Source organism: Paramormyrops kingsleyae, chromosome 12 (genome assembly GCF_048594095.1).
Source record: "Paramormyrops kingsleyae isolate MSU_618 chromosome 12, PKINGS_0.4, whole genome shotgun sequence".
In the NCBI taxonomy this organism is placed as follows: Eukaryota; Metazoa; Chordata; class Actinopteri; order Osteoglossiformes; family Mormyridae; genus Paramormyrops; species Paramormyrops kingsleyae.
Genome location: NC_132808.1, coordinates 4,735,788 through 4,853,880, shown reverse-complemented (window position 1 = coordinate 4,853,880; position 118,093 = coordinate 4,735,788). Strand labels below are relative to the sequence as shown.

General features: G+C 44.7%; 4 protein-coding genes across 13 annotated transcripts; 1 reads left to right on the top strand and 3 right to left on the bottom strand.

The window, feature by feature from the left end:
- Positions 1–6,948: 6,948 nt before the first annotated feature.
- On the bottom strand, positions 6,949–25,745 carry bod1l1 (biorientation of chromosomes in cell division 1-like 1). 3 transcript variants are annotated; one of them, XM_023822746.2, is made up of 36 exons: positions 25,489–25,745; positions 25,033–25,157; positions 24,404–24,594; positions 23,666–24,223; positions 19,444–19,593; positions 19,042–19,205; positions 18,816–18,912; positions 18,513–18,639; positions 18,325–18,391; positions 16,095–18,066; positions 15,941–16,014; positions 15,732–15,855; positions 15,584–15,651; positions 15,255–15,333; positions 14,963–15,073; positions 14,756–14,802; positions 14,291–14,345; positions 14,159–14,205; positions 13,907–13,982; positions 13,772–13,830; positions 13,613–13,685; positions 13,444–13,502; positions 12,646–12,724; positions 12,509–12,558; positions 12,227–12,311; positions 12,049–12,101; positions 11,782–11,839; positions 11,579–11,640; positions 11,430–11,502; positions 9,272–9,324; positions 9,069–9,147; positions 8,913–8,971; positions 8,735–8,831; positions 8,450–8,594; positions 8,198–8,272; positions 6,949–7,705 (listed from the first exon to the last, which is right to left on the bottom strand). In XM_023822746.2, exons 1-36 carry the CDS (start codon positions 25,603–25,605, stop codon positions 7,600–7,602), a joined length of 5,514 nt encoding a protein of 1,837 aa, XP_023678514.2. In that variant the 5' UTR covers positions 25,606–25,745; the 3' UTR covers positions 6,949–7,599. The 3 variants fall into 3 exon arrangements, with proteins under 3 accessions (XP_023678514.2, XP_023678515.2, XP_023678516.2); XM_023822747.2 differs by having other exon boundaries at positions 11,430–11,499; XM_023822748.2 differs by having other exon boundaries at positions 15,584–15,648.
- Positions 25,746–29,781: 4,036 nt separating this feature from the next.
- On the top strand, positions 29,782–54,574 carry rell1 (RELT like 1). The gene is made up of 8 exons (XM_023822743.2): positions 29,782–29,940; positions 42,975–43,178; positions 49,482–49,556; positions 50,295–50,349; positions 51,069–51,296; positions 52,609–52,735; positions 52,866–52,894; positions 53,034–54,574. Exons 1-7 carry the CDS (start codon positions 29,913–29,915, stop codon positions 52,890–52,892), a joined length of 744 nt encoding a protein of 247 aa, XP_023678511.1. The 5' UTR covers positions 29,782–29,912; the 3' UTR covers positions 52,893–52,894; positions 53,034–54,574.
- Positions 54,575–56,978: 2,404 nt separating this feature from the next.
- On the bottom strand, positions 56,979–75,008 carry LOC111849678 (uncharacterized). Of its 5 annotated transcripts, none has more exons than XM_023822762.2 (4): positions 74,750–75,008; positions 69,024–69,123; positions 67,714–67,766; positions 56,979–60,624 (listed from the first exon to the last, which is right to left on the bottom strand). In XM_023822762.2, the coding sequence occupies exons 3-4, from the start codon at positions 67,743–67,745 to the stop codon at positions 59,964–59,966; spliced, it is 693 nt and encodes a 230-aa protein (XP_023678530.1). In that variant the 5' UTR covers positions 67,746–67,766; positions 69,024–69,123; positions 74,750–75,008; the 3' UTR covers positions 56,979–59,963. The 5 variants fall into 5 exon arrangements, with proteins under 5 accessions (XP_023678530.1, XP_023678531.1, XP_023678532.1 ...); XM_023822763.2 differs by lacking the exon at positions 74,750–75,008 and adding an exon at positions 74,375–74,679; XM_023822764.2 differs by lacking the exon at positions 69,024–69,123.
- A 3,875-nt stretch (positions 75,009–78,883) lies between these two features.
- On the bottom strand, positions 78,884–112,538 carry nwd2 (NACHT and WD repeat domain containing 2). Of its 4 annotated transcripts, XM_023822759.2 has the most exons (9): positions 111,667–111,960; positions 110,800–110,971; positions 102,010–102,098; positions 93,699–93,815; positions 88,839–89,042; positions 87,855–88,002; positions 86,289–86,878; positions 81,674–84,682; positions 81,257–81,465 (listed from the first exon to the last, which is right to left on the bottom strand). In XM_023822759.2, the coding sequence occupies exons 1-9, from the start codon at positions 111,679–111,681 to the stop codon at positions 81,394–81,396; spliced, it is 4,416 nt and encodes a 1,471-aa protein (XP_023678527.1). In that variant the 5' UTR covers positions 111,682–111,960; the 3' UTR covers positions 81,257–81,393. The 4 variants fall into 4 exon arrangements, with proteins under 4 accessions (XP_023678525.1, XP_023678524.1, XP_023678526.1 ...); XM_023822757.2 differs by lacking the exon at positions 111,667–111,960 and adding an exon at positions 112,522–112,538 and having other exon boundaries at positions 78,884–84,682; XM_023822756.2 differs by having other exon boundaries at positions 78,884–84,682.
- Between the last annotated feature and the right edge of the window lie 5,555 nt (positions 112,539–118,093).

Here is a 118,093-nt window from a genome sequence, read left to right as displayed (position 1 = left end):
GGTTACAGGTGTGTGTGTGTGTGTGTATCTATAATACGACCAGCTTTGCAGTTAATTTATTGTGCTGTTTTATATTAAAAGACGGTCGCATAACATGTAGCGCTGTAAATCGATCTGCAGAAGATGATACGGAAACAACTTTACCCGAGAGACCGTGAACGTCCAACGCAAAGTGACAAAAGGTCACTATTGAGAGTCTTTCTCAGAGAATAATAAAACCTTTTTTAACTTTGATGCCAATATTTTTCAGGCAATTATTGCATGGTAATTATTGTCCGTAACAATAAATTTAATGATTAAAAAACTGCAAGTATTAATAGGCTACAATGAAGTACTAGAAACATTCTTTTATTTAATGGAAACAATCCAACAACGCATTGTTGCGGGAAGTCTAATCAAGACTATGGGCCTATCAAAAAAGTGCACGGTATACGGATGAGATTTATGTATATTGTAAAACAGAGGTAGAGATTTTGATCGTCTCTGCTTAATTTGAATATCCGAAAGACATTAAGAATATATTTCTCGATTTTTTTAATTTTTAATACAAATAAAGAAAATATTATGAAATGTGTAGGATTTTGCGTAAAACAAACTAGTTGCGCAATCACTATGAAAACACAATATATCATTTTAAATAATATGATACATACGATTGAAAAATGAAAATATGTAGCTAGCATGCAGCTGAATAACAAAGTAAAAATCAATCACACTATTGTAATATATATATTTACGGAATTACATTTCTTGTTAAGTAAGTAGATCTCGGAAGTTTTCCAAAGAAATTTTGAATGTTGAATTCAGAGCAAAGAATGTAATCCTTTATGTATGACGTTGGTAATTAGCCTACGTTTTATGCAAAACACAACGATGTAGATCTAGAGATATATGTTTTTTTTTTGCTTTATTGTAAATATGATTCAGTCCGAGAGAAGTATTTTTTACCAAATACAAAATGGGTGCAGCGCGAAAATCGTATCCTGGCGGATGTATCACATGTATTCAAATCAATTACAGCCACGAAGCAGTCCAATACTACTACTACTACTACTACTTAATAATAATAATAATAATAATAATAATAATAATAATAATAATAATAATAACGTGGAAATTGTCAGGAAAGTGCATGGGGTATGTATGTTTAAGTTAAATGTTAAATATAAACAGGAGCGGAGATTCCAGCAACGCATCTTTTCTTCTTCTTCTTCTTCTTCTTCATTATTATTATTATTATTATTGCTATTATTATTATTATTATTGTTGTTGTTGTCGTTGCTGTGTTTAATAATTACATTTAATACAATTAAACACATATTTGCTAAATGGTGAAGTGTCATTTTGTTTCTCATACAATTCAGGCAACAAAATTTTTACATAGTTAATTATCCATCTATCTTGCAACCGCTAAACGTGGGCTGGGTCGCAGGGATAGATTATTATGTAAATAATATTTAGAAATAAAATAAAAATAGTTATATCATGTTATAATTATATAATATTACTGAATACCTACGCTATTGATCTTTATACATCAGGATTGATACACTAATACTGTATTAGGCTTTGTTAGTAATTCAAAAAATGTTGTCACGCCCACGTTTATATATTATTTAACTTTCGGAAATATTATACTATTAATATTATATTTATCCTCGAGTTCATACTTAATAATTGTGCACAAAATTTTCCCTTCATACGCCTTAATGCAACGCACTGAAATGTTCGCTGGGACGATAAATGTAAACTTCGACTTTCAAGGATATCCTGCCATCTAGTGTTAAGAAAGTAGCCAATTTCTAACAGTTTTCCGAGTAGATTATAAAACTATTTAATTCTTTGCAGATCGTTTTAGACGTATGTCCTAAAGGTTGAACGCATTGTCGGCTAGGCCTACACAGTGGGATTTTCCCAGAAAAGAAACGGTTATGATTTCCGTTTGCTTTCTAAGTCGTCATTAATAATACGCTACCAATGATAAAAAATATATAGTTGTCCCTTATATTTTCTGTTGTCATGTATTTTAAAGAAATGTAAGACAGCGCAGATTTCATTTGGTAATAACTCTAATAGTTGTGATTGGAAAAAAAACATACAGGATTGGTAATATTAGCACATTAATTGCAGTACAGTGGCATTAATCTTAAGTGATTGTGCAACACACTTTTCAGTAAGCTGTGAACTGCCGCCAGAGGACGGTTATCAATACAGTTGTAATACAAAAAACGTTTTAAATGTTTAATTTATGCCTGTTTGTTTCACTTAAACATTTCGACCAAGTGAAAGTTAATATAAAACATAATTAAACGGTGTCTTTCAGTTTTTGCATATATTTTGTTTGCATAATTCCAACCAACTGATTTTCGTCGAGATTTTCTTGATATTCCCTCTAACAGTATAAGGGGAATTGACCCTTAATTCGTTCACTTCATTCGTGCTGCTCGTCTTCCTTTCATTTTAGACCGAATTAATGGATAGCACGGGTGGCAAAATAGGACGGAACGAGGGCCCCTCGCTTTCTGTAGGGTGGTTTAAATATTGGCGCCGTAGTACTTCTGTAGAAGTGGATGGATGCACAGTGAGTGATTCTGACGGGCAGTGCCTTGTATGTCACACAAACTGGTATTATTCCTTTCTAAATCCTTCTCCATTTTCAGGGGACTGACTGGGGTGCGTTCCAGGAGAGCAGTCGATTCGTATTTTTTCTTTATTGGAAATTATGTCAACAGACCATTCAATATAAAAACAAAACGTCTAAAACGTAAGTCAGCTTGCCCGCTGTAATGATGTAAACAATTGATCTGACTTTTTCCAAACAAGCGCAACCACCCAAACTATGAAAAATGACAGCACACTCAGTACGTCGACTGTACAAATACCTTGTAAAGCCTTAATTCCTCGCAGGTTTTTTCCGTTTCTTAGTTTGTTTACCAGTCCGTGACGCCTACATGACAAATTGTTATGCGGGTTTTATCACACCTTTAACATTTGCTTTGTTTTTAATTATACTTGAAGCTCTTCATTTGTACATTATGCACGTATTTGATATAGGTGCAGTTTTAAGTGCATTGTTTTTTTCATTATGCTGTTAAGTAAACAAAAGGAATGTGTAGGCTTCTGTTTCCTTCTGTTATATTGCACCAAATTATAGAAAAAGTAAAAATATTTAATCTGGTTTGTTTACACCTGGTGCTACTCTACTAGACTAAATGAAAAGTTATTGCCTTTTTAATGGAACAAATCATTTACCCTGTAAATAATTGAACGTCGTTTAATTGGCGCACGGTGGAACTGGTATGAGTCAAGAAACGCATAAGAAACACCGCCCCGTGACCACTATATATCTGTGATTGTGAAGTAACAATACGGGCGATGAAATGAAGGTGCACCGCTTTCTAGACTGATCTTCACAGGTCTGCATTACCCCAAGCTCTACGCTGTGTTTGTCAGGAGGTCTTATCCTTGACGAAGTGAGATATATGTGGACAGATCGTAATGCACTCCTCGCTCCCAACGCAAGCTCTTTCCAAATTGTGTTCAGATGTAAATGTGTGTAAGGGTATTGCCAAGTGTCATTTAAACAAATGCTCTGAAGTCTTGTTTTTGTGTCTTTCCAAGTATCAAATCCAGAAATCCACTTGGACAGTAGGCTACCCTTAATCAAGTACTATGCCGAAAAAAATGAACCAAAAAAATCTCAGTATGCTTTTAGCCCTCTAAGTAACAACGGCTGCTTTCCTAAAGAAAAATGATCCTTGCATGCGATTGATGCTAAATGGAACGATTCTTTGGGGCAGCACCTTAATACTGTAAATTGAACCGTGAGATGAGGGGGAAACGGAGCTGACTGCTTCTTGGAAACCATTCAAAACAGCTCAGAGCAGGCTACTTTACCACAAGAGACTCAACAGCAAGGAACCCATTTCGGAGGGGAGACAGTTACAGTCCAATTAATATGTGTAGATACTATAGAAGTGATTTATTGCAGAATCTAGAAGGCTATTCTCTTGACAAATGAGTTACCGTCGTCCTTGGCGCGGGCCAAGACAACGAGAATTGTTAAGAGATTTATACGAGGCTTTTATTCCGCAGGTGCATTAGAGTCAAAGTGCTTTCCAGCCGTGCTTTCAATACACTCTACTTCAATAAAAACGTCATTCAAAGAAAAAAAAACGCTTCTAAAGTGTTGTTACGAATAGGCTGTTTAAACAGGACACTTCTTAATTTAGACAGAGATTCTGCTCTTGCAGGTTCATTTATTTCAAACCATTAACATTAGGTAAACCTTGTCTGCTTCTTGGGCATGATACTCGGAACACATGCAGTTCGCTGGGTTCTGGCTTCACCCACCTACCTTAAAAATCTCCGACACAATCAGAAAGGCTTTACATCAAAATGCTTCAGGCAGACACTGAGTTGCAATTCGCACTGACCATTTTGAATAAATACTTCACGTCTTCATAAACCTATTAATTATTCTGCATTCATTGCGTGGGTCATTTACGGATTTCCTAGACAATTTAGCTGCAATTTAGGGGAAACGGACGCTGAGTGAGACATTACCCATTTGGTCATTAAACTACAGTCTTAAAAGTGGTTTCATAGTTTACTACACATCTGTTTTGGGAATGTCAAATCATACCATTACTTCTTAATATTAAGGGTTCAGTACGTTTTATTATGCCGTAGGACTATACAGTTTTCAGTCGGTTAGGACCCAACCTGTCAGAGAACAATAAAACTTTATTTTATTTTTTCCCTGTATCTCAGACCTTAATTTTCGTGCGTTCACGCGTCCAGCTCAGCTAGGCCTAAGAGTTAAGAGGTGTCTGGCGTCATAAGTGCGTAATATTACTGTCACGATAACGGAAAAAAGGCAGCGCTACTCATTCACCCATTTTCCAAGCCGGCTGATCCTATGCAGGGTCAATTCTGCTAAAATAATGAGCAATATTTACTTAGTATTTTCTATAAGTCAAAAACTAGTAGCAGTAATAATAATAATAATAAATAGCGGTAACTGAAAACGATGAGGCTATTATATTTGAGACATAGCAATACAAACTATAATAAAGAAATCAAGTAGGCTATATCAGAGCCGTATAGTATTGAAGGATCTGGAGAGAACTTGTCTGCTCATCGACATGTTGGTCCTACTGAAAGAAATCTCCCTGAAAGCTAAATTGTCCAAATACAAAGATATAAAAATAGAAATTGAGAAGATGTTGGTCATGAAAACCACAACAATATCGGTCAGGGGCGTTGCTAGAGATTTTGGGCCCCATGAAGGCATATTATATTGCATCCCCAGACCAGTCCAGTTATTTTCCAAATTTTGTAGGCCCCCTGGAATTGTCCTAACTTTTCCCCTCTTTACCCTGATACCAGTGGTAATAGGTGCTTTCGTTCTAGTCAAGAAAGAGATGGAAAACTAACAAACAAAATCCCGGGTAATATCAGGATACAAGAGGTCCAGAAGATCGTCCTCCTTGGCACTGCTCATGTACGGAGGAGGACATTATCCATCATGTTAGCCAAAGGTTCAAGGGATGGACTCGGCTCCATGAGTGAATAGAGCAGAATTTAAAGGATGACGTTGATGATTATAATAATAATGCCTATTGTTGTTGTTATTGGCCTTTACAAGTGCATCCCTTTCACCGAGTTAGTTAGCTTTGTACAGTTGCTTTTTAAGTTGCTTGTATGAAGACGCCAGCAAAAAGCGGTTAATAAACCAGCTATTCAAAAAGAGCGGAATAATTTTTGTGTTTCAGAAGCGAGACCCTTAAGGCAGCTCCATGGACTTAGATCTGCCTATAAATAGCGTTCAATTTATAACGGCGCCCAACGAGAGACTCGGGAAACGGTTTGGGGCGGCGTTACCATTACTGCTCTGCTCATTCTGCAAGACATAAAATACCAAAAAAAAAAAAAACGAAATAATTGCTCCAGTGTGGACGCAAATGATTTGGGATTGTTAACGCCGCTGGAGGATGTAATGTCTTAGCAGAAGCACACAAGCGGTTGGCGGTAACTGAACGGCGCATTGTTCGCCTGCCAGTTCAGGTGGCGGCGAGAAAAGCATCCAAGAACTTTAAAAAGGTGTTAGACTAATATTTAGCACTGGATTTTCACACCAGGAAATAGCTGTGGAGAACACCTAGATGAATCGCATTTAGTTCTCCAGAGTGCTGGAAAACTCGGAAAAATCCCGGTTTCGCCCTTTCCGCTTATTTGCTCGTTGCGCGCAAACGATCATTTAAATAGCCTACATCGGTTATTGGTATTACATATGCAAAAAATAAGTTTATTTGAATCATTGTGCTTTGCTTTTCGTCCTCTTTCCTTACGCATTAAAATGTTTATTCACCTCAACTTAAATTCCGCCGATTCCTCCTAAAAGCAGCAGCTAAACTTTAAACGAACTACGTTAAAATGCCTCAGACGGCCATAGAGAGACCTGGTGTGGACATTAAATATGCCGCGAGGTTTCACCGAAGACTATAATTATACTTGGCTGTTCACAGGTCTGAGGCGGTCTATCGGTTTGATGACAGTTTTAAATAACACACACTTAAAATTACACCCAATACATATTCACAGTTCTCTACAAATGATTTATGCCCACGGTTCACAAATAAATGGCGCTTATTTTCCCTAATTATATTAAAATATTTTTCCTTGGTATTAGCTGAATGCCAGCAGGTAGAAAATCGTGAAGCTGGGGCTGGCTACTCTAAGAGGAATACATAACAAGCAGCACGGCTCAAATGGCTTTTAAAGAGCTAAAACTGCGCTCGCATCATCGCTAAAACAAGGAGTACATCGCTGCAGGAAACCTGAGCTAAATCAAAGCCAGACAGCAAACACTGCAAAGTGTTGATTTAACACGTGTTTTGTGACTTCGTATATGAAATAAAAATAGCAAGTTCAGGACAAGCAACAAACAGGGAAAATGGACCATGTTTTTCTTTACATTCACAGAATGAATATGAAAACATTTGCTTAAATGATATTTGATACATGATAAAAAGGTGACGAACTTGATACATAAAGAATAAACCTTAACATTATCTAAAGAAGTCAATGTCATCCTCATAAACCGAGTAATGCAAATATGTAACTTAAAACTGCAACTAACAAAGTCAATAATAATAATTATAATAATGGTCGAGATCTACATGTAGTAAATCTAACTGGCATGGAGAATCTGAGCCAAAGTCACTGACAGGATTAGAAACATCAGCAGTATCATGGCTGCAGACCCCTTCATAATAAAAACACTCAGACGTGGAATGCATCATACTTAACGGATGACACTGTTAATATCGGTAATAACTCTTCCCCTCTACTCAGGTAACTACCAGCAGAGTGTACAGACCCTGGGATTAACTAGCACAACACACAGAACTACCGTTAGTTAACCTAGACCCAGAGAAGAACCCACTCTGGAAGCAGCACGGTGAAAATATGCTGAATATGTACAGTTAAAACAGCCAGTGAACATTAAAAATAAAATGAGGAGTATAGACCTAAATCCCTAACTAGGCAGCACGGTTCTGGGTTAGGGGGGGCATCACAGGCGCCCACTGAAGCTCATCGCTTTGTTCTCTTGGTGGGAGGCTCTTCTGACTTCTGCCCCCCTCGGGTGCGAACTGTAGGGGGGCTGGCCTCACGTTTGCGTCCTTGGCCCCTACCTGCCCTGTAAAGAGGAGATGCAGCAGTTTGTTGGTCACATGGGGAAAATATGCAGTGAAAAGGTAAATACTGCACACACAGACAGACACAGATACACAGACAGACACAGACAGACAGAGACACAGACAGATAGAGAGACAAAGAGAGACAGACACAGACAGACACAGACAGACACATAGACAAAGACAGAAACAGAGACAAAGAGAGACAGAGAGAGAGAGACAGACAGACACACAGACAAAGACAGACACAGAGACAAAGAGAAACAGAGACAAAGAGAAACACAGAGACAGAGAAACACAGAGAGAGAGACAGACACAGACAGACCCACAGACAAAGAGACAAAGACAGATGCAGAGACAAAGACAGACACGGACACACAAAGACAGACTAAGTGAGACACAGAGAGAGAAACAGACACAGACAGACACACAGACAAAGACAGATACAGAGACAGACAGACATGCGCAGCATGCAGACACACACATCTCCATACCGCGTGGCTGGGGGGGTGTCCTCCTTCCCACTCAGTTTACTCAAGGCGCGGGTGGATGGTTTAGGTGGCTTGTTCCTGAGGGGTAAGGGGGGGAGATTTCTCTTGTAAGCAGGAGGCCATATATTTGGGCACTAAGAGCAGCTCTGCTGAGCCTTTGGCCTGTGGATAGCATTCCTGCTGGGTGCCTAAGATGCAGGCTGAGTGTGTCCCCAGGCGTCCCCGGGCTACAGGCGCCCCCAGGCACGCTCTTACCTCTGGGCCTCCAGGCGGGTCGCTGACCGTGTCGTGGCTCGTGTCTGAGTCTCTTCGTCCTCCTCATCCTCTGCCTCCTCGTCCACGTGCATCTCTTCCACCCAATCGGCCGCTCTCTTGTCCTTCCTCTCAGACAAGGTCTTTTCTGCGTGGTACAGTTGGCACGTTGGGCTCCTTGCTTTCCACACAAGCCCCCCCCCCCCCGGGGCACAGACTCCGTGCAGGACACAGTTGAAGGGGCCTCCTGTCACATGGCTGCATGTGCCTGCTGGCTGCGCTCCCTACCTGTGTCCTCATTCACTGTGCTGACGGGTGCAGCTGCCTTGGGGGGCCGTCCCCTACGGGCCGGCTTCTTCTCTGGGGGGGCTTCCCGCTCCTCGTCCTGCAGGGAGTCATGGTAAAGCTAAAGGTGACTTCCCATCTCCCTCCTCACCCGGCTCACTCGTTCCTTACGTAGGCTTACGTTTTGGGCTTTGCTGTCAGCACCAGCCTCCTCATCCTCCTGGTCATCAGACTGGCTCGCTGGACGAATTCAGACACACAAATTAGAGAAACCTGCTTTCAACTCTTTAATGGGTGTGAGGGGGCAGCGATGCGTCTCCCCGGTGAACGGCCGTACCGCTGGCGTCTCGCGGGAGTCTCTCTCTCGGCCTCGGCGCTCCGTCGCTCTTGTCTTCTGCTTCTTCAGCTTGAGAATCCTTCAACAGCAGGCAGAGTCAAACGCAGAGCCCACAAAAGAGCTCCGATACAATCAGAGCACTAACACCACACAGTAATAATAAAGACATGCATCTGCCTAGGTGTGGAAGAGGACACACTCACCTCTCCAGACTCTGGGACCTCCTCAGATCTCTTCCTCTTTAAAGCTGCTCTACCTGTGAGGACATTATGGGAAACACATGAACACATTTACATGGGATTTGAGCCCACAACTAGTGCTGGGCGGTACACCGGTTCATACTGGAAACCATTTTTTATTATTGTTATGATATGATTTTTTCTTATACCGCAATACAGGTTTAAATAGCCTACACAACGTTCGGAAAGTGGTGCAGCTGGAAACTTTAAGGGGGGACCTTTTTCACTGCTGCACCGCTAAAAACGTACCTTAATTATTCCTTGTTTTAAAAATCAGAAATGAAAGATATAGCTGACGCTGGAGAAAATAATGAGACAAAAAAATCGATTCTCAGATACTAATCGATATAAAAAATTTGTATCTGATTAGATACTCATTTTCACCATTATTGATACCAACAATGCGGTTTTCGCCATTTGCCACACTTCACACAGCACCGCTACAGCACACTCACCTATTAAACACTTATCAAAAATGTTAACTTGGCCGCCACACACCTTAACAATAGCCGTTTATATATAAGCAGTTAGCCAACAAACATGTTAGCCGTATGTCATTATTAAGGTAGCTGATAGGCGCAATGGCTAATAATAAAATAATATAGTTAATGTGGAGAAAATGCAAAAATGTAAAACAAAAATGTGTCCTGTAAAATCCTGGAAAAATGTGGTAAACGGCCAGTCATACTAAAAAAAAAAATAAAAATACCGTTGTATACCGTGAAACCGATATAACGTTAAAAAATACCATGATATAAATTTTCGGTCATACTGCCCAGCTCTACCCACAAGCTTATGGGTATGGAGACGGATCCCTAACCAGCTGCACAGCACTCTGGGAAACACATGAATACATTTATTTGGCAGATGATTTTGTCCAAATAGAGGATTGGAAAGCAGGGTCAGCTAGAATCTGGGGTTAAGGGTCTCACTCCACAGCCCCACTGGTGATATAATTACGCTGCTGGCCATGAGATACGAGCACACAATCCTAAGGGTACGGACACTGATCCCTAACCAGCCGCCAAGCTGAAATCCCAAATCCTAAACTTGGTTAGAAGCTCTGCCACACTATCGTAGATGAAGCCGTTACAGGCACACAGTGGCCTTGCCGCAGGACACACGCCACTCACGGCTGTCCGAGGGCTGCTTCACAACCAACATTGCTGGCTCCTCCTTCTCCTTGGCCTGCTCCTGCATAGCTTTACACCCCAACACACAGCAATGCCCCTTCATGTGTATTAAATAGAGATGGCCGATCCACATTTTTTCAGGTCCGATCCGATTCCGATACACAACTTCCGATACCGATACCGATTCCGATACAAGAGCTCTTTTTAACTTTGTTATACTTTATATATTATTTTTTTTAAGCTAGTAAATACAGATGGAAAAAATGTATGACAAAGATATTTAATTAGGCTACTACAAACACATAACGTACTGTTCCACCTCCTTTGTACGTCTTGTTTTAAGCGTTTCTGAGGCATTTGCAGTTCAATATGAATATCTTCAAAGCAAGAATACACAAGTGGCCAATGGTAAAAAATTTGAACACATTTTTTCTCTCATTGGCGTCAGCTCAGTTACACTTTGTTACGACGGCAGCCCCTCTTGTATCACAAGCTGCAGCGAGTTCGCAAGACAGTCCAGGTTAGCGACTCCCAAACCATCCATTGCTTTTTTTGTCTCGCAGTTGCGTGCGCTTTGTTAAGTGGGATTGTCCATTAAACGCTACTCCCACCTCTCAAAACTTTATTGTACAAAGACTGCAAATCGCTGAGCTACTGGTTTCTGTTCAAAGCGTAAAACAGCTGTCTTCTTAGAGATTGCCAAAAACTAAATAAGTAAGGACCTGGATCAGTCACCAATGGCCGATACCCGATCCGTCAAATAGGTCTGGATCGGTGCCGATACCGATCCGATATCTGTAGTATTAAACACAGCATTTTTACTCAGAGGTGCTCATGAATATTTACTGATTAACAGTCAAATGTTTGGTGTTTCATTCATAATAATTTACAGACAGAGGTTATAGCGCATATTATTTCCAATATTGACCTGCTCATTAATACCAATGACCATTGGAACTTAGCCACACAGAAATGGAAGCCCCTCCCACCTGTGCCTGGAGGTCGGCCCACTCGTCCACGACGGCCGCCCCTCTTCCCGCCACTCTTTTCCTCCACCTCCTTCTGAGACAGGGAGGAGAAAGTGCTTTAAAGCAGGGAGCTGTTTCTGGGACAGCAGCCCAGAGACTCGATGTCTCACCTCCCCTGCTTTGTCCTCTGTGTCACCGAGCCCCTCAGCATCACTCCTCCTCTGCAGGGTGCCTGTTTGGGAAGCAGCCAGTCTTATAGCACACACTGCGAGCCCCGCTGTGACGGCCGCTCAGGCGGGCCCGCGTCTCATGCCCCGACTCTGCACAGCATTACACGTACGAGTTTCCCGTCACGAGTTCTGAGGACACTCACTCTTGCTGGATGCAGGATGCCGTCCTCGCCGCCCCATTGTTCCTGCTTTCTCCACTTCCTTCATAATGGGACACCAGAACACAGGCTGAGTGAGATGCAAACCTAAACAGACTCAAGTGCTGATTACGCATTCGCAAGCTCGTCACTGCTGAGCCACGACGTCATTTCTTTAAATGACTGCTTGTTATGGGATGTTCACATTAGATACTTGCGCATTACATAAATGGGCAGATATTTCATCTCTAGGTAACAATGAGAGCGACTGACCCCTTCCACAGCCTCTCCTTCCTCCTCATCTTCCTCGGGCTCCTGAGATGATACTAATAAAGGAGACATCAGATATGTGTCGGAAGAGACAGTTTCCCGCCGCCAGTGTCACATGACCTTAAACCCACACACATCTGTTTATATCTGTTAGCGAATGGTCTGTGGATGAAGGACTTACGCATTTCCTCCAGAGGGGGCGCTGTCTTTGAAGACCTTCTGCGACGTGGCACCTTGGACCCCGAAGATTTCTCGCTTTCATTATCCTAGAGGAGATGCTCAATTTATTCAATTTAGTCAAGCATGCAGGCTGAGAGCAGATAAGAGATCTGTACATTAATCACGCAAGCTATAAACGACCATTAATTAAAATAGTGATCAACGCCTTCCCAAGAGCTGGCATGTACGCTCACAGCAGTGCACGCTTATGACATCACAAGTGATGGGAGGGATTTCCACTCACACTTTCAGGTTTGGGGCCTGGCACTGCACCTTCTGCCTTTTGTGACTTTCCTGCGGGGGGGGGGGGGGGGGGGGTACAGAGTCAGGGGGTCACAGAGGTCCTTCCGAAAAGCCCTTGACTCAGAGGGAGAGACCTACCGGCATCTCCCCGGGGGGTGCTCAGGGGGGGCCTGCCCCTGCGGGGCCGAGTTTCCTTCACGTCGTCTGCTTCCTCTTCCTGTTTAAGAGAAAACATGCATAATGCCCAGTATATTATCCAGTATGGTACAGTGGGGATCCCGGGAAACACAGCACAGCACAGCACAGCACAGCACACGCATGCATGCATGCACACACGCGCTCAGCCACACACAGCCAGCCCTGGAGGCGTGAGGCCACAGCTCGAACCCTAAGCCTTCATGATGCCAAGCATCTATAGGCGTTCTCACACCGAAGGTTAGTCGACTAGGTCCTAGTGTCAAGTTCCTGAGCCATCTAGCTCCTGATCATTTTTGTGTCACTTTCCCACTGCACAACAGAAACTGTGAACTTTATGCTAAATAAACATGGGAGATGCAAAAAGCTCACAGGTTAAACTCCACACATAAGTGGAAACTACACTCTCACCCCAAAACAATGAACAAGTTGCTCTTTTAGTTATTTATTAGTTATTGGGGCATTGCTCACGCATTCTAAAAATATGAGGCAAAACTTATTGCTATAAGCCCCTCTCAGTAAAAGGGACTAAAAAAAGGTTCTGGAACCACTTCCAAGGGAAAACAAGTTCCTGCGATGGGAACGCACCTTTTTCTAAAAAAACCTGATGCCAGTTCAGCTTAAATTGCATGCTGCTTGATACAGTTTTATACGTTCGTTATCTAGACCTAGCAGACTTAGTATTTGCTTAGTTTAGAAGGTCCCGGGGGGAGGGGAAACGATCCAAACACAAGCACTGACCTCTTCTTGGGTTTCTGTTCCGGTCTCTTTAAGCTCACCCTCCCCTGGTGAAATCTTACCTGCAGAAAACAGACAGCATCACATTTCATCAGTAACCCTGTCCTATATATAAGAACAGAACAGCAGAATGACATTTCCCGCATTCGGGTGCAGAGACGGGACGGCTTACTGGCATTCCTGGCAGCAGTGAGCTTCTGGCCTGGCCTCCCCTTGCGCGTCATCCTGCCCTCTGCTCTGTCCTCCTACACAGCCCAGCAAACAGGCACTTTCATCACTGCCCTGACGGCGGAGCCGACACGGTGCCAGCATGCACAGCACACGGGGTTACCTGCTCCACTGGATCTGCTCCCGTCTCCTCCTCCAGCCCATCTGACTTTGAAGCGCTACCTGTAACAGAGGAACCAGCTCAGGCCGTCTGCACAGCGTCACGCAGACGGCAGCGCAGACGGCAGGTGTCACTCACTGGCTTGTTTAACGAGTCTGGGCGGCCGGCCTCGACGAGCCTCCTTAACCTCTCGCTGCTTCTCTGACTGATCCTCCTTCGGACAGGAGACATTTATCCCAGCTTAACATCTATATTTCTGCCCAGTTTAACCAGGTTTCTTTGTGCTCAACTGCAAATTATATACTAGCAAAATGAAAAAGAAAATTATTTAAAACAAATTACGGTAATCACCAGCATTAAACGGCTACAGTGCTGGACAATTAGACTTACAGTTTCTGGCTCCTTGCAGTCATGGTCTGATGCGTCCCTTCCTGTACCTACAGAGACATTCAGTAAATTAGCGGAACGTGAGCATTTTCACTGGGAACATTAATTAAGCAAAGCACACCACACAGAGCTCACTAGGGTCCTCGGCAGCTGCGCTGGATGGCTCTCCATCACGTTCAGCATCTTCAGGCTGTAGCAGGACAGGGAAGAAAAGCAGTGCTCTAGAATGATAATACTTTATCGATCCCTGTGGGGCATTCCTCTTTTTGCCTACTGAGACATGCAGACACATATACAGGCGAGAGCAAGCTTGGCAGCGAAGGGCAGCCACCTGCAGGGGCACCCATGGAGCTGGGGGTTAAGGGCCTTCCTCACGGGCCCATGGACATGTTACGGTTCTGCTGACGCCAGGCTCGAACCGGCGACCTTCTGATGCCAGGCACAGAGGCTTTGCCCGCTCAGCCACTCATTGCCCTCAAAGGGGCACTGAGGAACAGGCAGTCTGGGACTAACTAGCCAATTACAGCACTGGCTACACATCGAGACACGGCCGGCTGCAGCGAGAGAGCCGGACAGCCGGTCACTGAGCTGGAGCCCTACCTCCTCAGGTCTCCCTGCAGGGTCTGATGGTCCAGGCTGCTCCCCGCCTACACAGAGAGGGGATCACAAGGCTTCAGTTCAGCCAGACGTCCCCTGGGATTTCACATCTCATTTTACAATTTTTTAGCTGCTTCAGTTTGAAGCACATAACCGCTCACCATGTATTGACATAACCAGCGGGAGTGTGCTTTGGTGGATCTAGCTTACCGACTGAGCTCTGCATGTTCTCACCCTCCCTAGCAAGAGACGTTTCTGAAGCATGGACCTCTACCGCCTCAGCATTCACTCTGACCTCCTCTGTGGGAGTGCAGGCATCACCTACACAAAGAAAAAGGTTGACAGGTCGCGACTGACCCCAAAAACATCTGCTATTTGGCACAAAGGCTTCAAACAGGTTATGCGTTTGAATCCCAGACTGAACAGAGCAACCAATGATATTTTCCAAAAATGGTGGCGTCCCAAAACATCCAGAACGTCATTAAGAGTGACAGCTTCTTACCCGCCTCTGTCAGAGTCATGATGATCGGCACGATCACATCCTCTTCCTTTTTATTCCCATCGACTTCCTGCTCGACATTCTGCACAGGAAGCCATAGAGCATTTGCACTTCCTGCTTAGACTTGAGGTAATTCTTTCCCTGGCTTATTTAAACTGAAAAGAAACTTACTACAAGCTTGGATGTAAAAGCCAACACAAACCACCAAGTGACTACATGCCCTTGATTTCAGAGAGCTGTATCAGATGGCAAACAGCACTTCTACCTAAGCAGTGTGTAGGTCGATATGATATGCAAAGTCGAAGCCATGGGCAATCACACAGAAAACTCACATGGCATCCAGTTTTGGAGACCTCTGTGGGTAGAGCAGGCTCAGTACTGCGGCTTGCAGGCACGTCTTCTGGAAAAGAGGATGAAGACACATCGGTAAGACATCTTGCCTATAGCTGGGAGGACAGTGCCACCAATTACAGCTCTCACCTAGGTGTAATGGCTCAGGCAACGCGACGTTCACGACGGCCCCAGGATGCTCCTCTGCTTTGGTTTCTGGAGTATCGTCACTCTTGTCTGGATTTTCCAGTTTTTCACCTACAGCTTCATCCACCTTCCAAAACACGGGCACGTGGAAGATGTAAGAATCAGTAAACTTCTTTGCAGAAAGACTGGATGGACAAACGAGTAGAGTTTACCTCCATCTTTTCAGAGCAGTTGTCATCCCCTAAATCACCAACCATCTGGTCACCTGGTGTTTTAGAGCTTACACCTGCAAACACACCACTACTCTGAGACTTCTATCACCACAACGCAAACAGTAATGGATGAGAGGGGACAGAGTGAAGATACCTTCAAGATCTGGCTGGACGTTCTCAGAGAAGTCAGTCTCTTGCGAGGTCTTTGGAGGTGACATTTCCACAGTTTCAATGGCTATTGTGACGCCATCGGTAGCCTCGTGGCCAAAATTCCCACCAACTTCTGGAGGACAAGCCGCTTCAGGCTGCTCTGGCTCAGATGAGGTGATAGTCAAAGGTAAGTGTGGGTGAACTGCAGTCAGGCTGTGACATACCGACATGTCAGGGTCCATGGAGAGAAGGGTCAAGGCTGCTTCTTGCATCTTCAAGTCTGCCTCTTGCAGGGAGATGCCTGGGAGCAGCTGTCCCATCTCGGGGCTGACGGTGGAAGAGGAGGCACAAGATGCCAACTCCATGCTTCCTACTTCTTGAGGAACGCTACATACTTGTTCTTGTTGGTCTACTCCAAAGTCCTTATCTGCACTATGGCTTAGTGGAGTGTCTGCTGATGGCTCTTCTGTGGGACTTGGTGGGCGATTCACTTCTGCGGAAGCCGGCTGAAAGGCCAGGTCATCATCAATTTGCATTGTAGCGTCGTCATCCTCAAGTTCAGGAGTGATGTCACTCAGAGCATCAAAAGTGTCATCTACTATACTTGTGGTGGCAGCAGAACCCACAACCTCACAATCCGTGTTGTCTTCTTGAGTTTGGAGCTTGTCTGGAGGTGGAGTCTCTGTCACAGAAGGGAAGACTGAGACACCAACTGAAGATTCTTTCTCCTTCTCCTCACACTGGGCCTCATCTGTTTTTTCTGCATCATTACCCAGTTTCTCAGCAGTCTTTTTGGAGTCCCTACTCTCTTTTTTCTCGTGTAAGGTCTCAGTAGAAGCTTTGCTGTCCTCCTTCAAACCCCCATCCTTCTTCTTCTCCTTGGATGAGTCTGACCTGCTGCTGATTTTGGCACTTTTGCTCTTGCTCTCTGAACTCAGAGCTTTCTTGTCCACTTTAGGCACTGGTTGAGTTTTGGGTTCCTCCTTGGATTTGGATCTGGACTTCTCTGTAGAGGTGGATTTGACCTTTGACCCAGACTCTGCATCCCTAGTCTTGTGGTCAAGGTCTGTGTCAGGTTTCTCAGACTTTAGGTGTTCAGGGGGAACTTGATCCATTTTTGGTTTGCGGTCAGCATCTCTCTCACTAGGCCTCGTGTCCTTAGTATCTGATTTAGGGCGGCTCTTCTCCACATTCTTGTCTTCGGTGAGGCTTTTGGATCTCTTTGCAACCTCTTTGGCATGTTTATCCTTCTTCTTCCCACTCTCAGATCCAGGCTCGATGTCAGACTTGTCCTCAGAAGATCCTGTGGTGTCCAGGCTGAATGGAAGTTTGGTATCACTTTTTATCAGAGGAACCTTTTCCACTTTGGTCTTTTCGATCTTCAAGGCATCTGCTGAGGATGACACCTTTGCCTTCTTAGGGACATCCTTTTGAGAGCCTTCTTCCAGGGCCCCTGCCTCTGAGACAGACACCCTGGACTCACGGCCTGATAAGGAAGTCCGTCGATCCCCTCTGGCTTTGCTCTTCTTCTCTGCCTTCTCGTCCGGATTTGCCTTATTCACAGAAGCTCCATCCTTCTGAGAGCTTTCCTCCATATGTGCATCATTACCGCTGCGACCAAATACTGTGGCCTTCTCAGCTTTTGGCCTGTGTTTGCTGCGTTCGTCAGAAAGACTGCGCTCCTTCTCAGCTCTGTCCTTTTCTCGAGCATGTTTGGGGATGTCCCCGTGCTCCCTGCGGGGGTGCCTGTCGAACTTCCCGACTGCTCTCTGTCTAAGCAGCTCTTCGGACGCCTGCTCCAAGTCCAGGATGAATGAATGGGTCTTGCTCCTGTCGAGCAGCTTCCTGGGATCCCGGGCCTCAGATGGGCTTTCCCCACTGCTCTTTCTCCTCCATCCCTCATCTGATGCAGCTGATTCAGATATTTTCCGGATGGACCTGGGCTGCTGGCCCTTTGAGAAGGATCCCTTAATTTCCTGTGTCAACACAAACATCCATGAAGCAATATGCAAATGTCACCGTTAGGTATGTCTGAAGAGCTCTCATTTAAGAATTACTGCCATTTAAAAAAGTTACAGTATAATCTTACTTTAAAGCTTAAAGATAATCCACTACTGATAAGAACAGTGGCAATGTTACTTAAAAAGCAGTCCATTTACTTTTAACGATTACATCGTTATGCCCAAACTCATGAAGCCAACCAGCATATCTGCATAAAGAAATGTGCTACTTGCATCAGGCTTCTTCAGAAGCTCTTCCTCTGCATCTCCTTTCTTCTTGTTGCCAACCTCATCCTCCTTCCTGCCAATCGACAAATGACCTCACTGATGCGGGGAGCACTGGGCCGTAGACGTGCACACGCCTCAAAGGCTCTCCTCTTCACAGCACACTCACATGCACGTACACGCAGGCACACACTCACTTTGAATGCTTTCTTCTCTTCCTGCTGATGGCTACCTTCTTCTCCAGGACCTTCTTCTCCTTGCGCGCCTCCTTGCCAGATGTACCTGGGACCTCCAGGCTTGGAGGCGACGTCTCCATCTTCTCCTCTGTGGAGGAAAGGGTGAGGGAGGGACGTGCTTTTCAGGACAGAAGCACTTCCTCGATATGCACTTGTTTTGTAAGATTAGTGGATAAAGAGAAACATAAAACTCAATACAATAAAGAAACGGAAACTGGCCTAATGCACAGCTGCAGTATAAGTAACAGTATAAGCCAGCAGTACCGTGACTCTCCTGCTGGGACATTTTCTGCCGTCGCTTCTCCTCCATCCTTTCCCGGTTCTGCTGCCTCTTTAGCAGCCTCTCTTCTTTGTCTTTGGCCTGAGGGTGAAGGTGAGAGCACATACTGTCATGAACCTCAGGCACCATGATGAGAGGAGATAGCAGTCGACGGGTGGCTGGGCATTGCCACGGGTCACCGGGACAGTCAAGCACCAATGGCCCACTCACCGCATCACGCCGCCTCTGCTCCACGGTGACCTCATCGTCTGAGTCGCTATAGTAACGGGAGTAGAGGAAGGGCTTGTGGACGTAGGCCTGTCGACCGGCCCGGGGCTTGCGCTCTTTGGTCTCCATTTCCATCATGGCTACCTTCTTCTCGACCTCCTCCTCATCTTCACGTGCAGAGGTGGAGATTTCAAACACGACTCATGAGCCAACCCCATGATAAATATGAAACCTTAATCTAGCCCTTTGTCAAATAATTCTTGAGATATATTTTTGAAATACTAAAGCCTTCCGAACAGTGACACGTCCTCGTGAAATGCTAGTGTATACTTCTGATGTAAAGTATAGGTTTAATTCCAGCCCATTTTGGCGGACCTGTCAGTGGCAGGAAAAGACCACACGCACCCTCTGAGATGATCTCCCCCTCTTCTGTGCTGTCAGACACTGGTGGCTCCTCTTCGCTCTCCTCTTCAAATGACGACAGGTCGCTGGTGTGGACTGAGCTCACTGTGATGTCGCTGAGACCTTCGAGGTCCGAGTCCTCCAGGGAGTACTCTGGCATGGACAGGAACACGCGTCACACATGAGACATCCAACAGAGAGCATCACGACAGCAACCAGAGAAGTCCAGCAGCCTGTACATTTACGTGACAGAAACTACTTTACTTGTGTAAACTGCCCACAGTGTATTGTGCGCACGTGTAAGAGCATGTCTGCGGCCTCGGAATGCACCCCTGCCTCATGCCATGTGCTGCCTTGGATGGATTCAGAAACCCAGAGATGCTGGCTAGAATAAGCAGCTGGATGATGGATAGACAGATGTGTATGCTGCTGTACACATTGGAGTGTTTCCATTATATTCACACTTTTAATGGATACAGCTGGCTCTTCTGTAAATCTCCAAACTGACTTGGCTTTCTAAAGCACCTGTGTCCAAATAGGTCTTGAGTAAGTGCCACTAATCTGTAGCACTGGTACATGATCTGAACTGACTTCATTCCCAGGTTAAAGGCCCTTACTGCAGTACTTATCAACCACTGGACCGCAGGCCAGGGGCAGGCTGTACAACTATGGCAGGGAAATGTGCTGGTCTGTAACAGGCTGCTCAAAATACACTGATGGGTCAACGAAATTTGGCAAGGGGGACCAATGCTGCCCTCCCCTGGGCTGCCAGTGTGATAAATGATGAATAGCTGGCCCTTGGGGTTGGAAAGCTTGACAAATCCTGCTCTAAGTTACACAGTAAAGAGCGACCTGTATAAAAACTAACTAAGCTGTGCCAGTTGTGCAAGCTGTTTGTATGTGTGTGGCAGCATCAATGACACACGCATCATATTTAAAAGATAACATAAAATTCTACTCAATTAAGGACAGAAAAATCTTAGGGCACATGGTGTCACTACTTTCCTGGACCCTGATTCACAAAGCAGAGTATAAAGCACGAAAATCTCAGGGCGTCGCATTCCCTCTTTCTGAGTATTAATAAAGCGTGGAATACTTAGGGCATTGTGCATGCTTCATATTAGTATTAATTAAACGCTGAACATTCTGAGCATCATGTGCCCTGCCTCCAAGTGTTAATACAATTCTGAACACTCAGGGCACCGTGCACCTTCTTTCTGAGTATTAATGAAGAGCTGAATGCTTGGGGCATGATATGTCCTCCTGAACTGAATTGAGTCGAACTGAATTAATTGAATTGAATGCAATTCAATTCTATTCTATTTATGTAGCGCTTTTAACAAGTCATTGTCACAATGCACTTTACATATAACTGGTCCAAACCCCCACCAAACAAGCCTGAGGCGACACTGGCAAGGAAAAACTCCCTCTAGCAGGAAGAAACCTTGAGAGGAACCAAGACTCAAAAGGGGACCCCATTCAAATATAATGAAGTGATCAACACTGGGGGCATCACATGCCCTCTTTCTGAGTATTAATAAAGCTCTCAGTGCTTGAGGCATCACATACCCTCTTTCTGAGTATTAGTAAAATGCCAAACGCATGGGGCGTCACTTGCCTTCTTTTTTAGTAATAATGAAGCACCGAATGCTCAGGGCTTCACCCACCCTCTTTCCGAATATTAAAAAGGTGAACACTGGAGGCATCATGTGCCCTCTTTCTGAGTACAAATGCAGCGCTGCATGATCAGGGCACCGTGCACACTCTTTGAGTATTAATATAGCACCGAACGGTCTGGGCATCATGCCCCCTCTTTGTAAATATTAATAGAGCACCAAATGCTCAGAGCTTCGGTGAACCCTTCTTCTGAAAACTACTAAAGCACTGAATGCTCAGGGCATCTCCCATCTGCTTTCTGAGTATTAATAAACTGTCAAACGCTCTGGGCATTGTGCATCCTCTTTCAGAGTATTAATAAAGCTCCAAACACTCCGGAAATCACACACTCTCTTTATGAGTATTAATGAAGCTCCAAATGCTTGGGGCATTGCGCACTCTTTCTCAATATTAATAAAGCAGTCAACACCCAGGACATCTTGCACCATCTTTCTGAGTACAGGTTGTCGTCAACTAGCGACTGTGATTGGTTCCGACTGACTGGACATGTCGGCCCTTTATTGTATATACAAAATAAATGTACAGCAAAATGATATCATCTTGAAGTCATACCCTTCTGGTTAACCTTTTTATCACCATTTTCTTAGTTCATTATTATAAACCTGCTAAGACCCACCGGGATAAGAATGTATACTGTACTGTGACCAAGGGCTCCCATTGACGACTGTTTTTCTCTAGATTGATCTATCGACTATTTTATCGACTGGTCAGCCAATATAAATGATTCATATTCCTCCCGAAAATCAACTTCACCATTTAACTTAATTTTATTTTGACAACAACAAACTGTGTACCTTTCAGGGCTTTAGATAATGTACGCTGGTTTTTCAGCACTATACGGACATTACTTTCACCTGCAGTTTGACAAGCAGATTAGTATGCCAAAAAATATCAAAGAGATGTTTATTGTGATGCCCAAAAGTGAATAATCTGTATAAATATGGCATTTCCTCATGCTTATTAGGTTGGAGGAGCACACCGCATGGGACACAAGCGATGAGCACTGAAGTCGCGACAAAGGAAGGGACAGATCAGCAGCCACAACATCTTTTAAAAGAGGAGATACTGTAGTAAAACAAGGTTTTGTTTTATTTAGCGTCCATTTTCATTTACGAAAACGAAACTGGAAAGAAAATCAGATTGGAAGGTGACGATCTGGAAGCATTTTATGCTTTTAACAACTAGTAGCACGGCAATTTTCAATCTTTGTAGAACAACAACTTTGTAAACAAAGTGCATGCAATTGTGCGAGACAACACGAGTAATATGAAAATGCAATGGATGCTTTGGGAGTCACTGGCCCGGGCTGTTTTGCACAGTCACTACAGCTTGTGATACACGAGGGGCTGCTATCGCAAGGAGGTTACGCTGTTGCCAGTGGGAGAAAAACTCTGGGCATTTTAAGCAATTGCCACTTGCTGTAAATGTCCCAAAAACACTTAAAACCAGGTGGAACAGTACTAGTTTCTAGTAGGCTAATTAATTTTTTGGCATACATATTTTCATTTGTATTTACTGGTTCAAAAATGTTAATATAGAGTATAAATATAAATGTACATAGATATTTATTATCTTAAAATATCAAAGTAAAAAGAGCTCTTGTATCAGAATCTGTATCGGTATCGGCAGTTGTATGTTGGAATCAGATCGGAACTGACAAAATGTGAATCGGCCCATCTCTATTAATAAATAGCCTCCCCCTCTTTCTGAATATTAATCAAGAGCCAAATGCTTAGGACATCATTCCCCCTCTGTCTGAGTATTAATAAAGAGTCAGACATCACTCCCCCTCTTTCTGAGTATTAATAAAGAGCCAAACGCTCACAGCATCTCACCACCTCTTTCTGAGCCTTAATAAATAGCCAAACACTTAGGGCATCACTCCACCTCTTTCTGAGTATTAATAAAGAGCCGGACATCACTCCCCCTCTTTCTGAGTATTAATAAAGAGCCAAACGCTCACAGCATCTCACCACCTCTTTCTGAGCCTTAATAAATAGCCAAACACTCAGGGCATCACGCCACCACTTTCTGAGTATTAATAAAGAGCCAAACGCTCACAGCATCTCACCACCTCTTTCTGAGCCTTAATAAATAGCCAAACACTCAGGGCATCACTCCCCCTCTCTCTGAGTATTAATAAAGAGCCAAACACTCAACAGCATCTCACCACCACTTTCTGAGCCTTAATAAATAGCCAAACACTCAGGGCATCACTCCACCTCTTTCTGAGTATTAATAAAGAGCCGGACATCACTCCCCCTCTCTCTGAGTATTAATAAAGAGCCAAACGCTCAACAGCATCTCACCACCACTTTCTGAGCCTTAATAAATAGCCAAACACTCAGGGCATCACGCCACCACTTTCTGAGTATTAATAAAGAGCCGGACATCACTCCCCCTCTCTCTGAGTATTAATAAAGAGCCAAACACTCAACAGCATCTCACCACCACTTTCTGAGCCTTAATAAATAGCCAAACACTCAGGGCATCACGCCACCACTTTCTGAGTATTAATACAGAGTCAAATGCTCAGGGCATCACGCACCCTCTTTGAGTCTCTCCCTGGCTTTCTGCCGTATGTGCTGCTTCTCACTGGGGGCCTCTCCATCCCTGGCTGGAGCCTCCTCCTTGGGCGTTTTGGCAGCCCTGTCTTTCCCATCTTCTCCTTTGACATCCGGTGCTTCCTCTGCTGACTCTTTGACCTCCTCCCCTTCCTGCTGCTCCTGCTGAGGTGGTGGAAGCTGCTGCTGCTGCTCCACCTGTTGCTCTGCCTCGCCAACAAACTCCTCCTTGATCCCTTCAGGAGTGTCACCGATTTCAGGTTCCATTTTTGGAGTCCCCAGCTCCACTTTCTGTTCATCCCCCTGACCCTCCTCCTCCTCCTCCTCTTCCACCAGGCTCATGTCCAACTCTCCAGGCTCAGCCTCCAATGCCAGCTCTTCCTCAAGGGGCTGCTCTCCCTGGGGGCCACTCCGCCTGCCAGCCTTGTCTCCTGGCCTTTCGCCACAGGTCCAAGCATTGGCCTCCTGGTTTAGGGAGGTGATGGTATCTAAGATAGACATGGCATCGCTGGCCGTCGACGGAGCAGGTGTGGAAGATTGCCCTGTACATGACAAGGAATTAATGTAATTCATAGGATGGTGCAGGTGTCAACATGCAGTGTTACCCAATCTGCCACACAACCTCACCAGAACAGATTCCATTTTACTAACAAATATCATTCTGTCTACTGCACGAATGCCTCAAAAATGCCAGGCGACCCAAAGAAACCATCCCGTGCTACCTAGAGCCATCAGATGGTGCTCCTGCTTTTCTTCTGGCTGAGCCAAATACACTGGAGACTCATCGGCAGCCTGCCCCGGTGAGAGGAACTCGCGGACAACCTTCTCCACCTGGGGTCTGAAGGTGTGGTGGATTTTGGGATCCACCACTTGGGCCACAATGCGGTCGACTCCTTGCTCAAGCATTCCAGATCTGATAATTGAAGGGAAAAAAATGACAGATCAATGAGGGGTGAGAAAATGTATAAATCATTCCTGACTGATCTCCATAAAAGGAAGTAACCGATAACAACATAGAGAAACAGAGACAGACAGGGCAGTATAGATCAGTTCAAAGAAACAAAAGGCATTATAGATCACTTTAAAGGAACACAGGGAAAAAGATGAGTCTGACAGAGGGAGGGTCACCACGTATCCAGATCCCAGAAACTGTTGGGGCAGAAAGTTTTGGGGGTATCACATGTCTTCTTCCTAAATATTCATAAACACCAGTGACATCACGCACCCTCTTTCTTAGTAATAATAGCAACGATTTTGCTGTTACATATATGTAACACCACGATTAATGCTAAAACACATTTATAGCTCTTAAATAACTGGAAAAAGCAATGTTTTTTTGTTGCATACGCACTGCAAGACCAGCTGTCTGATGTTGTTCCTTAGCTGGTTCTTGTTCAGGTGAGGACTCCATGTGTGGTTGGACAAGTGGTTGGATACAAAGTTATCCACACGTTGCCTTAAATTGAGATAGGCAGGCTGAAAATAAATAGCATCGGTTAAACCATAGCAACTAGACATCAAACAGTTCATAATTACTGGCAAATACTTATCCGCACGTCCTATACTTTCCGAACCAGATAACAACCAGCAAATATACACTCGCTATACACTACACCCATACGTCAAAATGAATGCATTTCAATCAGGGAATAATCATAAATATAACCATATCAAATAACCATAACAAATCATAACCACTGACGCAGCTAACGGTCTAATAAACAACTACATTTATAGAGCGGATATGTTTTCATATACATTATTTTATAGTTTCCCCCCGCTTTTTAATAACAAATTTCATTCATACCTTTGTGTCCACGTCCGCCAGGCAGTCACGCCTGAACTGGTCAAAGAGGCCCTGGGTTTTTAAATGATTCACAATCATAGAGACCAGCTGCGGGTCTCCAGGAGGTAAACCCGCCATTGTAAATCCCAAACGACTAGACTGAAAAAATAAAATAATATGAAAACACGGGAATCATTCAGTTAGCACACCTCCCTTCTCGAGCTATATTTTGATTCTACTCTAACCTCGATGACCCGGAAGTTGAACTTGAGTTACAGGAAGTGTCCCATTTACTGCTTTCGTCGTGCCCGTAACGACGCTCCGCCTACTGGATTTGAGGGGAATTGCTCTGTTTTTCTATGTTTAAAAATAAAAAGTGAATCACAGAAAAATGTTCAGGTTTTTTTATTTTTATTATAACAAATAATGATGTTTCTTATAACAAACAGTGACATTTAGGTAACACGTACAGATTTTTAAAGAGGGTGTACAAGGCATTTTCGCATCTGAGTTCATATTACATTTACACATCTTACCGTCCTCAAATAAACTTGTAAAATAATATCTTCTATTTCTACAGTGACCTTGATTGTTTTGTTCGTGCACAAAGATAACTAATTTAGATAGGCGATCATATAGAAATCAGAGAACACAAGGAATCCCGCCCAACACGGGGAGAACATGCAAAGTACACACAATACAGAGAGTTTTATTAGATTTTTATATTGATTTATCCTCATATCATCATGTATCATGTACTTATATCCATTTTCTATTTGCGTTTAACCTATGTAAATAATGAGATACGATTTCATGTTAATAATTTTACTAAAGCTAATGAACAGTATAAAAGCAACGCTGAGTCTGCCTGGTAATCAGCTGACTGTGCGATTCAAACAAAGTTTGGGTTTGAAACTGTTTACCAGAACTGACCACCAGATGGCGACATTTAGCCAGATAACCCTTATTCTGCAACTGAAACGTGATACCGTGTTGATTGTTGAACGTCAGCCCACACATGGACATTGACACCTATAGCAGAAGTCTCGGCATAGTTTAAATGACAACATTGAGGATCTTCTGTGAATTCGTCCAAGAGAGAACATAGTGGTAATCAGCAATAAGGAGCTACTTAAATGTAGATTTTTTTTAGTGAAAATTTAAATTAACCTTATATATGGAAAATTTTATAAGGAAGCATGATTAATTTAAACCTTGTTTTGTTTGTATATGTTTCAGAGTTTTCCACTCTGTCTCAACAGCATTGAAATACAGGGTAGAGGATAGTACAGTTCTTCAGTTCGTCACAGCCATGTGACAGGAAGCAAACAGGAAACTTCCGGTGACACATAAGCTCATCTATTTTTTATCTGTCTTCTATTGTTCTTCATCATCCTGGGGTTTTACCAGTGGCCTTGTGACAAGTGCAGTGTTAGACCTGTACCTTTGATAAGCTTCAATAAAAAGGGAAGCAAAATTTGTAACCTTCACCCAAAGGTGTGACTAACTGGCTTGTTATGCTGCAGTAGAAAGTTACCCCAGGAGGTATGTCACAGTAGTGTTTTATTTATGTGACACAGTACAGCATATTTAGCTTTACAATCATCACATCATGTAGGGACAATAGAAGGATTATTTCAGTGATGTAGCATAATAATACAGAAAACACCCTGTTTGAGGCGGAGCTGCCTGCTGTTTGTCCCGCCAGACACAACAAAATCTCCACATTGCCTGATTGTCTTTTTAATTTTTTAATTTTTTTTTATTTAAACCTTTATTTTATTTAAACCTAATTTTATACAATACCAAATAATACATAGACAAAAACATTTAGCAGTTTAGAAACAATTGCATGTATCCTTAAATATGTCTTTTAGGTGTTTTTTTAAAAGTAATAACATCTATAAAATTGTTCAGTTTTAGTGATAATTGTAATGAATTCCAGTCAGTTGCGGCTGTAAATTGGAATGATTTACGACCAACAGAGGACCTAAATCTTGGATGCTTCAATTTAATGAGAGAAGACGTACGTGTGTTATATGTAGGTTTAGGTAAAATCTGCAGCAAATCTGTCAAGTAGGGAGGTGCGAAACCAAGAAGTGTTTTATAGATAAAAGAGAACCAATGTATGTCGCGACGAGTCTGCAATGAAGGCAGTTGAGCTGCAGAATAAAGAAGACAGTGGCGTGTGTTAAATGGCGCGTTTGTGACAAATCGAAGAACTGAGTGATAAATTATATCAAGTTTATGTAAAATTCCTTTGCCTGCTGTTCTATAAATAATGTTGTCTCTTGGCAACATGTTTACTACATCATGTTATTTTGTATGCAGAGGGTGGTGATGTTCCAGGCATTCATATTTGTATCATAATCCTGATATGTCACTGAGACCCTGTACAGGATACCTAATTTTGGAAGATCGATGAATAGGCAGGTACTACGCGCTGATTTTCACAGTGTCCTCTTCCAGTCTGTGTGGTTTGATTTGGTGAGTTAAGTAGAGTGGAGTGTCTGAAATGGGAAACAAGGGAAGGTGATTGTTTATTTTTAAAGGATGTCATAGAAATGGGCAGTACTTCTTCGGATATGTATGAATGTGACAGGCATGTGTAGCCTCACAGTTGTAGGGCTATGGATCTGATTCCTGCCCCTGCTGGATAGCAGAGAAGCTGCGCTTCAGGGAGAATAAGTGCATGTGTCCTCTGGCTAAATAAATAGCTGGATAAATTTTTGTAGCAAGTCTACCTTGTGTTTCACAGAAACATGTAAATTGCCTCATCTACAGTGACTGACTCGAAGTTTTGTCATGTCACTGGAATCCGCTCAAAGACCTTTTTATGAACTGGGTGATGTGGCTCAACACGTAAGCAGAACAGTGTTTAACCCAAACTTAACCTTTCCCCCATTTTTTAAATTGACACAGCCATGTGAGCTGTGAGTTTCAGAGCTGAAGGGTCTCCCATCCACCGTCCCCAAACATGAGCTACCTCCTCTCTCTGTGGCATAGTGAAATCAAGTGAAATTCCAACTGCTCTGAAGACCTCGACTTCATATTTGACTGATTTCTCTTTTCAGCCAAAAGCAATACATACATCACCCAGTTGTTTGATGAGATGAGAAGATACTTGTTCCATCGCCTGGAAGAATAAGATGCAGCTTTGATTGCCCGGCATCTGTCAGTGCTGATTTCTGAGCATTTTCCTTTCTGAGGCACTGTGTTGCCGTTCCTGCTGCCAGTGAATGACCTTCCACAGTGCATCGCCAGGACCAGTCTGGGCAAGTACGCTGTCTGCAGTACAAGATAGGTTTAACAAAGGCAGTTATGCTGTCTGCATTGCAAACACCACCCATCTGTATACTTGTTCAATGACATTTTTGAAATTTAATTCGGCTTTAAAAAGAAAGAAAAAAGACAGAGGAATGTAGTCAACAGGGTGTGTGAATCGTAGATGGGGAGCAAAAACAGACAGGCATGTGTGCGGGTTTTACTGACTCTCATGGATGGATCTGGTTTGGCTATAATTTACAGGTCAGTTCTCTGCCATGCAACTGGCGTGAGGACATGAGCAGATAGTGGGGAGTCAGAAGAGGAGCCCAAACAAACAGCTCACACCACCTGAGGCAGCTGACATGGATGCTGCTCTAGTTTCCAGTTCAGAACTGGGTTCATGATGGAGAGCAGAGATAGAACTCTGCACACACACACACACAGGTTTACACACAAATCCACTGACTGCACATTCCTTCCAGAAGAGCCCCTCTCTCTCTCTCTCTCTCTCTCTCTCACACATACAGACAGGCTACCCTAGTTTCTCCACTGGAGAGTGAGGTTCCTGGGTACCATTCATCCTGGTAGCAGAGGGTCTGTCGGTACAATGAACTCGCTGTGCAGCATCTCGGTTCATGAGCGCTTTCTGTCCATCTGCAGAGTGCCTTCAGTCTAATATTCTTAGGCCTCTGCAGCTTAAAATGTCTGTGACCAGTCGAATTATGACACAGCCCACAAAATTAAGATCATCAGTTCATCTGGCAAGAGAAGGAAAATAAAACGTATTGTTTAGCTGAATTCCTCGTAATTCAGCACCATGACAATCCCAGAATGACACAAGTGTAATGTTCCCTGTACACGAAATTAATCTCATCGTCTTGTTACCTGTCCAGTGAACACAGCACTAAACTAGGACTTCAGAGTCGTATCTTTCTTTTTTTTAATCTAAGTATACTTTCAGCGAATTATCTTTTCTTATCTTGCACCAAGTTGCCGTAAATGAGCTGGGTGGCATGGGGGATCTACTGCAGCTTTAAGGGGGGTGTTTCCTCCGTATGCTCCCATAAGAATGAGGAAACGGGACGGCGTCACGACAAAAAGAAAGAGGGAAGGAAAAGGGCGTTAAGGGACCTGCTGGCTCACAGTCCCCGCAGAAGGATTACCGCGCTGTTACAGCCATGGTCGATATCACGCCAGTCCAGAGCGGTAAGTTCTGGATTAACTTTATTACCAATCCGTCTCCAACAACGTTAAACTCGGGGACTGTATTTTCCCCATCCACTGAGTTTAGTAGTTGGATAGAAAAGACGGATATTGCCAGCATTGGTGTTGAAGAGGGTTGCAAAGGACGATTCGATTTAATAAGTTTTAATTTAGTGTCTTTCCACGCTGTTTTTGAACATCTAATCGCTACGGAAGAAGCGGGTGATTTAAGACCAGTAAAGCGCGCCAGTCGCAGTGTGTGAAAGATCTGACTTGCATATTACCTTAGTACTTCTAACATGGATCCGATTTAATCAAAAGTTATAAATTACGACAATGAAGCTTCCAGGTAATAAGTGTAGTTTGGGGCAGGGTTTGTGTGTTTCAGGAGACCTTCTGGTTAATGCTTATGATCTTTTGAATGTTATTTTGATCTGATCGTTTGAAATGTATCGTTCTTTGGCTTCATTGTAGCCAGATCCAGAAGCGAACCTGACACGCGGCGCGAGCCTCTGCCTCCCGTAAACCATAGTGTATCCACCCTTCAATCTCTTCTATGCATTTTGTATCCTCCATAAATTTATGGTCATTTAAGGTTTCTCCATAGCATGCTTATTTTTTTTCCTTCTTTTTAACTAATGATACGTTGAGCACGGTTTTTCCCTTCGGTTTCGGAATGTTGTTAACAGTATACAGCAGCAGTTATTGTGTTAGTGACTGAAGTCCAGCAGGCACTGAAGGTGAAGCACATTGATTAGGTTCCTGTGTAGAGTCTGACAGGGAGTGTACAGGCTCTCTCTGACGGTTACAGCCTAAAGTAGTCCCTGAATGTATAGAATGTACAGACATGCAAGCATCATCACCTGGTGTGAAATTCTTTGCCCCTTTGTTTAATTTGGGTGCTTTGTGGTATAGAAGTGTAATAGATTTTAATGTACATTCCCACTTTAGTGTTAAGGATACAACAGGCAGTCCCTGGAAACCAGATGGAATGCTTCGTTCTTCAGGTCTATGCCTCATCACCACACTTTCTGCTCTCTCCTGCCAGTTTAATTTAGTGTAGAGTTACCTCACTATTCAGGGTAGTGTGTTGATAAGGAAGCCATCTTTGTCTTGTTACAGCTTTGGGAAAGGTCAGTCCTTTTAGGTGAAATATGTGAAGCTTGCTACCTTTCCACATTTATGCATGTGATCTACTTCCAGTGTAGCTTTGAATGAATATTTGTTACACTAAACTAGCTTAATAATAATTAATTAAATTCAGGCCCCTGTTTGTTCACATCACTGTTTGCTGTATCTTATCCAGCTAAATTGTCTGATTGGTTTTCTGTAGTCAATGGAAACTCAGTGAGTGTGTCATTATATTGAGCTGCGTACAGAAACTCAGAGCTGATTGGTAGATTTGCAGCATCACGAACTCACATGACCGTGGATGTTGTCATGATTTACTTCTGTCTCGTGTCTTTTGTTTTCCATCCTTTTTTATTATATTCAGTGTTCTGTGCTCCACCTTGGAAGGATTTTAAACATCCGTCCTCATATTCTCATTCCTGCTGTATGCTGTTGTTTCTCTTTGAAACAGGTTCACACTCTCTGTGTTATTTTTAATTGCAGAGTAATCCTGAGTGACTGGCTGCTGGTTGGTTTAATAAACTTGCAGGTCATCAGCAAACATCTCTCTCTCTCTCTCTCTCTCTCTCTCTCTCTCACACTCACACTCACACTCACACACACACACCCTAACCCAAGGCTGACATTTTTAAGACCATCAAGGTTTGCTGTCTGTACATGATGAGCTTCTGTGATTTCAATGGCTTTTATGTTGCCAGAAAGTGTAGCCTAGTAGATGGATTATTGTGCCAGAGGTGTTGTGAGATTGACAGATGTGCCTGGCACCCATGAAACAAGTTTTATGTCTGGTTTTGATTGTCAGACTGATTTGTGGGCTGCATGTTCACCAGGTTGGGGTCCTGGGTATTTAGCTTTTTGAGGGGCTGTACTTTTTTAATACACAAAAATATCTTTTACCCGTTGAATTATGGGATTAACAGTGTTTATAATGCTGTTGGTAGTTTCAGGTTTTCAGCCATGTTTTGTAAAGGAGCTAAACATTAAAAAAAAAAAAAATGCATGATTGAACAGCGTCCACTGGAGAGGTTGCACTTCTGAAGGGAATCGGTCCATCTGCATTCCCAGTAATTGAAGTCTTGCTATGGGCCTGAACACCCTGGTTGATGACTGAGTTCACATGAAGGACATTCCTTCTCTGATTACTTTGAGACCTAACATGAGGAAAGATGGAAGACTTCGTCTTAGGATTCTGGTGTAAAAAAGGAAGATGGTGAAGATGGGAAATCAGCCTGTGCTGTGCACTGTAAGCTAAGATTAAATTAGAACTCAGAAAACAACGATAAACAAAGTTTTTAAAAAAGTAATAATAACAATGAAGAGAGAGAAGCTTTAATGCCAAACAGATACAAGATCAGAATGGCATGACACAAAATAAAAAAAAATAAAAAAAATAGTATAACATTGTACATTGTCGAGCCCGATAATACAGCTTTTTTTCGAATTCAGCACAAAATTCACGGCCTCGCCGGTGTGATGTCATGAGCTGCCAGTAACAGTTTTTACACCAGTGGAAACCCAAAAATGTTAAATACTGTGCATTTGGTTGTCAGAAAGACTAAAGGTGGAACTAAAGTTAAGCATTTAGTTTTCCATCCTCGGCCTGTTTTAAGTGTTGCATACTGCGAGACTCGCTACTTTTTTTTTCTTCCCATTTAATGTGCATTAAATGCAGTGAGACTCGCTACCTGTTATCCCTGAAATGCGTTCATGGAAAGAGTGAGTATTGTTAAAGAGCGTTTATTATTACCTTGCTTGTACTTACTTACTTTCTGCCTTGTCTTTTACTGATTATTCGATTTAAAGTTATGCAGCAAGACAACGACGTTTGTGCAGTTCGCCGGTTACCGTTTACCTAGCATTACGCGAACAGTGTTTGGCACGTAATGTTAAACTTACCGCTGTAGTTTTCCTATTGATCTAAATATCAACGCAGCTGTTACATAGGTAACATGTTTTAATAGTACTATTGTAGTACTTGTTGTTGTGACATTGTTGCCTGTAACCTGGCTAAATATCGATGTAAGCTTTATTTATGATCCCATAGACCACACACACATACAACACACATGTGCATCTCACATCCCGCACAACCAGCTGTCACCCACTTGTCACCTGCTTTCAGAACTAAAGTTCAATAAATATCAAAGAAGACCTCCAGTCCCTGATTCTCTAACCGGAATCAACTGTTCATGTTGGCCGCTTCAGCCAGTGTAGAAGTGCTAAGCTGCACTGTATTTTGGTCCTTTGAGCCGGATTGAAGCAAGTCAATGCAATATGGACAACGCAGTTAGAGAGGGAAGAGGCCAACGGGCCCCGCAGAGTGAGTCACCCCCCCTTCCCGTCGTGGACTATGAAGCTGGTTACTGCCCTTCTGATGCCCACCCTCCAACAGCTTCTTCCCATGCTGAGAGCAAAGAAGCGGCGCGAGGAACGCCTCCGGTAGCGTATCCAGCTCTAGCTCACGATCCGGAAGGGATCCATACGCTCTTCTGGTTTCTATCCACCTCAAGCCCTCCCTCCTGTCCAGACTGCAATCCTGGAGGAGAATATTAGACAGCGTGAACTTGAGAATCTTCGCCATCAAATGGAGGAGGACTTGCTGGCTGATTTTAAACACCAGCGGCTTCAGGCCCAAGCGAAGGCAGCACAGCAAGCCCAAGAGGAGGCATTCCAGGCCAGAGAAGCCTTAACTAAACGCCTGGAGAGGAGTCGCCGCCTGAAGCAGGCTGAGTCTGACTTAGAACTAGCCAAACTAGTCACCTCCATGCTTATAGCTGACACCAGTACAGCATCTTCTGAAGCCCCATCATCACCAGTGAGTTCTCCGCAACCTTCAGTTCATCTCACTGTCACAGTTACACCGGCTATGTACATGATCCCAGCAAACGGGGGGCAGCGTGAGGCTCAGTGGGCTAAGCCTGTGTGCCTGTAATCAGTAGGTCGCCGGTTCAAACCCAGCCTCAGCATGTCTGTGGGTCCTTGAGCAAGGCCCTTAACCCCCCAGCTCCCTGGGCGCCGCTACGGGTGGCTGCCCTTCGCGGACAACTTACTCTACAAAGAGCAAGTTGAGGGAGGTGTAAAGAGAATTTCCCCATGGGGATCAATAAAGTATCAATTATTATTGTTGTTATTATTAATACTTCTGACAGTGATAATAGGAGACCCAACTCCAACACCACCTATTACGACACAACCAGCCAGGAGCACGAGTGTATCATCTACTGCAGCACGTCCTGCATCTCACAATCCTGTACTAACACCTTCTGTCCCACCGCCCCTAGGGTCATCGGTAGTACCTGTCCCACCGCCCCTAGGGTCATCGGTAGTGCCAGGCCCACCGCCCCTAGGGTCATCGGTAGTACCTGTCCCACCGCCCCTAGGGTCATCGGTAGTGCCAGGCCCACCGCCCCTAGGGTCATCGGTAGTGCCAGGCCCACCGCCCCTAGGGTCATCGGTAGTTCCTGTCCCACCGCCCCTAGGGTCATCGGTAGTGCCAGGCCCACCGGCCCGGACTGTGATGGCAGCATCATTCATAAACCCAGTAACAGTCCTCACTGGCGGCTACAATGCCATCACATGCTGTCCCCTGCATGGCTAATCAAGTACCAAATCGTGCTCTAGTACCAGTATCAGTGCTACCTTCTACAGTGCCATGTTCAGCAGAGCCCTTGGCAGCCCCAGCTGCATCACTGCTCTACCGTGCTCCACCAGCACAGCATCCCATGATTGACGCAATCCCGCCTTATGATGCACAGCCTCTCCCTAATTCAGCATTACGTTGTTACACTGCCCCCAGCAGTTTGTATGTGTGTGTGGTCCCAGGTGAGCAGGTTGGTCGGTTCCTGACTCCAGTCCAGGCCAGTGCTGGGAGCCTCGATTTTTCGATACTCAGCCTTGTACTTTGCGCCTGCTTTTGCCCTTGCTGTGTGTTACTCCTGGTGGTTTCAGTACCGGTTTTGATCCGTCATTGGGGTTAGGAGCTTGGTCAAGCCCTTTTTGGTTTAGTTAACCTCTGTATTTGAAATAGGTGTTCACTGGCCTGTGTGTTTAATTTCACCTGCAGTAGGGGTGTGGCTGCCATTTTTATTTTCTTGTTGGTTGCGGGAGGGTTTTCTTTGCTGTTTATGGGTGGGGAGTTAGGGTAGAGAATTGTCCTTTCTTATTCTAGCTGTTTCCTAGGGAAGCTATGTGTTGACAAAATCAGTGCTTTCTGTTTGTTGTTTTGGCCTGGGTCCACCCTGAAGCTATGACGGTTGACTTTTTTGTGTGTGTGTGTGTGTGTGTGTGTGTGTGTGTGTATAAATAATAATAATAATAATAATAATAATAATTAATAATACATTCTGCATGGTGTCCCTCATTGATCGTGCACTTCTGAAAAGATCCACACTCCTCCACCACCTTATTCATTTATTCGCAATAGCGCTGTGTGGCCCAACCCTAGACTGGGTCGTAACAATTGTGCAGCCTGTTGGGTTCCATCAATTTGTCCAGTGCCCTCACTAGCCATGAACCTGGAGCCCACAGTGTCAGATACCATTCCCCACAGCATTCAGGCATTCCCAGCAACAGTCCCTTCCCGTCCTGGTTTACTACCACAACCCGGAGCAGTGCTGCTAATCGCCTCTGCATATGGCATCCCTAGGCCCACACTGCCAGTGTTTCAGAGCGGAAGTGAGAGCCACTTCGCTGCTCTAAAAATGACACTGGATAATCTGCTAAGCAACCATAGCCATCGTAGTGAGCAATATAAATATCAGGTGTTACTCAGCCACCTGAAGCTGCCCAGTGCTCTTCAGTTAGCAAAGGCCTACATGCATCACCCATACACTGCCACACTTCAGGCACTGCAAGAGAAATATGGCCAACCCAGACAGCTAGTCCAGTCAGAGCTGGACCCCATCCTGAATACCCCAGCATTTAAAATAGGTGATGCAAACACCTTTGACTCCTTCGCTCTGTCTGTTCAATCCTTAATGGGCATGCTGCAGACCCTTGAAGGACAGAGTAGGTATAAACTCATGTGTGGGTCCCATGTTGATAGGGTGCAAGATGCCACCCACTTATCGAGACAGCTTTGTAGAGTACTGCCTAAATTGTGGTATTTTGCAATCAAGCACAGATAGAACCTGCACCCTCCCAGACTTGGCTGACTGGTTGCAAGTGAAATCACAAGCAAAATTAATCTCCAGTCGTACTGCAACCCTATTCCCAACTGACCTTCCTAGGCTGACCAAGAAAGACCGAGGGGTCACTTACCATAAGGAAAGGTCAACCCCAGTACTCCTTACCCTCAAGAAGGAGGCCACTCAAACTGAGCCTGCTCAAAATAAGTGGTCTGACAATAGAGACCACGGTCTCAACTCCCGAGAACTTTAAGAAGCTTAGCATTAATCAGATTGTCACATGGATAAAGGAAGGTAAACGATGCTGGAGGTGTGGCCATAGCCATGCAACCTCAAATGCTAATGCAAGGTCTAAGGAACTATACCTCACTGTGCTGCATGACTCAGTCAGTGACACACCCAATGCAGTCCTGATGGGCAGCTTGCCAACCACAAAGGTCTCGATCTTGATTGTCCAAACCAATCCCAGAGTCATGTTGAAGGTGGTAAAGGTCCTCCTCTACAATGGTAGCCATAGCATGGAGGTTCAGTAAATCTTAGATGATGGATGTACAGCACCTTAAGCTCTTGTGGACCCCTGAGACCCTCCAATTGCAGACGGTCCACCACAACATAAAACAGCTAGAGGGAATGACCGTCTCATTTGAGGTGTCATCACTATCAAGGCCTTCTGAAAAACACCTGATTTCCAATGCCAGCTACACTCCAGCAGAGTTACCACCACCTGAAGGGCCTACCACTGCTTCCAGTGGACCATGTGAAGTTGCTACTACTCATTGGGTCCGACATGCCTCACCTACTCACTGCTATTCAGCCCATTCGGCAAAACTCACTAGGAGGACCCATTGCAATATGCACCCGACTTGGATGGTCACTTCATGGCACAATGCGTCTTATGCAGAACTCAGGTGGTGAGCGACGATGTCTGCATATTACAACTGCTTCACCCAATGCAGAGCTGCTTCAAAATGTATAGCCCTTTGTACAGCAAATTGACACATTGCCATATTGTGAGAAAGCGGTAACCCGATCAAAACTAGACCAGCAAGCTTACACCCTGCCGCAAACAGCCACTGTCAGGGTCAACACAGATGTTGTACAGCGCTACGCAACACCTCTTCTTCGGCACTCGCCAGTTATCATTATTCATGCGCCGACGGAAGTAGTATTGCCCAATCCCTGGGCTTGCACAAGACCCCACAAGGAAACAATCTGGGTATGTAGCCAAGCTGACACCTCAGGAAGCTGGTAAGATGCCTGCACATGGTGCATCTCAATGGCAAGGACAGGATTGTCTTTAACTGTTCCTTCCAGTACCAGGGTCAGTCACTCAATGAGTAATTGCTGCCTGGCCCAACAGGTGTCCTGCTGAGGTTCCGCCAGCACACACAGTTAGTCAGTGGTGAGATACGTATGTTTGACTGGGCAGGCCTTCTGACTGGGCAGGCCTATTGCCTGGTGATCGACCAGTCTTGAGCTTTCTTTGGAGAAACATGCGAAGGGAAGAGGAACCAGCTATCTACGAATGGCAAGTACTTCCTTTCGGAACAACTTGCTGCCCATACTGTGCAATCCACGCCCTCCAACGACAAGTCCAGGATCAAAAGGCCAACATTGCTGGATTGGCTGAAGTCGGCACACAGGCATTCTACAACCCCAAATCAGAAAAAGTTGGGACGGTATGTAAATTAAACTGAAAACAGTACTTAGTTAAATTATCTTTGACCTGTATTACATTGAAAACAATGCAACAGCACATTATTTAATGTGTTCCTCATGAATTTTATTGTTTCTCAAAATAAAATTTTATTGTTTCTCAAAATAAACACGTACCGTATTTTCCACACTATAAGGCGCACTAAAAAGCCTTTGATTTTCTTAAAAAATAACAGTGCGCCTTATAATCCAGTGCGCTTTAAACGTGGATTAATTTCTGTTGTGCATACTGAACTCGAAGCGATTTTGAATGTTTTAGTATGACTTTGGTAAACTGCAAAGCCGCACCACTAGCATTAAGGCTACAGTTATTGTTAATAGGCTGACTTTTGATTTAGCGGTATAAGACTCTTGTTTTTTTACGTGTTAGAGTAGTGAAGACGCTCATAAACGTTTGAACAATGTTGACAGTCATTGTGAACACGTGATGTAAAATAAATTTTGGTTGACTGGCTTATCTGACTGTTTTGTTTTGCTTAAAGCGCCTTAAAGTCCGGTGCGCCTTGTATGTGGAAAAAGTTTGAAAATAGACCACTGATTGACGGTGCGCCTTATAATGCAGTGCGCGTTATAGTGCGGAAAATACGGTATTCCAATTTTAGGGGCTGAAGACACCAAGTGATTAAGTGTTTCAGGTGTAATTTTGTCCCATTCTTCCTGCAAACAAGTCTTAAGGTGGGCAACAGTACGGGGTCTTCGTTGTTGCATTTTGCGCTACAAAATGCGCCACACATTCTCTATTGGAGACCGGTCGGGACTGCAGGCAGGCCAGTCAAGTACCCGAACCCTCTTCCTCCGCAGCCACGACTTTGTAACGTGTGCAGAATGTGGTTTTGCATGGTCTTGTTGAAATATGCATGGGCATCCCTGGAAAAGATGTCTTCTTGAAGGCAACATATTGTGCTCCAAAATCTCTATGTACTTTTCAGCATTAATGGTGCCATTGCAGAAGTGCAAGTTACCTTTGCCATGGGTACCGACACAACCCCATACCATGACGGACCCTGGCTTTTGGACTTGTTGCTGGTAACAGTCTGGATGATCCTTTTCTTCTTTGGTCTGGAGCTCACGGCATCCATTTCTCCCAAAAAATACCTGAAATACTGATTCATCTGACCACAGTACACGTTTCCACTGTGTGATGGTCCATCCCAAATGCCTTCGAGCCCAGAGAAGTCGACGGCGCTTCTGGACACTAACATAGGGCTTCCTTTTGGCACAGTACAGTTTTAACTGGCATTTGTGGATGTAACTACGTATTGTGGTACTTGACAAAGGTTTGCCAAAGTAGTCCTGAGCCCATGTGGTCATATCGCTTATAGACGAATGACGATTCTTGATGCAGTGCCGCCTGAGGGATTGGAGATCACGCTTGTTCAGCTTAGGCTTGCGCCCTTGTTCTTTACGCACTGAAATTCCTCCAGATTCCTTGAATCTTTTAATTATGTGATGCACTGTTGAAGCTGAAATATCCAAATCTCTTCCTATCTTTCTTTGAGGAACATTGTTTTTAAACATTTCAATAATTTTCTCACGTACTTGTTGGCAAACTGGCGATCCTTGGCCCATCTTTGCTCTGTAAGGACTAGACCTTTCTTGGATGCTGCTTTTGTACAAAATCATAATTACAATCACCTGTTGACATCACCTGTTTCAAATCACATCATTATTCAACCAATTTACCTCATTACTAGCCCTAAATTGCTCCTGTCCCAACCTTTTTTGGAATGTGTTGCAGGTCTGAATGACAGGAAAGGATTTATATTTACAAATGAAATGAAGTTGACCAGACAAAACATGAAATATTTTGCGTTCATATTGTCTGGAATGAAATCCAATAAATTTAGAAATCACTACTTTTTTTTTTTTTTTTTATTTGCGTTTTCCTTACTGTTCCAACTTTTTTTGATTTGGGGTTGTATGTTGATAACTGCCTCCGTAGCACATCGGATCCATTTGGACCCAAGGTTGTGGTGGTTCATTTGAGACAGCTTCTGTCAGAGGAAGGTTTCCAAATCGGGCAATGGGCAACAACCTTCAGTCGTAGAACATCTCCCACTGGACGCCAGATCTTCTAGCAGTGAACTGTGGCTGTCACAAGCAGTACTGACCTACAAGAGCCAATGCTTGGTCTACAGTGGAATTGTCTAAATGATATGCTGGGGTACAAACTAGTGCTGTCCCAAACCAATTATTCTTTAAACGATTAATCTAGCAATTATTTTTTTGATAATTCGACTAATCTTACAATAAATTTTTCGATTGATCTGATGATAAATTTATTGATAAGCAATTAATTTCAAGTTAGTCATTTAATATAATTCACCCCCTCCCCCACACACACATCTGAATTTCTCATTAACATCAATAGGATTTCTATGTTAGACTGAAGTTAATAATCACTACAATAGTTATTTCAGTACACAAGTTTGATTTTAATGTTGAAATAGATGCTGAAACATGGAATGATTTCATAACTAGAGTAACATGTTTTTAACACACTAGCAAAGGTAGCTTATAGTTAAGCTAAGTTCAGCGAGCAAGGAATGATTTAGGCTACAGTGTGTAAGAGTAGTTGTCTCAGAATAAGTAAACAAAAAATATAAAACTGCTGAAACGGCGTCATTAACATAACCTACAGATGCCATGGCTCCTCACTTGCAGGAGCAACTCGCAGAACAGAAAATTCGATTTCAGTTAAACCCACTAGCTGCACCACATTTTGGAGGGACCTGGGAGCACAAGGTGAAGTCAGTGAAGGCAGCATTGAAGGTCACCTTGCGAGAGCAGTCAGTCCCCAAACCTGTTCTACGGACTCTTCTCGTTGAGGTTGAGGGCATTTTGAATGCCAAACACCTTGGCTACGTATCAGCCGATGTGGCTGACTTAGAACACTGAACGTGCTCCTCATGGGACATCAAGACTCATCCCTTCCCCAAGCCTTGTATGACAATGAGGACCTGCTGGGAAAACGACATTGGAGGCACAGCTAGGTGTTGGCGGACCACTTCTGGACTTTGTGCCTCTGACACCATCTGCCAGGCCTACAGGATCGCTAGAAGTGGAAGACCGATGGCAGGGAACTCGTTGTGGGGAAGGTGGTCCTCATCATAGATCCACAATTCCCACGCACACCCTGGCCTTTAGGTACAGTGACTCAGACCTTCTGTGGGTCAGATGGTTGGGTGCGTACTGCCACAGTGAAGGTAAGGAATAAGACCTATACATGTCCAGTCATCTGACCGATTCTGCTTCCCTAGTTCAACGATGAGGCAGAGGATGCCCCAGACGGTCTTTCTGCTTGAATGACAATTCTGATGACCGACAATTTGGGGCAGCTGTGTCAGAAAGATTAAAGGTGGAACTAAAGCATTTTAGTTTTCCATCCTCGGCCTGTTTTAAGTGTTGCATACTGCGAGACTCTCTACTTTTTTCTTTCTTCCCATTTAATGTGCATTAAATGCAGTGAGTCTCGCTACCTGTTATCCCTGAAATGTCGTTCATGGAAAGAGTGAGTATTGTTAAAGAGCGTTCATTATTACCTTGCTTGTACTTACTTACTGCCCTGTATTTTACTGATTATTCGATTTAAAGTTATGCAGCAAGACAACGACGCTTGTGCAGTTCGCCGGTTACCGTTTACCTAGCATTACGCGAGCAGTATTTGGCACGTAACGTTAAACTTACCGCTGTAGTTTTCCTATTGATCTAAATATCAACGCAGCTGTTACATAGGTAACATGTTTTAATAGTACTATTGTAGTACTTGTTGTTGTGACATTGTTGCCTGTAACCTGGCTAAATATCGATGTAAGCTTTATTTATGATCCCATAGACCACACACACATACAACACACATGTGCATCTCACATCCCGCACAACCAGCTGTCACCCACTTGTCACCTGCTTTCAGAACTAATTCAGTGTTTCCCCTAGGTTTACAGCTTGGGGGGGGGGGGGGACACGGACACGGACAGGATTCATGGTGTTCATGTGTTTCTTTTCATGACAGCAGTCAATATAACAACTAAACATCAGAACATTTCTTTTTATGACAATTATCCACAAACTGTGCAGCTTTTGTCACTGCAGTGTATCTTTCTGGGCTTCTGGAAGAACATTTCTAGAGCCTCTTGATATGGGAAGTCAGAAACGTCTGGCTCATTTATTGAGATCCGCATGCAGGTTGCAAGATGGTCTCCTTGCAGCCTATTGCTGATGTTTGTCTTGACCTGCAAATACATTAACTGTTAGGCTTTAAAAGTGAGCTGATAGCTTAAAATACTGGTAGTTTAAAGCAGAAAATCCCATTGTGAAACGTATTTATTACCCTGTTCGTGGGTGAGAAGTCCCTCTCACAGTTTACACTGCTGACTGGGTGGTTGACGTGACATATTTTCCGACGCGCTCTCTGTCTGCTGGTGGACGTGTGCTCACCTGTGTGTTGGGGTGGAACTCCGCCATGCGTGATACAGAGAGCAGAGGAGAAATGTAAACAAGCGGCCGTGTAGAGACAAAAAAGACAAGCTGTTGTGTAAATAACATAAGGCTATTTAGTTTGTTTAATAAAAGGATAGACCTGTTCTATAGGAAAGGTAACCTTAAATTACTTCTGTTGTGATCTGGCGCCATAGAAAATAAAATTTAAATAAAATTAACTTGACCTTCAAGGGGGGGGTGGGAGGTGCCGTTGGGGGGGTGAGGCACCCCCCCTAATATAATGGTAGGGGAAACTCTGTAATTGAAGTTCAGTAAATATAAAATATAATCAGTCCCTGATTCTCTAGCCTGAATCAACTGTTCATGTTGGCCGCTTCAGCCAGTGTTCATGTGAAATGTAGAAGTGCTAAGCTACATGTATATAAGTACCAAATGTAGAAGTGCTAAGCTACACTGGTATACAAGTACCAAATGTAGAAGTGCTAAGCTACATGTATATAAGTACCAAATGTAGAAGTGCTAAGCTACACTGGTATATAAGTACCAAAAGTATGGTACCTGCTGCAGCGGAAAAACGCCCTTTGTGAAGCGGACATACCACTGACTCTATATGCTCTCTTTCAGCAACTAAGACACCAGAGAAGGATTCGGGCTCCAATGGTCATGCGCAGTACATCGCCTTGTCCCTGGTGCCCGTGTTCTTCCTGCTCGGCCTTCTGGGAGTGCTCATCTGCCACATCCTGAAGCGTAAAGGTTACCGCTGCACCACTGAGGCCGAAGATAACGAGGCGCTGGAAGACGCAGAGAAGGACCCCGAGTGTGTCGCAGGTGAGTGCTACGCCTCTGTCCTTGGGTGGCTGACACTGCACAAAATACATTTTATGGTCAGAACATGTACGAAGATCTTATTTTTGATGTTTACAGTGAGAGATTCAATTCTGACATGTTGCCCAATGACCGATTGAGTAATCATATCTGCATAACCAGACTCTGGTTGGCAAGGGCGTAACTTTGGCTGGAACATTGAGGGGGTCGAGGTCTCCACCCATTACTGGGGAAACATGATTATTGGGGGGGTTATATTGGCTGGATCTGATTATTGAGGGGGTCATGACCCCCCTAACCCCCCTGGAAATTACACCCATGATGGTTGGTATAATTATAGTATTTGCAGATTTGGGTATTTTGTTTCCTCTGTTTTGCATGCATCACCTCGGTCCCCTAAAATAACTGTGTGCAGGTGGGATCTTAGCTGCATCTTCCTGCTGTAACGATGTAGCAGGGGCCACAACAGGTGGTCAGCCGAGTTCAGCTGCTGACCGCAATACCAAGGGTCAGAATACCGCATGTTTGCTGCTCTATGCTAATGGTATTATGCAGGGCTGCCTTTGCTGCCCTGTGTTAATGGTATTGTGCAGATATAACATCGTTGTCACACACTGTAAAGAACCTCCAAACAACATGCATGTTTCCTGTAAGTGTTTCACGTCGCCTATCACAGCCTAGGGAAGGTGACTGGTGGGGAACATAACTGTGGTTGGAAACTGATTTGGGGCCAAGAGGTGGTCGGTATTCCAAAAATGTCATGTCATATATTTTTAGCTTATAATAATGGTCCACATGATTAATTAACATTACTGCATACATTCCACAACAAACATGATGTATATTGTGGCGTCATTTAAAAAAGCTAAATTGAGATAAAGTGAGACGGATAATTGACAAAGAAGTGAGATATGCAGACAGCGCTGACATGTTATACGGACTGAAATTGCTTTGTTTCACTTCACTGTTTGTGTCGGAGTACTGACACAACCTCAGAACACACGGCCCTTGCGTGATTGGAACTTACCGGTTTGTTCTGTGGTTATAACACCGTTAAGTATTGCGCTTGTAACTGGGCATTCACTGGAAGCTCAGCTTAGCCGCATATATGCCTAGTCATGTATTGGCGCCTTTCCACTGGCATACAGGAACCGGCCCGTACCCGAGCCATACTGCGGAGAGAGACTAGTTACAGCGTGGTTCCGGCTTGTTTTGAGTTTCCACTGCGGAAGGGTCCGGTGGATAAAGGCTGGGTTGCTGGATGTGGAGAGTGACTGTGACATAAAACCAAAGAGATGCTTATTTATTAATATATAGTACATCATGACGTGTGATAGAACTTGTATGAATAAAATATGAGTTTCGGAAATGCATCAATACAGTACATATGCGATACTAATACTGCATAATATATGGAATATGCCCTTTTTCCAGGTAATCCATGCATAGAACACCGGTATCTTCATGCATTTCGACTAATCAGATAGTGGTGATGCAACCAGCTCAGTTTGGTCACACTTACAGCCCTGCCAGGGCCATGCCAACGTGGTCACAGCTTGGTTCTTGGTGCCATATGTTTGTAATGTGCTATTTGCTTTACTTGTTCTTCGCTTCATAAAAATGGCCACATTAGACTGCTTGCCGATTGCTGGTCAGCACTGATCTGGGTGAAAATCGACCATTTCTGGACACTAGCTGATTGTACCATGCAGCATTGAAAGGCCCATCTGTACCGAGGGACCTTCTGATTATAACCACTGCTGGAAATGTCCTGCTGAAGTTTTTTTAATTAGTTTTTGAAAATCACTGAAGTATATTTCCCCCCCTAATCTTCTATATTTCAGGGATTTGGACATAAAACAAAATTCTGACTTGCTCCCACAACCTTTAAAGGCTCTGTCGTGGGAATGGTGTGGTTGATCCGAGTGAAATTCACACCTTTATATCCCTTTTTTGTTTTAAATCAAAGGCAGAGTAACCGATATCTTCCAGGGGGTGTGGGAAAGCCTTCCAGGTCCTGCACCATTCCTGCAGTGCTGTTCTCCCAGCCTTGTGAAAGTCGGATTCAGGGCCGGTCAGTCCTGTAGGTTCCACCAGGGGTTCCCATTTCAGGGGAGGGGGGGGGGGGGGGGTCTGGCAGTTTCACTTTGCCTCGGATGGGGGTGCTGGCACTGATGCTCGCCTAGGGGGGATTTCTGCTTTTGTGAGGAGTGGGCCACATATCCTACCTGATGTGCTCTTCCACAAATGTCGTGGTCTTTGTGTTAACCAGTACTGGATTTGAATCGTGCGGCAGCACTGGTTTGCAGTTAACAGGCCAGGAGAGCCAATTCCTGCTCCTATCTGTTAGCCTGCAGCGGGAATGTTGAAAATGGAAGTAATTTGTGTCGAGTAATTCAAGGAACTTTGAAAGCACACTTCAGTGCCTCTAACTAGCTTAGGCTTGTTGGAAATGAGTATCTTACATTTAATGTGATACAATAAGCCATCTGGGGTGGCAGGAGGATAAGGGTTTTATTTCTTTGTGTCCGTTTCGCTTTAGGTTGGAGGTAATAAAGAGCACTGAAGATGGGAAAGTATGGGTTAGTAATTAATAAATTATTAGTACGAGTGCTATCTTGATGAATGAAGTCTAGTGAGGCCTACTGATTGGTTAGGGATAGTACTTACAGACAGAAGGGGATAAAGATTCCAGCTTAATGTTTCAGTCTGGAACGTTTCATTGGTTTGTCTTTCTGTGGTGCCAGAAAATGGTCTGATTATGTTAAACCTGCCTGGTCCGCCTGCTTCCGCTGGGCCTGTGGGCAAAAGTGAAAATCTCTGCAAGGTAAAACTAAATATTTAGAGAAGCTGTTGGAGGAACAGTTTTCCCCAATTTGAACTATATTTTGTCTGTTACTTGACTTGGCATTTCCTGTTAAGTAATTCATGTGGGGGGTGGGGTGGTGGGGCAGGGTGGGGTTTATGAATTATTGTGTTAGGATGCTGTGCCTGTGATTGGTAGGTCACTGTTAGGCAGAGTGATGTCACTGTCACCCGCCTGAGCGAAGCCCTTTACCCCCAGCTGACCTTGCTTTCGGAAAAATGTATGTCACGTTGGATAAAAGCAATTGCTAAATAAAAATGTACAAAAAGCTCTCGTTCCTACTATACATCAGTTGTTTTACCTAATCTGCTGTGGCAAAGCAGCCATTGGTCGACGCGGAGAGGAAGGACATCGCCGTGAACTGCCGGACACGCACAGTTCTCTGGTTTGGGCCGGCTCATTCTTACAGGCGATTGAGTTTGTACTCTGTCTCTAGGGCTCACTGTGAGATGAGAGGACTTCGTCTGTGCACTCTGTAATCGTATTTGTTATGTATATTGTATTAATGGATCTACTTTTTTGTGGTGTGTATATATACGCATACGCACACATACTGGTTAACAGTATATGTAGATATACATGTATATATACACCACAAAAAAGTAGATCCATTAATACAAGTATTCTGTCTTTTAGCAATCAATTCAGAACTTTAGTCAAACAGGCTGAAGTTTTCAGTGAATGAAGATGCTGCTTCTGTTCCACGTAGAGGAGAGCGAGTGACACAAGGGGGGAGGATTTCGGTCTAGCGGGAAAATGCCCACTGCACTGGATGGCCAGTCATGGCCTGGTGACACCCACTATGATGTCATTACAGGTGCCCCATATCATTCGCCAAAATGACAGCGTCTGCAGTACCAGGACAGTGGTGAAATGGGCCAGATTTCTCTTCTGTGTGCGAGCATAGAAGGTTGAGCTTTGCTTTGGTGAGGAATGTTTGCTGCCTCTACCTATCAGAACTGGGAGATCTGTGGTTTGTTTATCTGCAGTACATCGTTTGCTTCTGCCTTCTGTTCTGCGGTTTGCATTCTTGTGAATATTTATGGTGAGATTATGAATATTTTACCTTGATAGTTGGCTGCATTGTGGTGTTTTGAGCTGTGGGTACTGTTGGGGTGGGGGGGAAGTTCTGTTAGATGGGAGGGGGCTCTTAGAAGCTCTGGTCTTGGCGGCAGCATCAGACCCACAGGCAGTGTGGCGTGTTTGGAGTTCAGGAGAGGCGTCTGTCTGGCACTGAGTTGGGGTCCGGAAACATGGCCGGCTTCTGAGGAGAAAGGCAACCGCCGTTTGTGTGCTTCGGGTCGTGAAGTACAGATGTTCTCAGTCAAAAGTCTGGACTAAATGGTCCTTTTTAGACCCCTGGTAATTCTCACTGGTAAAACAGGGTATAGGTGTTCATGGAATTGAAATGAATGTGATAATTTTGCTGGATACGCGCCGGAAAGATGCATTGTGACGTCTAGTAACCATCACATGTCCCATATTACATATTTAGACTCCTCTCACTACTACTACGTAGTGACATTAAGAATGCACCCTGGTTAAATGGTGCAAAGAGAAACCGCTGAGTGAGCAGGCAGTGCCTCCATTTAATGCCCATTTAGGCAGGAAGAACTTTAACCTTTTAGGAAAATTACTTGAATGTAAGAAATTCTATTCATTCTTTTTCAAAGCTCTGAATTGTACTAATAGGCTTGTGAAGTGGGGAATTTGTAGAATGTGTAGAGTTCATGACTGCTGGTTGGCTGGGCCTCCTGTAGGCTCCTCTTCTCTAGGAATGAGTTGGTGGCTGACTTGTGGGCGTGGCCTCTGTGAGGTCCCTGTTTTCAGTGTGGGTGGAGCTTCAGGAGAACATTCTCAGCCCAGGGGCAGAACAAGGTGTACATTGTCTGCAGGCGGTTGAATCCGGGAGTGACTGCACCTCGCTACTGAGGTTCAGCGAGGGTGTGAGTCTTCCGCAGCATTAGGAGCTTTGCATCATGCCAGCTTGAAGACTTTCTCCCAGATATTCTTTTCCATGTTGAAGGAATTTTGTCTATTACTTTAAGCATACATTTCTTTCCAGGAACGGACCCTGTTAGAAACTGTGGTCTTCTCACAGAGACTATAAGAAAATGATCTTTTCAGACCAAGTGTGATATGAACACATATGTGATGTTTTCTATTCTTCTCAGGAAAACTACTTTTTCAAAGATTTCTCTGTCCTGTGTAGGAAATGTGGGTGTGGGATTTCCCCTTGAGCCCATTTTGTGAACGGCTGGCAGAGGTCAGGACAGGAACCGGCTCCCCCTACTGGCTGAGGTGTAGGAAGATCCTGCAGTGTGAAGCAGCAGAGTGTGGCCTGGCCCCTGGGATTTCCTGAATCATGTTCCCTCACTGGCGTGAATGTGAGACGCGTGGAGGAGGAGCCACAGGCATGATGATGTTCCCTGACGCACGTGAACGTCCCGAACCAGCTGTGCTGGCAGATCAGAGATCTCACTATTAGGAGTGAGAATTTGGGAGCACAATTTGGAGATGATGATGATGATGATGTTGCAGCGAGTGGCCACCAGCAGCGGGTGCCACTGATCTAGCTGGAGCATCCACCACATTAGTGACAGGTTTGACTCGTTGGAGGACAGACCAGTGGGAACAGGACAGGTGCTATGAGAGCGTCCACAGAGTTTCAGTGTTGCTTTTCCGTGGAAAGCCATGAAGATCTGTATGGTCGTTAGAATGGGTTCCGGCTCTCTGTCCTCATTTAGGAAGAATTTTGTGTTTTCTGCTGTCTCTTCTGTGAGGGAGTCCTGTAGCGAATCAAAGTGTGGCTCTCTGTGGAGGAGATGTCCGTATCTAGGGAGGCTATTATTTTTATAAGTATTATAATTTCATTACGAAAAAGTAACTGCAGAAACCAAAAGTCTCCTTTGCTGGTAGGCGTGTTAACCTGAAACTTACACAACGCTTTTTCTTGTCACGTGCGTTTGGAGGAACTTGGTGAAATTCTTCTGCTACAGCTGCTGGGCAGTAGGGGACAATGGGACAACCTGTGCAATACAGGACAAAACCATGCAATATAAGCATGAGTAAACAAAACTATAATGGATATGTGTAATGGGACCACAGTTCAGAAAATAAACAAGGTGAAGGTGGAATATAAACAATGGCATCATAATGCAGTGGGGGGTAGATGCAGGCCAATGGCGGCTTGGGGTGAGAAGAGTGTGTGAGCTGGGCGGCTGGCGTCCCCAGGGAGGGCCTCGGGCCCCTTCTGTCTGACTTCATCTAGGAACTGAAAAAGTTTGTACTGCAGTTCCTGCTTGAGTTCCCCCGCCAATCACTTGGGCATCTTTAATATGATTTTGCAATGGAATGCTGTTGGGTAAGCCTTTAAATGCCGGTTGTGAAATCCATGCTGCTTAATGACCAGAGAGCTCTTGTTTGTCCTCTTCCCTCAGAGCTGAACGACACCTTCAGTGACGCCAACAATGACACGTTGGGCCGGATCGTTCATTGTATCATGAAGAATGAAGGTAAGGGGAGCTGAGCGTCGCACTGGGGATTCTGGCACCTATCGGTAGTGCTGTCAGCCTTCTGGCCTGGGATTGGATCTGTGGTTCTCAATCCTGTTCATGGTGCCCTCCTGCCAGAATGTTTTCATTCCAACCCTACCAAAATCAGGCTCATATGGTCCTTAATAGGCTAATAATGAATGTGGCAGGTTAAAAGCAGTGTGGGTTGGAATGAAGACATTGGGGGGGGGGGGGGGCACCAGAAGCAGGATCGAGACGCATTGCACTAGGTCCCTCCACAGGCTCAGCTGGTGTGCGTGAGAAGGGCATCGCTGGGCCCCAAGGCTGCAGGGAGCAGTGATGTATTGGTAAAGACATGGACTCGTTCTGCTGAAAAATTCCCCCGCTTTACTGTGTTTGCTGATAGGTATAATCCGGGTTCACCGGACTGGCCCGGGGCAGGGGTACTGCTGGTTCTCGCTTTTGATGTCTCTAAGATAAGAGCAGGTTGTTCGGGGTGATGGTAGCCAAGGTCCTCACAGAGCCATTGCTAGGTCTGTCTGTAAGAGTCGGGCTGTTGCCATGGTGACTTGGTGTCTAGAGTGCAATTTAATATTTAGACTGGGGGTAATTAGCCAGCACAGGGCTTTGCCTCCTAAGGTTCACTTCTACTTGGATTTCATATTCAAATTGTTGAATGAAAATATTACTTAATGTTGTCACTAAACGCTGTTTGCATTTTTTTTTTGTTCTTCCAAGCTAACTCTGATGCTCTGACCGCTATGGTGGCTGAACACAGTGCTGAAGGTGATAGGTAAGATGGCTACAAGGTGTTTTCTTAAGCTGTGCACACAAACACAACCAAAGTAACATTAAATGTGCGGTGGACCATCAGGAAATGATTTGCTGGTACTCCACTAGGGGGCAGGAGTGCACTCGAGATTCTTGGGTTGTTTACTGCTAATATTGCGATGTAGGAGATGCCGTTGGCTTATGATGACATGCTATAGTGACATAGTAAGATACTGTCTTATAAAAGTTTTTAATTTTATTGTTGAGCTTCTTTTATAAGACATTTTAACACTCTCTAGCCTAACTTCTCTACCATTCCTGTATGTAAACTGTTGCAAGCCAAGAGAACATTACAGCATGGTGTGCCACTCTGGGGCATGGGGGGGTGGGGCAAAGCTCAGTAACCATGGATACAGACTAGGGTCAGTGGTTCTCTTGGCCCCGCCTGCCCCCACTGCGCACTGCGGTATCAGGGGCTCTCAGCATAGGCGTGATGTTCTGTGTTTGGCCCATAGTCTTAGGGTCTTGCCCTGTGGGACCAGGGGGGGATGCAGACTGGAGCACGTTCAGCTACCCCTGGAGGCTTTAAACCTGATTAACAGAATGGAGAAGTGTGAACGTGTAATTTTTCGATTACCACACAATCACTAACTAGTAGAGTTAATATGCCTGATAGGATCATCTGAAATCTGGATCCTACCCGGGATGTAACCATGACAACCTTGCCTCACTGTTCAACAGGCCGACTACCCCAACCACTCCTGTGTCACCTAACGAGGCAAATACGCCACTATCCCCGGGGGCACCACCGGGGGCACCCAAGCACACCTGCAGCCACCTGCACACGGTGGGAGGAGTGGCCGGTCAGAAGAGCATCTGTAGCCGCTGTAACCAGAAGAAGTGGCCCCTGGTGAGGAGGCCAAGCCGGAGCCGTCCCTCGGGTCAGGTGACCGTGCTGTCGGTGGGCAGGTAAGAGCAGCGTCCCCTGGAGGTTGGACTGGAGTGGCACTGGGGAGACCGGGAGTCGGAGTTGACCTGTTTGTGACATCACAGTAATGGGCAGGGTTCCACAAGTGTAATCGTGGGGTTTAGTTTGAGGCTGACACTCTGCACCCTCCTGGATGTTAGTCATTTTTTTTGTCTTAAACCTGGTCTGACCAACTGATTTGCGTTTTTAATGCCTGTGTGATATTTTGCCTCTTTATCTCCTGTTGGTCACACGGTCCTCCACTGAAACCGGCAGTCTCTGTCATCTGATTCTGTTGCTGTTTATATGTATGTGCTCCATCCTTCTTCCTGTTTTTGTAGGATATCTGAAGCAAGTATTTTAACATTTAGGTTTAGTGAGAGGGTTAGGGTCACTCTAGCTTGAGTTTTTGGAAAATTATTTTAATTAATGTTTCGAAACAAGTTTGTGAACTACTTGGAGTGGTGTGTGTGTGTGTGTGTGTGTGTGTGTGTGTAAGTGTGATGAGCATACCTGTCAAGCTTTGGATTTGAAAATAAGGGAAATTTTCCGGCAGCCACCCCACCACCCCAACCAAGCTCCAGTATCCCTTACATTTTAAGACAGGTGTACAAGAAATCTAAAATAACCACTTGACATTTACATTTTATTTTCATTACACATTTTCTTTTAATTCCTCATGTTCACTTGTGGCTCTCTGGCATTCACTAATGACTTATTATACAGATTTGTTGCAGACTTTGTATCCTTGTTGAAGTCGTCACAGAAGGTGAAAGTAACATTGTTTTTAGCACACAGTATTGCCATTTTAACCTCCGCATTTATGACCTGGTTAATGTTGTGAATGACCTGCAGACTACAGCAGGTGGCAGTTCTCGCGAGGCTACTGACAGTTCAGTTTGGAGAGGCAGAGGATTTTTTTTTTTTTAATGACATTAAAATATGGGAGATTTACGGGAAAATACTAATACGGGAGGACTGCGGGAAAGAGGGGTAAAATACGGTAGTTTCCCGGCCAAAACGGGAGACTTGACAGCTATGGTGATGAGCCTTTGAAATGATTCCGGTGCAGGAGAAAACTCTCTGTGTAAATTTGTACCTCTGATGGGATACTTCAGTCCAGAAATGGAAACATCCCCATCCAGGCAGTGCCCTTGATGTTTCACACCAAGCACTCTTCAGTTAAGGCGTTACGTTTGTCTTGGCGTAGACACAGCTGACGAATGGTTGGCAAACACTCCTTCTAATCTTAAATGGGCTTCTGCATTTAAACCTGCTCCTCCGGGTGCTCAATATCACCCACATTCTTCTCAGGTTCCGAGTGACAAAATGTGACCCCAAAAGCACTCGGGAGAGGAGGTCCCTCCGCACAAGTGACCCGAATGGCTCCGTGCCGTCCTCTCCCACTGAGCCGAAGAGCAGAACCCCCTCAGAGTCACAGGTGAGTGCAATGTAGGATTGGAAGGCTTGTATGTAGCTGGTGTGACGTAACTGGGCTGTGGCCTTGTCAGCTTATTAGGGGCTTTTATGTCATCTTACCATGAAGTTTGTTTTCTTACATTTTCTTACAGGAAAAACAAGACAAAGGACCGATTTAAGGGTAAGCTTCTCCTTTACTGATGAAGCGCTGTAAATGATATGCTATTATACAGCTAGGTCTAAGGCTAAAATGCATAAATTGACGTTATAGAATTAGGCTAGATTTATTTGAGACTTTAATGCTGAAATTCCTCCCACAGAACCAGGAGGATCCCTGAAGAAGGATCTGGGGGCCTCACCCCCCTGTCCCCCATGGAGAGGTGCTACAGTCATTTATGTACTTTAATCCAAGAATCAGGCAGATGCGGTGGGGGGAGGCTCACTGGAGACCTGAGCAGCTTCTCCCACAATGGCGCTGATTCGCAGGGGGTCCGTGGACGGTAGTGACCTTGATCCCAGGCTGCCACCTCCGCTAAACCTTCACCCCCCCCCCCCATGCCCCAAGTGTGGGCGGAGCCACAGACCAGCGAGTGGAGGGTCATGTTACCCCACGTTGGCCTCAAACAGCTGCTGCACAGCTGAAAACACGGAAAAGTATTAGAGAGGAAGAAGAGGGAGAGGAAGGCATCAGTGATATCATGTCATCGTGTCATTACCAGAAGCGGGTTTGTGTGAACGTTCTTTAAAATCCAGCGATACAGTTACAAGGAACAATGTGGGTCACACTGCATGTCCATCTAACCTATAATCACTGCAATTAAATTGTTGAGAAAGCACACATTTAAAAATTTATTTTTTTAACTGAGCACAGATTCTCTGAACACTGTACTATGTATTGGTTTACAAATGCTTAGTAATGACACCTTGTGTGCGTGTGAAGCCATTTCCTTGGTTTCTGCATGCTTGGCCTTGCCCTTAACTCGCTAAAGGCAATAGAAAAAATCCACATCCCCACTGCGTATACAGCTTGCAGCCACACCAAAGAACTCTGCTCAGGGGGATTCCATACTGCAACTCCTTTGTTGTCGATCTGTCTTTTTGGCCCTCTATGGCTTCCATAGTTCATTAGTTTATCATTATTCAATAAAATGAAAAGTTTTTAATTTTTTTTTTTTTTTTTTTTTTTTTTTTTTTTTTTTTTACTGTGGGGTTGGTGTGTTAAACCTCAGATCATGCACTGACAACTAACTTAATGAAAGGCTATTTAGTACTGCTTTTAAGGATGCAATGCAAATGCAAGCACTGAGTTAAGCTAGTGACCCTGCTGTCATAAATGATGCTGTCTGGATTCTGTGTGTATTTTGGCGTTAGCCGGGCGGATGTGTCTGTTGGGGTGGGCACGCCTCACACCCCGTTTGAGCTTTACTACAGTTTTAGAACCTGTATTTGAGATTTGGTTTTATGAAATCATGAAAACCAATATTTGATACTAAAAAATTTTTAAATGGAAGGTTCCAGATGTTTGGTGATTTTCTTTGCACTTGCATTTTAGTTTCTTTGCAATCTACTCAGATGCAGTAAATTGCACTGAGGTGGGGGACTTGCTTTTATTTGTAAATTATCTGTAAAAATTTTCCAGGCTACAAGAATACTACCTGTTTTGTTGCGGTCCAACTGAATAAAGCAAAAATTTTATGTGCTTTGTGGGAAAACATTTTATACAGCCACCCAGTTAAAGTCCCCAAATTATAAAAAAGATTATCAATACATTTTGTTTAGATGTTAAATGTATTCAGTGGTATTAGGAAGGTCAATGTGTTGTAGGTAAAGTTGTAAATAAAAAATCATAATCTTCATGTAAGGTGGCATCTGCTGAGCTTCTGTGGAAAAAGCCTTTACACATTAAACAACTACTGGCCCCTTGGTCTGCAGAGCTTCGACTCTTCTGAGAACATGAACGGATTCCACATTTCGAGTTATTTGGTGAGTGAGGGCAGCCTTCTGACGTATGCTTCAGTACTGATTTGACTAAGGGCTTAAATCCTGCCTTTTAGCCTTTCTGTGACTGCATTTTTGGCCAGCTGGGTCTGTGCAACTGTATTCTGTTTGTGATACAGGTAGTATCTGGTAGTTGCCCAGGTATTTGTGGACATCCTATATTTTGGATTTCAATAATTAACTGAAAATGTGTATGTACATTAGGAAATGTGAGTTTGGTGTTAAGTAGGCATTATGACCAGGTATAACATACAAATGATATTGGTGCATATCAACATGTCTCATCCTGTCTGAAGTTAGCTGCTGAGAACAATGCTGCCATCTGCAGGAAGATGTGGCAATATGTCAGACACCTGGGTGCAAGGAGTTTAACAGGTGCCACCTTGTGGCCAGATTGTATACAAAAGGATTTCCTAGAATTAACAGCAAACGAATAAGTACAACCCCATTTGTATATTGCGTCACATTACGGTAAAAAGTCTTTCTGCAAATATTAACTTGCTTTGGTTCAGGTCTTTCTGTGTTTGTACACCGGTGAAGCACGTTTTCATGCTTTACATTCTACCATTGTTTGCATTCTACCTGTTGGCTTGCAGGATTTTGTGGTCAGATGAGTAATTAGCACAAACAGACATGCGACTACGTGCTATAAGAACGTAAGAAATTTACAAACGAGAGGAGGCCATTCGGCCCATCATGCTTGTTTGGGGAGAACTTAACTAATAGTTGTTAAAATCTTATCTAGCTCTGATTTAAAGGAACCTAGGGTTTTAGCCTGCACTACTTGAACAGGAAGACCATTCTCTACTCTAACTACATGCTGTGTAAAGAAGTGCTTCCTTAAATTCATTTTTAAATGTTCTCCCACTAATTTCCACTTACGGCCACGAGTTCTAGTATTTAAACTAATATTGAAATAGCCATTTGGCTGAACAACATCCAGACCCGTTAGAATCTTGTAGACCTGGATCATGTCCCCCCTTAGTCTCCTTTGCTCGAGGCTGAACAGATTCAGCTCAGCTAACCTCTCCTCATAAGACATTCCTCTAAGGCCAGGAATCATTCTCGTAGCCCTCCATTGCACCTTTTCTAAGGCAGCAATGTCCTTCTTAAGGTATGGTGACCAAACCTGCATACGATATTCTAGGTGGGGTCTTACCAAGGAATTATATAATCGTAGCATCACCCCACTTGACTTAAACTCCACACACCTAGAGATGTAACCCAACATCCCATTGGCTATTAGTCTGCTTATGAAATACAACCAGATAAAAATGGCAAGATTTTATTAAGATGTACAGTAAATCTGCACATTCATTTATATTGCTTAAAGGTATGGTGCAGGTTAGACAGGACAGAAATGGATGCGTATCACTTAAACACTGTACAACACCTTTTTGGCCGAATAAAGGTATGAAATCAGTGCTTTTCTGTTTTGACAGTTTTGTGTGTTTGTGTGAAAGTCTGGAAGAATGTCTATGCTGGTTGATGACCCCTTAATGCTTTGTTACAGTAAACACTCCAGGCTCTCTGACAGGTGACATTCAAGTAAAGCTTCTGGCCTTGTTTCTATTCACACACCATCTAGGTCTTTGCAGTGGGGGATATTTGCAATTTTACCCCTGGGGGGGGGGGGGGGGGATTTTTGAAACTGTTCAAAAGCCTCTTTCACCTTGAAGGGAGGATGGCTGTCCACTTCAGCTCCCCAAAGGATTTCCTCTTGTGCCTTGGTGTCACCTACCAGAAGTTCTGCTCATCAACCTAGAGATGGGCCACGGTCACGGGAACCGGCAACCTGATCTCTCCATTTCGAGTGACGGGTTTCCAGGAATGTTAAATGACCTCAGTGGTCACTGCCAGATTTTCCTACCATGACAACTAGACGTGGGTACCCCCGTTCAACTTAGCTAAAGAATAACAAAAAAACATGATGAAATGGTTTTAAAACACTGTTAATCATCCATAATTATACCACCAATGGAGAACAGATATTAAAGATAAACTTGGTCATAATGTAATAACCAGCACAATTATTTTCTTAGGTAGTGTTCTCTCCTGACCATAACACTAGTAACCTAAAAAGTTTAAGCCCACAGATACATATTAAACGACGTACTGAAAGCATCTCTTTAAAATGAGTAATTTGGCCTAGGGACAAGTAAAAGGTGCTTCCTTTTACTTACGCTTAATAATTACTTACTGGTTAGTCAGGCGTCCACACAGGACATCTTTACGCAGGAGTCACTGAAATCACTATCACTGCAGCGTCCAAACTGATCATTCTTTTATTTCTTTAACAAAAGTAGTACACAATGAAGAACTTTGTAAATATAACACTTCTTTAAGTGTATTTGATAAAGATGAACTGCATTAAAGAACGCAGTTCATATAGCGCTCTGGCACGTAGTTCATGGGGAAGTTTACAAACAGCCGTGACCATCCATAGTGGCTTAATCCCTGGAAAATAAACCAGGTTTTGCTGTAATATAATTACTGCTCACATTTTTCCCTAATAATGATGGATGAGATATATATTTGTTGCCTCCAGTGAAAATTCCCACAATGCACCTCGTAGTTCCTGACTCCACAGATTGCAGAGGAAAGAGGAGATGCTAGAGGTTTAACTCCCTCCTTTCACCGAAATGATTAAACTGCTCCTTTGCATATTTTAATCCTTATTTCTCCATTTTTGAATTTTACCTTGAGGCAAAAATTGAAAAATTCATAACATGTTTAATACCTTTTCAAAAACACAAACCTGGATAACAGAAGAATTTTATCCTGTACACATTCAGAAACTGACATATTTCATAATATGTTTTTAAAGAGTTTTCAATATTTTGCAAATTATATTGCAACACACACATTAAGATTCATTTAATGAAAGAAGATTCATTACTGAACAGACCCTGCACATAATAACCGAAAATAGCTGCCGAACAAAGATTTTCCATCCAGGCAGAATCCCATCATCGGAATTGAGTTTTTCTTGCTTCTGTCCTTTTATGGTTTGAAGCTTGCCATAGGTGACATCACAGTTAGTACGATCCAGCTCTGTGCTGCATTATCTGATGAGCAGTGTTACTGTACACAGATGGTCACGATTGTACATAGTAACTTGAGAACAGCACCTGTAGGCAGATGCACACAGTCACTGCAGCAACACTGTGGCTCGGGGACACTGTACACATGCTCAGATACAATATTCATTTAGCTCACCGTGGGTACCTTTATAAATAGCAAGCGATGGCCTAGATGAATTCGGACTACAGGAGAACTAAAGTAACCTTCAAGTTGCCCATGCTATTTAAATAAGCTTTGGGGGGGCTCACCAGTCAGGGTTGGCGAAGGACTTGAATCGCTCCAAAGCAGGGCCATGTAAAGACATTGAAGGGCAGGTGCTCGAACGAGGGGGTAGAGTTACTGCTCACATTTTTCCATAATAAAGCAAATTTTGAATGATCGTCGGTTGTCAAAAAGGAGCACTAAGACACTGAAAGTGGGGCACTTTTAATCAGGCACCCTGAATGGCCCTCCGCACATGCCTGCCCTGAAGCACAGTGCCCACTGAGTGAGGGAGACTGTGAGCAAATGGAGAGACACAGACGACGACGACGACAAACCTCTCTGGTCACTCAGCCGACACGCATCCGGCCCAGAACACCTGTGCCGCACCGAGCACGTTAAGTGAGATCACATGGCAGTGGCAAACCTGCTCTCCTCCCTCCCTGGCAGATAGCGAGCAGGTGTGCCCGGTGAGCAGCGCAGAAGGCACTGGAAGCACTGACCTGAAGTGCTTTGCATATGCCGGGGAAAGGCATGTTTTAGAAAGCTTTGCAAAGTTGCCCATTTGTATATTTGTGTCCCAAGGCGGGGGGGCGGCGATGTTATCACAGCATAAGGATCTGAGGCGTACAGAAAGGAGAAGCTCTGCGTTTCCAAAGGAGAGCGTGTCATCATCTCCAAGCACAGTCAAACAGTGCAGACTCGCGCTCCAGGGAGCAGTAAAACACAGTAAATGCATTCCAGCACTGAGGTCAGGGAACATTGTGGGTTTAATTGACTTTTTTTTTTTTTTTAAAACAATCAACTACTTGGCAGTAATATGGCAAACAAAAACATGCACGCACACACTCACTCACTCACTCACACACACACACTCGCCCTAGGCCATACACAGCGGTTCACAAACATACACACGTTAAACAAGACATATAACACATGGAGATTCCTTCAATGGATAATGACCTTCACTAAAGTTTAAAAATGATAAAAAGTATTTGACAGGGTATAGTACAGTTGCTAGAATATTCACATAATGTGGCACATCTGTCAACTTTGATGTATCACAATGAATTCAGGGCTCTCTCTCTCTCTCTCTCACACACACACACACACACACCTTCCAGGTCTACTGTATTACTCCCAAAATCTGCCAAAGTGCCCATTCAAATGGAGGGATTAAGAATCAAAAATCTACACTTAAAAATACATGTTTAGACAGAAAGGCGTGAGGAGTTAAATGTTCTTAGCATAAATAACTGGATAGGACACAAATAAAATGATCAGATTGATAGAAAAAAACAAGGCTTTGTGCATTTGATGAGGATGTGTCTCAGCAGCTTGGAGGGCTTCAATGCCAGAGAGGATTAAAAACTCCTGAGCGACATAAAACAGTAGATTCACAGTATATGGCCACTACTAGGAGCACGGAAATGGAGAACCAAATATCCGGCAATGGGATTTGTGCCTCTTTTCTTTATCAAAAAAGCGCCAGCATTCAGACAGATGTGTTGTAGACAGTCTCAGGAGTTAGTATTTGGATGCAGCAGGTTTTAGAAGCTCAGAGGAAACAATAAGATGAATGTTTGATCTGACTACAAGACATGCACATAGTCCACTACTAATCTTAATATATACATTCAGTATTAAAAAGGAATACGTCACCGATGAGTCAAAACACACAGCATCATTCATAAACCTACCATAATTCCTCAGCTGTCATGCACATGCATACAGTTACGCCCTATATGCACACGGTCAAGCATACAAATTTAGTGTTAATAAATGCCATTTTCTGTGTTTTTGACAGACAGAATATATTCCCTGTTCATATGCTAGTGTGAAATGCTTTAGCATATGTGACAATCCTTTGTCCATAAGGGTACACGCAGTATCTGTGTCATAGACACAAGTAAGGAAGCCAGCTGGCATTCTGGGTAATCTCTGGATGCCTGCAGCCAGTACTGTAGTCAGTCACAGTCCTCACCCGCCATAGCTGCTTCCAGCGCGGCCAGTGCCTCGGCCACGTCCGAGTCCAGCACACTCCCGCGGTCCTCCGAGTCTCCCCCATTCTCCTGCGCGTCTCCCCCTCCCTTTGTGTCCAGCTCAGGCAACACTGTGGCATCCTCCGTTTCCAGGTGGCTTACTCTGGTTTCTACGGTGGACAGACTAGCCATGCTAGCATAAGACTCTGTTCTGTCCACATGTGCTAGGCCTTCCAGCCACTCTCCAGAGGGCAGGCCTGTCCAGGCATCACCCTGCAGGCTCCTCTCTGCGCCGGCCGAGCACTCTGAAGGCACACTGGGTGAGGCTTTCGCCGTGTTTGGCACTGTGCAGTTCTGCAGATTGTTTCCCACCTGGAGAATGTACAGGTTCTGTCCCCCCACGAGGCCCGGCTCCAAGGGGGCCGGACTGGTGTGCAGGCGGTTGATCTCATTGTTGTCGATCTGCAATTTATCGGGGTCCCTTTCGAACGCCTCGGAGTTCCCGCTGCTGTAGCCCAAGTTGTGAAAGCCTTGTACTTTGTGGCTACTGTCAACCACTATGGATTTCTGCTGGTACTGGGTACTAATGCAGCTCTCACTTTTCCGCCTGGGAATGTCGACAGAAACTGAGGGGTCATAGATGTAACTAAAAAGAAGGGAGAACAATGAGAGGAAAAGGGGGAGAGGGAAAAAGAGAGCAAGACTAATATTAAACTCATGTGCAAGCTTTAGTAAAGTTCTAAAAAATGGCACCTTTGAGTATCTTGTTTGGAGAAGAGACTTTCCACGCCTCTCCTCCTCAGTTCTAGGGCCCATCTTGCATGCGTCCGCATTTTACATACACACGTAAAATAAATCCGACAACCTCTTTCTGTAAGCCCTGTAAAAAGGACACAATGACAATGGATGCACAGGTTGCTCCTTTGTGGAAACCGGCGCCGGCCGTAGAGGAGGGAGAGAGCAGGACAGAGAAGCATGGAGCAGTGACAGAGCAGCTTCAGTAATGTCTGCTTGGGTCACCGGTGGACCTGCAAGGTCACAATGGTGCCACATGAAAAGTCATGAAAAGGAGCAGGAGTGCGAGTAAACAGAAGACTTTAGCCAGCGGCCTTTTTGTTTGTTTACAGATGGCGTAGCGAGCCGTGTGCACATCCTCCTCGGTGTCTTATGTCCCCATCCACTCCCCAGGTGACACACAGCCGGCCCAACCCTGCTGGGCGGGGAAAGCAGGAGGAGGAAGGACTGAGACACATTTGAAAAGGTAAAAAAGAAAAAAGGGGGATTTTGTGTGAAGAAGAAAAAAATACAGAAGAGAGAAATGTGCTGAGTGGGCTTTTGCTCCACCGACCGCCTCCACAGACATCAGGCCGTTGGATGTGAGCAGTGACTGTAACCTGGGCCAAGCAGACAGACAGGCGACTGTGCAAATGGGTGACACTGTAAGTCAGATCAAATTGCTCTGCCTTAAACAGTGTGTATCTCTCTCTCTCACACACACACACACACACAGACACACACACACTCACTCGTGCACAGACACACAGGTGGGGGGATCCTGCTCTCCTTACTAAGAACAGACACTGTAAACACAGCTACCTGCTCAAAGCAGAAGCACCTGTCTCCTGGGATAAGAACCAGTTTTACTGATCTTTAGGCTCACCACACTAAACCTGTTTACTAAGGCTTGTGGTGGGGAGATGCACAGCATATCTGATCATTTTCAGTGTCACACCCCTGAGCTGAACCCCCAACCCGCCAAAGCCATTAAATGGATCGGCTCTACAGCCAAGCGTGGGCTGGACCCCTGGAGGATCAATGGGTTTTCCCCACAACCTGATTAGGCAGCCATTTCCCTTCCAGGGCAAACACCAAACGTTTCAGGAATGTAGGTTGTTTGTTTGTTTATTTATTTAGGGGGTTAAGTATTTTATTTACACACACTATATGGAAAAAAGTATTGGGGCACCTGGCCATCACCCCTACAGAAACTTCTATGGGAGCTTTTCCACCGCACAAAGTACGGTACTTTCGGTACGGTACTTTCGCTTTTCCATTGACTTCCAGTCGAGTGTCAGTACCGAAAGTTCCAGTACAGAAAGTGCCAAACCAGCTGGGGTACTTCTTTGGTACTTTGGGGTGGGACTTGCAAAAGTATTTGCTATCGATTGGTTATGCAAATAGCCTGCTGAAACACAAAATACAACCGCCATCTTTTGAAACACACAGCGAACAGAGCTCTCGATCACAGCGAGAAACAAAATAAAAAGCAGTAGAATATATATATATAAAAGTAAAATGGAAGGATGGACAAGCGAGGAAACAGGCTTTAATCGCCATATGGTCGGATGAATAGATCCAGCGGGATTTGGATGGCAAAAGTTTTTGCCGTTCCGGGCAATTCAGTTTCCCTGTTTCCCCTGTCGCGCGCTGATTTGTACACGGTTTCGCTGTTGTTTTCATGTCTTTTTACGGAGTTCTTGAGGTAAACAAGCCATATATTTTAAAACATCACATGCCTTTTCGATGTTTTTACAGATAATAAATGAAATTATTTAATTCGCTGGATAAAGATATTTCTTGATGAAAACGGTATAGTATTGCTTAGGCCTATAAGACTATATTATGCGTGACGATCTACTGTATTCACATGTAATAATCAACCTGAGTGATTTTCAGACATACATCTTTGCCTAAATATTAGGAGAAACATTATTTCCTGACATCCAGGATATTTGGTTCCCCCCTGTTAAAACCGGTATACAGCAACTCTGGGCCTCGGTACTAATAACAATACTGTATTCACATGTAATAATGTACCTGAGTGATTTTCAGACATTTCACATACCTCTTTGGTTTAACATTAGGGGAAACATAGGGAAACTGAATTGCCCGGTGTGCTGCCTTGTCAAAAAATGCTACCGTAGTGCTAATCGATAGCCCTAACCCTAACTCTTACCCTAACCTCCCAAAACCCCTAAAACCCTTACCTTAACCCTAACCCCTAAAACCTAACCCTAATCCCAAAACGGTGGAACTGCACATGCGCAGAATGGCTCGATAGCACGTCTCGATAGGTAGTATTATATGACAGAACACCGGAACACCGTAATACCAAGCCGCCTAGAAGAAATGGGGCACACGCTAAACACCGAACAATGCCGCTTGAAAATAAAAAAACTAGGGGTGGGAATTTAACGCGTTAATTGCGATTAATTAATTTGAAAAAAAAATTACGCGTATAAAAAAATAACGTATTAACCCTCTGGAGTCGGCTATCCCGCAGGCAGGATATGACAGAAATTTCGCCAAACCATTTAAATAACTGCGAGTTTTTGTCATATACACATTTTAAAAACCCTCAGAAACCTTGGACGGTCTACTTTTGAAATATATATAGGTAGAAACTAAATATATTTTTACAGCTTCATGATACGAATAGAAATAACAAGAGTGACTGACTTAAGCGTCTGCATCTCGAAGCAGCTCTGATCGCCCAACCACTTGCAAATCGCGCTATTCGCATGATAATAACATGATAATCATACAGTTAGTATTGGGTAAAGAAATATGTGAATACGCCCATTGTGATTGAAATAAACAAGAGCACATGTCTGGGTAGTGTTTACACTGATCAGCTACAAAATGGCACACGGATACGTCTCTGCCGCTGAAGCTTTGCGCCAGTGTTGCCACTTTCAGCAGCGATTCTCCTACTTGTGTTCATGGCTCAGTGTGCTAAGCCTGCACGCCTGCATTCATAAGATCGCCGGTTCAAACCCTGCCTATTTAGAACGTGAATAGCGATCTTCAGCTGAGAGCGGTACTATACGCCCCCGATGCAAATAAAACAAAAGTAACGTGGTTTGCTTTTTTTGCCGATTTAACCTAATTTTAAAAACTTTAATACTTCCGACAATGGAAGTTTTGAAAAGAAGATCGATTATGGATTTAGTCAGTGTTTTTCATGATTCTACATAATGATTTCAGCGAGATATAAATTGAAATAAACTAGAGATACGCGGTCGACAATGCCCTCGTCCCCAGATCGTTAATAATAATTATTTTATTTCCGTCAACTCTGCATAGGCGCTGCATCATATTTATATGGTCACAGTTTTTCATTTTTCATTCCATCTACCAATAAACTGTGAAAATGATTTTATTGTTGCTACTTTTCTTGCGTTTCAAACTACCTTTCCAAAGTGATGTGTGTGGGGTGCAGTGACATTCCAGACTGATCGGCCATTGACAGTATGCAAACTACTACAGGTGTGGGGACACCTATCCCATCAATATTCATTGTGCAGGCCACTGACTTTGAGAAAAAGTTCTAACACTTTAGTAATCAGACCACATAAAATTTCAGAATGTCTCTTTCACCTATGTGTAGTCAACCCCTGTGTCTATAAGCTTCAGAGCTCAAAAGTCTTGGCTAGAAATGTCTATAATGTGATTTTTTTTTACAATTTCTCAGCATGTCTGAAAATAGATTTTTGAAAAGCATATGTTTAAAGTTGATTTTAACAAGAAATAGAATAACAACATTCTAAGTGGTCTCAGATTATTGGTGCTGAGTTTGTGCTGAATAAAAGCAATTATATCCCTAACATTTTGGGATAAATGTTTTTTAGATAGGTAAAATATTTTAAAATGTCAAGGCATTTTATGTTGTAATTTTTATTATTATTATTTAAGGACAATACCATTCTGAAAATGTACTTAAAGTACTTAAAATAGCACTTTATAAGTCTACCCAATATTGGCCAGGGATATTATTTTCGTTCTCTGTTTTGAATTGAAATGCAGTTTAAATGCATTTTTTTTTTCAGAAATTAAAAGAGCTTGAGTTTGCAATATTCGTGTCCATGTCTATTATTTGATTCTGTCACCCACTAAAACCCTTTTAAATTAAAAAAACATTTGCGCTTTGGTGCAAATTTTCTTGTGCAATTAAAAACGATTAATCAAGATTAATTAATTACAAAGCCTCTAATTAATTAGATAAAAAATTTTATCCAGTCCCATCCCTACAAAAAACATCATTTGTTTGCTTTCAAAAGATCGGCTTTGATCGGCTTAGCCAAAGTAAGTGTACCTACGTAAACATAAATGATGGCAGCATTCATGCAATTTGGATATTACCGAATCTTATACTGTGATAGAAGTTGACATAACAATAAACCACATTTTCCAGCCTAAACTGTTAGTTTTAATTTTGGGCTGTTTTTTTTTTTTAATCATGATTTAAGCTGCGCTTTGTGACGATGTCAGTCAGGGGCGATCACTGATGATGTCATTTGGTGCCGGTACCATTTTTTACACCAGTAAAAGTACCGTACTTTCGGCACTTTATGGAAGTACCGAAAGTACGGTACCTGGTGCGGTGGAAAAACGCCTTATGACTTCCCATCCTAAATCCATAGGCATCAATATGGAGTTGGTCCCCCCCCATTGCAGCAGCCGCTCTTCTGGGAAGGCTGTCCACAAGATTTTGGAGTGTGTCTGTGGGAGTTTTTCCCATTCATCCGGAAGAGCATTTGTGAGGTTAGGCACTGCTGTTGGACATGAAGACCTGGCTCGCAATCTCCGTTCTAGTTCATCCCAAAGGTGCTTGATGAGGTTGAGGTCAGGGCTCTGTTCAGACCAGTCAAGTTTTTCCACACCAAACTCACCCAACAATGTCTTTATGGGCCTTGCTTTGTGCACTGGGGCACAATCATGCTGGAATAGAAAAGGGCCTCCCCAAACTGTTTCCACATTGTTGGAAGCATAGAATTGTCTACAATGGTACGCTGAGGCGCTAACTGTGACCTTCATTTTAACTAAGGGGCCCAGCCCAACCCCTGAAAAACACTCCATACCATTATCCCTCCTCCACCAAACCTTACACTTGGCACAATGCAGTCAGGTGGGTAAGGTTCTCCTGGCATCTGCCAAACCCAGACTCATCCATCAGACTGCCAGACAGAGAAGCATGATTCATCACTCTGCAGAATGTGTTTCCACTGCTCCAAAGTCCAGTGGCAGTGTGCTTTACACCACTTCATCTGACGCTTGGCATTGAGCTCGGTGATGTGAGGCTGGCATACAGCTGCTCGGCCATGGAGTCCCATTCCATGAAGTTTTTGCTGGGATTAATGCCAGTGGAAATTTGGACCTCTGCAGCTACAGAGTCAACAGAGCACTGGCAGCATTTACGCACTATGCGCTTCAGCACTGGCTTTGTTACACTACATGATCTGCCACTTTGTGTCTGAGGTTCTGTTGTCCCTAAATGCTTCCAATGTGCAATAATACCACTTACATTTGACCATGGGATATCTAGTAGGGAAGAAATTTCACAAACTGACATATTGCAAAGGTGGCATCATTTGACAGCACCACTTTTGAATTCACTGAGCTATTCATAACAACCCATTCATTCCCAAATGTTTGTAAACCTGACTGCATGGCTAGGCACTGGATTTTATACATCTGTGGCAATGGGTCTGAATGAAATACCTGAATTCCATGTTTGAGAGGCATGTCCCAAAACCTTTGTCCATATAGTGTAGATTTACACTGGTCAGTAATTTTTTATACCTGCCCCAGTCATCAGTGCCTTTAAGATTCAGGGACCGCTTGCGCAAAACACCTTAAGTTGTCCCCTTAAGTATGACACTTAAGGTTTAATTGCTCCTTAGCTGATGTATTTATTTAAGGGTGTTGCACAGAATCCCTTCATGAATTTCCTCATAGAAAAACCTTAAGGAATTTACTGCACTGAAAGATATTTTACAGCAATGAAACTGTACAGTTTCCATGGAGACCATTTGTTTGCTTGCGCTCATGGCTGCCTGATACCTGTTATCGCCTCCAGTGTTAATTTTGCTGATGAAATGTTAATTTTGGCCTGACAAAGGGATTTTGCATAACTAAAACAAAAATGTGAGTAAAATATGTATTTTTGACAACGATGAAATGAAACGTGATTTGTCTAACGAATATAAATAAAAATAAAAGCCTGATTTCGTCACCACTGCATCCTTATCTGAAAAAATTAGCCTGTTTCCCTGATGTATTGTGTTCAATATGACTAGATACTTTTCGCTTAACTAAGAACTACTGAATGGCACATTTGGCAATAAACTTTGCTGATTGTTTGACCACAAGCACTGGCGCAAACTTGGAAGATACGCAGAAATGCAGGAAGAGAGAGAGAAGCAAAAACTGAGCAAATTATTTTCAAATCAGTTACATTAAATGCATTAATTTTTGCATGCATCTCCGTATTTCTGCATCGGAAAATTCGATGGATAACTGGTAGAATTCTGTCTGTTTGCTTGTCGGTGCAGCACTTATTAGTGGAATAATATTACATAATCTTTTATTCTATACTCTGCTAGCAAGATTTAATAATGTAACGTTACGGGCTGCATAAATAAAATCATAAAATCGACTGCCAGTGAAATCTATAACGCAAAATAAATTAATGATTTTTGATCATTAATGGTGTCTGCTGGGTACTCCCAGTCGCAGGACACTCTTCTCAGGATGCATTCATTTTCTTCATTTACCACCTTAAACTCTCCATGTTGCGTCAGAGTCAGAGGTACATTAAGTTTTCTTTAGCAGATAGTAAAAGGATGGATGGATGGATTGATGAATGGATAAATGACCTTCAGTTGAGGTACCATATTACCTCCAATTTCCCTCATCCTGCGGGTGTCTCTAAGGGCCTGTAACCCATACTCACCTTTTAATCATCCTACAGCAACTGCACCCCATCTGGTCAGTGGTGTAGCACAACTGTGGGGAAGACGGAGCTCAGTCAGCCAACAGGAAACATTTTCAATCAATAGCACAGGCTCATCCTTTAGCTACCCCAGGACACACACACACACACACACACACACACACACACACACACACACACACACCTTTTTTGGGTTTCATATTTTTCGGTTAGGGGGTCATCTGGAGTGACGGACCCAGGCCTGCTGCCCCTTTATTTTTCCACAAGGAAGACAAAGTGACCTTTTCTCTGGCTACTTATTTTGAGGTTTGGCATTTTGTGCCGCTCCTAAGGCCTGATAAATAATTAACGCCATGACCCGGGTGGGTCGGTTTCACCAAGGAAGGAGCAGGGGCTGCTTTCCCCACAATCAGAGAGTGAGAAGGCCTCACAGGACTCTGAGTTCCCCGGCAGCCTTCAGGCCTCGCAGGACTCTGAGCTCCCCGGCAGGCTTCAGGCCTCGCAGGACTCTGAGCTCCCCGGCAGCCTTCAGGCCTCGCAGGACTCTGAGCTCCCCGGCAGCCTTCAGGCCTCGCAGGACTCTGAGCTCCCCGGCAGCCTTCAGGCCTCGCAGGACTCTGAGCTCCCCGGCAGCCTTCAGGCCTCGCAGGACTCTGAGCTCCCCGGCAGGCTTCAGGCCTCGCAGGACTCTGAGCTCCCCGGCAGCCTTCAGGCCTCGCAGGACTCGGAGCTCCCCGGCAGCCTTCAGGCCTCGCAGGACTCTGAGCTCCCCGGCAGCCTTCAGGCCTCGCAGGACTCTGAGCTCCCCGGCAGCCTTCAGGCCTCGCAGGACTCTGAGCTCCCCGGCAGGCTTCAGGCCTCGCAGGACTCTGAGCTCCCCGGCAGCCTTCAGGCCTCGCAGGACTCGGAGCTCCCCGGCAGCCTTCAGGCCTCGCAGGACTCTGAGCTCCCCGGCAGCCTTCAGGCCTCGCAGGACTCTGAGCTCCCCGGCAGCCTTCAGGCCTCGCAGGACTCTGAGCTCCCCGGCAGCCTTCAGGCCTCGCAGGACTCTGAGCTCCCCGGGCAGGCTTTAAAACTAGAGGCTACCAGGTCTTTCAGCTAATGGCCAACAGAGCACTAGTCAGCACCATTGTATGCCTGAAGGTCCCTGCTCGGTCATCAAGCTTTAAAGCTGGTTTTGTGACCATCACAGAGTAAATGGTAAGAGAACATGCAGCCCCTCCCATGAGGCGTAGAGCTCCTCATTATGCACTAGAAGAGCCAATAAAAATCCAACAGTCAATGTGAGCAGGTCACCTGACATGTCCTACCTGCTACAGCAAGGGGCCTCAGCAGAGCTTTCTTAGTCAATGTGGACGCCCATATATGGGACAGCCAGCTCATTCAGTCTGTTCAGGCCGGTGCTGTGCTCTGAAGAGAAAAAAAATAATAAAGAAATGTCACCTTGACAACCATCACATCATCTCCCTCGGTTAGAAATAAAGGTCATGATTCCCCCTGTAACAAATGGCTTACAGATTACTACTGTGTCTGAGAATAGACACAGCGCCACTAAACACCAGTGTATTGTGACCGCGTGTGTAAACACACCTATGCTGACGAAACGCAGCTGACCCTAATTTCCTCATTTAGAGCTTTGAATGCAACCATTTGTGTATTCAGGCATCTTCAAACATCTCTGGTCAAATCCACCATCTAAAGGACACATTTTATAATTAGAGTTGCGAACTTTAATGGACTTTTTCCAGTTTCATATCAAGGATAGGATTCTCCTGGGATCTTAGCTTTAGTCAAAAATACTACCAGAGTTAGATTTAAGGAAGGCTGTTTCTGTTTGGGTAAAGTCCTCACTATTTCAGCAGGTGTGTAAGAATCCTGTAGGTTAATGGAATAAACTGAACTTAAACAAGGGGCTAAGAGACAAACAGCTCAGCAGAGTTTCTGTAAACAAGGGCCGGGTCATAAGCCTCTGGGGAGGGTCACTAGACACACTTTGTGAGAGTCGTATACCGCCGGCCCCCCCTTGTTATTCCAATCCCCAAGCTGCTTCTGGGAATTCCAGCTTGGCACCCCGGAGGCCTGGGCCCAGTGGAAACGGGGCGGCCGCATGACGTGACTCTGACGCTGGCACAAAGCTGCATTGTCAGAGAGGGTCTGGTCGGGGTGGGAGGGGCCAGTCAACACACTTAGATTTCAGGAGTGTGAACCGCGAAGCCACAGAGCCACTCCCCCTGCGGCATCACTCTACGGCCGGCGGCTTTCAAAGGCGACGGCTCTTTATTTATTCACTCAAATTAATTGGGAAAAAAGGAGCCTTTTCCTTCATACCTTTACTTGCACAATTCATTGCTTAAACAAGGGATCTTTTCCTGCTCAGATAAAGATCCAGCTATGTACACAATGATGTCTGGCGATTAAGTGCGTCACTGGCTTGCAGTGCACTGCAGAGGCTCCCACTGGCCCTACTTTGACTGCCAAAACAGCACATGCACTCTACCAGGATGCTGGGGGGAGGGTCCTGGCACAGGGCTGCTTCAATACCAAGCCACCCACCTCAGCACACAACATAGTAAATGGCACTGTGATAAGGGAATACGGCATACAGAGTTTACTCATGAAAGACTATGTTTCCCACGATGCCTAGAATCAGTTGATGAGGAGTACTAACTCTAGCGAACAAATAAAGAAGAATCTGAAGCAGCCCAAAGAAGGGGGGGGGGGTTTGGGGGCCGAAACTAAAGCTTTTTTGGAGGTTCTCTGGAAAGAAGCCAAGGTATACATGTCACTCTTAGAGAACATAACCTTCATAACCTGCAGATCACATACTGTGCTCTAAAAACATAACAGAAGTAGTGCCAGTACAGAGCCCCCACCCTGCCCCCCTCCTGAGTTCCTGAAACACATAAAAGGAAGTAAGAAATAGGAAGAGTTGATGGGGGCAGGAGGTGATAGGAGGAGATGCGGGCAAAGAGGGCTCATCACGCCCCCATCACGCCCCCATCACGCCCCCCAACCCATATGCACTTCTGCATGTCCGAAGCAGGGATCAGTTCGAGGAGCAGCCACACAGACCCCCATGTGCGCAGACGGCCCCATCAGCCAGCGCCTGTCTGTGTCCTCCGTCTCTGCATCCAGAGCCTGATTAGAGCAGCATTTCTCAAAATGACCCTCAGGGACCCCCAGACCAAGGCCAGTCAATCCTACAGGCGACACAGGATGTCGCCTTGGCTGCAGACTTGCCTGGCAGTTTCACTTTGGCTCGGATGGGGGGGGCACCGGCGGTGATGCTGGCTTAGGTTGCTGCATCAGCTCGGACTGGTATTGCTACAGACAGTCCATATTATAGGTCCCTCTCAGGAAAAACTAAGACTGTCTGCGGGTCCGTGAGGGCAGGGCCTTTCAGAAATACTAGTTGCAACCAGGTTCCAAAACAAATAAAACAGAATGTTTCCCATGTAACGTTGCTTATTCTGGCTGACGAAGAGAACAAGCCTTGTCACTGATGACAAAGAGGCCATGTAATCTTTTTTAAATTTAATAATAATCAGCAGCGACTGAAGCTCACAATGACTCTTCATTTAGCTCACAGAGTGCCCATTCTTCTCAATAGGCCAGGTGAGGCCAGCAGGCTGTTGCCAGGACGATTCGTCATGACGACTAAAGCAAACACTGTGACACACTTATGATTGACCAGACCACAACCCAGCATACTGGCAAACACTGAAAACAACCGGGTAGTTAGCAGTCTTACTGCCTGGCCAGTTAACATCCTCAGTAAACACACACCGTCTCCGTGGAAGCTGCAGATTTAATAAAACAAATTAAAAGGTGTCATGAACGCTGATACCTGAGGAATGAATGAACGATGCGCATTACACAAAACAAGCAACATCACATCAGTGCCTTCTTAATAAAAATGAGGGAGAAAATGCATTATAGGTACCCATGGCGCTCCTGGACGTGACCAGCATCAGCATTGACTAGGCTTTGGCAGTACCTAGTTTTTCCGTACCATCCAGATATTATGCTGAGGAATATGGTATTTTCAAAAGTAACACTTTTCTGGTATTTTGAAATCTTGGTGACAATTCCGTTGCTGAGATTTCTGAATACTACAACATGTATTACCATAATGCCAAGCCTCATGTACAATTGGGACAATTCAAATATAATATGTGTTTTATATTGGATATGGCAAATGATTTTCAGAAGAATTGATTATTCTCTAGTTGGGGCAGATGGCATCACTGCGAGACTGCCACCAACCAAAGATACTGGTATATTAGATGGATCCACATGTGTGCGACTAAATAATATGCTGCAGGAAATGATTGACATGAGCAGAGTGCAATCATCTTTCTGGGCCAAATGCATTAAACAGCATTTCAACACAGAAATGAGAATGAGGAAGATGAAATATTAGACAGAGATGGCAGTAAAGAGTTATTTTGTTTTGGCAGCAAGATGAATTTAATCATTTCAACCACATTTAAAATTAAAGAACAAGACCAGTATTTGGGAAAATAGTCTTTGCATCCTGATTGTGTTGCTTGTCAGCCATTATTATAGGGTTCAAATAAATGTTCTGAATAACAGCTTGTATTAAAACATGCTGGGGACATTTTTGAATTGCATAATGCCATATTATTTTCATCAGGCCTCTTAGATGGAGGTCGGTGTTTCATTTTAATAATCCACGTCTCTCACAGCCATGAGCCGTACCATCAGAAGCATTTTTCCCTATAATTATACCATGGCGTTTGTTGCAAGTGCAGTCAAGAAACAAGGCGGCGTGTTTAGATGATGTCAATACGCACTCCGTGTAAATACACAGGCTCAGGATGTCTCTCCAATTTGGCCAGTCTTCGCACTACACTCTACCCTTGAGTCCAAATCTGGAAACTTGGCTAGTGGATCAGGCGAGCAATCGCCATGACGACATGGACACCAGCACCATCTCGATAATACACATCTTAGCCAAATTCTACAAGCCTTTTATTCAATCATTTGCTTGTAGGGAGTCATGTTTTGCCTAGTTTCCCATAAAATTAAACAGCAAACCTACCTTTAAATGAACACTTCTAATATTATCAGCATCTCATTGAAGCCAAAGCCAGAAGAGGGCACCCCCAGTGGCCCCTCAAGCAGAATGCAAAGATGCATTAATCCCAGTCTTTTTGGTAGTCAGATTCTGTAACTAGAATAAACAAAGTACCTTTTTCTCTCCCCTGCTAGACTTACTTTTTACTTTCATTATCAATTTAATTTTACCAGAGGTGTATTTTAAATGAAGCTGCTCTAACAGTAAGGTGCTACATCCATTTATCATAGGACCCCCCCTCCTCCACCCCCACCCCTACCCCTCAAGCCTTTGTCACACTTCACTAAAACACCCATTAAGGAACAACAGCACACTCTAGTAAAGCTCTAAATTAAAGATGGATTCAGCCAAAGTCATGTCCTCTGTGTTTTCGTGTCGGATAGGTTAATCCATAATGTGCTCACACAGCACTGCCAGAGAAGGCCAGTGCAGCTCTGTTCGAAGAATTGTTAATATTTTGCCTTTTAACCAGGTGACCCAACGCCTCGAGCCATAACACAGCCCCAAATGGAGGGGGTAGATATCCGCACCTCCCCGCACCTCCTCTAGAATGGCTCAGAACTAGCAGACGTTCGTTATTTTGTGATTAGACATTGCAGGACGGACTGGGCAGGAATCCTGCGTTATTACCGAGCCGCTTCTCAGTCCAGCCACCCAGGCCAAGCCGAATTTACGATTTCATGATTTTTCTGCGGTCCTTCAAGTAAAGTTTAACTACAAAATATTCAAAGTTCACTATACACATTTACTGGCACAGAATTCTAAAAGCTGGTACAATGCCAGATAAAAACAAATATAGCACAGGTATGGTGAAAGTTCAAACCACCAAGGCAACTTTTTAAATGATAGTTATTAAAGTATCTGCAACATTTCTCTGTGCACCCAGGCGAGCTACGAAGCCAAAATCGCACTATAAAACAATAAATAAATACCAAGCACGACAGCGCAATTTCCATTACATTTTCCGCACATGTAAGCTGACAGATCTACTGCACCTTATCACTGTACTCCCAGCTGGCACCCCTTAGAAACGCTATCTGAGAAGGAAACAGAACCGGTCAAATTTTAAATAAAGCATAATCTGGACTCATACTGCACGTATGCACTACGAACGCTTGCCTCTATAACAACACCGTTTAGATGAATATTAATCTTCAACCGCGAAAACGCATCAAATCCGACGGGGGAATTTTTGCTCAGATCCCAGATCAAAAGCTTTAGAACTATGCATGTACTGCAACAAACTCCCAGTTAAACTCTTCTTAAATTCATATTTTTCTAAAATGACTAGCAAGAAAAATCCCACATTGTAAAAACACCTCACTGACAAATTATTTACTGTAATTACACTTAATTACACTTCAATAATAAGTGCTATGGTTATATGCATTACAAATGGAACCTTTAAATGGTCTTTTTAAATTCCACCCAGCAAAGTGTGCTAAACTCCGTTTACAACCAAATGAGCAACAGGTTTTGTCCTAGAAACACTGCAAATGAAGACGCATAAACTTACAGCTCGTTTACGAAATCAGATGTTTGCAAGTCAAAGCTGTTTACCTTGGCACAGGCATTACATCATCAGGTATCTTCAGGTATCATCGATATGTTTCCCCCCTTTAATACGTACTCAGTAGCTAAAATATATATATACATACATATATACACACACACAAATATATATATAATCAGGTCTGGAAGTATAACTCCCGACAAACTGTGTCCATGATTTCAGCAATCGCGCAGCAATAAGTTCGCGGTGTCTCTACTTCCTCATCAGACAGGTGGGGAAGACGTGTTGAACATTGTATCAAAGCTACCAGACAGACACACACAAGTACACCGCACACTATTCACAGAAATGTTGTTGTTGCACTTAATCCTGCAAGTATCATATCATGACGATGCCAAAAATAGCAGAAGCATCGGGTTTACCTGCTACGCCGATAGAGGTGTGGCACCTGCTTGCCGGAGGTATTGTTTTTTCCACTACTAACTTCTTCTCATTTATATTTACTGTCATCCATGAGGGACAGGGTACATTAAAAGGCCCGAAAGACACCGATCACACGTCAGCCAGGTGTAGTTTATAAAGGAGTGAAACAGCAGGTGATCGCTGTTGTTTCCCATGTAAGCGTAGGTGGGCAAGGAAACTCCTCCCGCAGCCGCGATCTCCCATGTCGCCTGCCCTGCCCGTCTATTTGAATTTGAGCTGGAAATCCAGGGCCCTGCTTCGCCACATTGCATGGTGCGTTAATCATATACCATGTGACCTTGGATAAAAAAAACTTTTAACCATCTGTAGGCCATTTGTATGTTTTTCCCAAGCTCTAGGGTCATGACCCAGCTCTCCACAACCATAAGGTAGTATACTTTAATATTTAGTTATTGCCTTCAAAATAGAGAGCTGTGTACAGTAGTAATTGCTTGCAACCTTCCATTTGACAATTAGAAGAATTATTGACATAATGTATAAATTATCTGTTTTTGGTATTTTTCCAAAAGTTGTAGGGAATTATGTAGCACCATACTATGGATGACATATTGTCCTCCACAGACAGCATCTCCATAGACAGCATCTCCACAGACAGCATCTCCATAGACAGCATCTCCATAGACAGCTTCTGAGTCTGTGTAAGTGAATTGGGATCCACCATCTGAAAGATGGAATGCTTTTAGATATATGGCACATTGGTATGATACTTTATATTGTTTTTGTGTATGCTGGAAGACAAAAAATCCTATAGAAATACCCTAATATTCCTTTGAAAGAAACTGGAGACATTTCTATAGCTCAGAAACATGACCCATCTGCAGATGATGACGATTGTCTTGGCAGCAATGGCAGAAACTGCATGAGCCAAGATTTTGTGAAGACGACCAGTGGAGAAGTAGCTTTAGGGTGCTTCATAGCAAAACAAAGCAAGTTACGGGCAGGATATAATGTACAAGGCAGGGAATGTGTAGTTCAGGACTGCTCTTCGAGAGGGGTTTAAGCTAGTGGAAATAAACTGATAAATACCTGGGGCTGTTCGTGCAAAATGAAAGCCTTATTCAAGAAATTTCCTCACCATTTTAATTAATTATACCAAATGTCCCTATGACCCTGTAAAGGATAAGTGGGTGGAAGATATCTGATGATAACATGGTTTAGCGTGTGTCAGATTTCATTTTCTGTCTGTTATTTGTTTTTCTCCATACTGACTACTTTGCTGTTGAAATATGAACTATTTACATAGTTTGGATTACGTTGCATTTCAACATTTCTCAGTTGGCTGCGGATAAGATCAGATTGGTCCTTCGTTATGTGTGCGTTTGAAGCGATGTTACATGACTGTCTGTCACAGATGGTCCCTCACTCTGGCAGCTCTCCTATAGGCTTGTCCATCTTGCTTGTCTGCTCACCCCACCCGGTGCGCAAATCGCATCACTCAAAGCCACCTTAGCTCTGAAGTTTATAGTTGCTCATTCAGCACCAAAAATGTGTTTTGCAGATGATTTAATCCTAAGCAGTTTAAGAAGGGTACACACACACACACACACACACACACACACAGACACACACACACACACACACACACACACACACACATTAAAGTAACTCTGAAGCACATTTCTGAAAGCTACATATGACTGCTCCTGGAAGATTTAGCTACACTTGGTACAAAGAAACTTTGTGTAACTTTTAATATGCTGTGTACATCAGTCTTCCAACCTCTTATCCTGGTCAGCAGGGACCTGTGGCCTAGAGCCTGTCCCAGGCAGCAGAGAGCACAATGCTGGGGTACAGGCCGGTCAGGATGCCAGTGCATCACTGGGCAGGTACGCATGGAGACTCTGTGGGCAGTTTTGAGAATTCAGGAAGCCTAACTGCATGTGTTTGGGCTGCAAGAACATGTGTGAACTCCACAGACACAGATCCTGGGTGGAATTCAAACTCCCCTACCTTAGAGGTCCACAGTGCCACCCTACAGGCCAGGGATGCAATGCTAAAGCAAATTCATGGTTTGCTACATACCTCAGTTTTGGGTTCAGTTTTCGGTGCAATTTTGGTACAGCAGGGAAAACAGTTTGTTTTGAAATTGTTATTAAAATTGCAAACACAAACATGGAGTATGATTGCGTATCTGTAGCAATAAACACCCCTATTGCTGTTTAGTTTTTTCCTTTTTTTTTTTAGCTTGGTCTGAATTTCCTGGCAAATAGACCTTAAATGCCACAGGGAGACTAACATGTTTCTGTCTTGCTCCTGTCACACACACATTCAGATGATGTCGTCTCGAATGAGTTAGAATGTTGGGTGTGTTTCCAGCACGACAGACAATCTTGGTCTTACATCAACCAGTGCTGGGGCGTAATTTATTGGGAAACCAAACGTTCACAAACTGTGGACTATGACTGACTGTAAGTAGCATTAGCTGTAACCAACTCTCAGCCACAATTAGCATGATGTTTTACTTGTGAAATTGCTTTCTGCCTGTCTCAGTCAATGTATTCATTCATTCATTCATTCATTCATTCACTGTGCGTACCCAACAGAAAAGGGTGTGACTGAATGGCACACAGCATACATGTACCGTCATAGCCCTACTACAGACTGTCTGAAATTTGATCTATAGAGCTTAAGATTTACTGTCTAGTTACTACTTAGAATTTATTGCCTTGCACCAGATTCCTTTCTAGAATATGGAATTGTTCCGCTCCATGGCCAACGGTCTTTGGGGACTTTAATGTCTGTGAGCTTGAAGTGGCCAATGCCTGCAAGTACACCTGTCACGTGCGGCATGTTTTCGTGCGCGGGATTGAAGAGCCGGCCTTCCCTTTGTTTCCCTTGTAGGTATAATGTAGCACGTCAGCTAAGGTTTACCAGCTCGCCGCTGTCAGCAAGATTAATGTGTTGGGCCCTCAGCCGGTAGCGTCATGGTGTCTATGAACATTATGAGGATGACTCACCTCGTCCCTGCTTTGAAAAAGGGGGGCAAATAAAGCAAGGCGACCCGTAAAACCGCCAACCACTGAGAGAATCGTCTAGTTTATGGCTGTGGGAGATAGTGTATGGCTAAATCTGAATTTGCAGATATGTCTGATAAATTACTCAGTTTTAAAGCACTGCTGTATACATGCAACCCTTTAAATGTGAGGCAGAATCTCTGTGAGAAGGTCATATTAAGACAGGATATACTCAGAGCCAGGGGACATAAGCTTACTCTAAACAGTCTGGGAAGGTGTGGTCCCTGCAGGCCTTCTATTGCTATGGAAACAGCACGCACACTTGGCACCATGGGAAATAAAAAAAAAAAACAAAAAAGATAGCCCAAAGCAATTATTCATCCATTCATCTTCTATCCACTATCCTAGTCATGGGGGAGAAGAACTGCAGCCTATCTGGGGCAACATATAGGGCACAAGATTGGGGTACACCCTGGATGGGATGCCAGTCCACCGTACGGCTCATACATGCCCGAGTTTGGCACATAGGAGCTGCTAACGAGCATAACTGCATGTCTTTGTCCTGCATGAGGAAACCCAATGCAGGCAGGATATGCAAACTCCACAGAGTCATAGAAGTGGGGTGATGTTCAACCCCCTGGACCTGAAGGTGTGAGCCACCATGCTCCCCTTAGTGATCCTTCTGAGCCACCAGATTACAGGGGCGTCCATGCGGCCGCAGGCTGCACTGCAGGTGTGTAACCTAATTAAACATCCTTCCCCAGGGTTTTCAAAACATTTCAGCTCTCATGCCCATCATTACAGAAGAGGTCTGTACAGGCATTTACCCGCGACTTTGTGGCTTTTTATAATATATTTGTTTAAAAGTTTTATTTTGCTCAATTACTTGAGACATTTGTTAGTTTATTTATTTACTTGGATGTAGTTAGTGCCGCTGACACCATCTCCATGTCAAAGTCTATCCCAATGTGTCAGTTTAACTTTAATTTAAGATAATGAATCTGAACAGCTGACCCCTGCTGGCTGTCTTTTAATATTACAATCATTTTCTATGATACGCATATTCGGGTGCTGTATAAGGATACTGGTCATTTTTAGCTATGGGAAAAAGATCCACTCTGAGGCAAAAGAGAACCATTTTATTACATTAAAAATTTCCATACAAACAATGCATACACACAATTTCATATTGCTCCAGACATTTTTTTGAATTATTCCAGTTATACAACTCTGTAACAAAATGTAAATACAACATTTATGAAAATATAAATCTCTAAACAGTTAAGTCAGTCCTGACAATACAAAGACCGTAGAAACATTCATTACCAGTACATTTTTAAATACATGTCGCAAACCAGTAAGTTATTAAAAGTCATTCAAGTTACATAACATATAATATACTGTATACTGGCTTTTATATTGACACATTCAAATATACTCTTGAACTAGCATTCCATATAATAAGATGTGAGTGGACTAATTTTAAACTTATTAGTAAAGATGATACATTATATCTTGCATGGCTAATGCATTGACACTGAATCATACCAAAATCTAAACAACTTTGCCATGACAAAATTCCAAGCCATTTATTTAACAGGGATTAAGTTCTAAACAACCACAATAAAAATAGACAAACTTGAACCTTTGGCAAATATACTGTATATTGTTGTTCTTTGTAGTGGTTTTTCTCTATATGGGAAAATAAACTTTTGAAAGATAAATACTGCTACAAGTCGTAAGATATAGAAAATATGTCAGAAGAGGGTAATGCATCAACAATGAAACAGTGACATACAATTTTATGGAGTAGCCCTTTATATTTGTATAATGCAAATAAACATGAAACAAACTAATAAACTAACCTAAACTTAAAATAAACCGTCTGAATCCTTCCCCAGGGCACATGAAGAATCTGTTTCACAGTAGACTGCAATCCACACATATCTATATAATCAGGCAAATTAAATTCCTCTTCAGACTTTTGCATTGTTCCTACCTTTATTTAGTTTATCTCCTGACTATACACAACGGAATTTTACATTTTTGCTAGACACAACAGAAACATGAGAGGATCTGAAGTGCTGCTGATACTAAGTCCTACATACAATAAGTTACATCCGGCAGGTGTTTCATACGAGCCTCACTCGTATTGGTTTGATTGGTCAAATAGGAAATTTACAACCTTCTTAACGTTCTGATTTTCCTCGTACTAAGGTAACAGTATTTGAATGTATATATTTGTAAACTGCCAAATCCATAACAAATGCTTATTAGAATGAACACTGTATTTATGAATTCCCTGCATCATCAAAGTTTCCAAAATTCTCAAGGAAAGAAAAAAAAAACTTTTAAAAATTCAGGCACTCACTTTGATTGTATTAAGCACAACAAAACATTTTCTTTAAGGAGTTGCACAATTGTAGCAGCCAAAATAGATATATACACATATAAATATACACATATCTCTTTTTACAGTACCAGAAAATGCCGTGTAATAGTGAGACGGGTAATACAGCTAACAACACAAGTTTAACTTAAACTTGAAAAATCTGCAGCAAGTATTTATAAATAAAAACAAAATAATGGAAAAAATAGTTTAAAATAATGTTACTAATAAGATCAAAATAAAGAGCCAGTAGAAACAATATTAACTAGCATTTGATGTTTTGATATGCTACTGAGTAATAATGGAAATGTAACATTTAGCATTTAACAGTCACTAGGCAGGACTAGTTTGTGGATAAACCAAGTTCAGGGGAGTGTTTGTTGATGGTTAGAGTGCCACCAGTGGCCTGTACTACGAAGCGGGGTTACTGGCTTATCGGGGTAACTTGTCGGATTTAAGGTACCACAGTTTAAATGGACTTCATATTCGTTCACTTACATTTTGCCCAGACTACCTTAAATCCGACAAGTTACCCCGATAAGCCAGTAACCCCGCTTCGTAGTACAGGCCCCAGGTGTTTACCTGCAGTTGCATCACAATGGATCTGTAAACAAGGACTGGCTGCTAAAATTGCACTCTCACTGTAGCAGGTCATTTTTCTTTGTCGGTGTCGGAGTTTCTGCCTCCCCTGAGTCTGAGACGTTTATCGGACTGTCTCTGGAGAAGACCTCGGTGGACTCTCTCCAAATGCAATCCGCGATGGTCTTAAAGGGAAAGGTGCTGCACTTTGGTCGCACCTTCTGGGAGGCATTATTGACTATCTGACGGCTATTGGATGTGGCAATTTTGATCTTTAGTGCAGCGTCAACACGATCCACTACAGTGTAGGTGCCAATGCTGCCATCTTCAAAGCCCACAATGATGTTGAGGGCTCGCTGGGCCAGGCACAGGAAGGTTGGGGTCTTGTACAAGGAGCAGGTACCAATGCTCTTCCCATCAGCTAGCCTCATGACGATGAGGCTAGATACCACACCAGCATCGTCGTCCTCATCGCAGTTTCGGAAGCAGATATAGACCAGGTAGCGTCCATCACGTGAGAGCTTCTGCTTCCATATAATGCCGGCAGCATGGACAAGCCGAAGCTTGCCGCTATGCAGGTCCAGTACATTGATGTTCTCATCTCCCTTAGATACGATACCCAGTTTTCCATTTGGGGAGATCTGGAAGTCTTCCAGAGTCTTCAAGAAGTTGCTGGGGAGCTGCACTCTTCGACAAATGGACTCATCTGCAATGCTCCAGATGAACACAGTCTCTGTGGATGTGATAAAGACGACAAAATCTGGACAATCTGGGATTAACTTGAAGTTGACGATTGTGATGCCGTCGTCACAGACAAATTTTTTGGATACGCTGCCAGACCAGAGGCTCACAGCAAGTAACTTGTTTTTTGTTATTCCCACTAAGAAGGTATTGGCTGTAGTGATCAAGGCATTCTGCAGTGATACCAGGATATTACATACCTTGTGGCCTGTGGCCAGCCTCCATACCCTGGATGCATTCTGCTCACAGAGAGACACCACAAACTGGTCATTGTGGGTGATCAAGATTTGGGAGATCCTCTGGCCATTGATCCGGAAGATATTTTCACCTGTCGTTGTCTGCCAGATGTACTGGCTGCATTTGTCATCAGAAGTCACCATAAGATCCCCAGATGAAGTCAGGACACAGTTATCGACAATGCCTTCATGCTTGAACACAGTCTCAATGAAACCGGTGCTGAAGTTCCATTTGTGGACGGACTCTGATCCATCCGTTGTGTAGATAAAATCCTCTCTACTAGACAGCTGCAGACTCTGAATGCGCTTCCCAGTTTTGTCAATGTTTGACATAGCAGTAATGATGTCAATGTCCCAAACTGAGAGCACTCCACTGCTGGCTACTGACAAGAGCAGGTTGTGATGACTGGACTTGATTAGTTTCACAATAGCTCCTGAGATCTCCACTAGGCTTGCCATACACTGGCCACTATCCCTCCTCCATACAAAGACTGATGAAGTATTTTCCATAGATGCAACTATGCTCTCCCCTTTCTTGGAGAGTACAGCTGCCACAAAGCGCTCACTGCGTTTGGCTTTGAACTTCTCAACCATTTTCCACAATCTGGTGTCCAGAACCTCTATGCTCTCAACTTTGCAGATGAGAATGGAGCACTGGTCTTCTGATAACTCAATGCCTATCACCTCACTCTCATCACCTCTGCAATCATAGTCCTCAATGATCCGTGGGTTTGTGATCTCTTTTGTGTTCCAGACTGAGAGACTGCCCTCATTATCGATCATCACCATCTGATGAATTGTGTCTAAGATGAGGAGAGACTTGACGAATCCCCCAGAGAACTCTGATGTTACAGTGGCTAATTTGTCACCACTGCCAAGGTGGAAAATTGATGTGGTGTTTAGGTACTGTCCACAGAATGCATACATACCATCTGGAGAACACTCAACACAGGTGACCTCGTACCAACAGTGGAATTGGTACAGAGGCCAACCATAAAGCAAATCAATGACACTAACATCTTTGCTGGCTTCTAGCCAAGCGAGAGCATGATGACTGGACAAGGTGAAGCCATTGATGAAGGCAACCCCTCCAGTAACTCCACAATGTTTAGAGCCTTTCACCTCCACTTCAGACAACAGGCATGACTTGTGGTTGTCATAAATGAGCAGTGTGTTTTTAGTGGTGGCCACAACTAAATACTTTTCATCACTGGTGAGTCTGATCCCTAAGACAACAGAGCGTGCAGTGTCGATTTGTCTCAGAAGTTGTCGGCTTTCCACATCCCATGTGCTGACGGATCCATCCTCTAGTGCTACAATGACAATGTTGGGGGCGAAGGTTGGAAGAATGTCCACAATCTGCATGTAGCTGGAGCACAGAGGCAATCTTTCTGGAGTGTAGGTGACGTCCATTGAGGAGTGCAGGGGCACGATTGAGCAGTACTTAGGGCCATCTTTGTCACATTCCAGCAGGAGATGCCGGAGTTTTGGCAGGGAGGTGACCACAGGCAGAAGCCTCTGCTGAAGCTCAGCAGACAGGGAGCTTGGGTTCCGAGTCACCTTAATCTTGATGCTACGCAGAGTCGTGGCCAGGAACTTGAGTTCTTTCTCCTGTGAGTAACTGTAGGCTAGGTCAATATCTGCTAATGCCTTGTCAAACTGCCCAATCTTGATCATGGTATACAACCAGCTGAAGTTCATGATGACCCCAAATGTGAGATCATCCATCCGGCCACTCCGAGTGAGGTGGTAGAGAAGCTCTGTCATTTTCCGGTGGTTGACAAAGAAGATGTCTGGCTCCAGGAGGTTGCACTGAAACACCCATGGCTGCTCTGGAGTTTGTCTGTCATATGAGTGCTTATCAGCTGTAGCTTTGTCGCTGTGGTGATGGGGGTTCCTGTGATGAGATATGTTCAAAGAGTCAAAGTGATTGTTGTCACAGTGGAAGATTTTCTTCCTCCCACCCGACCAGGTCCCTAAGAAATACTCTGCCAGGAGACTGTGCATCTGGTGAACATCCTCCTCGTTGCTGAGATAAAGCTTTTGGGCAATTAGGTGCAAGTGCCTGTTAGCCCACACCATCAGTGTCACATTCCGCACCTGCCTCTCGATGAGGTACCCCTCGAGTTCCTCTTTGAGCTGGGCGATGAGACAATATGATATCCGTAGTGGGCTCTTGAGGTTGGAACTCACCATGATGTCACCAAGGACACTGTTGTCTAAGGAAAGTATGTCCTCCAACTCCATCTCTGTCAGTCCAGATCGGGCCATAGTGATGTACCCCAATGCTCGGAACACAAACCGTGAACCCAGCTTATTCTCAATGGAGTAGAAGAGCTGCTCAATGCTCTCATGCACTGTTGAGCACAGTGAAGTTTCATCTACGTCCTTGTGTGATCTCCAGTGCTGCACTTCCCGGAAGATGAGGTTGACAAACATTGGCAGGGTGCACTTAGCTAGTGCCTCATTGACATAGATCTGCTGCCCTGAGGTGACCTTACGCTTGATATTAAGGAGCTGGTGCTTGAGGGTCTGGCTACACATCTTCCGGTCATGTTGCATTAACTCCACGTAGCGGCTCTCGTCCTGGACGAGGCAACGTAACCTCTGTAGGATGCCATGCTTATTGGGTAATGTAGAGACCACCACCCGGACAGCCCGTGGCAGGTGTGCTGGAAGCCACCACAGCTTCCGTGCCTCGTCTGCTTCAGAGAGCTGTTCTAAGGCATCCAGCAAGATGACCAGTGGTCGCTGCAAGGAGGCCTCATTCAGCAGGCTCACCAGCAGCTCCCGCATCTCACGGATCTTGTTGGGCAGGAAGCGGATCAGACAGCAGTAGTTGATGGCGATCTGCTCACAGATGCTCTGCAGGAGTGTGCGGAGGTCAGTGGAGAATTCTGAGGATCCAATGAAACGGACGATGACCACTGGGTCACTCTCTGGGCCCATTTCTTTCTGAAGCCAGGAGTAAGCCTAAAATAAAGAAAAAAAAAACATTAATTGGAACCTCATTTGTTCCAAATTACTGATACTGATAAGTACTGTAAGAAAGAAGAACTCTGGAAAAAACTGGGATCATGTCGAGTATGCTTTGACATTAGGTTTAGAGTTAGGGCTAAGGTATAGAGCAGAACCTTTGTTTAATGGCTGTGGCATCCTGCTCTATGCTATATGATAAGAATGAAGAGACTTCTCTGATCTCCATTGCTAAATTCCCCCCATATTCACACATGAACCTACCATTTACCCCAACTAAAGGCATTATAGTAACTGAAATATCAAAAATATTCTCTAATTAAACTATGTGATCTGACAGTTAGTACTCCGTTCCAACAAATAAGGCTGTGCCCTAAATTACCGTTTCCCAACCCAGTCCTCGTGAACCGTTAGACTGTCCACATTCTTGCTCCCTTCCAGTTCCCAATAAGAGCAAAAACCTGGACTGTCTGGGAGTTCGCATGAACTGGCTTGGGAAACACTGCCCTAAATGACAAAGGGTGGGTCAGACCACTGTCCTACAGGCAGGGGATGCCAAAGGGTGTTAAGCTATGTGTTTGCAGACCTCAATTCATCTGCCTTATCAGTTTGCTGCCTCCCTGTGGTCCTCTGCCGCTAATCATGAGGTTGGGGTTTTGGCTGAGTCTTAACGCACTGCAGAAAGAGCTGCCTCACTTTGGCTATGCGCCATGGTGACTGTAGCCAGGCAAGCTGTGGCTCCCTGCCCATATCCCACAAAGTAAATCACTACAAAAGGGGAAGTCATGGCATCAATTATTAAGGCTAAAGAAACTGGCTCCCGCTCAGGCCTCCCACTACAGGGCACTGCAACATGACTCTAATGCATCTGGGTAGCCAGGTGGCTGGGACACAGTGCCATGCCAGCTGGGATGTGTGTTCAACTGACCAGACACGCACACACACACGCACATGTAGGGTAAACATATCCTTATGGGGACCGCTCATTCATTTCAATGGGAAAAATGCTAACGCTAACTATGACAACCCTAACCCCTACTCTGCCCTAACCATAACCATAAGTAACCTAACAAAATACAAGAGTGTTTGCATTTTTAGTTTTTTCATAGCAGTCACCGATTTTTATAAAATACAGTTTTCCCTTATGGGGACCAGGAAACCGGTCCCCATAAGGGAAAAAAAATGGATATTTTTCACGTTATGGGGACATTGTGTCCCCATAGGAATAGGTAAACCCGCTCGCACACACACACACACACGCAGAGCAAAACAGGCACACAACAAACCAAACAGATGCATCAAGAGTAACACTGACAGGGATGCAAAAGTATTAATATACATGCCAATATTTATCAATTTGTAAAAGGAAATTGGACAGAGGGAGGTAGCGATACACTGAGGAAGAAATATTGTTCACTGTTTTGGCCTCCATCATAATTCTATATCTGGCTGTTCTCACATGCACCCTAACATTATAAATGTATGCATACCCCCCCCCAACACCATGAAATAACCTTGCAGAATAATATATGCTGTGGTATATATGCCCTCATGCAGTCCTTGGGCACTCCATTCTCACTCTCTTCTGATTCATGTGTCTTACCTGTTTGGCTGCCTCTGCTATGAGGAGGGTCTTCCCTGTGCACGGTCCTCCATAAACCACCAGGGGGCTCACTCTGCTGGCCTTGGTGGGCAGCATATACCTGTGGATCACACTGAGAGCCTCACACTTGTACTCGTACAATGATGAGTAGGTCTTGCACAGGGACAGGTGCTGTAGGATCTCATCGTAAAGTGGGTCTGTCTCAGTATCGAAGTTCTGCTGCACAGTGGCCTGAATGATATCCACCATATCCTCATAGAACTGCTTGCAGAGACCTTCGACGTAGTGGCTCTCCACCTCTTGTGAGTAGCCCAGCTTCATGTCGCAGTGCGTGACTGAGGAGTAGACTCGCAGGTTGGAGGCTGCCACAATGGTCGGGATGAACTCATCGCGCACCTTCTGAAGCTGCTCGTAGGCCTCCTGGTTACGCACGGCGCGATCGCCGTTCTGCGTGATATCCATGTAGCGGGCCATCTCCGGCAGCTTGGCGTAACGCTCTAAGTTGGCGATTTTCCGGATGTAACACACACATTTCTTCAGAAAGGCTGGCGTCTGCTTGCCCAGGGCGAAGTCTAACTCATCCTCGAGAGCTAGGAGAATGATACAGGCAATCACATGAAAGCACAGCATGCATAACAGTCCCAATACTGAACATCCGAAGGTTCCCGTGGTGTGCTGAAGCACAAGCTGGTCATGAAGCTGTTTCTTTACCCTTAAAAGAAGCAACGGATGTTCACTTCTGCAACTGGCCAGCAAACATCTAGGGCTCTGGTCTCTTGGGCTCAGGTGTACGTCTCTAAACCTTCTCTAAAATCAACTAACATGATAAAATCACACTGATCCACAATGGCAATGCAGTATCAGAGTTTTATGGTTTGGTTCACAAGCCAAAACGTAAAAAGGTTGTATCACTGAAAAATATCTTCAAATCATTTTCTAGCCCAAAGCCTTTGGCACTTAAAATCTGGTTGATTTTTTTTTCTTTTTAAAACTTTAGTAACTTTTTTCACAAAGCCAATAATGGTTCTTACATTTACAGAACACACTGAAAATCTGAAAACATGTGCCTGAGTGATATTTTCTTGTAAATATATTGATTTCTGATTATTTCACCTCACATTTGGTCTAAGCAGCTCACATTTACACTACATGTTAGCTAAATTATGAATCGACAAAAGCTTAAAAGATCCATGACACAGGGAAGAAGTAGATCTTCAGTTATATTTTAAAGTACGTCAAGTTATGACTAAGCTACAGACAAGGGCGTAGGTTTGGTTGCAACATTGGAAGGGACCAAATTAGCCCAGAATCCCCCACACTCCTTAAAACACCCAGCACCCCCACGACATTGCTGGGGACATACTCTACTGTCCATACCCACACCCATGGTTACAGATAAAGCAGTCTTTGCATTTGCCTTTCTGTTCATCATTGGAAGCTGGCTCCATCTACACAGAGTCAATGTTTCCTCATGATTCATGGGGTCTAACAGGGGAACATGACAGAAGTGAATGGGTTGCTACAGGTGCTGCTCGGGGTGGAGATGGCTGTACCAGTTGTCCTCACCGGAGCAGAGGAACCTCTTGCCCTGGGTGCTTTTCATGGTGCCCTTCTCCTGTAGGTGATGGACGGCGGTATGGAAGATCTTCTTGATCTCCTCTGACACACTCCGCCAGGCCCTGTCTGTCTTGGCCTTGGTGCTTCCTGATTCCATCTAGCAGACAAACACAGGCCCGCTGTCTTAATGCCCTTATCACGTGTCTCCCTTTTTTGGTCAGGTGGGGAACATGCATGGAGGGACAGTAAGATGGAGAGAGAGACGGAGACAGAGAGAGAGAACGTGTGGTAGAAGGACACTGGCTTTGGATTTATGAGGACTCCTCTGTGTGGACTGGGCCTGCTGCTTTTTCCATTTTCACCCTGCAGTGATTCTGAACGATAACATCCCCCCAGTCTACATTTGGACACAGTATAATAGGCTTTTAGACAAAAAAAATTACCCTCAGTTTCGACTGGCACAAATATATGTTTAGTTTAGTGTACCAAATACATTGCTGATTTTACATTTTAAAAATGCAGCAAATAAATATAGAGTGAATTTTACATCCTGTGGACTGGCTGCCATCTTCACCTATTTTTTGCCTCCTCTAGGGGGCACCCAGGGCAGTGAGCACATCTCATACCTTTCAGGAGATAATAACATTGCAGCGTCTCAAAAACTGGAAGCTAGAGTGACTCCCATCTCTCCAAAGAGCATTGCTAACTGACGACCTGAACAGTATTGTGTAATGCTGTTCAGAAGTCTTGTTCCAGGATTGTACTGGGGTGCTACATTGTATTGTGCTATGTGTATGTGTATGTGTCTGTGTCCATGTGGGTGTTTAGCAGGAAGACTAACACATTGATACATTTTGGGGGGTGGGTGGTGTTTGTTGATTACTGTGACAGTAAACACTGTAATTTCTGCTAATTCCTTCACTGGAGAGTCCTCGTGCAGCTGTAAAGCTAAGCAAGCTTTGAGTCCTTCTTGTTCTCAATGGCACTGCATACCGAGTTCTGGTAGTTCTTCAGCATCTGAGCCTTGGGTTTGATGTAGTAGGCCGGCGGGACAGAGTTCTCGTCCCGGCAGTACCACTCCTCCAGGATATGCGTATCCAGCCCCACTTCCACAGCGGCGTCCAGGATCATTTCAAACTCCGCTGACTCCACCTCTCCTGGCACACGTATGCTGCCATACTTCTCACCGACCAGCCCCTGTTGGTGGCACAGAGGGAGAGCGGCAGGTCAAATAAGGACATATGATGAGAAACTGTGAGCAGTGTAAGCGTTTGTCCATAACCAGACTAAAAACGAAGGGGTTAACTAAGACGTGTAGACCAGCCAAAACCCAAAACTGTGCCAGTGATTATATAAGAAATATAGCTTTGGTCTATTACATGAAAATTACTGTTAGTTGTGCTCTGAGGCTTATAAGCAACATTAGTACTGTCCACTTGGCAATGAAACTATTTTTAGAGAAAGATAAAGACAGTACTGAAAATGAGAACTGGAGAATGAGGACATTCAAAGCTGGGCTGCATTAACAAAGGAGACTGTATCAGTGACATGAGGGGATCCTTCACACAGCACACAGCTGGCTCCACCATGACAGAGAAGGGAGCGAAACGGGAACCCAGAATATACGCCTCGATAAACCCCCCTTTGCCGAGTAAAGGATGCGACTCACAACGGCAACTTGGAATTCCCTGCACATCTGGCTTTGAAGGCAGCCGTTTTACTTCTGTACTACTAATCTGCAGTAGTGCCACCTGCTGCAGTGGAGTGATAATCCTGCCCTGTGAAGCACCTAAAGTTCTGACTCAGAACCTGTTCTTCACCAGGGTACCTTTGGTCTCAGTGTGAGTCACCCAAAGCCACATCTCAAAATCTCACTGGGCACGTATTTTGCTTGGAGCTGTGTTGAAGCTTGACAAAACACTGGAGGTCTTTTCACCCTCTGGGCTGAAGTGCGGCGTGCTGAGCGCTGCGCTATCTCAACCAGTCCCATGTATCCTGTAGACTGCCCAACTCCTCACACCTCAATGTTGATGGCAGAGTGTGATGCCCTCAATGACCTTGAATTTGCAGGCCCGCTTTGCAGAGGAGGGTGTGTTAGATTTGGCAACGCCTCATGACCATCAGCATGCAGAGGAACAAGGGGAAAGGGGGCGGAGTTTTCCAGTTCAGTTCAGTTGAGTGGGGTAGTAGAAAACCAGGTAACCTTGGTCATTAGCAATGCATGTCCCCTACTCCAACTGCCAATCACATTCAGCCATTCATGTCTGAAACATCCCCTCTGATTCTCTATCTTCTCCTTTCTTTGCTTTTCCGCCAATAACCTTCAAATAGTCACTCTTTATGGTCGGTGCATTACCTTTGTTAGGAAGACAATACCGCTTCAGAGGTACATGAGGCTTTCAATAGCCGTGAAATCAAAAGCGATTCCTCCTAAGAGGTGTCGAGCAATTATTTTTCTGTGTGCACACATTCGCTGGCGTGGAAGCAGAGATGAGTTTTTAAAATGGAGAGATGCCGGCAGCCGTTTGGGTGGACGTCAATGTGAAGCGCATGCTGCTTTTCTTAGTCGATGGGATGCAGATCCTGGGAGGCAAGCTTCACGTTAATGAGTCAGCCCACACACATCAGTGAACTCACTCACAGCACCATGTGTACGCTATAAAAAAACGCTTCTTTTCAATAGGTTTTGACAAAGGCTGTCAACATGAGGTTATCTCTCTTTCTGAGATGAAGTCTAACGGATGCCTGTGTTGATTATCCAAGACAGTCCATCAAGTTTTCCTATTTTTAGCATTTCTGCAGCTGAGTGTGGAAAAGACAAGCCTTCTTGATTGTGGTATGAAAGCTGTAACAAACCTTATTGTTAGAGAAAATATGCAAGAATAAGTCCAGCACCCCTGCCTTCCCTAGAGCGAAAGCTGGAAGTCAATAACAGCAAAGTGGTTTAATGGCGTAATACTACATTACAGCTTCTTGGCGCAGGAAAACTGCAGCTTTGAAGAAACATTTTTGTTTACATCTTGTTGACAGCTTTTTTTGCTTCCTTTCTGGTGCCGTGGCGCTGGCAGGGCTGTTTCCTGCTGTTTTGCTTCTTCGGTACCTTGCAGACGTGAATCTGCAGCGATTATTCTTATTAACGATGGGGGAGGTGCGATGGGGTGCAGTGAATCGCCAAGAAACGTGGCAGCTTTCATGTACTTGGGCCATCGTCAGGGCAATGGGCCTCTGCCTTGGCCTCTGTTCCCTCACACACACACACACACACACACACACACACACATGCACACACACACACAAACAGTCACAATGGATGACGATCCAGAAAAAACATGTCCCCACCCCCCACACACACACACTCGCTGTTCCCAACAGTTGAGAGATGACTCCATTGGCCCAGCCTGCTTGGCTTGCTGTCAACGCCGGCTGTTTGAAATGCAGCCAAGACGGTGGCGGCATCGCTGCAGATGAGCACAAACAGCTTCAGGTTTCTTTGCTCCGTTTCCTGTCAGTGGCTAAACCAGCCTGAACCGAAGAACAAAACAGCACTGATTCTGCATCCTGCCCCGCGTCGATGTTTCAGCCAAATGCCTCATAGCCTCAGCCCAGTGGAGGATCCAACATGGTGTTCCTCTAACAGCAGGCGTCCAGCTTATGGTCATCCTATGACCTCATACATACAATGGGATTCTTTCATTACATGAACTCCCTCATAACCTAAGGGGATTTTGATGAAGTGTGGTGTTCTCTCTCTATGGGGGTGTTTTCCTGGATTTATTTAAAGTATCACTGAAATAATTTTTATGGATTTCTTCGGAAGGATTAATGTTCAAATGAAACCATATCAGAAATGGCTGTATCATGTTACACTGGCAAAACATGAAGACATTGTGTGATGCAGTAATATCAGCTGAAAGTAATGGACAGATATTATGTGTCTAGTGAACAACAGCTTAAAAGAAGGCAGGTAAAGAAAGCAGCAGACAAGCAGGACTCACACTCAGCAGGACGGACATGCTCCACTGGAGCTTCACGCACGCCTGCTGACGATAGCCCATTTTAGGACCCTGCACTGCCTTAGCATCTCTCAGCGGCTCCCTGAGGCCGGGCCAGAGTCCAGTCAGCCAGCCAGAGAGGGAAGTGGTGAGGGGGAGGGGCTTGCTTGGCGACAGGAGGGGAGGGGTCAGGGGGTGGGGCTTGCTTGAGGACTGGAGGAGAGGGGTGAGGGGGCGGGACTTGCTTGAGGACAGAAGGAGAGGGGTGAGGGGGCGGGACTTGTTTGGGGAATGGAGGGAAGAGTGAGGGGGTGGGGCTAGTTTGGGGACAGGAGGGGGGTGAGGGGGCAGTTCTTGCTTGGGGAATGGAAGGAAGAGGGAGGGGGTGGGGCTAGTTTGGGGAATTGAGGGAAGGAGGTACTTGTTGTGTCTGTGCAGTTTTGTTGATTTTAGAGCCGTGGAAGAATAGATATTGAGGAGATGGAGATAAACTGGGGAACATGACTTATTAGAATTAGGTGATCAGTGGTCATTGTCAACACACCACAGCACCCATATGTGACTTTCGTGACTAATTCAGCCCCCCGGGGGCAGTGTTTGGGGGCGGAACCTTGCTCAGGGTACCTCAGTGGTGCCTTGCTGGTCGGGGATTCGAACCTGCAATCTTTCAATTACAAGTGTGCTTCCTTAACCATCAAGCCACCACTTCCCAAGGCCAGATTACATTTATGCATTAATTGACTGGTGTCCTGTCCAGGATGTGCCCTGCGTAGATAAGTGGTTGCACGGACGGATGGATAAAATGAGTGTGAATTTTTCATGAGTGATGGTACAGATGTCACAGAGAGATGGAGAGGCCTCATTGTGTCTGACAGATGAGAGGTGCTGCTTACATGACACGCATGCGGCTGCATCTGTCGTGTGCCACACGGGGACTGAACACCGGCTGGTACGCAGGCGGCGAGGGTAACAGGTGCGGAGGGTAACTTCAGCTGGCTCATGTCAATGCTCTTTCTGCACAGCATAAGGCTCGGCCTCAATGTCATTTCTGATAGGAAGAATAATTCTAGCGCTGACCAGTTGATGAGCTCCTCTACTGCACTGCCCATGTCACAACTAAATGTTTTCATTTAATTCAGGAGACACATTTTTGGTCATTTGCATAACGGGTCATGCAAATGTAGTCGTACTTCTTTGTGTAAAATGCTATTTAATGCAGAAGCATATTTAGGGTCAGCCTTAGAGTTTCAGCTAGGGAGCAGAGGAGGGGGTCTTGTTTGGGGACACCCCAGACCCCTGATAGCTCTCCAGCCACAGTGCCACCTGCCTCTGCACACACTTCTTTTACATTTTAATCAGTTGGGATCAATTTCACTAGGAAATTCTGCTTCCCAGTGCTGCTCTGTCATGTGAAACAACCTCAGAAAAATTGCCCGTTTCACGTCTGTAACCTGGAAACCTCTGCAGGGTTCTGATTCCCCCACTCATACTCTCTGCAGCCCCCCCCCCCCCCCCCCATTCCTGAATAGTGGGCCGGACTGCAGCAGGTATTAAGTGGCTGGGATGCAGCTGCAGTGAAATGTTTAAAAACAAGGGGTAGCGGGGTGGTGGGGGGGGTTGTATGTTTTATTCTCGTCCCCATGATGACAGTCCATTCTGAGGCAGCGGTGGGGGTGGGGTGGGGGGTTAACGGCAGATACTGTTACATATATATTATATTACATATATATGTTACATATATATTAAATATTAGGAGAAGCAGGAAGCAGCACTGGACAGAGGCTCAAGAGACACTGTGGGACAGGACACAAGGAGGGGGGCACGGGGGGGGGGGCGTAAAAGCATATCGTCTTATACCCACAACAAAACATGGACCTGCGGAGGTCTTCAAGCACTCCTCCAGCATCTTCATCCTCATCTGCTGGAGCTCTGGGCTGTCCCACTCGTCAGGGTCCAGCCCCCAGTATAGGTCCACCACCTGGGGAAGAGACACATGGTCAGATTCTGCCCCATAAACAAGGAGCCAATATCTAGCCGAATCCAGGCGGGTCCACGGGGCCGCAAGAGAGCAGGGCACTGTACACGTGGGGATTGTTTTCCATATAAAAAGCCGGAAGGTGCGCAGTCAGGTGTAAAATGCTCATGTTAATGTTGAACTTCAGCTTTCTGTTTGACCTCGCCTTCCAGCACGTGGGTGAGGCCCACTCAACGGCTGGCTGAGCCTCAGCAGAGAGAAGCGGCCAGACACAAGGCCTCAGTGTGACCTCAGCAGCACCACGCCAGGCCTGACGCATGTCCTGCCAGCATGCAAACACGTCCTTCACTGGGGGAAGAGCTCAGCCTCCAGGCATCGCAGAACTGCCATTCAGTGCTGGACTGGCTGAATATAATGCACATTTACCCTATTGTATATGAATTATCATATATCAGATCCATTTTTTTTGACGGCCCTCCTACGCTACAGCAGATTTCGTAGGCTATGCTGACTGGACTCCTTCTCCAAGGAGCCTAGGTGAGACCCGGTCATCCGCAGCTGTGCTTCTTCACAGATCTAGTGGTTCCAAAAACAGGCTTAACTAAGCTGTCCACAAGGGTGGACACCATGCGTAAAAGAGCTCAAGGACCAGCTGGCAGACGTGAGCCCCCCCCCAAGGATCTCGGACTGAGATTCTGTTGAAGCCCCACAGGTAGTGCTGTAATTTCAGCACGGGTCATTAGCTGTTCTGTCACTCTGTTATCCCACCGTGACGCCCTGGGCTACAGTTTTGTTGGGTAAGGAGGGGGAGCGGCTTCCAAGTGGGCTTGTTGGGCTGTAAATAAAAGCACTAACCCCCCCCCCCCCTGCCCTGCCCGGCCCCCAGGCCCACCACACCTCCTCAATTACGGCGCGCTCTGCCAACACCTGAAATTAATTTCCAAGTGATTGTCTCTCCGTGTCAGGGAGGGGCGGGCCATGCAGACTTCTGGAAAACCACACGTGAAGTATTTGTTGCTGGGAGAGCCGTAATGGTGTCCCTGGGGACCAGTGCTGCCCTCAGCTGGGAGATGCAGATGACCTGTATGGGAATGCGTGTTCTCTTTTCTCTAAATGGGTCACGTTTGCCTTCTGCCCCTGAGAATATGAGCTCCACACGTTCCATTTATTCGTAGCATTAACCTCACTACCTCTGACTCTGACTGCAAATGCAATCAGAGTCAGAGCTCCTGGAAAATGGGGAAATGGCCGCCACACCCTGAATCAGTTACAGTCTTTAGCACGTGTGGGGTAATTTTCACAGACTGATTCTTAGTCAGAATAATGCAGACACTCTTTGCTACTGTGCCAACATCACAGTTATGATTCTGGTGATTCCGCTTTTGAGAAAACAAACCAGAAATGAGATTACAGCAAACCTAATGCCAGGCAAAATCACACATTTCCATATGTCAGTTACATTTCATTATCCCTTAAAGTAATTCACCATGATTCCATCTTGCAGCACCATCAACATTGCTGCTAACTGATGTCATTAGACAAACACCTTGACCGCATGTCGCTCTATAAGCAGTGTTATCTAATCAAAAATATTAAACAAAGCAATTGCTATTAGGAAGACTAGTTATGGAAACTTCACCTCATTAGCTTTTAGCTAAGCCCATAAACTCAGCTTTGAGTTATGGTGCATGTAAAGTAAACCTTTCTGAGGTTAATTCAGTTCTGATCTGTGGATTGAGCTATGCAGTGAAATCAATCCCGCTTTCTGGGGTAACACTATACCATGTATACCAAGGAGATTCAAAGGAGCAGTGAAAAGTCTATTTTAGGATTGAACAACCAAGGCAACAAACACATTTACCAATACAAATATCTATTTCTTTCAAGGTGCCCTGGAAGTTGTAATAGTTCCTTCCTTGTATTTATACGATCAGCATTAAAAATAGGGGTAGGTTCAATGTATTAATAAGATTTTGACCGAGGTCTTCAGTCTGACTGGAAGCTCTTGTAGGAGTGGTTTTGAGTGAGTCACCAATTGTGGAGGAGGAGACCTCAGGTTGAATGACAGATGGAGCAGTGTACTGTCCCTGTTAAGGAGTGCTGGCATTGGATTGGTCCCCATTTCAGAGGCGAGCCCTCTGCTTTGACTGACAAGAGTGGGAAGGACTCATGTGCTGACTACACAGCTCTGCCCCTCAGCACAAAGAGGTTGCAGATCCCCCTGTATCGAGGGGCCGAAATTATGCACAACTGTGACCTAAGAACTGCCAAGACTGCTTTTAATGAGAGAGCTGAAATAAGATGGTCAGCTACTGAACTGAGACGTTACAGTGACAGGCGTAGGAAAAGGGCAGATTATATAGACTTCAAATAAATTAAAAGAAGAGATGATAATTAAATAAAAGGTATAGATGTGAATGTATAATGTGATACACATGTAACGGAGTCACTGCTGAGACAGTAAGACATCCTCTGCGTATAAACCCTCATGCCTAGGGAGCTGAGCCTTGGGCGTATAAACCCTCATGCCTAGGGAGCTGAGCCTTGGGCGTATAAACCCTCTTGCCTAGGGAGCTGAGCCTTGGGCGTATAAACCCTCATGCCTAGGGAGCTGAGCCTTGGGCGTATAAACCCTCATGCCTAGGGAGCTGAGTCTTGGGCGTATAAACCCTCATGCCTAGGGAGCTGAGCCTTGGGCGTATAAACCCTCATGCCTAGGGAGCTGAGTCTTGGGCGTATAAACCCTCATGCCTAGGGAGCTGAGCCTTGGGCGTATAAACCCTCATGCCTAGGGAGCTGAGTCTTGGGCGTATAAACCCTCATGCCTAGGGAGCTGAGCCTTGGGCGTATAAACCCTCATGCCTAGGGAGCTGAGTCTTGGGCAGTGCTGTAAGTCCTGATGACAGCAGGCATGGAGGATCTGTGAAAGCCTCCCCATATACCTTGGAGCAGGACGTCTTTCCCCGAAGGACCTGCTCTCTGCCAAAACAGTGCTCTGCCAGACTCTGCTTCATTTTCACCTTCAGTTCCCTCTGCATTTGCCCAACTTATCACCTGCCCAGAGGCCTTTCGGGGGGGGGGGGGGGGCTTCCGGTCGCCGGGGCCCATCATTAGGGAGCCGGTGGACTATCTCAGTGAGCAGAGCACGATCGACACAGAAGTTAATGTTTCCTTGAGGCAGTGGGTGCAAAAATCAATAGGAGCCCCGAGGGCTGAGAGAGGATGGGTGGATCCCTGCAGGCCTCAGTGCATTGCTAGTCTCCCTGACTGTCTGCTCACTCTGCTGCCGGGACCTTGCTGCCGCAGCACAAGAGGATCATTATACTATAATGTTTTCTCTTCATACTAAATACCGTCTCCCCTCCTCTGCCTGTACCCAAAAACACCAGAGGAACCCAACAAAGGAAGAGGTTACACTGTCTGCAGCCCCAATCACCAGTGTTGCCTTCCTGATGCCGCTCGACATGACTAACATATTTACCCAGAGCTGGGTGGCTCCTTAACTATGCTAACCAGCTCATTAACCATTCTGACCAACTCCTTAACCTTGTTGACTATCTCCTTAACTATGCTGACCAGCTCATAAACCATGCTGACCAGTTCCTTAATCATGCTGAACAGCTCCTTAACCATTCTGACCAGCTACTTAACCATGTTAACTGGCTCCTTAACCATGTTGACCAGCTCAATAACCATCCTGGCCAGTTACTTAACCCTGCACTGGGGACCGTAACATGTTAACATATCGCTGGAGGACAGTGGACTGCACGTCTATAAAAAGGTACAGGGGGTTAGTTTATTATCTGCATGGCTGCAAAACAAAGCTGTCTAATTAAAATCTAGATGAAGACATTAGGCATCTTCACTGTGACAGGGGAGCTGTAGGTAATGTGATTGCAGGCAGCAATCTCTGTGTAACAGGCTGACGGATGGAGAGATTCATCGGCAGAAGCCATCTTACCCCTCAGTCTGCGTTTGCGCTAAGCACTGCAGTGCATAATTCTATCTCCTGCTTCTTTCCATGGTGAATATGTATTTGGTTTCATGATTCTTACGCGACCCCCTTGTCCTCAATGACCGACACTCACGGTAAACAACAACACCGAAAATGCTGCTTAATTTAAAAATAGCACTGGTTCAGCAAATAACAAACACCCAAGGTCTGCGGTACATGTGACTGCAGTGGGTAGAGACGACTGTGCTGTGGTGAAGGCCGTCACCGTGTAAGACAGAAAGCGGTCACTTTCAGTGATCGTAATGAATATGTGCTCTGGCTGACATTGACATCATTGACATGCGACAATAACGATACAAGCACCAACCGCACCCAATCACAAGGTGGCAAACACAGCGAGACACCACACAGTATGCCACCTGAGCTGTATGTCAGTGACCAACCAACTGGTATAATCCAGTTATCAGTACATATTTTTTTCAAACTACGTGCCCGTTTTACTTCAGTTTGTGAGTGACGGCTCTTGTCTTTTAGGATTTTCAGCCTGAAAGGCTGTTTACGTTTAGGGAAGTTTCAGCTTACAGTACAGACTATTATCATGTTTATGCTGAACCTGAGAAAGACAGTGTCGTTGCGGAGAGAGTGGCAGCCTCGTGATGTGGTTGGTGTCTCTGCAGAATTAGCCCGTGTGGGCAGCTTACTGTTCTCTGACCTGCTTCATTTATGCAGAGGCGTAATGCTAACCTTGGGACAGTCCCACTTAAACTACGAAGGTACACTCACTGCCCTCCTCTAAGGGGGGGGTTCTGTATCCTCTGCTTGTCTCGATTCAGTCTTAAATGAATCCCCCGAATCTCTGGCCTGTGCCCCTCCTTCAAACCAGCTCAAGGGGACAGAGTCCATATGGTCTTTAAAATGCAGGAATATAGTGCTTGGCCTCAGCAGGCAGTATTTTTAACAGTCATATTACAGTAATGGCAGCTGTCCCACATTCCAGGCTGGGGAGGTGCATTCCCTGTGTGCAATGAAGCCAGGTCTGACCTCTGCTGGGGAGGGGGGCACAGAGTCTGCACCTGGGCAAAGGAAGCTGCGGACCCCCTGGCAAGCCAGTTAGGTGGGGCAGCTCATATATATGCGTCACTAAGTCTCTGCAGAAGCTTGTAGGACACGCATAAAGGACTCCCGCTGAAGTGGGGGCATCTTAAATCAGAGGCTCGCCCCTCTGCATGTTGGTCGATACGCCCGAAGGAAGACGTGGGTGCACCTTCATCCCAAAAGGCATAAGATCGCACACACACAGGCCTTGTGTTCAATGAGTGCTTTTACAGCCCCCTGAAGGGCAGTGAAACAGCAACAAACATTGCAACACCTCCCCCCCCCTAACATTTGTGAGGAAAGTGCTGGTTTTTGGATGTCTGTGAGAAGCAGGGGAGGGAACATGCCCCTCACACAAGCAGGGAGATTAACTTGGAGAGGATTAACGTGCTCAGAATCGTTTAAATATCTGACAAATTGAAATACATTAGGCAGATGTTTTGTCTAGTTCTCATGGGTAAATGATCCCTTGCTGAAAGAGAACTGGTGCTTGAAAGCTGTTTGAGACGTACACCTTTGCTGTTCTGATCGATACTTGAAAGAGCCCTGTTTGAAGCTCACTAATAGAGCTGTAAAGATATTCAGTCCTGTTTATGTGGAGTATGATGTCATCAAATAGGCCCTGGATCTTCTCCTTCTCTGGTGCCTGATGCCCAGCTAGCTGTTATCCCTGGGGCTCCCTGGGAAAGACAGCATGTCCTGCTGCAACTGTAATGAGGGCCTTAATTCCAGCTATCTACAGCTGCTGCAACCTCATAGGCAGTGATGGAGGTTAGCCTCAATTTGAACGGCAAGTGCTGTCCCGGGGCCCTGAACATTAGTTCCTGTGATGCTTAAGCATTACAGGAAGTGTCTGTGGGTGGGGCTGAGGATTGAGGTCAAACTGTGACACTTTGATGGGAAAGTGGTAGCGAGGATTCAGGAAACCCAAGAAGGAGCATTTTTTATAAAACAGTGTGAAAGGGTAGCACTGGAGATAAGGATGATGAATTTGTAGGGTGATCTGGGAGACTGTACACAGAAGCAGAGCAGCATACATCTGCCCTTTATGTTACCCCCTTACCATCCCAATCCAGTTACAGTGGGAAAGCATGTGTCTCTCTGACTGTATGAGGCTATGGCTGAGGGCCCACAATGGTAGAGGAACCGCAATTCCCCAGTGCGTTTGTGTATGTGTTTGTGTTGTGGGGGGGGGGGGGGGGGGGGTGTGTGGAATGGGATAAATTCACAGAAAGGGATGAGGCTCATAGAACAGAGCTGCGTTCATAAGGCAGCCCATTCCCGAATCTGACAGATTAACTGAGCATGCGGGGTAAGCAGGAACACTGGGGAGCCCAGCCAATGAAAGCGCAGCGGGGGCACTTTCCATTCCTGAGTCAGAGCGTGCGGGGTAAGCAGGAAAACTGGGGAGCCCAGCCAATGAAAGCGCAGCGGGGGCACTTTCCATTCCCAAATCGGAGCGTGTGGGGTAAGTAGGAACACTGAGGAGCCCAGCCAATGACAGTACACCGGGGGCACTTTCCATTCCCGAATCAGAGCATGTGGGGTAAGCAGGAACACTGGGGAGCCCAGCCAATGAGAGCGCACAGGGGGCACTTTCCATTCCCAAATCAGAGCGTGTGGGGTAAGCAGGAAAACTGGGGAGCCCAGCCAGTGAGAGCGCACAGGGGGCACTTTCCATAGGTCCTCTGAGAGGGGCAGGGCTTTTTATTTCATGACAGCCACGCTGCGTCATCTCTTGAGCAACTCCTTTGTGACATTTTATTAACAGCACAGCATCCGCTAATCCTCAGGTTTCGGCTCAGGATTCGTGGAGACGCCTTCATGGTAACAGAGCCTGTCAGTTACAGAGCTTGTGCAGGAACGCGCAACATGCTTCCTCACCTGATTCCAGCTCCGTTTTAATTCCCAGGGTGCCTTCAAGTAACCAGAATGTATTTTATGGATTCCTGCACTGATTTGCAAGTAGGAGCTTCATCAGACCTTCATAATGATGTGAACTGAGATTAACTTAATTGAATCAGGTGATTAATATTCATGCAAACTTTGGAAAGTAGAAGTCAAGTTGCTTGTATTTGGTTGGTGTGTCAGAAGCAGCTAGCTGTAGACTTTTGAGATAGCTTCACCCTTCTAGACACATTTAAAATGCAAATGTATTAATCAGAGCCTGCAAGGATTCATGCTAATATATTCACTTAACAACCTCAGGTACCACCTCATCAGCGAGGCATCAAGCAGCACTTGGGGATCTGCCCTCATTCTGACCTCCAGTGCACCTACAGGTCTGTGGGTTAAGTCTCACTGGTGTGATGATTATCTGTATATACATCCTGTGTGATTATTTGTATATTCTTGTATTAAACCCTGCATGATTACCTAAATTTGAACTATCGTGAGATTATCTGTATATTCTTATACTAAACCCTGCATGATTCCCTGTATATTAAATCCTGTGCAATTATCTGTATTTCAAGTAAAATGCTGCCTGATTATTTGTGTTTGTGTTTATGTAGGTTTATCTTCTTACCGCAAATATAATTGCAGTGACTATGAGGTATGTCAAGTGACACGCTGGCCCAGTGGGGGACCTTACTCCTCCTGCAATGTCGGTTTGAATCCCACACCTGCAGTTTATTGGTTTTCCTGTTTCCTCCTGCCGCCCAATGACGTGCAGGGAGGCTAATCGGTGTCTCTAAATTGCCCTGTGATAGACTGGCATCTCATGTGTGTATGAACAGCTACCTTGTGCTTGGGGTGGGCTTTACCCCACACTGTGATCCTGTCCGCTAAAAGTGGTCAAAAGATGAATGGTAGGGTCATATTGGTAGGGTCACTGACTGCTCATAACTCTGAGAGCAGATTAAGCTGGTAGCCCTGTCAGGACGCATAACACGCTGCCCCCCCCATGTGATGTCAGAGGCGTGTTTAGTCCAGTGTGCGTTAATCATCTGACTGGATGATCATGGTGACAGGTTGAGGGCTGCGGAGAGCTGACTGAGGAACTGTAAGCCAGCCTGACAACCTGTCCTGTGAGTTTGTGGTCTGTCATGTTTCATAAAGTCGTGTTTATGAAATAATTGAAAAGCAGCTGCTAATTCTGTCAACATATCATCCACACACACACACAGGGAAACACAGATATCTTACCTGGAATTCAATCCCATAATTCTCTCGGCAGAAGTCCCGCAGCTTTGGGTAGACATGCTCTTTCAGGGCGTTCCTCTCCGCCTCTGTGTCTGCATGGGGACCAAAGGGGGGGGGGGGGGGTGGACAATTATACACAAGATGTTACGGTCACACGACCACAGCAGATGGCATATCCTGAACAGCAGGGGACATGTACAGTCTGCTGTGTCTCTCTCACACACACATGTGCGTGAACCATTATTTCTACAGGATGCAGCTTAAGATCAGGGCTGAGTTTGAGGGAGGGGGGTCTAACAGACCTCATTGACCATTTCAGAGGTCCCACGTGTCTCTTTGGCTGTTTATTGTAGGAAAAGACTGCAGAGCGCATAGTCAGAATCAGCTTGGTGTCACACTCGGCTAGAGAGCGAGCCTTTGGAAAGTGAGATATCCCCCCCCCCCTCCCTCCCCCCCCAGAGTGAGCGTCATGTGCATGCAGAGTGCAGCCTAGCGATTGCAGAAGCTGTCACCAGCTGAGGTGTCGCAGGAAATATAAAGATATGCTCACGAGGGAATGCGGAGGAACGTATGGCGAACAACTGGACAGCGCTGGAAGGAAAATGTCCTTCTGGACCGTGGTGATGGAGAAGCAAGACGAGCTACCTTATGCCTTCATGAATCAGCTTCAAGTGCAAAAGCTTTACTAGCAGGAAAAATGCTTCCATTATGAATTCAGTCCAATGCAGCCCACACACATCTGTACATTTCTACATATAAAATATGTACAGTACTGTGCAAAAGTCTTAGGTCATCAAAGAAAGTGTTTAAATGCTATTTATCTGGAAAGTAAGTGTATTTGTTCAAAAAATTAACACAATTTAATATTCCAATATATTCAAGTGAATAGTAACATGAGAACCACTTTAGTTCCCAAACTTCTCCTCAGGAGCACCCTAGTCATTCCATATATTTGTTAAATTTCACCACCAGTTCAATTAGTTAATTAACAATTAGTAAAGTCATTAAATGAGGTATTGATTACCCAGATATGGTGTGAGTCAACAAAAACATTGAATGGTAACTTCAAACACTGTGGTGATAGTTGGAGAGGTTTTGACTGAACACTTTGACTAAAATCATAGTTTTACACCAACACAAAGCCTTTGGCATGGTATGGTACGTATACTTCATTAACAAAATCTGTAAAAAAATTATTCTAATAAATACTAAAACAGATTTTAACACACAATAAAATACTATTTGTATAGAGTATTGTGTTTAAAACATTTCCAACAGAGAGCACGGTCCGTGGGCTACAGCTGAAGGGGTTTGACGAATCAACAAACACATCGGTTAGGCTTCCTTCAGAGAGCATAACCTATCACGAATTTAACAGATAAATATTTAATGCTGACTGGCATCTCATCCAGGGTGTCCCCTGCCTTGTGCCCCACGTTTCCTGGGACAGACTCCAGGTCCACCTCAGGCCTGCACTGGAAAAGTCCTTAAGGCAGACGGGCAGATTGAAAGACTAATATTAAATATTAAAGAAAACTACACTGATATTGAGCGCAAACCAAGAAAACTGACCTTTTATGCTTTTATATCTGCCTTTGCAGCACTATGAAAAAGCCTTTGTTAAGCACATTTTCCCCGTGTATTGCCTCTTTTTGTGGGTGGTAGTTTGTACAGGAAGATTGAGAGAAAAATGGCAGCAAAATTGCATGCTTCTTCTCTTTGAAGATGTTCCCACTGCACAGGTGTGGAGAAGTTACTTCCCTTTCTCCAGTGAGCATAAATGATAGTGGCAGTTAGCACCAGCTGGTTAGATACAAAGGCAAACAGTCAGGCCTGATTTGGGTCAGTCGTGCACAATATCAATATGAATGAACTTTGGCCTCACCACCAGTGTGAAGCTGTATGCAGGTTCTAGAACCACAATTGAAAGTTAGTGCATGCTAGTCTGGAAACAATGAAACACAATTCATACGTCACTTTTCCTCGCTTGCTTTTGCTTGCGGTCGAGGGAACGTGACGCAAATTTTATCATCAGAGGTTGACTGCGGTTGATTGTGGTCAGTGCACGTGTAGCCCAGATTTTTATGTCTAGTGGAAACCATGCGCATCCATGCGCATCGAACAAGCATGTGCAAGATAATTGGGTAGGTGTTTGCAGTAGGTGGCAGCATGGACTTTCACAGATCAGTGGTCAACGACGAAAGACTAGAGGAAGAAGGAAGAAGGGTTGCTGTTGTAGTAGTTATGGTGAGCAGCTGTATGAGGAGGGTCGGAGGAACCTGAATATCTAATTTTTCACACTGTCCAAACATTAAACCATAAGGTATACGGTATATTAAAACGCAGCACTATTCTGGCATTTTTAAATCTTGCCGATAAAATTCATTGAGCAGGTGTGGGGTGGTCCCAGCTAGTTTTATCGTAGGGATGTCAAAATACTGTGGTTTGCCTTATTACCGTAATATTGCCAAAGCCTTAACTAATAACTAGAAAGCTGTTCATAAAACTTTACCCGTTTCACTACACTGCCCATTAAGAAGGACAAGAAGACTCAAGCTTGTCAGTAGCCACCTGGAAAATCCTCACAATCTTCTATGGACAGGTGAGCCACTCGTGGGGCTTTGTGGCTGGCTGACGCTGGCTCATAAATATCTGCTGAAATCCAAATGCTCCATTCAGCAGCACTCCTGAGTGCTAACAGGGACTCATACCATCATACCGGAGGTGTTTAGATGCTGCTAAATGTGGTGCAGCCATTCTGTGGGTATGACAGAAGGATTACTCTCTTACAGCGATTATAGACATAAGACATTGCGTTGCTTGCAGCACAAAATACATGAGAGAAGGATCGAAAAGTTGTTTTGTTTGTTTCTTCTGGTGCCATGTTATCTAACAGAGACTTTAAGCTGACATCCTGATAGCAAGCAGGCAGAAAATCAGAGAGAAACAGAGCTGTTTTCCACAGTGCCGTACTGTATATAATATGACACTGACACATATATTTGTATGTTATACTCAAAGCAAAATAATGTCAGTAGGAGGTATATTAAGCGTAGACCTTTTGTCTCGTGTGGGCGGGTTTGATGCGCCAGGCTCCACGATATAGTGCAATCTGTTGAAAGGCGCCCCCCCATCAGCTGAGAGCGAGAGCACTGGAGATACACGTCCAGGAAATGGCATGAATCAGTTGACGGCCTCGGGAATCTGTGTGTAACCGGGGACGGGCTCACACTCAGAGAGATCGTCGGCAGGCGTTACGGATCAAAAGCATAGTCGATCAAAAGTGTGGACGCGGGACACAAGTCAGAAACCACACGCCTGGCATAAAGACCCGAGTACGAAGGTCTCTTCCACATTTCCTGGGGTTCTACTTGTGCCAAACTGATAACAAAGACTGTCACTTTTCCAGGAAATATACTGTAGCTATAAAGAGAGCGGCTGTTCTTTCAAGACAGGAGCTCTGCTAAAATTACACATCGGCACAGTCACAGACGAATCGGCCCGGTTTTGCTTAGCTCACAGGATTCTGAAGCTATGCTACAGAAGGGAACAACTACAACATGCTGTCAGGAATAGCTTGTGAGGAAAGTAGCTTGTGAAGGCATTGTCAGCCCGTATGAGAGGTGTATATGAACAGGACCAAGGCACATATGCGTACACAAACCAAACATAAAGGAGTTCGATTCTTTGCAAGTGTTTCCCGCAGAAGCTATAAGGATTTAACACCCGACTGAAGACAGTGGTGGAAGTGGTACAGGTTACAGGCCAGAGGGAGTCAAACTGTCCTTCTGCTTGTCTTACACAAAAGATCTCAGACTAAGAACATTCCGGAAGCCGGGCTGCTGCAGTCCATGACGCTGCCACCTGGGGTGCGGTACGGCTCCCTGAGCGTGTCGGACTCTGTGCTCCCTCATCCGCCCCCTCATTCTTGTTCTCTCCTTTCCTCCCTGTCTGATGCTCGGAGTTACCCTGAAGGGATAAGGCACTCCCTCTCCAAAGCCCCCGCACCCCAGCCCCAAACCAGTCAAAGAATAATTTCACATCATGCCGCTCTCAGATAAATCCACTAGCTAAGTTTACTTTGGTGATATGACGCACAGGATTAGTCTCCTTAATCCAAATATTAATACTATGGACAAATAAGAACAGTCTGCATTTCTGTGAAGGAGGAGAGTGCTATTTTAAGGAGTCACGCCTCATTACATTTCTGTGCTCTGTTACTCGACGAGGCGCGGCCCTCATTGCCCCTTCCTCGCTGCCCCCCGAACACTCCGAATTAGAAAGTAATCCAGCCGGGGGGGGGGGGGCTCTCTCTGCAGCTCTCTCACGTGTAAGTGTCAAATTAATATGACTCTGTCGATATCTGAAAGCCAATACTGAGTTTATCTCCCTCTCTCAGGCAGTATGTAAGCAATCTTGTTATTCATGATAAGGGGACACAGCTTTGGAGATGGAGGGGACACTAGTTGACCTTTACTGGCTGTGTAACCACTCAGATCGGATGCTAATGCTTGATGTTAATGCTGGAGAAGGCTACAGACCTGGAGACCAGGGGCCTAGGGAGGCTGCCTCATTTGCAGAACATCCAGGCTCTCTGCATGTGTTACAGTAGGTCTTTGATTCAATCTTAATGCTGGGCCACACAGTTACATCTTGCTTTGTTAATTTGTATTTAGTCTCTTCTGAAACACAAAACTGCATGATAGATTTTGGGTCATGTATATGGTGGGTGAGGGGGCCAGGGTGAGGGTCACCTGCACCTCTGATGGTCACACGCACCCACATAGGGCGGGAGGGCGAGATGCAGAGGCCCCAACGACTCATCCAGAATCCAAACGCAGGACGGGCAGCGAAAGGAAAATGCTGCTGTCAGCAGATGTAAGATAAACAGCTAAGGTGAGAGGAATCGCTATCCTGCCCTGGGTGCCTCACTGACACTCCACACAGCCACCGATTCTTTAAAATAACACTGGCAGACAAATGACACAAGTAAGAACAAATGCCAGAGTGATGCAGAGGCCGTTTCTGCAATGAGCTCTCGCTCAGTCTTCAGGTGTCAGATATCAGAGGGGGCATTATGAAGCCACAAGCACCCCCCCCCCCCATCCCTGAAACCACACTGATAACCTCCCACTTCTAGCTCAGCCAGTCACGGAAAACAAATGCATTACCTTACAGCCCCCTTGTAATGGTATAGCTCCCCAGAGACTCTATCCCTATTCAGCTCAGTTTTATAGATGTCAAAGTTAAATACCTGACAAGACGGATGGTAATGGAATATTCTGTGGGGGATGGGCACGGGGGCCCTGGGCTGTAGGATACATACACTCACATCCAATCAAGCGCCATCTTGAAGGCCAGACCCCACCCCACCCCGCACACCTGTGAACACAACGCTTCCACCTCTCATGTGAGATCTTCTGACCACCGTACGAATTTCATGGATCTGAGAGGCTTTGCGACTTTTGGCTCATTGGCTACCCTGCTCGACGGAGCCAGCGGCGGGGGGGGGTCTTTACTGTGGATGTGTGCAGGGAGCTTCATGCACGTCATTCACTGTCAGTATTAATGTCATTAGTGTTAGCGCTGGCTAATGTGTTTAGCCATTGCTTTTTATATTCTCATGTCTCGCATGAAAGGTTTTCTGTTTCTCTCATCCCTTATTTGCTTACCTAATGTATTCGTCCTTTGTTTTATCCAGATGTTTTATTTGATTTATCCAGTATAGTGTGTAAACCCACAAATGAAGGCTTTTATCATAACCATTTACTATAACTGGTATTTTTAAGGATAAGGAGCCGATCACATCACAGCTTAAACCTTCACAAGCTCCAGACAGATATAGTGATTAATTGCTTTTGTCCTTTCTGGCTGCAGTTGAATGTGTGGTGACTGACAGAAGAAGATAACGCTTTTTAATTGATTCCCAAAACAGCCAGGCAGCTTGAGCGACACTCTGCTCTCTGGCTAGAATTAAAACCATCCGAATTCGTCAAGCCTGTGTCAGTGCGATTCATTACCGGTGGATCGTAGCCCTTTCAGCCCTGGAAACGCAAGCGCTCTCCAGATCGGTATGCACGCTTCTACATGATCATTTTGGCCGTATCTCAGTTAAATGACTGAACGTCATTTTGGTTTAAGAGCTCTTCCAGGTGTCCAGTAGGTGTTCAGTAGATGTTTGCATTTGTGAACCCATCGCCTACACTAAAGAAAGAGAAAATTTACTTTTGTGCAAGCCCGTGCCATGGGTTCGACTTAGACATCCGTCTTGTCATTCGGTGCCACCACACCTGGCCAGCGACACTTGGATAACAAGTTCCATAGTGCACTCGCCATGCCCTCTAGTGGTGATGTGGACACACTGCAAGGGGCCACAAAGCTGGGTGTTTCCCCTCCTGAGAAACACAGAATCCCCATGAGACTGTGAGCCGCCTGCACGGCAGGCACGGAGATGGGAGGCTCTTGCATTCTGCCACTCATCGCTAAGGCTTTCCGTGCAACCGGCCGTCCTTCACCCAGAGGGCTAGAAGCGGTTTCACGGCAGCATGCGGGGGAATGTGGAAGGTGTTCCTGCGGGGGGAGAGCTGCGGGCCGTGTTCACAGGGTCCGGAAGGGCGGTTAAGCGGATGACGTCGTACCGCTGCTCCTCCTGGACGAGCTCCAAGCTCACCAGCCCACCCGGACATGTCCATGGCCGTCATTACAAACAGCCCATTTCAGCCCTGCAGCTGCTGCCAAATTTCGGACCCCAAGGGCTCCATCATTATGGAATCGCATTGGTCACAGGAAATATCCATTCTCCCTTCCAGGTTATCCAGTCGCTGACTTCTTATTATTTCACAAGTGGAGACCTTTGTAAATAACGACTTGTGCAGCTTACGGAGCTTCAGCCTTGGATGATTCTAGGGGATTCAGAAATTCCCAGCCAGGGATTTAAACTGGCAACATCATAAAGACTCCATGCCCTCTCCTGACCACAGTTTGAACTAGAATAAGTTGCTGATGCTGACCTATATATGCCTACAGTATATATAGCGCTTAGAGGTGACACTGTGGCTCACAGGGAAGAATTGTTGCCTCACACCTTCAGCACTGGGAGCTTGAATGCCATCCCTGCTCTGTGTGTTTGGAGTTTGCACACTCTCCCTGTGTCGCGTTGATATTTTCTGTGTGCCCAGATTTTTTCTCACAGTCCAAAGTCAGCAGTTACGCTAACTGGCGTCTCTATACTGCGCATAGTATGCATATGCATCCCGTCTAGGGTGGACCCCTCCCCTGTGTCCCGTGCTGCTTGGGACAGGCTCCAAGGCCCAGAGTGACCCTGACTAGAACAGTTATGAGGTGGATGAATACATAGAGATTAGTCACTGACCAAGATTCATGCATGTTAAAAAATACAGAGGAAATCCCCAACTTTAAGCACCGGCTGCTGCTGGTTTATCTTCACAACTAAGGTTCAAGTGAGGAATTTTCAGACGACCCCTAGGCACATAATCCAGTTAAAATTAACTGAATTTATAGACCACCACAAAGCGTTGTATCAGCTGTTCGCAGCATCCCACCTCCCCATGCCTGCCTCTATTCTTTGCTAATGAGGTTTAAATGGTTACAGGAATAACATTGTCCAGAAGGTACCAATAATCCCCAAAATCAAGTATGCAACATTCGATTTCTTCCAAAAATGCAATTAGTATTGTAAAAATCTTTATGAAGATCGTTTGCAGGTGTTTTTAAAACAATGGTTTCAAGCTAATTTTGCTTATTGCAAGTAGCTTAAAACCAAAGGCCAAAAGAACAGCATATATGATTTTGGACACAATGTATCTCTTTGTGGCTTTCTCTCTCTTCCTCTGGCTTGTTTTGTTGTATTTGTTTAAGGCTATTTTTACAATCTCCCCTATAAGTCTGGAAATCAGACATTTCAAATTGTGCATATTTTTTCTTCATTACTTGAAGCCCAATGACATTTAAGGAAACACATGATTGAAACCAGCTCTTATTTTGTGGTGCTTTGTCATTTAACAGTATTTCGTTTGTTTTACATTCGGAAGATTTCAGAAAAAAATCGGACATATTTGTCTATGGCTTGGATATTTACCATATAAATGGGGAAGCGGCACAAACGCCCAAACCTGCCTGACTCTCACATTTTGCGCTTCAAGGAAAAAAGTAACCCAGACAGACAAACTGAATGGAGAAGAGGCTCCCCCACTGCATGCCGCTCACTTCTCCGCTCCCGTTGGACAAATGGATTATACACGCACTACTCCTCGGCCGCATCGTCTGGTAATTTAATCTAACAAAGCCATTAAACGATTGTTGGAGGGACATCGTCCCCAGCGGGAATCGCTTGCTCTCGGCGCCGGGGCTCAAGCGCAAGATGTACTGCTGTCTTCCCCGCTTCAATAATTGCTGCCCATCATATTAGTGACACACGACTGATGTTCAACCGTTGACTGTTTCTTTTTTTTTTATTGCAGATTACAGTGTAGAAAATTAGGTAACAGTTATACTGGTTGCTAAACTCTGGATACAGAACAGTATTTTCTATAGGCCTACATTGGTTTTCACACTGCCAAAATGCGACGCTCACAAAAGTAGCCTACAATAAACCGTATAATTTCACAAGCTGCGTTAACAGGTGTTTTTGGGCAAATTACATTACTAAAACTTAGTTTTTTGCATCGTTAATATTTATTATAAATAACTGCAACGCATTCCCTAACTATGCATGATGGATATCATTTCGGAACCGAAACACAGGTGCTTATTTATCGCCTTAGATTCCCTTACCGTCGGGGTTGGCACTGATGAAGACCCGGACGCTCCGGCCAGTGGGAACGTGGTGCGGCGGGAGCGCGGGGATGTTGCCGCTGACGGCAGCCCTGCGGAGTGCGGACTCGCGGGGACATGGCAGTCGGTTGCCCACTCCCGATGGCCACATGGGTTGCGATTTCCAGCGCAACTACGGGTACAGAGACGTCCTTATGTCTTTTAAAACGTAAAGTCAGTCATTGTCGCAGACACACGCACACACAGACATATATAAATACACACACACACACACACACGAGTATTGCCATCCATGCTGAAAGTCAACCGCCGTCTATATATATAGACACACACACAAACGCACGCAACCCACGCAAATCAAGTTAAGAATAAATTAGCTCGGTGATACGCAGCCAGATCAGGATCAGCGTTCGTAGTCAGTGCAGTTACGCGTACGATTCCCGTAATGATTTCACATCGCGCTTCTCAACTTTTGCATAGTGTCAAGGGAAGGACGCGGGATGTGCTGAAAATGAACCCTTTTAAATAAATGCAAATCGCCACGCATTTCAGCGCTTTAAATCCCACTCAGATAGGATGCTGAGGCGCCTGCAGAATTGGCAAGGATAACGCCTCGGTTCAGGCGAGTGCGTTTCAGGTTGGGATGTTTCCGAGTCGCCCTTCTCTGGAGTTCATATATCCTGTCACATTTGAAGAAAACCCAATAAACATTAAAAATGGAAAAAGTATTTCCTCCAGTATTGATAGATCCCTTAGCATTACTGAAAGACCGGCATTAATTTACTAATCAGTGTATTTCAAAAGATTCTCTGCAGAAAAGGAGTAAGCAACGCTCTTAAATAAGGCACTTTCCCCCTCTATGCTTACATTAATCTTCTTCATTTGAGGAGCGTGGGAAATATCCGAATGAGATGCAGAATATAAAGAAGATCGCTAAAATAAACGACCATTAGGCTTCTCGGACTGTGAATCAGCCTCTGGAGACGGCAACGGGAAGCTAGTGGCCGGCATCCCCGGACGCAGCGGCGCTCAGGTCGGTCTCCTCGCGTCAGAAATAACGGTGTTTTTCGATCCTGCCGCGGAACGGAAAATAAGCGACGGTCCCGCTCCCTGCGAGGTCCGCGACCAAGAGGGATTTCCTCCACACCGCCGGCCGCTTCATTGCGGTGGGGAGTAGCCTGGATGACAGCGTTTTCTAGGAGGAGGGGCTGAATTAATTATCTTATCAATATATGTTCCTCTTATGCAGCAATGCGCTTTAAGAGCTGGAAGTTTAAGTGAATTGGATTGCCACTAAAAGCAATTGATTGCATAGAACTGCTGTTATGGAGGAAATGCTGAACAACTATATAATTTACTTAGAAAGTTCAACTAGATTACGTTAGCATTAAGAATCTTTATTGATAAGTACGACAGAAAAGAATATTCAGAAAATGGCATCGACATAGCAAGACCACAAAGAATCCAAAAACATGCCGAGTTCATTAATAGCTAATTCTGATCAAAGATATTTTGCGTCAAATGTACGGCTTCCTGCCATTATTAACAGCTGAAGGCAACAACAGTAATAATAATAATAATAATAATAATAACAAAAACAACAATAATAATAATGAAATGCATGCACACATACATACATTCTCACATACATACACGGAATGATACATGAAACTTAATGGACAAATAAAACGTTTAATTCCATAGTAATTATAGCGAACTTACTTATATGACGGTGTGATATCGTAGCGACACTGAAATGCGTACCTTGATCGCTCCTTATAAATGCCCGAGAAGTGACCCCAACCACATGTGAAACCAGCGTGTTCGAGGAAACCGCCGTAGAGATTAGACGTGCATCCAGGGGAGAGTAACCTTTTCATTCATAAATGAAAATGATAATCCCTCCCCGTATTAATCATACATTAGCTTCATCGCACATATAAGGGGCTGACATTCTGTAGGAACAGCAGCCTATTTTAGCCGTTAGGGATGTCTCATCAGGTCAGGTCCTCCTGCAAGCAGTGAATGCTGCCATTACAGACTTCCAAGCTGAAAGTCAAACACTGATACCTTGATTCACGTTTCATTAGTGCCCTTATGCTGTTTGCATGTATATTTCCTCAGGCACATATGTAATACACTCGTGTGTATGCTCACATGTCCGGAATGTGCCCATGCATATCTCATGTAGAACAGTTGTTGAATTATTCTAAGATTCCTTCTGCCAGGTTCTGTTTTCCATTGTTGCCAGAGAGACACTGCTCTGCCCCCTGTTCCCATTATAATTTTAACCCCACACATCAATATGCCCCCCCGCCATCCACCCGGACCTGGGCCCCAAGTACTGACAAACGCGAGTACTTTTCATCAGAGAGAAATCAAGCAGAAATATTGATGCCATGGATCACAGGACACTGGACAGCCATTGTGGGAAGGGGAGAGGCTGGCGCAGGAACAAGCAGAAATGAGCAAGAAAGACCAACACAGCCTTCATTGAGAGACACTGCCAGGTTTTGGCGTCAGCCCAAGAGTGGCTGAAGAGTTCCTGATAGCTGTTAGTTCCTCATTTTACCATGCTTGGGAGCAGCCAGAGATCTCCTGATAGCTCTTCATTTTACCATGCAGGACAGGTGACCATGATGGTCTGGCTCATGATGAGGGAAGAAGGAGGGATGGCAGAAATACCAGCAGTTCATTGATTGCACTCACACTTGGATTGCTCTGACAGGACCACCGGTGAGTGGAATCAAGTGCTGCAGTTTTAGGGGAGAAGGGCATCATAGCCTGTCGAAAACATGGACTCTCGTCTAAGACCCTTTCATTGCCTTTCAGGCAGTGAGAAAAACAATTCATCATATCCTTGGGGCAATAAGATTTCCTGCTGAATGATGAATGATTGATTAGGTAATTAATCAGAAGAGCTAAGAAGGTGAACCCTGGGATATTTGTTTAAGATTCCAATTGTGCTTCATCTGGACTGTTTCCTGATAAGAAATACATCTCAATGCTTCTGTTTCTCTGGTGCTGACAAGGAGGAAGGGATGCTGGTGTGGCACGAATTAGTTTGGTTTATTGACAAGCATCTGGGTAAGTCATAGATGAGCAAGTAAATCTCTGTAAATGAACATCTGTCACCTGCAGGCATCATCAGAAGATTGTGGCAGTGGCAGAGTGGTCCTGCTATGTGAGCATTTTATTTTTAAGATGGCCTCCTGTTGTTCTTCAGGGAAGCAGAGCTGTGTTTCTTTTTTTCATTTGAGCAGTTTCAAATCAATTTACTTTCCACTAGCACTGCAGAGCTCACTTAATCCAGCTATTAGTGAGGACAAGCCCCTAATCATGGTGCTGAGGAAACCTGCTGCACCACAAAATGTCAATGTATTCCTGTGGACCAACTGAACCTACACCAAACATTTTTATCAGGATTTCAGAAAAGTCACACTTTCTCAGTATAGTGTGCAAATGGAATGGCATTTCCCTATCAGCCTATGATATATAGGTCACCAAACTAATATACTGTCACAGCGCGGACCCAGGAAGCAGGAGCGGGGAGACGGAGAATCAGGGAATAAGGGGTTTATTAGGAATCAGTCTTATCAAGGGCAAAGGAAACATGTAACGTCAATGACCGGACTGGGGAAAACATACCTAACGCAGACTTAAATACATAGGACTAATTAACAGCAACAAGAAACAGCTGGTAAACATGGAGATTCCACACGGGGTAGATGAGGGGGTGTGGCACATGGGAGGATCGGACGAGCAGGGCATGACATATATGTTACAGGTTTTACACTTAAGGTGAATTTTCAGCTGCACTGAAAAATCCACTCTGTGTTGAAGTGAAAGGTAGATCATGAAGGGAAAGGACAGTAATTGTGCTTAGGAAGTTTAATGCAGTCCAATTAGTGGTAATGCACAGGCAAAGCCTGGGTGACTTTTGAAGGGCAAGGGAAAAGGACACATAGAAAAGTTGGGTAACGGAAGTCCTTAAACAGACTAAATCGAACCTGAAGGTGACATGAGGACCCTGGGATTTGTTGGGAATAAGGAACAATCAACAGGTGAGACCAGGTGGTGACAGTGACATCATTGTGCGATGCAGTGATAAGATACATACACCACACAGTGTTTGTGAGCAAATTACAGTTTGTTCAGGTGTTTGCTGACTAAAGCATTACAGCCTAATAGGCTTATTGTTTTAAAATATTATTCTATTCTGGATGGAGCTCCTACATATTTTTCACGTAAAGTAGGCATGAAGAAAACAAGCCAGCTGGGTATTTTTGGTAGGTTTTCCGGAGCTGTAAGGAAAGGCCACATTGAGAGAGATAAGGGAGGCCACATGGTGTGAGCGAGTGCCATGGACGTGCTGCTTGTACTTACAAAGATTTAAGGTTTTTTCCTCAAGACGAATTCGTGAACGACAAAGGGAGGCCACACCGGCCAGTAAAGGCATTCAGCAGACTCAGCGCCACAGTAGGATTTATAACCTGCAGGCTCTGTGCTGACATTCAAATTGGGCAAAGTCACTGCGGCTCAGCATCCCGTACCCAACCTAATGCTAAAAAACGTTTCTCTGGCTTTCATAAATACAGCCAAAAGCAAAGCGAAGCAGAGTCTGAGGAACAACAGCACAGCCATGCAGGGGGTAGGGGTGTTAGCCAACTAACTGATGAGGTATCTTTCTCAAGGCGGTATTAGGGACTTCATTTGGACATTATGGAGCCACTCCCACATGGCAGCCATTGGATGAATCCCAACAGCAGACCCACAATGACCAGTCACAAATAAGTCCAGACTTTCTTCAGATTTGTGCAGTCATGCTTCTGCTGTGAAATGACAAACTGAAACAGGACCAAATTTCTTTCAATGACTGCAAACAATGCTGGTTATGTTTATCTAATTAGCTAATGCATTGTGGGCCTATAACACAAGAACATTGCTCCTGTTGTCTGTAGTCTAATGTTTTTGATCCTAACTCATTGCTTACTAGCAATGACTTCAGCTGCATTGTATTTCATGATTGGCAGGTTTTTGTGGTGTTTGTTGCACTGTAACTGTGACAATGCAGCACCGAATTGCACTTTGCATTTCAATCTAATAAGTACTTTCTTTAAAAGGGTTAGCTTGTCTTTGCATAGCAAAGAGGATAGTTAGACACAGGGAAGGGAGTATGGAACAGGGGCTTTGGTTATAGGTTTAACAAAGTGGTGGAGGGGAATTAATAAAAAAGACTTCAGGACAAGGCAAAAAACAAGAAAACTAAACAGCCAGTAGGTTTTGGGAAGGGTTGGGTACAGGATTCTGTAACAAAGTCTAGCTGTGTGGTCACAATAGAACTATGGTTTATATTATTGCTAGTCAGACTCATTTGACTGAATCGGCTCATTATCTGACTTCACCCCACCCTGCGATATCCTACCAGTCATCTACCATCAAGCTCCACTGGGCTCCTAAGCATTTTGTTAACATTCTATGGACAGTTCAGCAATCATTTATGCCCTGTTCACACCTGGTATTAACATGCATCCTGCGTGATCACAAGTGGACAGCGTCAATTACAGGTGTGAACACAGCCAAAACCCACTGAAAACGCATCGAGATCCGATTGCTCGGTCCACATCTGGAGGTGGCCACGTTCTAATAGCAGAATGTGTTCTGGGCCGCATTGAAGGACCGCCTACTCAGCTGACATCCACATGTGAGCGGAAGAATGTACCTACTTATTAAACACACAGACAATATTTGACATATGATATACACTCACCTAAAGGATTATTAGGAACACCATACTAATACTTTGACCCCCTTTCGCCTTCAGAACTGCCTTAATTCTACGTGGCATTGATTCAACAAGGTGCTGAAAGCATTCTTTAGAAATGTTGGCCCATATTGATAGGATAGCATCTTGCAGTTGATGGAGATTTGTGGGATGCACATCCAGGGCACGAAGTTCCCGTTCCACCACATCCCAAAGATGCTCTATTGGGTTGAGATCTGGTGACTGTGGGGGCCATTGTAGTACAGTGAACTCATTGTCATGTTCAAGAAACCAATTTGAAATGATTCGAGCTTTGTGACATGGTGCATTATCCTGCTGGAAGTAGCCATCAGAGGATGGGTACATGGTGGTCATAAAGGGATGGACATGGTCAGAAACAATGCTCAGGTACTGTAGGCCGTGGCATTTAAACGATGCCCAATTGGCACTAAGGGGCCTAAAGTGTGCCAAGAAAACATCCCCTACACCATTACACCACCACCACCAGCCTGCACAGTGGTAACAAGGCATGATGGATCCATGTTCTCATTCTGTTTATGCCAAATTCTGACTCTACCATTTGAATGTCTCAACAGAAATTGAGACTCATCAGACCAGGCAACATTTTTCCAGTCTTCAACTGTCCAATTTTGGTGAGCTCATGCAAATTGTAGCCTCTTTTTCCTATTTGTAGTGGAGATGAGTGGTTCTCGGTGGGGTCTTCTGCTGTTGTAGCCCATCCGCCTCAAGGTTGTGCGTGTTGTGGCTTCACAAATGCTTTGCTGCATACCTCGGTTGTAACGAGTGCTTATTTCAGTCAAAGTTGCTCTTCTATCAGCTTGAATGAGTCGGCCCATTCTCCTCTGACCTCTAGCATCAACAAGGCATTTTCGCCCACAGGACTGCCACATACTGGATGTTTTTCCCTTTGCACACCATTCTTTGTAAACCCTAGAAATGGTTGTGCGTGAAAATCCCAGTAACTGAGCAGATTGTGAAATACTCAGACCGGCCCGTCTGGCACCAACAACCATGCCACGCTCAAAATTGCTTAAATCACCTTTCTTTCCCATTCTGACATTCAGTTTGGAGTTCAGGAGATTGTCTTGACCAGGACCACACCCCTAAATGCATTGAAGCAACTGCCATGTGATTGGTTGATTAGATAATTGCATTAATGAGAAATTTAACAGGTGTTCCTAATAATCCTTTAGGTGAGTGTATGTCAGAATGTCTGTCATTGCAGAATGGGCCACTGTGTAGTAAACTGCATTATGAATAACAATGAATCTATTGTCTACAACATCAAAAAACACATTTGAATCTGCTGGTAAGTTTAAGACTGTCGCGCCCCATTCACATAGAAACACTGTCAAACTGCGCTTCATTAATGTTCCGTGCAAATTCGGGAAAAATAAATTGTTTACGAAGTGATGTATTAAAGATGTTTTGAAATATTAAGAAATAAAATCCCCTTTATGGAGTTATTTAAAAATATAAGGACACATTAATTATTGAAATATTAATTAA

What these genes read in the sequence shown, in the direction of transcription:
- rell1 (XM_023822743.2), top strand. Translation starts at nt 29,913, where the DNA reads ATGGTCGATATCACGCCAGTCCAGAGCG. An exon ending in TTGTATCATGAAGAATGAAG is followed by an intron (nt 49,557 to 50,294) that starts GTAAGGGGAGCT and finishes TGTTCTTCCAAG; the next exon opens with CTAACTCTGATGCTCTGACC. An exon ending in ACCGTGCTGTCGGTGGGCAG is followed by an intron (nt 51,297 to 52,608) that starts GTAAGAGCAGCG and finishes CATTCTTCTCAG; the next exon opens with GTTCCGAGTGACAAAATGTG.
- bod1l1 (XM_023822746.2), bottom strand. Translation starts at nt 25,605, where the DNA reads ATGGCGGGTTTACCTCCTGGAGACCCGCAGCTGGTCTCTATGATTGTG. An exon ending in ATCAGACAGCTGGTCTTGCA is followed by an intron (nt 24,595 to 25,032) that starts GTGCGTATGCAA and finishes TTCAATTATCAG; the next exon opens with ATCTGGAATGCTTGAGCAAG. An exon ending in AAGGAGAGGCTGTGGAAGGG is followed by an intron (nt 11,840 to 12,048) that starts GTCAGTCGCTCT and finishes CCCATTATGAAG; the next exon opens with GAAGTGGAGAAAGCAGGAAC.
- LOC111849678 (XM_023822760.2), bottom strand. Translation starts at nt 60,955, where the DNA reads ATGCTTCTCTGTCCTGCTCTCTCCCTCCTCTACGGCCGGCGCCGGTTT. An exon ending in TCCAAACAAGATACTCAAAG is followed by an intron (nt 60,625 to 60,731) that starts GTGCCATTTTTT and finishes CCTTCTTTTTAG; the next exon opens with TTACATCTATGACCCCTCAG.
- nwd2 (XM_023822756.2), bottom strand. An exon ending in ATTATGGGATTGAATTCCAG is followed by an intron (nt 93,816 to 102,009) that starts GTAAGATATCTG and finishes TCTCTTCCCCAG; the next exon opens with GTGGTGGACCTATACTGGGG. An exon ending in TAGCAGAGGCAGCCAAACAG is followed by an intron (nt 84,683 to 86,288) that starts GTAAGACACATG and finishes TCTTTATTTTAG; the next exon opens with GCTTACTCCTGGCTTCAGAA.